The 144,179-nt window shown below is 39.9% G+C and overlaps 3 protein-coding genes across 3 annotated transcripts; 1 reads left to right on the top strand and 2 right to left on the bottom strand.

Moving 5' to 3' along the window:
• Positions 1-25,538: 25,538 nt before the first annotated feature.
• LOC114349901 (uncharacterized) lies at positions 25,539-55,786 on the bottom strand. The gene is made up of 5 exons (XM_028300487.1): positions 55,504-55,786; positions 28,527-28,950; positions 27,560-27,727; positions 26,678-26,813; positions 25,539-25,760 (listed from the first exon to the last, which is right to left on the bottom strand). The coding sequence occupies exons 2-5, from the start codon at positions 28,750-28,752 to the stop codon at positions 25,625-25,627; spliced, it is 666 nt and encodes a 221-aa protein (XP_028156288.1). The 5' UTR covers positions 28,753-28,950; positions 55,504-55,786; the 3' UTR covers positions 25,539-25,624.
• A 262-nt stretch (positions 55,787-56,048) lies between these two features.
• Positions 56,049-57,859, bottom strand: LOC114349900 (pyridoxal phosphate homeostasis protein). The gene is made up of 4 exons (XM_028300485.1): positions 57,709-57,859; positions 56,979-57,336; positions 56,413-56,654; positions 56,049-56,226 (listed from the first exon to the last, which is right to left on the bottom strand). The coding sequence occupies exons 1-4, from the start codon at positions 57,799-57,801 to the stop codon at positions 56,149-56,151; spliced, it is 771 nt and encodes a 256-aa protein (XP_028156286.1). The 5' UTR covers positions 57,802-57,859; the 3' UTR covers positions 56,049-56,148.
• Positions 57,860-60,251: 2,392 nt separating this feature from the next.
• Positions 60,252-142,825, top strand: htt (huntingtin). Its single transcript, XM_028300484.1, has 44 exons — positions 60,252-60,450; positions 60,524-60,665; positions 62,078-62,199; positions 62,752-62,969; positions 63,618-63,749; positions 64,886-65,019; positions 66,680-66,872; positions 67,277-67,428; positions 68,024-68,182; positions 71,387-71,496; positions 72,993-73,117; positions 74,384-75,189; positions 75,591-75,787; positions 76,421-76,540; positions 77,191-77,446; positions 79,449-79,623; positions 94,809-95,060; positions 97,382-97,557; positions 98,026-98,556; positions 99,822-99,982; positions 101,440-101,533; positions 102,064-102,163; positions 105,168-105,262; positions 118,160-118,405; positions 118,929-119,337; positions 121,247-121,433; positions 122,217-122,361; positions 122,749-122,931; positions 124,017-124,135; positions 124,707-124,838; positions 125,376-125,528; positions 126,395-127,439; positions 128,009-128,193; positions 128,700-128,846; positions 130,313-130,501; positions 131,808-131,956; positions 132,422-132,549; positions 133,223-133,346; positions 135,498-135,625; positions 137,088-137,272; positions 138,760-138,898; positions 139,489-139,624; positions 140,263-140,582; positions 141,329-142,825. The coding sequence occupies exons 1-44, from the start codon at positions 60,386-60,388 to the stop codon at positions 141,734-141,736; spliced, it is 9,372 nt and encodes a 3,123-aa protein (XP_028156285.1). The 5' UTR covers positions 60,252-60,385; the 3' UTR covers positions 141,737-142,825.
• Positions 142,826-144,179: the final 1,354 nt, after the last annotated feature.

Genomic DNA, 144,179 nt, shown 5'->3' with positions numbered 1-144,179 from the left:
TCAGCATGCTCAATAGGCAAAAATCGCAATGCAGAAACCGAGATATTTAATTTATAGTCGTCTCGACAGACCTCGTCTTTTTTTATATGACAGGAGGCAAACGAGCAGACGGATCACCTGATGGTAAGTGTCACACCTGACACCCGAAGTCTCAGGGGCGTTACAAGTGCGTTGTCGGCCTTTAAGGTGAAGATACGCTCTCTTCTTGAAAGCTTGCAGGTCGTATCGGTCCGGAAACACCGCAGACGACAGTCCATTCCGTTTTTTGTCCATTCGTCTTTTTTGTTCACAACGAGAAAGCTCTTGGCCTTCATCTCTCCTGATGGAAAGTGATGATCAGGCCGAAAGTGGAAGCGAGCTTCACCCGGAATCCTCAACCAAAGAGGAACTAGCTATCTTACCTCCAATTGCCGGAACACAACAATGCTGTTACATTGTTGTTATGGCGACAGACTTAGGTAAGATTGTAGTAGCTCGCCAGGTGGACAAACAAGCCCTACCACCAACCAAACCGAAAAAAATATGTTTTTCCACTGGGAATCAAACCTGGGACCTCTGGGTCTGACGCAGTTGGTTACCACTAGACTAAAGTAGTAGACCGTTCATTATGGAAAACCTGGGGGAGGCTTTTGTCCAGCAGTGGACGTCATTTGTCTGAAACGAAGGAATTTAGCAGTTGAATGAATCCTACCGACAAAAAGGTTAAAGTTTCATTTTATTCAAGATAATTTAAGCCTTAAAACGTTATCTGAGTTTAACAATAGAAAATCTCCCGGAGTAATATATCTTGCGTTAATTCTCTCGCTAGTTTTTCATATAAGTACCTACACCCATCCTGACGGGTTAATTTTCTTTTAAATTGTTTGGGTCGAGATACCCTCGGATAAAAATGGCGGAGCGTGTGAAATAGATTTATTTTTACCGAGCTTTGGTAAAAGCTCAGTGAAGCATTTTGTAAAACCAGATAGCAGCTGATTAAACTTGATGAAAAATGTGATGTGAAGTAGCCATGTGGTTATTATATATTATAAAGTCTCTCTGTTGCGTTTTGATCAGCAATAAACTGATTTTGCTCAAATTTTGATCAAAACATACATGACGTAACATATCTACTCATGTAATTAATCTTGCAAAAAACCTGATAACTTGAAGACAGCAATATTTTTCACAGTCGAAGACACATAAACGTGCATTAGACTAAGTATATATATATTTTGCAAAACCGCTTTTATTAACATTTCACGTTTAGCTTGATGTATCTACCGTTGTCCACGCACAAGGTGGATCGACGACATCATAAAGGTAGCAGGAAGGCGCTGGACGCAGGCCGCTACCAACCGGGCAGCATAGAAAGCATTGGGGGAGACCTATGTTCAGCAGTGGACATCCTATGGCTGAGATGACGATGATGATGATGGTGGTGATCTACCGTTGTCATGTCTATAACATTCAAAAACTAAGTATCTCTTACTTACATAAATATTCCAAAATGGCTTTATATTTTCTTAAAATTAATATTGTCTGCCGAAAACCTTATAAATAAACATCGTTGAAATTCCAAGAGCAATATATTTTTTTGCTATTCTCTGGAGAAAATTAAATATCACCGAACGCCCTCTACTGCCTTTGCAGTTAATATCAATTTGCATTCATGTGACATTTAAATATCAATTTTATCTAACCCTGTGGGGAAATAAGTGTTTTACTCGTCTAGTCATACATTTTTTTATACATTGATCTAAATCTAAATATATAACTCAAAGGTGACTGACTGACTGACATAGTGATCTATCAACGCACAGCCCAAACCTGAAATCTGGGCTGAAATTGGGCATGCAGGTAGATGTTATGACGTAGGCATCCGCTAAGAAAGGATTTTACGAAACTCCACCCCTAAGGGGGCAAAACGGGATCCACGCGTACGAAGTCGCGGGCGGCCGCTAGTTTAAAATAAATAGCTTTGTCTAAAGACAAATATTACCCTCTAGATTTTGCCATCGGCCGTCAGTTCTGCGTACTAGTACCCTGCCCATTGCCACATTGTTTGGATGTATCTCCTTAATCCTTTAAAAAATCTGATAGCCCAGGTCTCTTCCTGATCTTTCCAGATCCTTATTTTAGCCTGTTTATTCCTGTTACTCTAATTTATTAGTAATTGCATAGTTAATGTGATCAAAAGAGAACTAAAATGTTAAAAACTTAATTGACTTGCTATCCTAAGATGGAATTCAAATTAGAATCATAAATAACGCGAAAAATAATCTGGAGAGAAATTAATAATATCATGAAAATCAGAGATTGTCTGGCACGGGTTTATAGAGCAAACGAAAGTCATAAAAGTATTTTTATATTTTATAATAAAAACAAAATTCTATTCAACTACTGATACGATGGCCATCTTACAAAATTTAATACCGTAGGTATATAGGGCGGGGCATATAGCTCGTAGAGCTGATGGCCGCTAGGCAGAAAAGTTTTCGAGTGGCGACCACGAGCCGGAAGACGCAGTGTGAGCAGGCATCCCACTAGGTGGACCGACTATCTGGTGAAGGTTGCGTGAGGTGCCTAGATACGGGCGGCGCAGGACCAGTCTTTGTGGAAATCCCTGGCCTTTGTCCAGCAGTGGATGTCTTTTGGCTGAAACGAACGATATAGACATTAATAATACAAGCTAAATACTTGTGACAAAGCTTATTTACAACAAAAATGCCTTAAGTCAACTCTACATTTTATTTTATTCCATTAAACCTATTCTTTTACTAAGATTTCTTACGCTACTTAGAATTCTATGCTTTTTTCGTTTGCACAAAAACATGGCTGAATAAATAATAAACTTAATATCAGATGGAGACCATAACGAATTGCCTTTTGATTCTTTCTGACAACCGAAAGTGAGCTATCTGGTTTCTGAGAAGTATTTTTTCGCGGAAAATTATTTTGCATCGCGTAGCTTCAGTTCCTATGTTCACAAATTAATATTTGATGTTTGTATTTGTTATACCTCATTACATCTACATAGAATATACAGGGTGAGTTTGCAATCAGAATCCATTTTTTTAATAAGCTCTATAGAACAATTTAACAATACATAAAACTTTATCTTAATTATTTTTGATCGTGGTATTTTTATTTTTTAAAAGTTAACGCTTATTTTCATGCACCATTATGTCTATTAAGATTTGCAGTTAACTGTGTGTACATACGTATTTTTCTATGAACGCAGCAAACTATCCTCGTGTGCTAATTTTGAACCGCGCGCTGCGGACAAAAATAATTTTATCTTATTTAACAATATTTCAACAGCATTAATTAAATTAAATAGGAAAAAAAATTGTTTTCTTTACGTAAATCGATACTGATTCTGAGTCGCTCCTAAAAATTATAGTCAGTTGTCATCATCATCAGCTTTGGTCTCCAATGCAAGAGTACGACCCTCTCTAACTTACCAAAAGACAAATGGAGGTTTTAGCCTATACTCTTTACGCTGAGGCGTTTGGGGAGGCCTGATGCCAGTCACTATTAGTGAATGACATTAACACTTACCGTCCATTAGTGTAACACTATTATACACTTTTGTTTGCACTGCACCTTTCACAGCAGACATAAAATATATTTATGTAGGAACTAGCTTTTGCCCGCGGCTTCACACGCGTGAAATTTAGTTTGTCACAGATCGTCATAAATTATAGCCTATATGTTATTCTGGGTTATAAAGAATAATACTGTAAAGTTTCAGCAAAATTCGTTCAGTAGTTTTTGCGTGAAAGAGTAATAAGCATCCATCCAGACATCCACACATCCAGACATCCACACATCCAGACATCCACACATCCAGACATCCAAAAATTCCGCTTTAATTCCCACTAAGTAGTAAGTAAAATTCCGTTCTAATTCCCACGGTATTTATTTGTCCAAGATAGAAAATGATAAAATACTTAATTTATAACAATCGTCCGTCTGCGTCCGTCTACACGTCGTCGTTCGTCACACTCACACATTCTTCCTTCTCTTTCACTTCACACATCTTCTTTACGTTCCGTTTCCCACTCATATCCTACATTTATTTTCTGCAAATGAGCTTTTAGAAAGCGCTTTTGTACGTCCCAGTATAGCTTGGCCTACTACCACTTCGGGACAACATACAGCAGCTGATGCTGAGACGAAGTGGCGGAAGAAATTCAGAAATGAAACTGTACACTATCTAAGATTTAAAACATCCGCGTTCCATTTCAACTAAAATAGAAAGACACGGGTCTTAACGCGACATTTTTTATGATCTACAGTTACAGCATAACAGCCGAAACGTCAAGCCGTGAGTACCTACCTACGTAACTCATATAAAAATGTTGCGGTGTGATGTGACCCGTATTTCTCTATTTTTGTTGAAATGGAACGCGAAAGTTTAAAATCTTATATGTACACTATCTATTAAACAACAAATAGGATCACCTTTAAACACATTAGTTAGGCACAAGAAAAATACAGGGCCGTATTTTTCCTTAAAATAAACTAATCTGGTGCCGGCACTTTAATAAACCTCTCATTAAACGCGTTTCTAGACGAAACAGGTCAACCGCGCGATTTTTCTCGCAGAATTAGATTTGACCTGGGCCGGCTTCAGGGCAAAAGGGGGGCAGCCTCAGGGCTCCAGAGTTATATTACTACGATTTGTATGGTTCGGAGAGCAGGTCAATTTCAACACTGGCATTTTAGTTATGCAGCGTGGGACGTCCACCCACAAGGTGGACCGACGACATCATAAAGGTAGCAAGCAGGAAGGCGTTGGACGCAGGCCGCTACCACTCGGGCAACATGGAAAGCATTGGGGGAGGCCTATGTTCAGCAGTGGACGTCATATGGTTGAGATGATGATGATGATGATGATTTTACTTAAAATGCAAGCAAGCAAGAAGAGCTGATTTACTACGAAGGTTGAATTCAATAAACGATCGATTTCTAAACGAATAAAACGTTGTCACTACTTATTCACATGTGCATTTTTTTAAGAAACAGCGGGCACGCTTTCTCTATTATATTTTTTTTATTCTGAACAGCTTGTCTAGTAGAATACTTAAAAGTCTTTGGCGAGCAACTTTGGCAAACATCGATTGCCACAGGTAACCCACGACCTTTCGCAATGACCCAATGTCTACGTAGCGGTCATAGCAGTTACATAATGAGCGATTGGTTTCAATGCCCACCTGAGACAACGTAGATCTTTAACATATTTAAACAATAAATTAAGAGTCTTTTTTCTCGTTTCCCCAGGGGCCCCGGACCTGAACAGGCCCTGGATTTCACGAAAATAAATCGTGGGTATGGCGCTAATATAAAGGGTACGAACATATGCCTCTTCCGAGGGCTGCATACTTATTGTGACCATTGAGCTGAAAAGATTCTCAGAAATGGTAGGACTGGAAAAATGGTTGGTGTTTATCACCTGTACAGAAAATGTCTTTCGAACTTAAATTTTTATGTATAAAAAACACTGGCATCTTAAGAAGACCTCATAAAGGCAGGAAGGTGCGGGATGCAGGCCGCTACCAACCAGCTACTAGGCGATGTGGAAGTCACTGTGGGAGCAATATGTTCAGCAGTGGACGTCCTGTGGCTGAAATGATGAGGATGATGAATTTAATTTAATTACTTTTTTATGCGTATCAAGGCAGTTATTAGACCACAATCGCACCTGATATTAAGTGGGATGCAGTCTAGGATGGTACATATCTGCCCTGTAAGTGCCTATTCACTCTCGCCTTGAAAAGGCCCGGATTATAGTCTTCGGGAAAGACAGCAGCAGGCAGCGAATTCCAGTCCCTGGCCGTTCGCATTATAAAAGAGTCACTGAAACGCTTTGTGCGAGCTGGTGGAATGTCAACAATATAGGGATGGTACGCTAACCTGCGTCTGGTTCCCCGATGATGGAATGATGGATGATAGACCTAAATCAACAGGAATAATCTACATTTCTTAATCAACAATTTGATGAAAAATAGACCTAAAACAATTCTAATACAGCTGAAAATGATAACAGCAAATGTTTCAATTACCTTTGATACGTGCTGAAGCAAAATAAAAACGTCAATTTGTCTTAATTGAAGGGGATTCCCCAAATAATTTTGTAATGTACGTTTATTATTCTTTCTTTGACTCGTCTTATTTCTAATTAAGTTGTCTGACATTTGAGACATTTATAAAGCATTCTTTAGAGATATTTTGAGAATTTAATAATGGTATCAGTCACTTGTAACTTATGAAATTTTTATTTAGATGAAGTTTAGGTTTTATTTTTTCGAGAAGTTCGCTCAAAGCTACTCTCGACACCACTCTAAGTAAAATTATTAAATTTAAAATTTTGAAATTCATTTTCTTTTTGCAGAAGGCTTTTAAAAAGCACTTTTACACTTCCCAGTATTAACCCTGCCACTGCTTCGGGACAAAAATGGGCCAGTGCTTCTTCTTCTTCTTATCGTGTCGACAAGAAACCTACACAGTGTCAGCCAAAAAGTTCGCTACAAGAGTGGCGTTGTCAGCAGTGTTGAGAAGAAGCGATATTCAAAAAATAATCTAATTACCTACTGTACAATGATTTGAACAACAAAGCTTGCAAGTTTTGGTGAAAGACAAGAAGCATTAAGACTTATTTTAATTTTAAACAAAATTAATCTATCTATCTATATAAATAAAAACGAATTGATGTTCGTTAGTCTGATTAAAACTCGAGAACGGCTGGGCCGATTGAGCTGATTTTGGTTTTAGAATGTTTGTCGTAGTCCAGAGTAGGTCTAAACGGTGAGCAAATGCGCGCGCGATATTGTTTTTCTGTGACAGAAAAAAATCTACGCGCACGCATTATATTGTAGGGCCCTTACTAATATTCCCGTATTTCCCGTTAATCTTTCCAGCTAAGCTAAATATTATGGTTAGGTATGTTAAGAGTGGATTCACCACAATAATCCGGCGGTCGATAAGAAACGAACTATCGAGAATGTGGTTCACTGTCTTGTTTAATTTACCAACACTTGTGCATGTTCACGAACAATTACTTAGTGGTAAATCATCATTTCAGCCACAGGACGTCCACTGCTGAACATAGGCCTCCCCCAATGCTTTCCATGTTGATCGATTGGTAGCTGCCTGCGTCCAGCGCTTCCCTGCTACCTTTACGATGTCGTCGGCCCACCTTGTAGGTGGACGTCCCACGCTGCGTTTTCCGGTACGCGGCCTCCATTCCAGAACCTTTCTGCCCCATTGGCCGTCAGTTCTGCGTACTGTGCCCTGCCCATTGCCACTTCAGCTTGCTAATCCGTCGGGCTATGTCAGCGACTTTGGTTCGTTTACGGATCTCCTCATTTCTGATTCGATCTCGCAAAGAAACACCAAGCATAGCACTCTCCATAGCACGCTGTGCAACTTTGAGCTACTAGTGGTAAATAATCTGTCATTATTACACAACTTGAGTATTATTTCGTCGCTTGCCTCTCTAACTAACGTATCTGACATTTTTTTCGAAACTGAGTTATCTACACCATCATAATCAGTTTTGCAAGACGAATCGATCTGTCTAATCACCTGAAAATTTTGGAAAATGTCAGTTACGTCAGTCAGAGAGGCAAGCGACGATTTGGCTAAACACAATACATTTTAAAAAACAAAACAACTCTAACCTTGGTTTGTACTTACTGTAAATAACAAACGTCAAAAGTCTGTCGAACTCCGTTACAAAAACACCGTTTAAAATTATAGTTACGGTTAAAGGAGTTGTCCCAATTTCGGCCCGGAGGTTGTACGCCATATCAAAAATCAAGAAAAATCTACTGATTAAGGGAAAAATATAAATAACTATATCTAGAATATAATTTAGCCGCTCAAAATCAAAAACTATTCATGAATTATCATTCTTAAATGCATACACAAGATGGCGTATGGCGTCAGATAAAAAAAAAAGATGAACCATAGACTAACTAAACGTCAGTCGCTGTCAGATTTCATCTGTCACTCTCCACCAAGATACGACTTAATGTCAAAAGTGACAGATGTCATCAAAATGACATTCGTCCACCATGATGGTTTTTGTGGTTGAGTATTGCTATTTTCTTAACAATCTTTTGTTTTAAGCGAATAAACTAAGCTATTTAAAAGAAATTGAATAATAAGAAACTGTTGTACATTTAAAAGCCCTTCTTTTTGGTAGGTGTACAGGTTGTGGGCCTAGGCTCCATACATTTTGGGACAACTCCTTTAAGGTTAAGCTTCACTTTCCCGCCAAGAAGTCTCCACAGACTTAACATCAAACCTAATATCTATGATAGAAATAAGAACTATACGTATTAGCAGCGACTTATCGTTCCTACATCTTTATGTTGGCAATGATTGATGTATGTAGCAAGTACCAACTTAACAAATCCCGCCACTGCCAAGGTTTTCCTAACCTGTTATTTACTACACTTTAACATTCGTCCATTTTTCATGAAGATTCATGGCGCGGACATTTGTGCCATGTTATTCTGGTTATTAATGATTCCGTAACGATGGTCGTTAATTCTCATTTTTATGCTTTCCCAAAACTGCCATGCCGGTTTGGTTTTCAATTGGGAAATTGAAAAGTTTATTATCATTATCCCAATAAAAAAATGTTTCCGAGTAGTGTCTAGAATAAGAATCGTCTTAAAAATCAATTGAAATAGTATTTTGGGGAAAAATATAGGTTCAATTAGAAACAAATCAAGATAGTTATACTACACCACCAATTATAATTGGATATAATATACTTTTATGGGTGGTCGAATCGCAGTAAATATGTATCTTGCAATATCTTTGCCTTCACTTGTTCGTGTGAAATCTAAAGCTGAAGAGTATTTATTTGTTCATTTGATTGATCGCGCTAATTTCAGGAACTTCTGATTCGATTTGAAAAGTTATTTTTGTGTTAATTACTCCATTTATTCAAGAATTAGCTATAAAACATTACTCTACGACCTATAATATTGGTCGTATGTTAATGGAGCGGGGCATCATGAAAACTGTTGGAAAACGGGTTAACAATTTTCACGCATACAAAGTCGCAGACACTGCTAGCACACATTATGTGGTGCTAGTGTAAATAAAATTAATATTACTGCTAAAACTCATTAAAACTCTAAAAACTCATTAAAACTCATTTATTTCTGTAAATAGGCTTAAAAAAAGCACTTTTACACGTCCCAGTATTAACCCTACCACTGCTTCAGGACAATAAATGGGCCAGTGCTGAGAAGAAGCAGCGCAAGAAACTCAGTCACTATCGCTCTCCTTCATTCAAGAAGGAAGAAGATATTAACCGTATGAATGAATCACATCCATTCAATAAAATACCTTACACGTGACAGAACCATAGCTACTCACAAACAACAAAGCATATCAAGCTGTACATTTTTATTGAAAAATAACACCTATTACAAGTAAGATAAGATGCCACAGTGCTTACGTTGATGTGCAGTAGACTGTAGGGGAGACCGAGGAGAGTTGTAACAGAGGAAAGTTGTGACATTGTCGATTTTTTGGAACTCATTAACTTGTCAGCTCTTTTTGGTTATTCGGTGTTTCTTTATGAGATCGAATCAGAACTGGGGAGATCCGTAAACGAACTAAAGTCGCTGACATAGCCCGAAGGATTAGCAAGCTGAAGTGGCAATGGGCATTGGGCAGGGCACATAGTACGCAGAACTGACAGCTGATGGAGCGGCAAGGTTCTGGAATGGAGGCCGCGTACCGGAAAACGCAGCGTTGGGACGACATAAAGGTAGCAGGGAAGCGCTGGACGCAGGCCGCTACCAACCGATCAACATACAAAGCATTAGGGGATGCCTATGTTCAGCAGTGGACGTCCTATGGCTGAAATGATGATGATGAACTTATCAGCGAGCTCGCAACAGCGCGTATTTGTTAGCTCGAGACTTGAACTAAAAAACCGGCCAAGTGCGAGTCGGACTCGCGCACCGAGGGTTCCGTACAAACCTGCAAGGTTTACAAAGTTCGTTCATTACGACAATCGAGTCATAACTATGGTATTTTTATTGCAAAATGAAATTCATAACATTACAATAGGGAAAGATGGAGGAGCATAAATTTAAGACAAAGATCTCTTTATCGTTTGTCATTGCTGTAACTAAAATTATGTTTACAATCACAATTTTTTTGGTGGTATAACTTCTTAAAATTTTAAGCTTTTCGGAATTTTTCTGTTACCTGTGCTGTAAGCTATTGCTTCTGACCAAATTTCGAGATTCTATGTCAACGGGAAGTGGTCTTTAGGTTTTAATTCCCTTGCGTGTAGTTGCGAGTTTCAAAATATGCGGTATCAATGGTTGTACTTTTGCGTTTTTGCGTTGACTTAGAATATTTTTTTCACGGGTTAAAGGCAATTAGATCTAAGTATTTGATATGAATTTCAACTTGATAGCTCTACGCGTTCATGAGGAAAAAAGTAATAAGTTTAAAATTATTTAAAAAAATATATTATGTGATGTAACTAAAAATTTATGGTTTTCGTAATTTTTCCTTTATCTATGCTATAAGACGTTGCTTCGTACCAAATTTCAAGATTCTGAGTTCACGGGAAGCACCCTGTAGGTTTTGATTCCCTTGCAAGTGTCGAAAATTTGCGGCATAAACGGCTGTATCTTTTGATTGCGTTGGCTTAGAAGTTTGATTTTTTCACAGCTTCAAGGGACAGTAGACCTGAGTAATTGATATAAATTTCAGCTTCATACCTCTACGCGTTCCTGAGAAAAAGGGTCTTGACAGACGGACGGACAGACGGACAACAAAGTGATCCTATAAGGGTTCCGTTTTTTCCTTTTGAGGTACGGAACCCTAAAAACGGGCACTGTTACGAGCTCGCTAGTAGTTAATTCCAAAAAATCGACAATGTCACAACTCTCCTGTGTGACAACTGTCCTCGTTCTCCCCTACAGTTATGTGGTCTACAAATAGCTTTGTCGTGTAGTAGTTAAACTGATTATTGCTACATGCGATTGTAATCACATACCTACATTGTCGTAAGTATGTGGGATGGGATATCCGTTAGACCCATCTCTGATATAAACTAAAACTGTACCTACATAAGAAAAAGGTAGGTATTGATAAGTTAGTTTTTTTAATCCTGTAAGTAGCACATTTAGTTTGGAAAACCATCAGGGTTTTACAATATGTAATAACAATAAGTTAAAGTAACAGGTAAACCAATACATTCTCACAGGAATGTAGTCATAGTCATAGTCATATATGTTTATTGCATCAATACCATGTAATTATGACTCTCGGTGTAGATCCTCTTTGATTTAAACCTTCCCCGTTGATTAGGTACCTACCCTGGCACATAACAGATACACTATAAATCAAATCATTTATTCAGTACATAATAGGCCCTCTCCAAGTGAGATTTGACAGATTGTCTTTTGTTTAATGGCGATTGTGAGGAAAGTTACTTGAAAATATTTAGCTTTAAATAAAAAGCCTTTTCTGGCAACCGATGTTGCAACTAATATTACTTCAATGGTTGCAACTGAAGTGACTAAAGACTACAAAAGAGCGAATGTATTTGACGAACGCAGCAAATCGAAAGTAAGTTTAGGAAAAACAATCGAATTGCGGATTCGATTACATGTTTGGCATCGCAACAAGTAATCTGACGATCGGAACATCGGCCCTGATCGATGGGCGGCGATCCATCATCGTTAGACCGATGACCGCGAATGTTCCGATCATTACGCCTCTGTGGTCCAGTACTAGTCTCGACTGGTCTTGGGTTCGAATCCCAGATGTGACATCAGATAGTTTTAAAAATAAATCACTTTGTGTATTATGATACTATCCATGATCATTACACCGCTGACCGCGAATGTTACGATCATTACTAGAGTCCAATGCTAGAGTCGAGAGACTCGCAGGCCCTGGGTTCTATTCCTAGGTGTGAAAATACATAGTTTATTAGTATTAAGTCTCAATCTGGTCAGGACATAGCTGCGACGATGGAAATACCGTTGCATTGCCGACTGGAATCAACTTGATTGTTACTAATAAGATTCCATGCTTCAGAGGACATGTTCTATGGCGGTTTATTAGTCGGACACCAAGGTTGCGACCTTTTCCTTAAGTTTACATTGTTCTCGTTTACAGGTTCTAATAAAGGAACAAAATATTTAGGCACCATCTTAGAGTAAAATTTTATGGAGAATCCAAAATATACCTTTATTAAGGCAATTCTACAAACAGTCAGTTTCAGGTCAATTTATAAGTATCACTACATTGTCATTATTACACACTGTAAAACCCTGGTTTTCCTAAATAAATAAATAACGATTTAGACATGGTTTCATTGGGATCCAGGAAAAAAATATTTCTGTAATAACAGGCGAAGCCGCGGCAAAAGCTAGTAAAGAATAAAGTGCGATATTACCTAGCCTACATTAAAATTGTAAAGATTGTACTAATCTAATAAATCTGAGTCAAGTATTTATCTCTTGTTAATAGCCCTTTTCTCTATCAGTACAAACATCGTAAGAACACTTTACTTTGCAAATATACTTTATCATGTTTGAGTTACTAATCTAAAAACGCGTGATTTATGCTCAAGTTCATTAAAACAGATTTCCAGATAAAGCAAGCAAGCTCTAAATGCGCCATTTTTTGTGGTAGTGATAGATGCTACTTTACTACAAAAACAAGTGAAAAATAAGTGATACCTACTCATTAACTGAAGTCAACAGCATACTGTGATACTGTTGACTGTATTTATTAAATAGACTGAAAACTGACTCTGAAATTGACAGCCGACTGCAGCATTCATGTTTGAAAGAAAGAAAACATTTGATAATCAATTTGTTGCGGAATCGCATACAACTTTTTGTAGTGTCAAAGATCTTGAAAAATGAATTATCGTAATTATCAGGTTATTTAGTCACCATTACAAGTTGAGCCTCTTTAATTTACCAGACAAACAGAGGATTTGGCCACTCTCTCTCTACGATGGCCAAACGGGTTGGTCAGATTAGTAAAGTTGCAGCATAACAATAGACATGTTGACACCACAGTCAATTGACGCACTTTTTAAAACTGTCAAAACGAAACTCTCCCATAGATTTTGTATGGCACTACAAGCAAGTGAAGTCACTATTTTGTCGACCCAATTAAACTACTTTTTTCAATTACAATTCGAACAAAAATCGAAATTTACAGGTAATTTAAAATAAATTAGGTTTTTAAGACCAGAATGAAGAGTCTTTTTAAAACAGTTGTGGTTTAGAATTATTGGGGTATGGTGTCAAACTGTCTATAGTAATAATACAGCAGGAGACAAAAATGATAAGCAAAAAATTTGTGTGTGGAAAAATGTTTTTTCCTACATTAGAGTGATGTGTGCCGCAGCGATGCAAAAAAACAAAGAGCTCATAGTAAATATTGCCCTAAAAAGGGCAAAACTGATTTTCTTTCAGCTCTTGCTAGAACATCTAACAACTTTATTGAAATTTAAAAGACAAAGCAAGAAACTCCTTACTTTTTCATATGTGTTTCCTACTTACTTAGATAATGTTAATCAATATTTGTTCTTAAAACAAAGCTAACACTCGCTCCACAATTTCATGAATTTGGCTTAGAGCCGTATTATCACATCATCTTATTTGCATTATAATTATTTACTTTCTCTCACTCAGTGATAAAAATTTGATTATCATGTTTTTAAAGATTTCGTGAAGTTATCTGTATTTATTCTGTGATGGGTTTTTTCATGTGCTCATTGAACCATCATTCTATGTCCTATACATAGAATGACGGTTCATTAACAATTCAAAGACTTTAATTGACCATTTACAGTTACGTGAATACATCCCCAATACTTTTTTTTATGCTCGTCAAGGCAGGTATTTGACCGCACTTACAAAAAGTAAAGGAAAACGCAGCGTGAGACGTCCGCCGACAAGGTGGACCGACGACATCGTAAAGGTAGCAGGAAGACGCCAGCGTAGCCTGCGTCCAGACACAGGCCGCTACCAACCGAGCAAAATGGAAAGCATTGGGGGAGGCCTATGTTCAGCAGTGAACGTCCTATGGCTGAGATGATGATGTGGAATAAATCCCCCTGCTGGACGATGAAGAAACGATTTCAAAAGCTACATTATGTGTGTTTCACACGACTGTCCAGTTTGGGGGATCCAATAAAGCCTTTCCAGTTCTTCAATAAACTAAACATAATTTTTGTATAAAAAAAAGTAGGTTTTTTAAGAACTAATATTTTGTCATTATTCAACAAGACAAAAGATAAACAGGTAGTTCTTCTTTTAGCTACTTTTTTCAGCCCTACCCGATTTTATTTCATAAATGGTAAACTATATTTCAGAACGTGTCCTACCTACCTATAACTTCCCCCAAAATGGCCTTCATCCTACTTTACAAAAAGTTAAAATTCAACAAGAAAAACGCTTACACAAACCTTAAAAGAAAATCTGATGAGAAAGACTAAGTTTGTTTTACTAATTCGTCGGTTAATTAACGTAAAAAAGGTTAAAAGATCAAATCCCTCACAAACAAACTTGGCAACTTGAAACAATGAAAATGAGAAGAATCTTAATTAAAAGTAGGTGTAACTTTACAGTTGAAGCAACTACTGTTCATTTAACTTAATCTTAGTAGTGTTTTTTACTTAAATGAAAATTAGTTAGGAAAAGAATGTCAATTAAAAAAGTTATTTGTTTCATCATTAGTATTACACATATTTAATCGAAATTTCATTTTACAGTCATGAATCAACTATGTAGGTACCTACTTTCTGAAATTGCATTAGTACCTATTAACGTATTAAGTCAATTTTAATATTATCAAAACGAGAAAAAATATTTTATTAAAGAGTTCTTTTTTTGTGCAATTGGTGTAAAATGTCGTAAAATTATCAATTATGCTAATTTTAACACTTTAAGGAAAGGGTCATTCCATGACAAATGTTACCGAGGGTGAAAAACTAAATATGTTCTTTTCGCATTAAATCTGATGAAGTTTGAAAGTACACATTCCAAATTATAATGTGCAACAAAAAAAATCTGAAGGAAACATGTAGTTTTTAAGTTATTAGTCTTCAAAGTCTATACTCAAGTCAACTGTCTGAATGATCATTTTCTCTCTAATTACTGGTAATACGATTTTAAAAAAGCTATCAATCTGTTAACCGTTTTGCCACTATATGATTTGAGGGTATTTATCATAGTATTGGTAGATAGCGTCATAGTCCCAAAAAAATTGATAATCATCAAGTTTTAAGTGTGTTTTCTTGTTACTTCGGCGATGTAACACCCGAAACAGAAAAACAGGTATTTGTTTTATTATTGTACCTTACACATGGATTAGGGTAACAATATTTGGTAAAAGTAAGGTCATGGTAGTAATGATTTCAAATAGTAACTAATATCTGAGCATGATACTAATTAAGTATGTTTCTTTCTTGATTAAAAACTGTAACACCCGAAACGTTTCGGGTATTACATTTTTATTTATATGTCGATAATGTGTGTATATTGCTTGGAGAAGTGAAAACTGTAAGTTTTAGGTATGATTCCTTAAGAAAATTCGCTAAATTTCGAGTAAATGCAGCAACAGTCAGAACATAGAGGCAAAATCTCGTAACGCCCGAAACGCACACTTTTCGACTCATATTTTCGTTATCCTACATTCTAAGCTGTACAAACTTTATTATTAAGATAAAACAACTAAAAACGGACAGATTAAGGCACTAACATTATTAAAATACTATTTCAAAATACATGAAATTGTTGAATATGTGTGTACGAACGTAACACCCGAAACGATGGAATGACCCGAAATGCTCTGAATTTCATACTACTTACCTAAGCTTGATTTAATTTGTTTACTAAAACAATTGAAAAAAGAGGGTGGCATTGAGTTCTGCAATTTTAAATATTTCTAAATACCAGGAAATACATAAGAAATAGGTACAAAACAATACCACCACAAAGGAAAATTATAAGTGTACTGAAATAAACTTTTCAGAAGAATAAATCTGTTTTACGTTGGTACTGTTTTATCGTAATAAATCAACCTCAAAATATTCCGTTAATATTTCACGAATATCCATTAATTATTTCATAAAATATCTGTTCTTCAAACTCTACTGTTTTATTATTTGCGCATTGGTTACCATAAAATATTTTACGATCTGGCACTGGCTGGAAAATACATTCAGAAGAAATTCACTCAAACAAAGGACTTTTGACACAAAACTTACCTTAATAAGTACCTGGCACTCACAGAAAAAAAACAACACTGCACTAAAAAAAAACAAATCACTGTTCGGCGCGTGAAAATTCGAACGATTTTGACGTTTGACGTTTCGCGCGGGAAACGGGCGGCCGCTCGCCGCGAGTTGCCGACACAGACTGGCGCTGCAGTATAAGCTAGCAATAGCGCAGGTTCGGTGGTGCACTGAATGCAATATTTTGAACATTTTTTCTATGAAATTGGACAGGAAATTCTATATTCCGACGTGAGCAGCCACTTAATGTGTTAGCAAAGTTGAAATTCAAATTGAATCAGGTTTTTCAGACTTATTCTAAATTTGAAATGCGGACGCTTCTTTTCACAGGTTTTCTATTTAAATTGTAAAATGGACTTGCAAATGCAAGTTTTATTTTTATTGGCTTGCTTACTAGCGTTTTCCCGCGACTCTCCACACTGAACTCTCTTACCACTGAACGCAAACAGACGAAGAAAATTTTGGGATGCCATGGATGAAAAAGTTACCACGAAAATAAAGGCTTTAAAAAGTAGGCCTTGGATTTGATTCCGTATTAACCATTTATTATAAGTACTTTTTTTACTGAAACATCAAGTTCAAGGCACACATTTTTGTTTGTTTCAAAGAAACTGAACTCCACACAAAGAAAGATCAACCTCCAGATAGCCTTCGCGATTTAGTAAATATTCAGTTTTAATAAAACTACCCTCACTTCAATATTAACGTCTGTCTGGCTCCTTGAAGCGAATGTCTCTTATAAAATGTAATATTGCAATATTAATTCTAACTAGCCTTGCCCGCGGATCCTGCTATGTAAAATTGGTTACAGATAGTCAGCGGTAAGAGACCCAGAAAAAAAAATCGGGACGTTGTGTAGAAGCTTGGGAGGCGTCATCTACTAGGAGGACTCTTAGACACCGACTGAGCTCGACTCTTGACTACAAAAATGGGGGCGCTAAAAAAGAATTTATTCTCAACGTGGGCAGTAGACTAAATAAGTTTGGGAACCGCTGGTGTAGATAAACGTAACATACATATAACTATCAAGTTAATACCAACATATTGCTCATTCCTGCTTCAAAGCGAATTCCGCGCGCCAATCCCACTAATTGATACCGTTTGATTTGATTTTGATTCGATCAAGTCCATTGTCCGACGTACACACAGCCTGTTTGATAACGGTCTGTCAGTAGATAGAGTGATATAAGAGGAAGGTTTAGGTGTAGGTTTAATCCGTATGATAACCTTTTCAGTTATCAATCTCCAGCTTTACAATGGAGGGAAGTCATTACTATTACCTACGAACTCCGGGTGGTTTCATTGGAGGACAAACTGTAGCTCTTTGGTATAAGGAGTTGCAGGAGCGGGGAAGAATTAGAATTAGTCCCATGAACCCGTAATCCATAGACCCAATGTCATGAATGATCAACTACAAATAAAATTTCATTTCAGTATTCGGAAATAAGTAAGTACCTACTTAGAACAAAATGTTGAAGAGGATTACTATTTTTAGAAACGCTTCATTAAGGAAATCTGTTCCATACTTTACTTACAGCTGCTTACTTACGGAAAATTTCATTAATTATGGCCTTTAATATTAAAGGTAAGAATAATATAAAAGGGATACTTTATTATGTCTAACCTACACCCACAGGATTTAATATTTATATACCAAATCCAATGTTGATAAAGGTTCGTAGTGATCCTCCCACAATCCTCATTAGGTAAGTAGGTATTATATAAACTTACATTTTATTAAATTTTATTATTAACGAAGGCTTTTATTTTAGTAAATACGTTTCCTCAAGTTACTAATTGGTTTAGATTACATTTTTCCTTTAAATAACTTCTTATTTTGTACTTCATTTATAGCTTTTAGTGACTGAAAGTGAAGAAAATTACTATTATTTATCTAACTTTAACTGCCGGAACACCAACAATGATGTTAGAATTGTTGTTAGAGTGACAAACTTAGGCTGAGTTGCACCACCTAACTTTGACGTTAACCGGTGCTTTTTTGTATTTTTGAAGTTAGTCAAAGTTAAAGTAAGATGGTACAACCCTGCCTTAGATAAGATGGTGGTAGCTGTAGCCTATAGCCAGGCGGACTAAGAAAAATAAATAAAAAACATGCCCCTCTGAGATTTAAACCCGGGACCTCTTGGTCTCATGTGGTCTCACCAATAAACAGAAGCGGTGCGTGTAATATGAATAAGCTTAAGTAGTTATTAGTTTTAGGTTTTGGGTGATGAAAACGAGAGCCACGATGAGGAGGGTTTGAGTGACGTGGTCGCTTTGTCCTTGGTTCAATTTCGTGTCGGCCGAAGCTGCTCCGTTGGCGTTTTGTGCGACTTCTTCTTTTGAGTATGATTTTCCCATGTTGTTTCTTGATAATTATTCGGCTTACTTAATTCTTCGTTTAAAATTTAGTTTCGGTTCTTTTTTTGTTGGCAGGTGTAACGTGGCCGGGTCGCCTATTCGCCTTGTAAAACGTAGTGTTAGGTTTTGGGTATTGAAGACGTTAAGTGAAACACATGTTTAATTTACGGTGTCTCTATATTGAATGTTTAAAAAATCACATTATTACAATGTTCGTTAGCTTACTAAAAACCCTAAGTCAGCAGATAGATAGGTACGTGCGCGTGACCGGTTTACGGGAATTGGACGCTAAGCTATTTGTAAAATAAGCAATTTACATACTTACTTCAGTTACTACTTTATCCTGTTCTATTCAAACATTTTACTGAAAGACTTCAAACACAATAAACGTTCCGTTACGCTTAACAAAAAACGATCAACCTAATCAGGCACGTAAGCCGTGCCGTAAACCGGAATGTCGTGGAACGAAACGCCCGTCCGGTACTGACGGGTTATTCCCACTTTGGCACTTCTCCATTTTGTTAAGAGCGAAGTATCTAAAGCAGGGTTTCCCAAACCTTATTGTCTCGTGAACCATTTTTACGCGAAAAAGCTCAGCGTAGGATGTCCACTTACAAGGTGGACCGACGACCTCATAAAGGTAGCAGGATGCAGGCCGCCACCAACCGGCCATTGTGGAAATCATTGGGGGAGGCCTATGTTCAGCAGTGGACGTCCTATGGCTGAAATGATGATGATTATGATGATGATGAACCATTATTATTATGTTTGGCTGGCTCGTCGTTTCAGCCAAAGGACGTCCACTGTGGAACAAAAGGTCTTCCCCAAGGATTTCCACTATGATCCTGCGCGATACCCACATTCAGGTACTTTATCAGATCATTGGTTTACTTACCGAGTGGGAGGCGTTTTCCACCCGAAAACTTTTCTGCCTCAACGGCCATCATAGTTCTACAAGCTCCTTTTATCAGGTAAGTATCTCTGCCATTAACTGGAAGCTAAATATTAATTCTGAGAACAAAAGTAGAGACTATGTTGGCAAAACGAACGAAAAAGTAGAGACTAACAGCCGTATTCACAAACATTACTATGAGGTTTCCCAGGCCAGAGCGCGTGGACGCACAGGGTGACACATGAACCAATCACAGAGCTCTATTCAACGCTGTGCGTCAATTAAGCAAGTATCGTTTGTGAAGACGGGCGTAAGGAAACACTTATATAAAATGTCACAAAACCCCAATTTTTCCACGTTTATTTAAACCTCTTGGAATTCGCTACTCTTATTTGACCTCTGGGGGTCGATAAAAACTTTTGGAATCACTGGACTAAAGTCTATTAGTTTGCAACTGGAATTCCGAGGGTCTCGTGTTAAGTTTGCTCGTTTAACTTCAAACGTGTGTTAACGCGGGTTTGTTCACAATAATGTGCATCCTTTGGGTACTGGATTACCACTAATTATTGTGTAAACTGGTGTAAACGTATTATTTGAAACTTTATTTTGGCGTTTTCTTCCCGAACGATAATCCGAGCCTCTTCAAGCGAGAGTGAATAGGCAGTTACAGGGCAGGTAAATACCACCCTAGACTGCATGCCATTAACATCAGGTGTGATTGTGGTCAAATACCTGCGAGTGAATAGGCACGTATTAGGGCAGAACCTAGACTGCATCTCACTTAACATCAGGTATCTTTGCAGTCCTGTCTTCTTCCTGTATAGAAGGCATTTTCGGCTATTTTACAGACAAGAGGAAGAGCCTCCCTAACCCAAAGGAATGGAGGCGTGAAAATGTGTCCAAATCCTCCATTTGAGATTAGTGAATTAGAAAGTGACGTTCTCGTGCAGTGGAGACGTAACTGACGAGATTGTAGGATAGGTAAGTACCAATGGAATGGATTTGAAAATATGTAGGTAGGTAGGTACTTATCCGTCATTTTGATTTACCTACCTACCGTCCATTTTCGTTGTAAGTACCTACTTAGGTACACATAGGTATTATGTTGCATTGTGATTTACTCTTACCTTTTTTAAGCCTTCCTACAAGTTCGTACACGTTTGAGAAAGGCTTTCTGCTGAAATGGGCAGTTGGAATTCGATGCTGCTTGCGTGGGATTAGGAGTAGTGGGTGTATGTATGGTATTCCGAGAAACGCCGACGGTCGGTCACGAGAAATTCATCGTAGTCTTAGATTAACATAAAATATTAGTTGAACATTAAGGCTGGGTTTCACGGGCACCATCTAACTTTTACTATAAGTAACAAACGTCAAAAGACACGGTTATGGTTTCGGTTAAAGTGAGGTGGTTCAACTGAAGCTAACTCTTTAAATCGTTTGAAAAAATAACCAGTATTTATTTTTAATTATTGACAGTTTATTTAATAAATTAGTAACAAAATATTACAATTACCTTCAGGAAAGAACGACAAAGGTGTATGTTAAAATATTAACTTCCAGCCAAAAATCTGGGCGCGAGGAAAACCTTTTTGTTTACCAACAAATCGATTATTTATAACTCCCTTTTTCCTTTAAAGAAAACTTTTCTGATCAATACCAATGTTTTTCCAGACGATTTTTATCACGCTCTACTTTTGTTGGCTTCTTAGTCCCAATTCGAAGTTTTCACAAACTTTTTCAAAGAAAACAAGCCTTACAGCTAACATAATACTGCTTATTGTGTGCGTACAATAGTTTGCAATTCAGGCGGCACATTCAATCGACAATATCCGCGATCCAATCAACAGTCCCTTACCTTTATGACGTCACGAGTTCGCGCACTTTTCTTTATTTATTGGGGTATGGCAAAAGAATCGGTAATAGGATTCCAAATAGCTTTTGAGTTGTTGGCAAGTTGCAGCCGATTGATTGTTACAAGGTTTTGGTGTAACGTAAGTTTTTTTTTCTTTTCACCATCAATATCTTCAAAACCACAAGTTTTCCAGTTTTGTATTTATGTAGAGTAATAAAACAGTTGAATTATTTGCCCGGTGAAGCTTGAAAAACAGGCTTTTCAGCATTCTGAAATTAACAAATAACTGGATAAAAACACACTCCCTATTATCTTTACAATAAAGATAAAAAAAAATGACTGTGCTTTTGTTATTCAACATTTCATCTATACAGTGTGAGTCACGTTAAAGTGTATGTACATATGAAAATAGATGAAACTAGACCTATTTTTATCGACAAAAAAGAGGTCAAAATTTTTTTGAGATTTTTTTTTAATTTTTTATAGATTTTTTTTCTTCCAATTACTGATTGTAAAGAAAACGTAATAACTTTTAAAGTAAGCGGTATATCCTGATAAAATAAAAACAGTAGTAATGCTAAATAACTGGAGATTATAAAAAAATACATAAAATACACAAAAAATGCCAACAAATAATAAAAAATGATACTTTTTGAAAAAAATCTGCTTTTAAATTCGTGTTTTTTTTTGTTATTTGATAAATTTCTCCAAAAAATGCCCCTATAACCGGTGGTTTTTATTACTTTGTATTATTCTCTATCGTATTACCTTCGTAAAACCAAAAATCGCATGTCTCTATCCCTATCACAAGGTTTGCAATGATCGTTTGAACTAAGCCTCTCCGGGCGCGCCATTCAAAGCTTCGTTAACAACGAAACTGAAAATGGCTCTAGAATTATAATTTTGATAAAGACAAGTTAGATTTCAAATAAAAACAAAAGATTTCGAAGTAAAATAAGCATTTTAGTTAAAATTAAAATTGTCTCTACCTGTAGCGGAGAATAATGTTGTGGCAGGCCTTTGTTTAAACGATCATAGCAAATGTTGTGATAGGGATAGAGACATGCGATTTTTGGTTTTACAAAGATAATACGATAGAGAATAATAAAAAGTAATAAAAACCACCTGTTATATGGGCATTTTTAGGATAAATTTATCAAATAACCAAAAAAACACGAATTTAAAAGCAGATTTTTTTCAAAGTGTCATTTTTTATTATTTGTTGACCTTTTTTGTGTATTTTATGTATTTTTTTAGCATTATTATTGTTTTTATTTTATCAGGATATACCGCTTAGTTTAAAAGTTATTACGTTTTCTTTACAATAAGTAATTGGAAGAAAAAAAATTCTATAAAAAAATTAAAAAAAATCTCAAAAATTTTTTGACCTCTTTTTTGTCGATAAAAATAGGTCTAGTTTCATCTATTTTCATATGTACACTTTAACGTGACTCACACTGTATTATTGATACATACACATTGATAGGCAATAACACTGTGACATCTATTGTTTTAGGTGATCAATATTTTGTTACTCTTCATGGGTTGTTATCTATCTATATATATAAAAGAAAGTCGTGTTAGTTACTCCACTTATAACTCAAGAACGGCTGAACCGATTTAGCTGAAAATTGTCAGGGAGGTAGTTTAGAGCCAGGAGAAGGACATAGGATACTTTTTATCCCGTTCGAAATTAAAAAAATAGTCTGCTTATTTATTGCCATTAAGGCGGAACAAAGTTCGCCGGGTCAGCTAGTTATAAATAAAAGTCAGGGATAAAATAAAATTAGTATTCATTGAGAAAAATAAATTCACAAAAGATAAAAGAACGCAGTAATTATAAATAGAAAAAAATACAAACTTATACCTAATGGCACTTATGGCTTTAACAATAATTTACGTACGTTTTTGATCACTTTTAACTTTGGACGGAAAATAAAATTGATTATAAGCCTAGGCGCAGACCATCGATTTTTCGTCGGCCGATAGTTTAGTCGGTGTGCATCAGAATGGACGGTCACCACCCATATTTTACATCGAAACAAATATTGAAAGTTGCTACTAGTTGCTACTAATCGTTAAATAGTTGCTACCCTCGATTTAAAGGAAATAATCTCCTATCATCAGAATGTCTGGTCACCTATCCAGCGAGAACAAACTGCGCTAGTTAAAAGAGTTTGTTTTTAACCAAAAGTCGCTACTAACTGCTACCTTCATATGCCACGTCTTGGAGCTCATAGCTTTTAAGGCTAATTATGTATTTACGATCAGTATGGGCATGTATGGATACACCGGTTCAATTTGGGCGATTCTTCATACAATTTAAAATCGGGCACAACTATCGGCCAACTAAAAATCGGTGGTCTGCGGCTAGTCTAAATGAGGTAATTATAATTAAGATATTATACTATAACTATGTATAGTTCACGTATATAAATTGGAATGTTTTACATACTATATAAAACAATCGACTACGATTATAATCATTTAATAACTAAATTATTTCTTTTTTATACAGAACAAGGCAGGTATTTGATCGAATCGCACCTGTTTGCTTATGAGTTTACGTTAGGTGTGCTCGCTAGCGACTGCGTAAAAAAATGTCATTAAATGTATGACAGATTATACAACGCCCCTAGCGGCTACTTTCAAGAACTAAAATCTTCATAGATTTATTTGAGGCACTCACTAGCGAGCACACCTAACGTAAACTCATGGTAAGCACACTGATGTTAAGTGATGCAGTCTAGAATGGTAAATATCTGCCCTATAAGTGCTTATACACTCTCGCCTTGAAAAGGCCCGGATGAAATTTTCTGCTCGGTTTGGTTGGTAGTAGGGCTTGTTCTAAGTCCGCCTGGCTAGCTACCACCATCTTACCTAAGTCTGTCGCCATAACAACAATGTTAACAGCATTTTCACGTTTGCATTTGAAAGTAAGACAGCCAGTTCCTCTGTGATTAGAGATTTTGTTTGTAGGTATAATATTAAAATTCTAATCGTAGTCGACGTGTTATACAATGACAATACATGAGTAATTGAATTAACGCAAAGCATATGTCTAGTGTATCTAAAATCGAATAATAAATCGATTTCACTACGACGATTTTATATCGATCGCAACGATAGTGCATCAATCAAGTTGTAAGAGTTTATGAATCAAATAGAATTGAAATAAAACGTATGAAGTTTTCTACAATCATTTACGATAATACATTACTTATAAAGCCCGGTATGTGAGCACGTAGAATTTTGTCCAATGACCCCAAGCTACCCATCCTTATCCACACCCATTATCCTTGCTGTCGCGCTCGCAAACTCACTGCAATATAATTACGCGCGAGCGATAAGGATGGGTAGCTTGGGGTCATTGGACAAAATTCTACGTGCTCGCAGACCAGACTATAGCTGTATCACTTTATTTAATAAAATCTATTTAATTGCCTAAGCTTTGCGTTATTTCAATTAAGCATTGTACAATAAAAATGGAATGCTTACAACAGGTAAAATGTTAATACTAATATAAATTGGACGGAATATAATACATTAAAATTAGTACTTAACTACTAACCCCCTTACTAATCAACTCTTACATTCATTTATGGTAAGACATTATACAACCTTAAAATAATTTATTTAATTGTTTGATCATGCACAAATATATCCAAACGTATTTTTGTTGAGTAGGCAAATAAAGAAATAGTTACTAGGTACCATTTATTATAGTAACAAATGACCTGTAACTTTACTAATGTACCCAGGTATTAATTTTATTAGTAAGGGGATAACCATTCAGCCTTTTCTGCTCGTTTGAACATAGACAATATTATTAAATATCCAAAATTAGAGACAATATAAGAGATTCAAATACATGGATATTATTTTATAATCCAAGCCTTTCATTTGGGGATTAAATTCATAGATAGTTGCGAAATTTATTCATTCGTGTAAATCAATGTTGGTTGATACAAAAGAAAAGTAGAATACTCGTCTAGAAAATGAAAATAAGTCTTCGTTTCTTTTTAATCACCGTTGACTTTCCCAAAAAATCTTGAATCTAATTGCTCAAATTCAAGTTGTAATGTCTGTAATCGTTCTGATGTAAATTTAAAAACAACACGAATTCGCAAAGTTCAAATAGCATACACTAGCGCGATCTAAATGGGATACAACGCCATCTGTTGTCCGCCCGACACACTATTTGGTCGGTAAGCTGCTATTAGTACAGCATGATGGCGCCGTTGACTTTCTCCTCTAATGCCGGGGCTACCGTGTCTATGTCTCTAGCGTCAGACATGGCTATGAGGACACAGACAATGTTGACGAAGGCTGCTATGCTGGCGGATACCACCAACCTGGAATGTTATGAGAAAGGGTACTTTGAAAATACTGTTCAGGGCAAAAATTACGTAAAAACAGTTATACATAAGATGGCGTAGTGTTTATTTTCTAGTCTACTTGAGGTCGTCAGTCTAACGAGCACGTCAGCTTATGTGCCGAGTGGTTTCTTTCTACTGAATTACTCCACCTTTCACATGACACAAACTTGTAAAGACAAGTTTACTTTTTATGGTCAAGTTTTAAATCCTGGCTGCAACGGTTGAAGCGAGTGGTGGGAATAGTCCCGCACTTCTCACTCCCACCGATGCAGTTTCCAGCTGCAAAATCCAGGAACGAAAGGTAGAATAGTAAAATAGTTCCGTGCTTAGGGGTAGCAGGTATTTAAAAAGTCCGAAATAGATAGACAGTAAAACACCACACAAAACAAGAAAAACGAAATAGATAAAAGCACACTAAAAAACCACTGACATAGCCCGACGGATTATTATAGCAAGCTGAAGTGACAATGGGCAGGGCACATATTATGCAGAACTGCCGGCCGATGGGGCAGCAAGCTTCTGGAGTGGAGACCGCATACCGGAAAACGCAGCGTGTGACGTCAACCCACAAGGTGGACCGGCGACATCATAAAGGTAGCAGGAAGGCGCTGGACGCAGTCCGTTACCAAACCGGGCAACATGGAAAGCATTGGGGGAGGCCTATGTTCAGCAGTGGACGTCCTATGGCTGAGATGATGATGATGATGACACTAAAAAACTCTCCGTAGGTGGAGCGACGGTCTGGAGAATAAGAATAGAAGGTCATGCGAAGTACCTGGATGCGGTCAGCGCAGGACCGGTCTTTGTGGAAATTCTTGGGAATTCCTTTGTTCAGCAGTAGACGTCATTTGGCTGAAACGAACGAAGGTAACAAGTAAAACCAAACAACTCACCAAAAAGACAGTCCCAGATCGGCCATCCCGTCCGAAGACCAGGTGTTGGCGAGGTCCTCATCAGACATGACGTTGTGTTGCAGCCGCAGGAAGTACTCGGTCAGCCACACGGATATCGCTCCGAGGGTGAACAGCACTGGAACGAGAGAGGACAGGAGTTGAGAAGGTGTAGATTCACTTCAGTCATCAGCGCATAGGGCTATACATTTTGATTTAAATACCTATTGCATGCAGCTACATAAGATAAAAAAGAAGATGCAATAGTGTTCAGTTGGATGTGGGGTTGTCTTTATTCCCTCTAACGAGCCAGTAAGCTTTATAAGACCTCGTATCTGGAAAATGCAAACACTTATAGCAGCAAATATACATGATATAGTATATCCAGGTTACTCTGCTACACTGCTTTTACTCGTACTAAGTGCAGGAAGGCCAGGTGTTCCAGAGCATGTACACGCAAGAGCTGTAGGAGTTGCTTTTACCAGTCAATCAGTTCTCAAACGCCTCGGAATACCTTTTAGACGCTTTTAACTCTAGCTGGATTACTTCTAGAATCGCAGAACTTTCTCTCACCTGCTAAAGAGTTCCCAATCAGCAATGGACGTGGTGAACACCGCACCCGGGCCGCAGAGCCCAAGGCAGCCAGTATGCAGGCTCCTCCAGCTGATATCAAGGCTGCTCCCAGATGACCAGCTAGTCCAAGGACTTATAGCAGCTAATATACAACCTAGGTGATGATCTAGCCTGTTGTGTCATACTGCTTCTGCTTTAAGAGCTGTAGGAGTTGCTTTTACCAGTCAGTCAGTTCTAAAACACCTTGGGACAGCTTTCAGACGCATCTAGCTCTAGTTGACGTACTTCTAGAAGTACAGGACTCTCTCTTACCTGCTAAAGAGTTCCCAATCAGCAGTGGACGCGGTGAACAACGCACCCGGGCCGCAGAGCCCAAGGCAGCCAGTATGCAGGCTCCTCCAGCTGATATCAAGGCTGCGCCCAGCTGACCGGCTGTCCCGCACCAGGCCCATCGGCGGGCAGGGTGGGAGCCGGCTTTTACTGAAAGGGGATAAGGAACGGTTTTTAGGGCGAGTGGAATTAAAGTGACAAAAAATTCGCTGGTATAGAGTAGCTACTTAAGGTTTAATCAATGAAGACGCAGCTGCTTCAACTTAAACTAGCTGGCAGTGGAATTACGTTGTTGGAAATTGGAATCGCTATGTTTGATTATACTGTTAAAGTCTAAGATGTCAACAGGTAAAGCCCGGTCTGTGAGCACGTAGAATTTTGTCCAATGACCCCAAGCTACAACATCCTTATCGCTCGTTAATTATGTTGCTGTCGCGCTCGCACACTCACTGCACTGCACTGCACACGACGGACGGCCGTCGCACAGTCGCAGACCAGACTATACCACCATCACCATCATCATATCAGCCACAGGACGTCAACTGCTGAACATAGGTTTCCCGCAATGATTACCCAGGACGTCAACTGCTGAAAATAGGTATCACCAATGATTACCACACCGCCCAGTTGGTGAGGTTGGGTTGCCAGTTATGATATCGATCGATCTATAAGAAGATAAATGAGATAGCTCATTCTTCTTCTTACGAACAGAGAAGGGTTGTGTGAGCTATCATAGCCCATTATAGCAGCATAGCAGTGAATCGTATACATAATCGTTCGCTCAATGCCTTTTAACAAATCTGACGTTGGATTGATTGTGTTATAGACAAATGTTATGCTTATATCATAAGGATTATGGACGCCTTATCTGGTCCAATATTATGAAACAAAGAATGTTCCAAAATGAAACATAACATAATAATCAGAAATCACTCAAGCAGAAACTTACCGCTGAAGTCATGGTTCCTCCACCCGTAACCGAAATTGAGCTCTTTGTGGCCCTCAAAGAGTCCAAAGCTGATTCTGCCCTCAGACTCCAGAGGGTTTGAAGTCCGCCGCGCCCGCGCATCTATCCAATGCGTAGTCCCCAACGACGCCACTATCAACGCGATACAAAGACACGCCCCGAAGAACGTAGCGAAGATCATAGACCGCCTAAACAAATTCAACTTCATCTTGCCCGAAGCACTTTCACTCACAATCAAGTTCAAACGTTAACCGCAAGATGGCGTTATGTCACATTGTCTTTGAACGGGTTAATTGGTCACTTTTTGCTTGGTTTTCTATCTATTCAGCCGTTGGGAGACTGTTTGCGAGCATCATTGTTGATCTAAACATAACAGTTTTCTTTGTTCTCACGTCGCGCGAAAAATCTGGAACAATTAAACGAGATTATGTAAAAGTTAGGATATTATCTAATTGTTACATTGATTTTGACTTTAGAAATCCAAGATTTACTACAAAAAAATGTAGGGGTCATGGGAGAACCATTATTGATGTCATCCATTGTATGAATTTGTATGATCCGATATTATTAGTAGAAACAAAAATCTCACATAAAATTAATGCTATAGGGTGGCCCAATGAGTGTTTCAATACTTGGTCTGTCGGAATTTACCAAATATCATCATATTTTGCACATATTTTATGCCAGTTTAACGATATTAATTATTTTCCCTGTAATGGCGCCTAAAATTAATAAACAATTAATTAAATGAAAAAGCAATAACTCTAAACCATTAAATATTGTATTTTTAGAAACGATTTTAATACAGGTACCATTTTGATTGATTGTGTATAATTGCAATACTTATACTTGTAAAATAATGAAAGATCGGCAACTATCGTGAGTATCTATACTTAGTTAAACTTAAGCTCAACTGATTGCTTAATACCACCGTTATATTGCAAGCTAAAGAAAGTGACAATAATGTAATTAATAAATTGAAAGCAATCATTAAAGAAATCAATTAGCTGCAGTGATTGGAAATCTGGCTAAGGTTACCGAACCAGCGCACGGTGGGCTGATATTAGAGCTTCATAGACTTAGCGTCGCTCAAAAATCAAGTGCCGAATTTTGAAAAAATAAATATGCCAATGTGTTCCTTTACCAAAAAGGAATATTTTATGTTATGTAACGTTTCTTGATAAAGTTATTATTTAATAAGTTATTGACAATTTCCTTTTTTTTTGTATGGAGCTCAACATTTATTTTTATTTTATTCGTTATTCTCAAGCTTTCTTAAGAAATTAACTTTTGTATTATGTAATGCAACATATAAGCTATGTTATCACCAAGTGTCGCATTTCGGAAATCTTCGGAACATTGTCATTTTGGACTTTAAAATAAAAAAAAATAAAAAAATTAAATAACTGCCAAATTTTGTAAATATAACTACGCCAATGTGTTCCTTTGCCAAAAAGAAATATTTTATGTTATGTAACTTTTTTTGATAAAGTTATTATTTAATAAGTTATTGACAATAATTACTTTTTTTTTGTATGGAGCTCAACATTTATTTTTATTTTATTCGTTATTCTTAAGCTTTCTTAAGAAATTGCTTTTTGTATTATGTAATGCATCATATAAGCTATATTATCACCAAGGGATGAATCCCGGAAACCCTCGGAACATTGTCATTTTCGACTTTAAAATAAAATAAAAAAAACGAAAAAAAAAATTACTGCAATGTTATGTACTTTCTTCCGTACTACCCTAACGAGGTGAAGAACTAAGCACGTTTTTTTATAGTGGTGTTTCCAGGAGGCCTAATTCACTTGTAAGATTATTAAAATATGTTTTATGGAAATTAAGCCAGTGTGAAGTTAAGTTTATTGGTTATTCAGAGTCAGTTTCTGAACCGTGAAATAGGCTAATGTCCACAAAAGTAAAGCTTTCTTTCAGTATCAGTATCAGCCTCATCATCAAATCGATCATTTATTAATTAACTTTTTGCTGCTGTTGATAAAACTTTGTGTTTTCTATGAAGTTTATATTATTAATTATCTATATCTGAGAATCAGATTTTAAAAATAAATTGTGTAAAATATCTTCATTAGTTGCTCTCCTACAAAATTCGAGCGTGGTGTAGTACTTTCTGATTGGAAGTAAATATCTTTTCCGTGAGCAATAATTTTGTATGCTTGCAGGCATGTACGTATGTAGAGCTTCATGTACGTAGTATAGTTTGGTCTGCGAAACAAAATTTGCGAAAATGATGATTCTAGCGTTTTAGGGCAACTTGTAAGTGCCTAAATGAACGTTCGGTTTGATGTCTCCAGATAAAATGGATACGGGAAAATAAGGTTTCTAGCTCCACTTTTTACTATCGACTCATTTCTTTTTCAAATTTATGAAGGAGACCCATTTTTTTTTATTCAAAATAAGCTGCATTTAATTTATTGTCGACCTATTTTAATGTTAACAATGAAAAAAACTTAATGGACGCGGAAATTGAAAATTTAATAGATCGTAATAAAATTCTGGAAGCAAAACAATCTCGTAATAACTGATTCTCACTTGATAGATAGAAAAATAATATCGTTGATAAATGGCAGCTCTGCACAAGCAGCGATGTGATATTTGTAAAGCCATATCAACAGAAATGAATAATTTAGACGTAATTGCCATCAAGAAAGGTTTTCAACACCACCAAAAAGTCCACTATAAATGATCAATTTCATGTCTAGGCTGATACTGAGAAAGAAAACTTTACTTTTGTAGATTCAGAAAGTGGCGCTTGAGTCTAACCAATAAATTTAACTTCAAACTGGCTTAATTTCCATAAAACAAATATTATATGTATTATAGTAACCTTAGTAATCATGTGGATTAGGCCTCCTGGGAACACCACTATAAAAAACGTGCTTAGTTCTTCACCTCGTTAGAATAGTACGGAAGAAAGTACATAACATTGCAGTTTTCTTTTTTTTTTTTTTTTATTTTAAAGTCGAAAATGACAATGTTCCGAGGGTTTCCGGGATTCGTCCCTTGGTGATAATATAGCTTATATGATGCATTACATAATACAAAAAGCAATTTCTTAAGAAAGCTTAAGAATAACGAATAAAATAAAAATAAATGTTGAGCTCCATACAAAAAAAAAGGAAATTGTCAATAACTTATTAAATAATAACTTTATCAAGAAACGTTACATAACATAAAATATTCCTTTTTGGTAAAGGAACACGTTGGCATATTTATTTTTTCAAAATTCGGCACTTGATTTTTGAGCTACGCTAAGTCTATGAAGCTCTAATATCAGCCCACCGTGCAGCGTTTGAAATTTTACGGCGGCCATAAGATTTTCAGCTTGCTCGCTTTTGCCTGAACGTGTATCAATCAATCAATATTACGAAGGTATACCCATACGTCATCACCCCAAAATCGAGAGGAGTCGAAAGTAGCAGTTTTAATTCTAAGATTCTAACGCCCGTATTCACAAACATTACTATGAGGTCTCACAGTGCGCGTGGACGCACAGGGTGACGCATGAACCAAACCCAGAGCTCTATTCAACGCTGTGCGTTCGATTTGCTGCTTCACTCAAGCAAGTATCGTTTGTGAATACGGGCGTAAAACTCTTTTGTACTTAACTAGGTAGGTACCGTGCTACTTACTTAGTTCCGTGAAGCGATTGCGAAATTAGATCTGTCGCAAATGTTACTGTCTAGGGGGCAAATCGACTATAGGACTAATCCCATATCTCTTTCCCATCACTACTATAGCCAGGATATAAACTGCCAGATGACTCGTCAATATTAGTCTACCTGCATTCAATCCACTACGGGGTCTGGCCTCCCCTATATCACATCTCACTATACTGATCTAGAAACTTATTCTCAAGTTCAAAATCCAATAAGGAGTTTCGATCTTGGAATAGACATTTTAGCTTAATTATTAATTCATCATCTGATATTTTAATTCTGGTAACGATAGAGTCAATAAACTCATAATCTCAGGGTCCACTGCGCAATAAAATAACGTTGTTTAAAATTTAATAACAAAAACCATTAATACATTGTACCTACGATCAATAAAATAATACATTATGAAAATCAATTCAGCCGTGACTAATTGTGACGACAAAGTCGACTGCTGAGACATAAATAATTCACTGGCGAAAGTGATACCAGAGTCTCTATACTTGAAAACAGTCAAAACGACAAATCGGTTTAACAAAAAGATAATTACGCAAAATTCCACCTTATCCAAAACAAAAAAAGCGCAATTTTCTTCGCAACTAACTGTGACGAGATTATGCGCACGCACGGGAACTGGTATTATTGACCTGATATACTGACTCGTTTAGAAATTACATTGCTGATGTGAGTCTTAACTCGACGTAATAGGATTTGAAATTGATTGGGACACGTGCACGTGAGTTAATGAATAAGCAATAGAGGATCTACTGGAGAATCGTGACAGATAGAAAGAATTATGCGTGATTAAATCATAGTTAATTTACTCGTACTGTTCGACAAATTGCATGCAGGCGAATTGCAAATACAAGAAAGCTATTATTTAATTTCCACTTCTATGAAGTAGGTTTAAATCACGTGCCAGATATTCTGAGTATTTCTGACTCATGGATATCTCTAATCTAGAAAGGCTTGATTATACTGACCGCTTACTTATGAAACACTGAAAATTGTAGTTATGTAACAAAATAACCAAGCAGCAATTCCAAGTTAAGATTTTGGGCTTAGGATGGGCGTCTTTTAAACGAGCAAAAAGAAGAATTAGTCTTGAGTTGAGGATGTTAATAGGCAGTGGGGGATATTCAAGTTAATATCATGGTGATATTGGTGATGGGTCTCTTAAACAAGCAAGGACAGTACGCAGGAGAATTCCTCTAGTGTTCAGGATTCCTTCAACGGGCAGTGGCGACAGCTCATCACTTCTGTGGACGAAATGCGATTTATCTCTATTTTTTTAAAGACTTATGAACAAAGGCCCAACAAAGCTAGTCAAGTTTCCAGAAAAAAGGGTTATCCAACCAGAACATGATCATGTAAAATGTTGCCAAGACGAGACCATAGACTGCCATTGTGAAAAGGTTATCAGATCTCATGTAGAGCCAAGCTACTAACTCTAAACAAACTCTACCTACACCTTAGTCAAAATATGTGGCACGACCATTTTTAAAGCTTGCAATATGATGTTCGCAACAATATAAATATCTTAAGGTGCTAATTGCTGCAACTATAAATATACAACTCTGAACAAGCTAAATAAAACCGTTTAAAAATTACATCATACATTTTATCAAGCTCATCCATTCATAAGAAAATCCGGTTTGCTTTCAAAGAATTCGGAAGGTCAATGCTGAATCCATTATGCGTAGACGATGTGACAAACGTTCGGTGTGACATTGGAAAATTACAGTATTAAAATAACTTTATAAAGAAAGCTATGGGGAAAGATTGCTTAACTACCATTGTTAGAATGTTATAGTAAATTCTTCACAATACATTTTCATTTGATGGATATTGCTGGCTTCAAAGTAAATCCATTAGTTTTAATGGACACCGTTTTGTCGATTTTGAAATACACGAACATCAAATGGACTTGTGAAATTAGACATTGAAGATGTGACCTCTGTCTAAAATCTAAATGCTATCGAGACAAAATTGACAGGACAATACTACATCAGCTGTGGGATCGACATCAAGATGGGTTTTAAAACCGTTATTATGCTTTATAGCGATAAGATTTCGTCACGAATTCAAAACTGGTCATTCGTTTTGTTGCATTCGCAAAATGGTAAAAAAAAAATACATTTTTTAACTTACAACTTGAAACATTGCTGCATTGTTTAAAAAATGGTAGGCTTTAACTTCTGTGTAACTATTTTGCGAATGGGACGGGTCTATATGAGAAATTCGATAAGACCTCCTAAATTGTGCCGTATCTTTAGTATATTTCTTTCTTTTTCTTTTCTTGTCTTGTATAGTGAATAATAAAGTGTGTTCTAGCTATTTTAACCAAGAGCTAATTTATTATTAGTCCAGTCAATAAAGCATTATAGATGGAAATCCGTGGAACACAATTTCTGACTTCGGGACTTTATTTAGACTAGTTAGGAGATGAACATAGCAAAAGTCCCCGCCTTTAGCCCTTGAGCCGGCGGGGAGAGGGGGGTTTAAAGGTACTACTTTTCGGTTTTTCGCTTAATCCTCGGAAACTATGCGTCCTAGTGACATGACTACTATGAACAAAAAAAAGCTTATTCAATTTGCTACAAGTGAGATAGTCAAGTTTTTCTATATCTTGTATAGTTTTCGCGGCATCTGCTCTAGAAGGTCTGTAATAATGGAAATTTTATTTTTGTCTTACATGTTCCCATTAGGAGAAAATCGACTAAATCAATATTGAGCAAACATTCTAGACATGCGGGAGCATGTTAAGCCTAGTTCCAGGGAGGGGACTACACCGTGCGTATATTTAGATGAACCAATTGGAGCCACTTTTGACTCCTCATCACTCAAAAACTACTGTGCATTAACACTTCAAAGGTTCATGTGTTGAGACTTGCAAGATAAACATCAGCTTCAAATTTCCTAAATATACCTCAAACGATTATTTAGGTATTGACGTTCAAAAATCGACATTTAGAACACTAAAGTCTATCTAACACATATGAAATGTTAAAATATACTGTTTTTTTATTAGTTCCTTTGTATTTACACATCTACCTATCTGGATGCCAAATTTGAACCTTCAAGGTCATCTGGAAGTGGTTAGAATTTGGTCTATAGGTCAGACATGTAGATTTTTGGACGTTAATACCTAAAGAACCGTTTGAGGTATGTTTATGAAATTTGAAGCTGATGTTTATCTCTCAAGTCTGAACACATAAGCCAAATTTGAAGTGTTAATGCACAGTAGTTTTTGAGTGAGGAGGAATCAAAATTGGCTCCAATTGTTTCGTCGAAATATACGCACGGAGCAGTCCCCTTCCTGGAACTAGGCTTAACATGCTCTCGCATGTCTAGAATATTTGCTCAATGTTGATTTAGTCGACTTTCTCCTGATGGGAACATGTAAGACAGAAATAAAATTTCCAATATTACAGACCTTCTAGAGCAGATGACGCGAAAACTATACAAGATATAGAAAAACTTGACTATCTCACCTATAGCAAATTGAATAAGCTTTTTTTGGTTCATAGTAGTCATGTCACTAGGACGCATAGTTTCCGAGGATTAAACGAAAAACCGAAAAGTAGTACCTTTAAACCCCCCTCCCCCCGCCGGCTCAAGGGCTAAGGGCGGGGACTTTTGCTATGTTCATCTCCTAACTAGTCTAAATAAAGTCCCCAGGTCAGAAATTGTGTTCCACGGATTTCTCTCTACACCGTTGTTAAAGCATTCATTGACTGGACTATATTGGTTAATTTTGGAATCTAAAATCGCCAAACTAAAATCGTTAGCGGTTAGCAAAATTTACTGCTTCCGTCATATTCCTTTCGAGAACATTCAAATAATTTTGGACAAATACGAAATCAGAACTTTTTAAACGAAAGCTATCGAAACTAAATCAGCACACCATCGTGTTGAATGATGAACACCAATAAAAATTCATAATAGAAATGCGAAACCATGGCACATACGATTTCTCGCCATACGCACGATCGGTATGTTTAATTCATGTTGAAACACTTGCCACCACATACTATGTTAGAAAGCAGCATTTCATTGCCTATAAAATTGCGCCTGAGAGCGCTTAAGTGGCGCTGGCTTCCTCTATTATGATAGGATGGGATTCTGCGGGTATCATCAAAGTAAAGGATGTTTTCCTGAGTTATGGAACGAATGTGGCCGAATTACAGGACTATGAAAATCAAAACGCATAGTTCGTTCGTTTCAGCCAAATGACGTCCACTGCTGGACAAAGTTCATCCGTGGTTGAGGATTTCGAGTGAAGCTCGCTTCCACCTTCGGCCTGATCATCACTTACCATCAAGTGAGATACAGGTCAAGAGCTTCCTCGTTGTGGATAAAAAAGGCCTCCCCAAGGATTCCCATAACCACCGGTCCTGCGCTTCCCGCATCCAGGTTTTTCCAGCGAATATAACGTTAAAATTAATTTTCTTAGGCAGTCTGCTCAATGCCATCTTCAACTCTATGTTTAAGACTATCTTCGTTTCAACCAAATATCGTCCACTGCTGGACAAAGGTCTCCCCCAACGGATTTCCACAATGACCATTTCTGCGGTAAACTTAATATTTAAAACTTTAAAATATTACAATGTTGTCCAACTTAACAGACATGTATGACGTAATAAACATTGCGATTTTTCTTACAAAATTCGCTGCAATTGCATTGACACAATTATGTCGTCCGCATATTGTCTCACTGCCCATTTACACGTTAAACTACTTTTAAAGTAGTTTGTTATTTTCCGCTAAATATGTTATACTTAAACGTAATGTAAGTTGTTGTGGTTTGGTTGTAAGTTAGTGCAACATTGAGAAAACGTCAAATTAACAAGTATCGACGAATTTAATGTGCCGTCAATTTTACTGCCATGTTAGCTTTATAGTAAAGCACTCCAATAACTAAACTAAGCAATCATTCTTTATATTTTGTGTTGCAATTGGGACCAAACTTTGGTCAAACAGGATTTTCAGAAATTAGATCTAGCTCTTAACCCATTATAGACTAGCGGTCCCATATGGTACCACTTTTTTAAGTGTTTTAATTTGGCTCTATACATTAACACGTGAAAAGATGCAGAGCTCTGATTGATGCAAGTCGTAGCTAATAGATATGGTCTATGCTTCTAGGAATAAAAATTGACAGTTATTCTTTTCAGTTGTGTGTAATTGATGATTGAAGTGAGCGCATCAAAATTTTCTCTTAAAAATTGACGCGCCATAAAAGTAAGTGATCATATTTTTTTGGTGTGATAGTGAAATACTGATTTTGTTACAATCTTGTATTCTCCATAAGTGCTTTTATTGTGAAATGGTGTAAAATTACGTCGATAAGTAATAATAATGGTAAATATTGTATGTCAAAATTACTGGTACCGTACGGTACCGCTAGCCGCTTACCGTGTCTCTTTAATTATTTTATGATTTTTTGTTTTTACTGTATTTATTGGGAAGTATGTGATATATTCAATGGTATATAAGGTATACAGGAAGATAAAGTAAAATAGTTTCCTATACTTTACAAAACCATGGGTTTTTATTTATTTTAGATGGAACTTACACGAAACATTGGCAGTTTTGGAAGACGATGAAGGTCCCAAGACGAAGCAGAAATTTATAGAACGAACTCAAGATAATTGCAACTCTCGAACAATATCAGAGTATAGAAAATGTAACGTGGGGCTATGTGCAGCGTGCAAAGCCAAGCTCCATTCCAAATTTTTGAATATTCAAAGATAAAAATTAATATTGCTTACCCAATATACAGCTTTTTACATTTAATATCACTCCTGTTATTTACTTGTATATTAATACAGATTATAATAATAATAAAATATATTATTTACCCTATTTTTATAAAGACCATGATAAAGTTATGTTTTAACCAACTGACACGGTAAGAGGCTAGCGGTACCATATGGTACCAGCATTTTTTTTTCTAGATTACAGGTCGGATAATTTTTTTAATGCTTGTATAGCATTATGTAGACCATAATTATGAACACATTTCAAAAAAACAAAAATCTGACACTTTAAGAAAACTCAGTCTATAATGGGTTAACTCAGTCAGTGCCTGAAGTACGGGAACGGCACGAGGCGACATTGACATATTATTATGACGTGACAGAGCATATAAATCTGCCACCCTAGACAAAACGCACTTTTCGATCGAATCGAAAATCGAATCCGTCAAAACTCCATACAATAATTAACTTTTTAAAAAAATAAAACCGACTTCAAATGCGTGAACACAAAAAAAAACTAAAAATTAAAAATATTGCGTATGAAAAAGTTCATCCCCAATTTTCCACCCTTGGGGGTGAAATATTTTCTTCAAATTCGAATGAAACCATCCTTTTGATAATACATATTCAACAAAAAAATAATCGTTCAAATTGATTTATAATCGGCGAAGATATTGCGTATAAAAAGTTCATCCCCAATTTTCCACCGTTGGAGGTTGTTTTTTCTATTATTAAATTTAAATGGGACCACCCTTGAGGTATTACCTATACGCCGAAAAAAGATTTGTTCAAATCGGTTCATAAATGGCGGAGTTATCGCGTAACAAACATAGAAAAAAAAAAACATACGGGTCGAATTGAGAACCTCCTCCTTTTTTGAAGTCGGTTGAAAAAGGGGCTTTTCGACCACTTTTCGACTGCTTTGCGATTATAATTTGCACTTTGTCTAGACCCACTGAATAAAATCTGAAGTCGCACTGACTTTTGACGTTACAAAAACACCCTCCCGTCCGTGCCGCTCTCATTGCCTCTCATACATCAGGCACTGATATGACCAACAAACTTTGGCCAAAACAGGATTCTCCAAAATTCGAACACTAATTCAGATAATGACCAGTAATTTGACGACACATTGTCCGTAACCCAAATAGCCAAGCCAACCTTGACAGTGATCGCCCTAACGGACATCCATGGACTCCCCGACACGGTACGGTAGGCATGGCTGCCCACGGCATTACCATAGACTTGTGGTTATGGTACCCGTGGCATGGAGGACGGCTTTGAATTTTTACTAATAAATCGAGCTAATACAACGACTGAGTTTTTTGCGCTGCGCTTCTTCTCAGCACTGGCCCTTTTTTTGTCCCGAAGCAGTGGTAGGGATAAGGGGCCATCCATAAAGTACGTCACATGAATTTCATGATTTTTTGAGCCCCCCCCCCCGTCCTTGTCACAGGTGGTCACATTTCTGAGACCCCCCCCCTCCCTAGTGTGACGTCACATGTTTTGCTATTTTACATCGAAAAATTATTAAATTAAAACAGCAGTTCCGAAATTAGTATTANCCTCCCTAGTGTGACGTCACATGTTTTGCTATTTTACATCGAAAAATTATTAAATTAAAACAGCAGTTCCGAAATTAGTATTATTTCCATTTAAATTAAGTTTTTTTTTATGAAATCAACAGTAGATCAAATATTTGAAACAATTGAAATGTGATGTCACGAAACTTAAGACCCCTCCCACCCCTTGTCGCACCATGTCACACTTTGTCGACCCCCTCCCCCCCACTTTACGTGTGACGTACTTTATGGATGACCCCTAATAATGGGACGTGTAAAGTTCTTTTTCAAAGCTTAAGAGTTTTAGGAGTTTTTATATTGCTACTGAAAGTTCTTCTAGTAAAGCTGATTGTGATGACAGAGACCGCACGATTTTCTTTAAAACACAAACCATAATAGAAAATGAGCAAAAGCTACCCAATTAAAACTATAAAGACAATGGTTAGTTTAAATAATTCAATATCGTGTCTTATCACTGGCGGCTACGTAACTCTCTTAATATAAAAAGAGCACAATCAGTTTCTTCAATTAATTCAAATCATCCCAATAAATTCTGTATTTTGCGTTGAATTTATTAAAAGTTTCAACAATTCAGTTTCTGAATCAATTTAGTAGACTGAAAAACACAAAGAAACTCAAACATTTTATTTGCCATTAAGTAAGGTTACAGGTACAGATGGAATACAGGAAAAAGCTCATTATCCTACTCAGCCAATTACATATTGCAAGAAGAAGAAAGAAAGAAAAATTGTTCATTTGGTTCAAACATAGTAATTTAACACAATTTGGATAATAATTATAAATGAATCCCATCAAAGAAGATAATAGTCTTCAAACAGAGCATTTAACGAATGATCAACGATACCCATCTGACGATAAATAGAGCATAACCGTTGTTTTGTAACCCAACCGACGAATGTTTACTAACAATGGAATAAAAACTGCTGATACCTGGTTCCCTAACCTCAATTCGGAAGAAATTACTTAAGATCGAGACCAGAGCACTCGCAAGAAATAGACGCATTTGATAAAAAAAGCAGATCAGATCAAAATTCAGTTTATGTCCGAAATGTAAAAACTACCACTAGCGTAACAATTTTAAATTATTGTCAGACTGTTATTTCTTGTTATTTAGCAATATTTGGGATTTTGTAGATTTAAGTAAGTTTCAAATTTTGAGTAGGTATTTATTTCGCAATTAAAGTATCAAATAAATAATATCGTTGGACATTTTTACACTACGCCTCTAGTCCCAAACTAAGCAAAGCTTGTGCTATGGGTACTAGACAACGAATATAAACATACTTAATTTTTTTTTGTTAATATTTAATATACATATTATTAATTCTAACCTAACCAGAGGAATTTGTAAGTATTTTCAAAACCAATCGACAACCATAACTTATTGAACCAAGTGTATTTAATGCTAGCCTTTTATAACAAAGAAGGCAAAAACAGAAAATATTCCAAGAATAAATCCACTTACTCATCTGAATAATCTAAATACGCAATTAAAAGTTTACGACACGGTGCGTAGTTATAACCAAATGAGACTGGCATATCTAATAGCTTAATAGATATGAAAAGTATTGAGGTGAGTGTAGACTAGAGCACCTACTTGTAACAGAACAACGAGCCCCTTTATGATACGTTTTAGTGTTTACCTTGTCACGAACCGAACGTCGTCGTACAGTTTACCCGTATTGTACAATAGTCTTGCTAATAAGCAAGAACGTTACATTGCAACCCCTTCAAGTTAACAGCGCACCTGCCAATCGTGACGTCACATTGACACTGGTACGGACGGGGCGAACGCGAAGGTGTGAGGGTGAGTGCGAGGGAGTCGAAATCCAGCGAGGTGCGCAGTTAGCTCGTTCGGGTTGCAAATGTTTACCCTTTCTAAGCCGTGTGGTGATGGCAGAGTACAATACATTTGTCACCAACCCCTACTCTTCCCGCGGGTGTCGTAAGAGGCAACTTAGGGACTACACATCAAACAGAGAACGGGCAGCAGCGCTCTCTGAAAAACATCAATCTTTTAAACTGCGATCTCCAACCCGCCTGCCAAGCGTGGAGACTGGCAAAACCCTCCACTATAGTGGAAGAGGCTCATAGTCCAGCAGTAGACTGTAAAGGGCTGTTGACGACCCTTTCACGAATCAAACGTACATTAGCATTTTACCCGTATTGTACCATTCGTAAAAACACGATCAAGCGTTACATAGAAATGCTCTAGTCTACACTCACCTTTATGCATAGAGCAGTGTTCTCATAGTTTCCTTATATCGTTTACTCACGGAAGAGATATTCGATTCGTTCCTTCCTCATTTATGTTCTATGCAGCGCTTGAGGAAAGTATTTTTAATCTGCTATGATCAGCTTTTACTTGAAGTTGACATGGAGCTTGAGATAGTTAAGAAATTAATGGAAAGTATGAGAAAATTGCATATTTATGTGGAACTGTTCTAAATACTGATTTTATTACAGGTACAGGGGATTATGAATGAGTGTACCCAAGCAATAGGATACATGCACCGGTTCGTACAGTCACGGAATGAAAAGGTTCGTCAGTTTTCAAATTGATTCCTTCAACGAATCGCGAGCACATATTACCTTTTGAAACTATGTTACAGAATAATCTCGAGTTAGAGAAAATGATCTTTAACTGTTCGTCAGTGAAGTTCAAAATTATTCAGATCAAAGTTGTTTGACGATTTATCTTGTCAAGAAGATTATTATGATTGATAAACTAAAACCTTCTTGTTGGTTCAACCGGCCATTATTATTTCTATTAAATAAAAAAAAACTACATTTTGTAACATTATTGCACTGATGGAATAGAAAAATAAACAAGCAAAACCTTATTCGTTAGCAAACGTCATAATATTTATTTCAATGTTAGCAGCACTGTTTCTTGCATGGTTATGTTGGCAGGTTTGATTCTTACAGTACCTAGTGCAAGCGAAAACCGACACTAAGGTGACGAACCTTTTCATTCCACGACTGTACATAAACTACATGGTTAATAACTATCTGTTATGAATGAATGTTTGATAACTGTAAATACATGTATTTATCCACTACAGCAATCAACACAAATATCTCACTTCAATCTAAAGTTGATTAACCTTTCATTTTATTACACGAACGACTATAAAATCCAAACCAACTCAATAAAATAATAATAAAGATGTCTGACGCCATGGCTAACGCTCACGCTTAAGCTAAAAGCACAGAGGAGTTTATCTTTAGCAGGTTTTAACTAAAGTACCTAGGTATGTTTGGCAAACAAATCACAGCAGAAGCTAGGATTAGTTAAAGAAAGAATAATCTTTATTTGACAACTTAATATGTAGTAAAAAATAAATACATTAATATCATTTTAGATCACAAATAAACATCAAAAGGAGAAAAAAAAAAGGAAAAAATAATAATAAAGTTGTCAAAAAGGCCACCCTCTCAGTAACGTCTTGGCCCGTCTGCCAAGACACTGATTTTCAGTTACCTACAAACCAGCTTAATCTCAAAATACATTTTCTGTAGAATACTTCCACCAACTACAAAGACAACGGCCTTCAACACGTCTTGGTAAACAATTTAACTGACAATTGTAACGTTAACGTTACAGCACTAATCAATTATCGCCGGTTAATTATTGACGGCTAGTTAGCTGTACATGATAGTGTTGGGACACCACCGGTGTGTCCTGATTTAGTCACACATACCGATAGAACAATATCGTTTTATAAAGACTTACATTTAAATCTTTTTAGAATTTTCTGCAAACCTCTGTGTTCCCGATCTCGAATTCATATAACCCTGGAGTCTCTTAAGGAGGCACAAGTGAACAGGCATATTCGGAGTCCACTCGCTTTCTTAAATGGTGTTTTATATAGAAAAAAGTGATGTCTACTGTTTACCTGATTATCTTTGTGTTTTAGTAAGCTATGTTTATTTTATAATTTATTTTATTTTCTGTTACCACAACGAGGAAGCTCTTGGCCTTCATCTTACCTGATGGTAAGTAATGATCAGGCCGAAGGTGGAAGCGAGCTTCACCCGGATTCTTCAACCACAGAGGAACTGGCTTCTTAAATCTAACAGCCGGAACTTCTCATAATGCTAATGGATTGCTCAATAATTCCTTCTATTAATAAGCTTCATAGAAGACTCTATGATACGGGACTATTCCCACCTTTTGTACCCACCGCTGCAACTCCTGTGTAGCCAGGATCTACAGCTTGACCGCCAATAAAACAACAATGCTGATAAGAATGAATGATTCTTGAAAGAGAATGTTTATGGCGACATGAATAGGTAAGATGGTGGTACCTAGCCAGGGACCAGGTATTGTAATTATTGAACCAATTTACTTATTTCAATTGACAACATCAAGCGACCGGTATTCCGGTAAATGAACAACATTATCGGATCCGCGGGCAATAGACCTCGACATGAGACATCGCACATGCGGGTCATGAAGGAATACTGCCGTGAATCTTTAATTGCTCGAGAATTAGTTTACTGTAATAGACTAGTTAGCTATTATTTTGTCAATAACGTTTTAATCCTTTATTTGCTTTGGCTATTTGTTGAAGACATCGTATACAGGTGTCACAAGCTAGGATATTTAATGTAGGTACAGTTTGTGCAGGTGTTTTGCTACGTCTAGAAGAATTGATAAGAGTTAGTTGTCATTTCGGTATATTTCTCAATACACAGACGCCTCTTTTTTCCCGCAAAAGAACATAGGTTAGGTGGTAGCTTTTGGGGTAAGGATACGTATCCTAATTAATAGTTTACTGTTCTATTTAGTTATTAAACCATTTTTTCAACCAATTAAGGTAAGGATTAGCAAGCTGAAGTGGCAATGGGCAGGGCACATAGTACGCAGAACTGACGGCCGATGGGGCAGCAAGGTTCTGGAATAGAGGCCGTGTACCGGGAAACGCAGCGTGGGCGTCCACCCACAAGGTGGACCGACGACAGCGTAAAGGAGCAGGGAAGCGCTGGCCGCAGGCCGCTACCAATCGATCAACATGGAAAGCAAACATTGGGGGAGGCCTATGTTCAGCAGTGGACGTCCTATGGCTGAAATGATAATTTAAGGTAAAAAATATTATGACGTTTGCCCTTTGCCTAACGTGATAATCGTCTAGAGGGCGAAAGGTTACGTTGATTGAATAGAAACGTTATCGATATTCTACGAAGACCTAAACTTATCACTATACCTAGACTTTTGTAATAAAGCTGTCAAGTCATGATGTTATGTAACGTTTGACGAAACCAGCGTTTCGGTACGTTATCAATATTCGGACTTTGTATGGTAATGTATTTAAATGGTCAATTTGTGTGAATGGTTTAACGACTTGTTAGCGTTGTTTCATGCAAATTAATTTAGATTTTTGGCAGAGTTAAGTCAAACTGCCTTTTTGCAAGTCAGTTAAAAACTGAAAAGTAATATAGTGCTTCAAACAAAAATAACGTCACACAGTACATTTAATAGCAATTAATAAGGTTACGTTTCCACCAGAGATGTGCGAGGATGCGTAGTGAGGGATGTGTTTGAAAAGAACCAATATAATCGCTTCATTTACGAAGGAACGCTTCATTTAAAAGGTACTTCATTTATAAATTTTCGAGGCGAAGTAAACAGCCTAACAAATGGTGCGTACTGCGTATTTCAAACGCCAAATATCAATTAAACTGAATAAAAATAATAATTCAGGCACCTCCCGCGACCCTCACTTGGGTGCGGGCGGCGCGGGACCGGTCTTTGTGGAAAACTTTGTGAAAATTCTTGGGGGAAGGGACAAAGGTCCAGCAGTGGACGTCATTCGGCTGAAACGGACGATCGAAAATAATCAGTTCCCATATACATAAATAACTTCTTGGCTTCGAGTATTTTACCCTGAAATCATCATCATCAGGACATTAAGTCTGCACTGCAGGAACACGACACATGGAATAATCATTTGTCATTATTCAGTGGCTACCAGTACACGTCTCTTTGACCAAACATGCACTGCCCGCATTCAAATCATTACGGCCATGCGAAATTTAATCGTGGGAATGTAATAAATATGATTGAATTTAATCTGATGCGCATATCATCTTCCAAGGTTCACGTTTCTGTAACGATAGTAGAGTATAATGAAATATTATACACTATGAAAGAAACTAGTCTGCTTTATTATTGATTTACTTTTAACTTAATGAAAAGAGAGCGCTGAAGCTGAGCGGAAATCTGATTATTATTGGTTATTCAAACACATCTCTCCTCTTTGCTTTAGTGGAAATCGGGCATGATGGGCCTGATATTACGTTTAATGTGCGTCAAAAACACTGGGTTATCTCTAGTTAAATTTTCACATCATCGTTTCATTATCTCCCACAAGGGATTCAAGCCTCTACTGCAGGAGTATGACCCTCTCTAATTTACCAGGAGGCAAATTGAGGTTTCGGTCTTTCCACGCTGGCTACAGGTTGGATGCGAGATGTGCGCATCGTTCGTTAGTTCGTTTCAGCCGAGACGTCCACTGCTGGTCAACGGCATCCCCCAAGGATTTCCACAAAGACCGGTCCTGCGCCGCTCGCATCCAGGCGCCTCCCGCGACCTTCACCAGATCGTCGGTCCACCTAGTGGGAGGCCTGCCTAAGTGCCTACGCTACGTCTTCCGGCTCGTGGTCATATTTGATGTGCGCATATTTGCCCCTAAAGTGCCTTTATTAAGGGTGACCCTTTACACACATAGTTCACGGGAAGAGTGAGACTGGCCCTGTTCTCCTCTGCTAGAACCACACGGCAATCACAGAATTGTACCCCGAGACATTATGACATACGGCAAAAATCTTACTCAGCCCCAATAAAGGCTTATTCTTGCAATAAAAGCCCATATTGAGCTGTTGAACATAAAGTAAACACGACAAATAACGTTCCAACCGACTGGATCACAATATCGGATAACCGCAGATCTCCGGAATCACGAATGTTGAGACAACGAAAAGAAATCGCCAATCACGTCGTCACTTTCGAACGACGATAGACGAATTCACAATCGAGTTTTCGCTGGCAATTTTCCTATCTAAGGAAGTAGCGAACGGTGCTTATGTCATAAGTGTATCGTGCTCGTAATAATAATCATTGCAATAAGGAATTTTATTTTAAAGAACATTAAAGAGAGCTTGGAACTGATATTATGCATTGTAGGTTGAACCTAGTAATAGTTACGCCACAAAATAGAAATGAACGTCAACAAAATGTAAACTGGCAGGCGTATCATAATTAAATACAACAAGATAATTACACAAATGTTTTTAGGCACGTTGATCGATGTCACAGTAACTTACTATATCAGCGAGCTTCCACAAATGGTTCATATCAAGTTCTAGATCACCCTTATCAAGACCAAGACTCACTGGGGTATAGCTCAATGTCTAAATAACTAATCAGATTTTCTAACGTCTAGACAGCACTTTAATGAATTTTGTTAAAGAGATAAATAAAACTGAGAAAGACATCAAAGCTATGTATTGGTGGAACAAATTAATTTGAATGGTCAAGTTAAAGTTTGTAAGGGATTTTTTTTTCATATTCTCGCGATACGCATAAACTAGTATTCCATAAAATCTCCACATTCCCACAACACTGTCAATAAACAGCATACCATTGCCCCTAAATCGTATTAAAGCTCTGTGTAATCCACTAATCACTATGAACAGTTACGTAAACGGTGAAACAATGACTAATCCATTTGACCTGCCCTCTTCAGGTTAACGTTCGTGTTTACTATACTTTCAAATACCACTATAGTCCGTTACTTATTGTTAAATGGTTCGCCAATCGGTTTATTGATGATGTTTGTATGATCCGTGTCAGAAAGTATGATTGATATTATAACTGTTGCATCTTTCAACAGTTTCAACTCATGCGCAACTTTCGTGTTGTTTGTGTTGAAGCCCACATTTAAGTGATTGAGTAAAAAAATGATCTTTGAGTATTTTCTTCTAAAAGTCAAAGAATGACCAAAGTTCAAATTCACCCATTCCCTTGTCGCCAACAGTCCCTACCAAACTTTTATTCCGATTTGTTCCCTAAAGAGGAACACTTTCCCCCGGGACAAACTAGACCTTCACTGATTGGGATCTTATTGGCGGTCAAGCTGTAGATCCTGGCTACACAGGAGTTGCAGCAGTGAGAACGAGAGGTGGGAATAGTCCCGTTTATTGAAGACAAACAAAGTAGGGTACTGAATTGGAAAAGTTTAAAACTTAATCAACATTTTAGGAAACATACAAATCTTTAGGCAACTAGATACTAGTGGATTTAAGCATCTAACAAAATTGTGGTAGATCGTGGTGCTATTACCCCAGAGTACCAGAACAATAGCTGACAGACCTAATGACATCGCGATCGGCTTAACGTTTACATAACCTCAGGTGGCGATTAGTGACCACCCCGACGACTTTTACTTTACATTGTACGATGTTACAATAACTAGTGTTTCGAAATCGATCAGACTTGTATGGGGAGTTTTTGTTTGATTAATCTACTTACCTATTTGGATTGAAATACTGTTGGATTATTGCGAGCTGGTTGACTATTACAGCATACGTATATTATAAGACCTATTTATCTTTATGTTTAGCAATATTCGATTTAATACCAGGATGTATCCCTTATTTGCACTGTACAGTTGAAAGCACATCAGAATACACGTTTTTCTTGCAAACTAGGTGTACACATCGATTAGTTTGAAGATCCGTTATCTGTAGATCCATTTTCGCCAGAAAATTGGGCAGTCGCAACGTTTTCCTAAACTGAGAAAAGTCGGTGTCAGTGCTGAAACTGCTGAAATGGCCTTGTACTCTCAAAGTTAGATACGAAAAAAAAATTGGTGAAAGTATTTAGTTGTGTAAATGCTGGAGCCAAAGTCCAAACCAATGATCGCATTTCAGATGGTCATAAATAGGGGACGATCAACTAGTCTTCAGTCGCCCTATGTAAAAGCCATCAGACACCGACGGAACGGGAAAAAAGTTACGCTAATGTTTGTTGACTCGGCAAGTGTGACGGATTGTCGCACAATGGGTTAGCCAACCCGGTGCCTGACTTATAATTTCCGTGGTTACGACGGGGGATATGGAGTTGGCTGACGTAACGGTCAATCAGCAATTTGACCATTTTATTGACCATTGGCAAGGGAGAAAGGCAATCGAGGGTAGCTTATGAGTCCCCTGATGGACAATGAAGTCATTTAGCATTGGCACATTTAGGGTCCTTTTTATGGGATCTGGACCCAGTAATCATGAGTTAGTATAGTACATCAACTATCATCTTCAAATCAGCAGCCCAACACATTATGGGAGGGCACCGACAAAAGACAGTGCAAGTGCAAGACACTGCCTAAAAGTTACAGCGAGGTGAGAAGTGACCATGAAAGATTATGACAGTTTAAAAATTTCTTGCAAAATCGCTCTTATATCAACATCATAAAAGTGTTTACTTTATGTGCTTTCGTCTACCGAAACCGTCTAGAAATACATACAAAGCCGCATTGTAAAGATGAAACCCAACACTCATTGTTTGCCCTCACAATTATCACTGGAAAGTCGGGTTCTTTCTTAAGCAAGCAGGCGCAGTTTTTGCGGGAAAATACATGGTAATGTTACTGCGTTAATCACTCTAATTGTTCGTTATAGATACACTTTCTTATTTCATACTAGACTAGCTTTTGCTCGCGACTTCGCCCGCAAAGTTTCGGTCTGTCACGGAAAGACTGTCACGCGTGTTCCCCTTTCAAAAACTGGACGCAGGTTGGTCGTAGTAAGGACAATCTGGTCAGGTGGGGATTAAACATCGAGTGCGTGCGGTTTTGTTCCCCAGTCGATGAAGCACCTGATGTCGTGCCCTGAGTGCCCGAGCAACTGCACTCAGGAGGATTTAATGAGTGCTGCTGACAACGCCACTCTTGTGGCGGAGTTTTGGGCTGACACTGTGTAGGTTTGTTGTCGACACGGAAAGAAGAAGAAGAAATCTATCTAGCTAGTCTATTAGGTGTACTTCAATAATATCTTCATGAAGTTAATGTATTTTTATTTCAAGGGGTTAACTTGAGAGAAATGTAGTCATTTCAAAGAAACTTTCCTGAGACAACATTGAGGCAATAATAATAAAAACATAATTACTTTAGCCAAGCATTTAAGAGTTATAAACTCCTATAAACGTTAGACGCACAGTTGCCAAAACATTTTGGAGACCATTAACAATCCGTAACAACAGCTTCGCGTGACAATCATAGAGTTTTCACTTAGCTTTAAGGCGGTTATCACACTGCGACGCGCTCCGCGGCGGTTCGCGGCGCAGTGTGATAACCAATAAAGATTTCATATAAAAAATCCCGCGCGCAGACGCGTTGTCAGTGTGAAGTGCCGCACGTGTTTTCTGTACAAACTGAGACACTTGCATACAATGATTAAATCTGTCGTCCCGCGTACCGCGGCTGAGCGCGGCGCAGTGTGATAACCGCCTAATCCCATAGTAAAATCAAGTACAATAGTCATTTCAACGTTATAATTTTTAAGCGTAGCATTTAATATGGATAATACTTTCCACTTTCTAAATATTAACATGGCGGATGTTTTAGGGTCGGTCTAGATCTGATAAAGGAAAGGCTCCAGTTTGCGAGAAAAACTATCAGTTAGAGGCAGTTTTAATCGATAATTTCAATTTCATTGAGATCTTTTATCGGTACTAATTTTTGACAACCGCCCGCGTTGCAACTAGAGATTGGTTTCCACCCGGGTAAAAACCCAATAAAAACCCGTTTCATTCCACCCGTGGGTGTTTACACCGGGTGAAAACAAATAATTTTATAATTATTTCAATTGGTATCTTTTCTTTATTTTTATTGAATTTTTCTCATTTAAGTTTATTGATTAATAAGTAATAAGTCAAATTTAACACTAATATGCATTTATATCGTGGCCAAATCGTAAAATTGATCACGTTATGATGATGTGACCAATTATTTTATAAAATGGTGTTATTTCAAGAATCGTTGAACCGATTTAGAAGAAATTTTGTAGGAACACAATAATGGGGGGGGGGGGATGCCAAAGATGCCAAACTCTCTCTTTGATGACATTACGGTATAAAGTTACAAATAACAACACCAACTACAAAGTACTTCTGCTTAAAAACTTGAAATCGAACCGCCCTTCCGCCACTGTAACGCATTGTAACGTTTTTCAAGACCTCCTCTCCCCCCAGATTGCATTACGTAACACTAGAACGCCCCCTTAGCAACAAATACCACTTCTCACTTTAAAAAAACGCTATTTTTGTTTTCACCCATCAGAATGGGTGATAATGGGTAAAAACCGGGTTTTTACCCAAATCACCCAGTTTTAAGCCAATCGGGTGAATTGGGTTTTTACCCACTACCCATCTCTAGTTGCAACTGCTTTGAAATTGCCCCTGCTTTCAGTGTGCCTACTGCCGCGCTGCAACTGACCCGCACTGCTTCTGACCCGCGTTTGGTCTGTGGAAGCCTTTATTGTGAAAATACGCTCTCTTCTTGAAAGCTTGCAGGTCGTATCCGCCCGGAAACACCGCAGACGACAGTCCATTCCACAGTTTGGTTGTACGGGGCAGGAAGTTTCTAGAGAAACGTACTGTTGTGGACTGCCAACCATCTAAGTGATTAAACCGCAATTTGTTTAACTGGAAGGTTTGAAATTAATTGTACCTTACCGTATTGTGCGTCTGATGATTTCAAGTTATTTTTATTGGTACGTAACTAATTAGTTTGTTTTTGCTAATTATTTATTCTATCGTAGTCGTAGGTCAGTAACGTAATACGGTACAGTACGAGGGGTCCCGTACTTTTTTGGAAACCTTTAAAATATTGTGTATCTTCTTAAGAAGATTTCAATAGGCAATATTCAAGTGAAATTAATCAATCTGAACTCCATAGGCAATTTCATATTAAAATATGCATTGCGTGCTTCTTACAATGCAAACTGATCATAACTATTGCGGTACCATCAAATATCATTTAAAATTCAAATTCAAATTCAAATTCAAATATTTATTTGCACAATTTTGGGTAAACATAGATTAAGATTGTTTATCGAGTATTCTTTGATTGATATCTTATTCTGTGCCACTGGCACTTTCTCTAGATTCTTTTGGTTTGGTACAGTCACCGTTAAATATTCTTGGATGGCTCAAACATGGAGTGCAAGTGTGGTTTGGTTCCCCACCCCAGTCGACGAAGCACATGATGTCGTGCCCTGCGTGCCCAAACAACTGCACGCAGGAAGATTATAATATGAAGGCTGACATGCCACTCTTGTGGCGGAGTTTTCAGCTGACACTGTGTAGGTTTGTTGTCGACACGACAAGAAGAAGAAGCGTCAAAGACACATAAGTAGCTAAAAAATTCGCAACACGTCTTTGTTACAATCAGAATAAGGTTGTGGTCAACTTTTTGGCCACTTTGGGTGTCACCAACTAATGACTATGACTGTACCGGTATTATATGTGGATGATATAGTTCCAAAATACTGGACTGTCCTGTCGATGACATTGACAGTGGGGCGCCACCGTCAATACCGGATCGCTGGTTCAGATTTTTGCCATGTTGGAAATCATATAGTTGAACGATGGTAGCGCCCCCCTGTCATTGAGTTTGGCGGGACAGTTCAGCGTGGGTCATCTATATAATGATAATGATGACTATTCACATTGTCGTGAGCGTAGTCTTTTATTTTTCATGCATTGTTATGTTGAGCTTGTGTCATAAGTAATGTGCAGTGCGAATTTCAATTTACCATACGGTTCGGGAATTGTGCGCACCGCGTTTGGTTCTGTTTTGATGAAAATTGTAATGATGCTATAACTTATTTGATACGACGATAAATTTTCGGAAATGCACCTATCCTATGCAAAGAGAGATGCCATAATGGGCAAGTGTTAGATAGACCCGAAAATGCGAACAACGGTGTAGGGTAATTACGCCGGTTTTCCGTCCAGCTCCTGTTTTCGTCCATTTGACCGACTTGCAACAAACAAATACGGAAAATTAGAATACAAACCTAACTTTCCGTGCAAGTTTGGACTTGTTACAATCTATAAAATCAAAAAAAAAAAAAAAAATCAAAAAATATATTTATTCAGTTTAGACCACAAGTGGCACTTATGAACGTCAATAGAAAATAATAAAAAAAGAAAAAGGTAGCCCTTATGGGGCACTTTACATGTCTCCTTATCTTTTGGGCCCTACCAGCGCTTCGAGACAAACATATGGCAAGTGCTGAGAAGAAACGCCGGAACAAACTCAGTCACCACTTATTGCCAGGAATTATCTAACGGTAAGAATAGTCAAATTTAAATCATTTTACTTCAATGGACCTACAAAATACAATGTTTTTTCTTCTAATATGATCTTATTGCTATTACATTAAATATTTTAGTTTACGTCCACCTTTTAACAGTGATAAACCCATAAAAACCGTTAAAAAGATGTGGACGAAAACAAAAAACAGCTTTAAACGTTGTTGTGTTTTCGTCCATGACGTCATGAGCGAGCACTGGGGTAGACGAAAACCAAAATTAGCTATTCCTGAAGATTAGTTTTCGTCCATTTGTCCTTCGGCCTATTGAAATATTTTCCTAAATTTAGGTAAGAAACTTATTTAAATCTTTTTGATATCAATTGAAAGCTAACAAAATTACCTTTCAAATGATATACCACAATCCATAGTTACTGTATTGTAGAATTGGTTTTAAGTTAATAATTCAACTGCACCCTTTTTTCTACACAGTGGTCGAAAACTAACGTACACTAGGACGAAAACTGATTTTTTTGGACGAAAACTAGTGAAATCGCCTCTTTTGCATAAAATATTTTTTATAAAAAAACCCGTGCTATTTACTTATTGTCATATAATATTAACGTAAAGTAGACTATATAAGGACTAAAATGACATATGATACATATGAGTAAGGGTATTTGAAGATATTCATTTCGCATCACAAAGTTGGCAACTCCGATAATTGGACGAAAACTAGCGCACTTACCCTATAAAAGGGAGGATAAGTGGAAAAAAATAAACCAACAGCTTCTTTGTGGCTCGAATCAGTCTGATAACTCAAAATACTCCATCTTAATCATAACGAGATTGGGACATGAACGACGACGACAAAAAAGGCCGAAAATAAAGATGCGAAGGCCTGAAGTATTCTAACCAAACCAGATTCAGTTAAAGATGGCCATCTAACCAAACTAGATTCAGTGAAAGATGGCCATAGGGACAGAAGTGAACCGACAATCTGGTAAATGGGTCATTTTGGAAATCCTCAAGGACAACTACGGACGAAAGCTGTCGAGCATGTGGAGAACATGCGGAGTCCATGAAACACCTACTGTGCGTATGCGACGCGCTAGCTAGAACTAGAATGGGTCTCCTGGGGTCGGCTTATCCGACACCAGAAGATTATAGGCCCTTCTCATCCAAGCACTTGATTCACTATATGGATAGGATCTTTGTGGATGAGGGGGGATAAAGGTATAGGGAAGCACAAAACATCCCAATGGGCCGACGTGCACTGCGCCCATGCGCGGCCATAAATAAGATAAGATAAGATTTCTATAGGGGAAGGCTTTGTCCTGTGGTGGATGTCTTTTGGTTGAAACTGTTCGAATTAATGAAGAATAAGTTAGCCAAACACAAACTACAAGCTTATTAGCACAATCTGCCGCATAACCGTGTGAATTTTCATAACATCTCACCAAAGTATAATATAAGGTCACTTAGCATGTTGTGAAAGAACTAAGAACCTGTGAATTACTGAAGAAATAGTTTTTTTATGTTCTTTTCGTCCTATCTAAGAATATTGTAATGTGTAGTTACCAGATCTATCGGTTTGAATACTAATGTAGATTAATTTTATAATTGACATAGGCAACCTACTGGAGAGACTAAACAGTCCAGTAATGTGTTATTTAAAGGATAGAGAAGCTATCGAAAGCAAAATTCTTGCTACATTTTAGAACGAATTAAAACTAAAGTTTAACTCGGCACATAATTTTTAATCTAATGAGTGGTATCTATTTAAAACCAATTGTTAACTGCGATTGTGGTCAAATATCTGCCTTGTTATGCATAAAAATAATTTAATTACTTTTTATTAGTTCTGCCTCTAAACAAGCGATATGTATCCTATTGTTTGTGGTTAAAACATCATTCGCTCATCCACCTGCATAATAAAAACTTGGATATCCAATGGGATAACTGGTCCTAACTTGTAGGCTCGTAGGTAATGTTACTACATAATGCTAATGGACTACATTACTAGAAACTTTTACTAAAATTTGCTAGTAACAAAAGAATTATTTATTTAAAATGCCAAAAATTTTGAAAATTAGGCAAACTATAAGTAATAAATATGAATTAAATGAGATGGATCACTTGCACTAGTCATTCTCACTAGCTAAATATTACAAAAACTGCAACCAAGGAGTAAAAATTCAACTATTGACAAAATCAAATTCAGTTATGCATGGTGTAGATAAGCCGAACCAGACAATCATGTTACAAACATGGACTATAAGCCAGCTAATCTTCAAAGTTAAAAAATAGTATAAGTTGATAAAGGTAGGTGGGTAGATAGTTCAAGCTAGTAAAAGGAAAAGGTAATAAATCAGTGACATAATTTAGTTTATTGGAGTTTACATAATTTTGAAATCAGTCATGCAAGTAACTTCACTTTAATATTATTAATGGACTTAACAGTCCAATTTGAGGGAAAGTATAATGCTGTAACACGAAGAAATTGAGAATAGTTGTAGGCAAGTACCTACTTACTATAAAGAAAGTAGGTGAATTTAAGAAGTTTTTTGGCATATATCCTGGGGAATTAATAATAAAAAGTGGTTATCCTCTAACTTACCTGTTATCGAATGTTGGCCTTGTTTTTAAAACTTTCAACTTGGGATGTGCACTTCAGAAACTTGTTCACTTTTGTGGCATGTAAAATAAACAATCAATGCTGTTTTAATTCGAATCCAGATAATAGAAATCACTGCATTGGAAAGTTATTTATAAAAATTCACGAAAAACTTGTTTTGATAAAGTTAACTTTGCACGTAAAACACAAAACAAAATAACTTTCTTTGAGTCCCGTCCACGCGTGCGCCAGCCATCACTTTCCGTTCAGAAATAAGAGTGAATGGAGAATGATTTTAATTAGCGTTGTTCGTTCAAGGAATGAGTGAGTGATGAAACGTCAAGCACTAATGTCATTTTTGACGGCACAGATTAGAAAAAAAGGCAAAGGTCAATATCCATGCTGCCTAAGAGTCTACCATCTTCAAATGCAGGGTTGGTGGAATTTAAAATTATGAATGAGCTGCACAGAGTAGAGAGTATTGTGAGCTAAAAAGAATATAGTAGATTAGATAGATGCCTTATGTTTACTGAAAGACCACACACCAGTTGTCTGCCAACAAATAATTTTATTTAACATATTAAAAATATAAACAGTAACAGAATGAGATAACTTATTGTCCTATTAGTTTGTTTTCAACATTTTCACTTAGTTAGCCTTTGCCTTCGGAGGTCGAGCGCCGAAGATGGTAGACCCAACTCTAACTGTAGTGGCTCCAAGTTCAATCTGTAAAGGAATAATATTAAGACGAGTGCTAGAGTTGCTTAAATGTGAATCATAATTATTATGACATGCATTTTAGAAATAATTTATCACTATGATAATTAAAATCTCATGGCCTCATCTTGGTACTGATAATGTTTCAGATTAATTACTTAAACATAAAATTAAAAACTAATTTTAAAAACTTACAGCATGTTCAAAATCACTTGACATCCCCATGGATAGTTCAACTTGATTAATATCCAAGTTGAGTTTCTGACACACCTCTTGCCTGCATTTGGCAAGGGTCAGAAAGTCTGGGTTGGGTCCTTTGGAGGTGTCATAGTCATACTGGCCAATGGTCATCAGTCCCACAAACTCTAGATTGGGGCAGTTCTTTATGACATGCTCTACTAATGTTGGTGATTCTGATGGCTCTATTCCATTTTTAGCTGTAACAATAAAGAATTTAGGTTTATAATCTACATCTTGCTTATGTTATTAATGATATCTGGTGCTGGTGAAGCTTAAAACATGTCTAAGTACAGTCAGATGTTTTACAATCTTCTAAGATTTAATTTATAAATAATTAAGGTACAAAAAAAATAGTAAAATAATTAATTTCTACTCTTTTATGTCACACTGTATTACTCAACATATTTTTGTAAATAGCAACTATCACAACTAAATAATGTACTGTTAGTGTGTAATGTGAAATCAGATGTGTTGTAAAAGAAACTATAAACATGGAAATGTAAAATAATTCTTCAATTTACCTTCTTCAGCACTTGTGTTAACCTGCACCATGACCTTCAGTTTCTCCTCTTCTTTCCTGTACTTTACCCATTGCTTATTTACGTTATCTGCTAGTTTCGCTGAATCAATAGTCTCCACCATGAACAATCCCGGTGAACCGAGCAATTTGTTGATCTTGTTTGTTTGCAAATGCCCTATAAAGTGCCATTTGATTTCTTTACATTTCTCAAGAATTTGTGGATCGCTGGCCTTTTCTGCCAGTTCATTTACATAGTTTTCTCCGAAGTGTCTTTGGCCACCCTCGTAGGCCTGTATGATGAGAGCTGCTGGTTTTATCTTAGATACTGCCACAAGCCTTGGTGCTATTTGTGGTAGGTCCTGAAAAAAACAAATGAATATAGCCCTGAAAATTCATATGAAAAAAATAGTAAGAAAACAAATTCATTTTTAGTATAGAAGCTGATAATAACATAATGTGAAAGTTTGTGTGATTACGGAATAAAAAGTCATAAAGGTTAATATTTCTAGAACAAATGGAATGACTTATCTCAGAGAAGGTACCTACTCAGAGCTACTCAGTATGAGCCCACATTTCAACCACTTTTTAAGTAGGTTGGTCATTATAACATAAACTCATGATTAAGATATGTACGGGTAGTATTAGTATTTATTCTTGGTATTCTTTAATTAAATACTTTAATCGATGCAAACAACTCATACATTTAACATTCATAAGAACAATTTCCTCACCTTACTCCTACGGCTTACTGCTGCCTCAATTTGAGTTAACACAGTTTTCAAGCCGTACATTACGTCGATTTCAAGGTCGTCTTCAGCAGACATAATTGAAAATAGGAACAAAATCACAACTATTTTAGGTTGTTTACAACAAGTGATAACTCTCTAAACCACAGATATGGATTAGAGTAGATACAGCAAGTTGATCGTCAAAGCGTGCCATTCCGATATGTCCAAATGGACATACATGGTCGAGTGATGTTCATGTAATCCGATTACAACAATCGGGTACGATGATTTTACGAGGACAGTAGTACGAACACGGTAGAAAGAAGAAATTATTTACGGATTGAGAATTGTAATTAACAGCACAAGTAACAAATAATTAATTAGAATAAAGTAGCAGTAGAAGAAGTATGAAGTAGCATTGTTTTAATACATATCGTGCGATCGCGATGTACTCTTAAGAGTTAAAACCATGTTCCCTGTATGTGATGCACTCAATGTCAAGGAACCGTATTTTATGAAACTAGGTCAGGTACTAGGATATTTTTAAAAGTATGAAATTAAGTATGAATTACTAGTACTATTTAACATAATGGAATAACGATCACTACTTTGATATACGCACAATAAAAATATGATTTGCAAATTAATAAGAAAATTTATAATACAGAATTTATTTTAATCCACAGTTATACTAGCTATAAATAACAAAATATCAGTTTTATCGGAATTAATTAATTGTCGAATCGAGTCACACGATATATTTCGATGACTTTGCGAATGCAGTACGATGATACGATTATTTTTACATTGCGGCAATCACTAAAATTCGCTAAAATGACACTAATGACGTTTAAAAAGTGGCACGCTCGGCTTCATACAATTTTTGACACATGCTGCATCTATCCATATCTGTGCTCTAATCTGTGAGTGTGATAAGAATTATTGAATGAACGAAAAATGATAATCAGTGACAGTTCAAGATATAAAGGTATCACTACACCAAATATAGGTAGCGCCCGCGAGCAACTACTTTTGGATGAAAAATAAAAATAACGTTTTTGAAAGCCTAGGAGATCTGAAAATTAATTTAACTTTATACCTGACTGCGTCAAAAGGAGGGTATGAATACACGGTTCCATAATTATTATTAAGTTTATAGAATTTATTTTCCTTGCAGACTTATAAACTTAACTCGTCTATAAAACATCAGAACATTTTATTTTTGTAGGCATGAAGTAATATCGGAATTGCTGCTAATTGACTTCATAGTATCAAGGAATTTAGACTACCTCCAGTGAGAGTACTATGAGATTGCAGCAGTAGCTTTCAGTGGAATTGCAGCATAAAGATTGACAGATTCTTTCGCAACGCCGAATGAATGAATGATTGTATATTTGTGTGCACAGATATGGACTCTAATCCATATCACAAAATATAACAGAAGGTAAACTCATGTATGTACCTCGCTTTGCATACCTCTCTCGCTCGCACGCTCGGCCGTCGCGCCAGGGTTGTCTTGTCATGTGTTGCGTTTATTTCGTTATGATAGAAAAATGTTACTCTTAATACTATGTAAGAAAGACAATAACAGATATCCACGTATACTTATTTATATTTAGTACGTTATTATAGTAATAGTTTGCAAACAAATACACGAGAAGGAAGTAGTATTTAGTTGAGTGGTTGACACTATTATCCAACTAATATTATAAATGCGAAAGTGTGGATGTCTGGATGTTTGTTGCTCTTTCACACAAAAACTACTGAACGGATTTTGATGTAACTTTACAGTATTATTGTTTATAACCCTGAATAACATATAAGCTATAATTTATGACGATCTGTGACAAACTAAATTTCACGCGGGTGAAGCCGCGGGCAAAAGCTAGTTATCCAATAATTCCTAAAACCTCTCTAAAACAATTTGATATTCCTAATAATTGAGTTGGCTTTCAATTTCAATTGAAATTCAAATAAATAACTTACTTACCTCCCCGAATCAACTGGTAATTTAAAAAATGAAAATTCGGTATTAAATTTAATGATGAGTTTAAGCAACCAAATACCGAACAATTATAATACGGCTTTTTCTGTTCACTCATTTTCGTCAATTTCGCAAAACAAAATAATATCACAGGCGGTTGACCGGCGCGTGACTCAAGCGAACCACATCGAACGTGTGGCGAACGTCTGTCGCGCCACGTCGCGCTCGCATTCGTCCAAGACAGTCTTGCTTGGAGCGGTGTCTATGTGTGCGTGGCTCGAGCGCGTTTAGTATGGAGTTTGTCTTCTGTTATATTTTGTGTCCATATTCTGTGGATATGGATCTACTCTAATCCATATAAATCTGTGTTTGTGTGTGTGTTTTTTTTATTATAATTTAATTTTGGATTAATTAAATAAATTTTAACATATTCCTCAAAATAATATTAATACAAATTTATTTTTATGGAAATTTCTCAATACAATACAAAACACTTGGCTCTATTTATTAATTTTAGTTGCAAGGTTGCAACCATTTTGTTTCTGAACGAACTCGTAATGTCAACATTGTCAACACAATTGATTTTCCCTTTTTACGTTTTGCATTTGCCTCTTCTGCGATTGTAATTCAGATTGAAAACATTGATAGTTATGCTTGATTTGCCTTTTTTGAACACCGGCTGACACCGAAGCAGCCATGAACGTGTTGGAGAAGGCCGAAAAGGCTTTGGAATATTTGAAAAACAACGAAGGTGCAGCGAAGTGAGTTGGTCGATATTCCTTTGAAGTTCAGGGTCTTGTTGTGTTTTTGTAGTGACGTTCATGTTTTTTGCAGGAGTCATGAGCTGCAGACAGCGGCTGGGACCTTGGGCCGGTGTCTAGGAGCGCTAGGGAGCCGCCCGAATTGCGCTAGACACTATGCAAATTTGTTGCACACGGCGATACCCACATTGCTATCTTTGGCAAGCAATGACAGTGTAAGTGAATGGTTGTACAGCCTTTGCGTTACGCTTCGTTGATTCTGATATAAATATCGACTTTACAACAGGAAGATAGTCTGGTACTGTTTAATTCCTAGCACCAATGCACCAGAAAAAACAAGGTTTTCAGTAGGCATGGAAATGATTGCTATTTTTCATTCTATGAAATGATGATTTTTTTTCATATGATTTCACATGCGAAATTTCACAGGCAATGATTTTTATTCGCAGTGTTTTAATGTAGCTCTTTCATAATGTGCTACTTTTAATGAAGTATGAATTATGATGAAGGATTGCTAATTAGCTTAAATATGAAATGTAACAATATCTGTTTCATTTATGTCGCGCAACAAAAAACAAACAGTTTCACAGCACATTGATAACCGCGCGACTAATGAAACTCATTCATTTCATCTGCCTGCTATCTAATGAAATCACACGAATCATGACAAGGAAATCTAAACCTTACACCTTTGAGTTTAAAGTTCATATTTAAAATGCCCAGATTCGTCCGTCATCACATCTCTTGTCCTTTTCTAACACGCACATGATCAAATCATTCCTTCTTACTCGCTCGGTCGCTTCGCAGAGCTGCGCTCACGAACTTCGCTCGAATGAATGAATGAAATTCATGTGAAATTATAGCAGTCTATGTGAAGTAAAATAGCAGGTGTGATTAATGAAATTCATTTCATATGATTTTTCACCTGCTATTCATGAAATGTTCCATGCCTAGTTTTCAGCCTGCTGGCTACTCCTAAAACGTTGAGACTTTAAACTTGATGTCTCTTTTTCTTGTTCTATTAATTGCTAAAGTCATTATGTCTCATTGTGATCAGTCTTAGGAGTGTGAGGCATTAATATTATTATTGTTAGATAGATAGGGAATATACAGGGTGTTTGGCGGAAGGTTAGACAAACTTCGTGGGTGTATAGGTAAGGTCATTTTAATAATACAAGTTTGCCCCTTTTGACCCTAAGAAATAACGCGAGAAAAAATTTCGGAAAAAATAAAGACAAAAATTTCAATTAAAAAAAATTTTGCTGACTTAGGGTCAAATGGGCAAACTAATCCCAACTAATATTATAAATGCGAAAGTAACTCTGTCTGTCTGTCTGTCTGTCTGTCTGTCTGTTACGCTTTCCCGCTTAAACCTCGCAACCGATCTTGATGAAATTTGGCATAGAGATAGTTTGAGTCCCGGGAAAGAACATAGGATAGTTTTTATCCCGGTTTTTGAAACAGGGACGCGCGCGGTAAAGTTTTTCTGTGACAGACAAAATTCCACGCGGGCGAAGCCGCGGGCGGAAAGCTAGTATTCTTATAAAATTACCTTATACCATACACCCTGTATATTTCTTATTTTCCTTCCTTCAATAGATTTCCTTATTATATCTTTGTATTACAGGCAGAAGTACGTCTAGTTGGTGATGAGGCACTGAACAGAGCTGTGGTGGGTGGTTTTGCGTTTCACTCGCACAAAACCAACATTATACTGCAGAATCAGATTGACACTACAAGAAATGCAAGGTCAGTAAAATGTACATAATAATAATATACAGGATTTCTCAAGGATCTTCCAGTCATTTTGTTTTGTTAAAAAATTGTTACTACATAGCTCTAAAAATTATGAAGACAAACAGTGTAAAACTTGATAAAACTAATTCGTTTACACTTAAAAGCTAATTAGGCTAATACTAAGACAATTATGACTCTGTCATTAGTCATATTGTTGATATAACATACTGATTTATCTTTATTTTGATGATACTGATTGTTAACGTATTGTGCAATTTCCTCGGTTGTACATGAGCACGTAGAATTTCATTCAATGACCCCAAGCTACCCATCTTTATCGCTCGCGCGTAATTATATTGCTGGCGACTGCAGTGAGTGTGCGAGCGCGACAGCAATATAATAACGCTGGGTGGGTAATTTGGGCACATTGGACGTAATTCCACGTGTTCGGCGACCGGGTTACTTTAGTTACTGTAGTTACTTTGGTTACTTTAGTCATTCCCGTTTTCCACACACACAAAAACATCTCTTATCTGTAAAACAATAGTGTTTTTTGCTTTACAGATGGATACGCGCAGCTCTGTCCCGTGTTTGTCTCGGCGACTGCTGGCTCCGTCCCGGGCCGGGCAAGATCAGGTCCCAAGCGCAGACTCTGTTCCCGAAACTCAGCCAAATAGTCAGGCAGACAAGCGAAATACAACTAATAGTGGAAGCGCTAGAGAGCAGTTTGCCTCGCATACTCATTGCTTTGGCTGAGTATACCACTGATGAGGAGATCTCAGGTTTGTTGGAGTAAAACTTTTTTTCTGTGATCATATTTTTTTATTCACATATATACTTTTATGAATAGGGGCTTAATATTATTTATTTACAATATTTTCAGTACTAAATAAAAAAAAAATTGTTACAACTTTCGTTCGTTCGTTTCAGCCAAATAACGTCCACTGCTTGACAAAGGCCTCCTCCAAGGTTTTCCACAATGCACGGTCCTGCGCTGACCGCAACCAGGCACTTCCCGCGACCTTTACCAGATCGTCGGTCCACCTAGTAGGAGGCCTGCCCACGCTACGTCTTCCAGCCCGTAGTCGCCCGAGAACTTTTCTGCCCCAACGGCCATCATCTCTACGAGCTTGATTTTAGCAATTCTGCGAGCTATGTCGGTCACTTTGGTTCTCCTGCGGATCTCCTCATGTTACAACTTTATAACTGTTAAAAATTACATATTATTTATAAGTAAGGCAGAGACATCTTGTGACAAGTCTGGCAACACCTTCCATCTTGAAAAACCACTATTCGAAAACTTACTAAACTATACTAGTGCAATGACGTCATTTAATATGTCAACACATCAAGTAACGTCACGAGATTTTACTAAAGACATGAAGTACAAATTCGTCATTTTAATAAGCCAAACATTTTATCCTTTACAGAGTTGTCAAAGGCGCTTCTCTCCCACGCCGAGTCGTCGGAACCTGCGGTGCGGCGTGGCGTTTCGGCGTGCGTAGCGCAGTTATGTGCGAATAGGGAACCATTGCTCACAAATGTACTGGCCAGAGTTTTCGGTAAGTTACTTCTCTATTACATGGACTACAATCTCTCTCTCATACAAGGGGGCAGGGGTACAACAAACCTCTTGTGTCTCTCTCTCACGTGGACAACAAAGGAAGAGAGGGATGCCAACCCCCTTGTTTCCCTCTAATGTGGACAGCAAAGGAAGAGAGGGATAACAAACCTTATACGGCATTTCGCCGTGCGTGTTCGGTAAGTTTACTTCTTACTTTCTTCTTACGTGGACTACAAGGGATTCTCTCTCAGCCGGCGGAGCGAGCGTGGCGCAGTTATGTGCGCATAGGGAACCGCTGCTCACAAATGTACTGGCCAGGGTTTTCGGTAAGTTACTTCTCTATTACATGGATTACAAAGGGTGACAACAAACCCCTTGTTTCTCTCTTACATGGACAGTATTGGACAGCTAAGGGAGAGAGGGACAAAAACCTCTTGTTTCTTTCTCACCGCGTCTTCAAAAGGGGTAGGACAAGAAACCTCTTGTGTCTCTCTCACAGGACTACAAGGGTGAAGGCAATAAACCTCTTGTTTCTCTCTTAAGTAGACAGCAGTGGGAAAGAGGAACAACAAACCCCTTGTTTCCCTCTCACGTGGGCTACAAGGGAGAAGTGGGACAAAAAACTTCTTGTTCTTCTGTTTCACACGGCACTTCGCCGTGCGTGTTCGGTAAGTTTACCTCTTACTTCGTATACTGCAAGGGGGAGGGGAACAAGAAACCTTGTCTCTCTTGCGAGGACTACAAGGGTGAGGGAAACAATAAACCTCTTGCTTATCTCTTCCGCGGAATAAAAGGGGGGGAGGGAAAACAAATCACTTGATTTTCTGTCACACAAACTGCAACAGGGGAAGGGGACAACTAACCCCTTGTTTCTCTCTTAAGTGGAAAGCAGAGGAAGAGAGGGGCAACAACCCTCTTGTTTCGCTCTCACCTGAGCTACAAGGAGGGAGGGGGACAACAACTCTTACGCGAACTACAACGAAGGAGGGAGACTACAAACATCTTGTTTCTCCCTCACGCGGGCTACAACACAAAGTCTTGCTATCCTCTCACACCGAGTCTCCGAAGTAGTCCGATCAACAAAGCTTTTAACAAAAACAACAAAGTAACCCGAATACGTTTTCTTTTCGACAGAGAAACTCTGGCCAACTTCGACTGATAACGCGACAGTGATGGGCTGGTTTTGCGTGATCAAAGCCATATTCCAACTGAACGACATAACCAAGTTCACTGAAAACGAACTGTTCACTGTACACGATTATTTGGAGGTAAGTGGATAGAAAAGATTTTTGAATATTGCTTTAATGCCTTTGTGATCCAAAGGCTCACGATATAACAATATGCTCAGTTCTATTTCTAAGTAATACAGCCTTGACAATCACCTAGCTATTTAGTGCTTTAAACGGTAGTATCTAAAATGTGACAAAGATACCGAAGTGGTATGCAAGCTGTATGTGCTTCATGTAAAATGGTTTTGAAAAGGGCCTGCATAATCTATACTAATATTATAAATGCGAAAGTAACTCTGTCTGTCTGTCTGTCTCACTTTCACGCCTAAACCACTGAACCGATTTTGATGAAAGGATGATGGGCACAAANTTATCCCAACTAATATTATAAATGCGAAAGTAACTCTGTCTGTCTGTCTGTCTGTCTGTCTGTCTGTTACGCTTTCCCGCTTAAACCTCGCAACCGATTTTGATGAAAGGATGATGGGCACAAATGTATGGAAAGTGGTACCCGCTCCAATAGCCATAACCAATATATATTTCAAAAGGCCTTTAGATGTAGGAAAATATCTGCTATGTGGCCAGTTCTAATTCACGTTTTGAAAGCAGTAATTCCACTAAGTATTATAAGAAAATATAACACATCATCCATGTATACGAGTATGTACTATGACTACAATCAATTCATATAACTTAAAGAAGCATTGAAAAGGAAAGNTCTTGTGGGTTTATTCGCTTTAGCAACCCATAATAAAACCCTTAAGAAGTAATAAAACTTTAACCCCTTTATTAATAAAAGTTACACCCTAGTTGAACTCTGGCTTAAATTGTCATTTGGTATGGAAATATCATTTTAATCCAAGGTTCTTCCTAGGTGTAACTTTTTATTAATAAGGGGGTAGTACTACTTTAAATAAAAATATTTATTTCACAATTATTATCCCCATCAATAATTATGTTAAGGAAGCATGCTGGATCAGTAAACCCTTCCTGCCTGGCATAACCTAAGTAACATACGATGGACACGTATGATACTTCTTCTTCCTCGGTTCCTCACTGATGAGGATCGCGACCACAGATAGTGTTCCTCCACAGACTGCGGTCATAAGCTGTGTGGACCGCACGATACAAACTCCCGCCCACCGTTTGCCTCACCGCGTCCGACCATCTCATCGGTGCCCTGCCCCGAGCGCGTCTGTCTTCCATACTGTATGATACTTAGGTTACACAAAAAGTATCTTTATCTTCGAACGCAACCAGATCTGAGGCTGGTGGCCATAGTAAATGTTGTTCGTCTTGGTAAGACCTTTCAAATGACACTACAAACATAACTATTGGAGCCGGGTACCATTCTGCTAAAAGTATGTATATCTTCGTACACAACCAGATCTGAGGCTGGTGGTCATAGTAAAAGTTGTTCATCTTGGTAAGACCTTTCAAACGATACTAGACACATATCTATTGGAGCCGGGTACCATTTTGCCCATTGTCCTTTGGCACAGAGATAGTTTGAGTCCCGGTTTTTGAAACAGGAACGCGCGCGATAAAGTTTTTCTGTGACAGACAAAATACCACGCGGGCAAAGCCGCGGGCGGAAAGCTAGTGATGAATAATTTAAATTGTGAATGAAGTTTCTGGTAAAGATATGAATAATTTATAATTATGATAAATACGCAACAATTAATTTCGAAATTTTCAGCTATACAACCTCTGCATCCACTACATAGAACAGACCACAAACGACCACAACATCCAGAATGCAGTCTTGGAATGCCTCATGACCATACTATCTCAGGCTACTGGCGAGTACAGGAAGGCTTTGTTGGAAAAACACCCGATTCTCGTCAATTTAGACCAGAGACAAACGGATAAAGGGCACAGGAGGAATATTAGTAAGTGTTTGTGGTTTAGATTAGCTATAAATAAGTGGTATGAAAAATATCATGACAAATGCAGAGGCCTTCATATTTTAAACTTTATAGCTTTTATGAACAATCAAGAAGTAAAACATTTAAAAATGTAACTGAAACTTTACAATATTGTGTTGTTGTATTTGCACATGAAATATCGTATAGTAATCTGTCTCAGGCATTTGACCATGTAGGACTTCTTTCAACCTGTTAACTAATTTATCTAATTTAAGCCAAATTATTCATGTATTATCTCAATCACGGTTTAAGATACATAATTAACATACAATTAATATGTAGAAATAAATAAGGGGTACTGAAAGGGTCACCTCTAGGTCCATATCTTTTACTTGTTAATTTTAATTTACAAACACTATATTTACCAGGTTCAACCAGCATAATATCAACTCGCTACGTGCCCAGTCCATCGTCAGAGCCAAGAGATCAGATGGAACTGTCCTTCAGAGGAGAACTACAGCTGGGAAGCTTGCTACAGTTGAATACGCCGAGTTTCAGCGTTGAGGACTTGAGTATACAGGTTAGAATGATTTTTAAAAATCTGTTTTGTTCGTTTTACACGAACATTTTCTTATGTTATTACATTACTTTGAAAAAATGATGTGTAAAAATTGGCTGAAAGAGTAATTACATACGACAGTAACAAAAATATTTGATAGATGTGATGTTGGTCAACAAAAAAGATTAACACTGGTTCAAAATTATGTTTTAATACAAAACCACAAAATTATTATTACTGACGGGATTGCTACCATGTACCTTAATTTTGAGTTTCCGATATTTCGTCACTGTTGCAAGCGCCATGGTCACGGAGTAAATGAAGAAACTTGCGGGTGAGATGTTATGGGCAGTTTCGGTCTACCATCTTTCGCAATCTTTTATTACTCAATCCCGTCAGAAATAACAATTTTGTTAGTGACCATGAAAGTTTAAAATAATATATTACAAAACCACAGTTTAAATTCGTGTTCAATTTGCGTATATTTTTTTATAAGTAAAGGCGTTGTCTCTGATAATATAGGGTACTGTTACAGTACATAATAAATGACCTAATGATTAAGGGAACAAAGCTCTCACATAGATATTCTAATTCCCGCTTTTTCAAATCAATTCAGACACCAGACTCCCCAGCAAGCGAAAACGACATACCGATACCGTCAGCAGATCAACTATCTAAAGATCTGACGGAGAAACTCCAGGAATTCGAGGAGTATGAGAAGGAAAGTGACCAGGGTGACGCGGTCGAGCAAGTCATGGGAGGAGCTGGATTCAAGGTCAGTAGGCCAAACCCACAGAATAATAATAAGTACTACGTACAGAAGTTTTACTTCGCGAAGGTATTTAAAAAAATGTATGCTCAATGTCATTAACAATATAGTGTAATTTAGCTTGTCTCAAGAGTCAAGCACCATTTTGTTGACAAACGTCAGTGATCGGCACTGCGCCGAAGCTATAGGGCTGACTTCGGTAAAATGATGTGACGTGAGGTGCCAAACTGCGGAAAATGGCAGAGGAAATACATGATTTAGAATGAATTATCATGAATAATATTAATTGCTTATTTACCTCTCAGTGTCTTGAGGCAACTTAAAAAAGTACATTCTGTGTTTTTATTATTATTTAGGCAGTTAAATACTGCACAGTATTTAGTACACCATTTTCTTTATTTTTTTCCATCATACACAAGAATATGCGTGCGTGAGTCAATGTTCGCTCGTATGTGAGGCCTTGTCGAATAGTATCCTGTAGGTGGGCCATCGTGCGTGTTTTGTTTTCGATGTAAACTCGCGGAGATGAACAGGCCTGGTAATATGCCCAAAAACAGAACACATTGCTCGCGACAGCAATGATGACAGCAGCGACGTCATAATGTAAACAGTTTACATTGCTTGCGTAGCACTAAAGATTATTCGAACGTTTAGTACTGATACCGCAGTGGATAATGAGCACATATTTTGATTACTTTGTGTGTGTGAATTTCTTATGTGACACTGAGTTTCATTCAAACTCAGCGCATTAGTTGGCATCTCTCTGTCTCTATGACCAAACCCGAAACGAACTATGTCGCTGACATATCCCGACGGATTAGCAAGCTGAAGTGGCAATGGACAGGGCACATAGTAAAGCTCATAAAACACATTTGTTTCTGTAAATAAGCTTAAAAAAGCACTTTTACACGTCCCAGTATTAACCCTACCACTGCTTCAGGACAATAAATGGGCCAGTGCTGAGAAGAAGCAGCGCAAGAAACTCAGTCATTATTGTCAGCCTCTTTTTCAAAGGTTTACAGGCTTTAAAAACACATAGTTAAAAATACATAGTACGCAGAACTGACGGCCGATGGGGCAGCAACGGAAAGCGCAGCGTGTAACTTGAAATGTCGAGTAAAAGTATGCAAAAAGGATCCTTAAAATCATTAAATTTGGTTGTTCTACCACAATATAATTACCGTTGACCGCTTGCATACCTATCATTTGCTTTCAGCTTCTTTTCTGTTCTGCAAAGTGTGTCTTCTCCCTGGCACAGTTCATCTATGGCGCACTTACTTATTAAGTGCGCTTTCCAAAAATAATCACGAATATTTATATTTATTAATTAATCGACTTCAACAAAGGATGAGATTATTTATAACTAGCGTACATCGAAATATGCCAGTCTTAAAATATCAAATTTAATCTCCAGTATATCTAAAATTGTCCAAATTCAAATGATATCGCGAATTAAAACCGAACAGTGCCATCTATCGGAGCTTCTGACACCGACAAAGAAACTGAGAGTGTCATGTAAGTTGATTGAGTAGATGGCGCTGTGAAACCTGTTTGAACTTATTGGCGTGAAAGCGAAACGTCAAGTCTGGCAGTTTTGGTTGCCAAACTACTCGCGAAGTTGAACGAAGTAGGGAGTGTGAACACGCACTTCGCTTCTAACAACCTCGACTCATCTCTCCCAACTTCCGATTGTCGGTAAAGGGCCCGAGTAAAGGATCCGAAGCGTTTTAGGCGTAGTTACACTATGCGCGAAATTGATCGAGTCAGTGTAAACTCGCAGTTCGGTTCGTTTTTCCGTGCGACGCCCAAACTTCTGAGTGTTACGCTTCTGTTCGACCAATTTCTCGCAGTGTAACTGCGCCAATGAAGTTTGAACACGAAGTGTCTCACTCCTTCGGTATTTCGTCAAAGCGCCTAAGCGAGTAGTGTATAGGTATAGGAATAGAGAAGTTTAGTATAGGACTAGATGTTGTTACTTCGATAGTATGTGTAGAGGAAGTTAACCCATTAACGCCCGCCGTACAATAATTTGTACACAACTTTAAGTTACGATAAATCTGATTAAGAGGGTATTTTAACTCTGGAAATAATTCCAACCGGTAAACGAAGGTCTATGCATTACATCCTAAGATGAAACAGAACATAATTATAAAATCTTAAGGGGGTATTTTACGATTACGTTTCAGTGATTTTTTCGTATCTCCTAGTGGATAGTTGACAATTTTTTATACAAGGTTTAAGTTACACAAAATACCGAATAAGTTGTTAGTGTATTAGCTAACAACATATCCTAATAAAAAATACATAAAAATGTTCATTTCATGGAAAGTTTTTTATGCTATAACTCCCAAAGTGATGCTGTACTAACTTTAGTACAATGGGCGCTTGACATGTTACGTAAAATAGTAAAATAATGACATTATTATTAGAGTGTTTACTAATTTCTTCATTGTTCTTGTATGTAATCTTTATTTTCTTTTTCCAATAACATGGCTCTTTATGTATAGGGTTACAGACAACAAAAAGAAACATTTTGTTTTTCCAATTACGACCTGTTTGTCGACCTAAAGAGACTTAGTTACATAGTTTTTGGAACCATACGTGACAGCAGAACCAAACGGTATCCTTTGATTACTTATAAAGATTTTCACAAAAAGCCTAGTGATATGGCCACCTTCCAGCTCCATCATCAGATCAGCTCCATGTCATCATAATATTGCATGGTCATCCAAATCACATGTGTTTGCGAAATTTCAGCTTAATCGGTTGCCTGGAAGTGGGTCTTAATTCAGTTTGCAAGATTCCACCCATACAAATATGAGCCAGTCGTTGTAATATGACGTCACGCGCATAAAATGGCGGGCCGGCCGCCGCCCGCACTTTTAAAATTCAATATCTTGGAAACTAATTGACGTATCGAAATAATTCTTTCACGTGTATTTTTTATTTTTAACAGAGAATACAGAAAGCTAAAAAACAAAATTAGTGAACATTCTTCATTATGAACGGATTTCCAATTTTTTTTTCTTCGATAGGGTATACTCCCGAGGTAGTCCCACGGTCACAAAGTCAGGGTTTGATGATAGGATCCTAGGGAAATCGATTGCCCTCGAATGATGGTGACCAGTCGTAACACAAGTACATTTTAACACAACGGTTCTTAAAAAAACCCTTAATGTTTTATCAATCTTTATTTTTATTTACTTACAGATAAACATTGGTGCGTCTACTGATGAGGACGTGCCTCTGAAATACTGTTCCAGACTGCTCGCCTCCAAGTACTTGCTGGCTGGAAACAAAGGCGATCTTATACATGACCGGTGAGTGTTTTATGAAAAGAAATCAAAATAAAAAGAAAAGATTTTGATTTTGATTTGCTGGCTGGAAATATAGGCGATCTTATACATGACCGGTGAGTGTTTTAAAAAGAAATAATGTAGGTCGCGCAATGAAAGTTGAGACTGTCTTGCGTAGTCGAACTGACAGTGCTTTCTGTCTCGCTTGCAGACATTTAACAAGAGCGAGGTAGCTATAGTTGTTGCAATTCACGAAGGCGAGTGAGCTTTACATGTGTGGTGGCTCGCTACTGTTCGTTTTTTACCCACGGAATTGGAATGGAATGGAATGTTTAACTACCTAGCTCGCATCACTTATGACTATAATTTGTATATTTTAAAGACTGTAAACCCTTGAAAAGGAGGCTGACAATAGTGACTGAGTTTCTTGCGCTGCTTCTTCTCAGCACTGGCCCATTTATTGTTCCGAAGCAGTGGTAGGGTTAATATTGGGACGTGTAAAAGTGCTTTTTTAAAGCCTATTTGCTAAAATAAATGAATTTTATGAATTTTAATTTTAACGGCGACTTTCTGTAGCGATGTAGTTGCGTTGCTGTAGCGCTTTGGCATCACTTCTGTAGTGCGTTGTAAATGCGACTAACGCGGCTTAGTAGCGATGCTCGCCGTGGGCGAGGTCCCTTATACCACAGAATAATAATATGTACTACGTACAGAAGTTTTATTTGGCGAAGGTATTTAAAAAAAAATATGCTCAATGTCATTAACAATATGGTATAATTTAGCCTGTCTCAAGAGTCAAGCACCATTTTGTTGACAAACGTCAGTGATCGGCACTGCGCCGAAGCTATAGGGCTGACTTCGGTAAAATGATGTGACGTGAGGTGCCAAACTGCGGAAAATGGCGGAGGAAATACATGATTTAGCATGAATTATCATGAATAGTTAATATTTAACTACTTATTTACCTCTCAGTGTTTTGAGGCAACTTAAAAAAGTACATTCTGTGTTTTTATTATTATTTAGGCAGTTAAATACTGCACAGTATTTAAGTAGTACACCATTTTCTTTATTTTCTTCCATCATACACAAGAATACGCGTGCGTGAGTCAATGTTCGCTCGTATGTGAGGCCTTGTCGGATAGTATCCTGTAGGTGGGCCATCGTGCGTGTTTTGTTTTCGATGTAAACACGCGGAGATGGACAGGCCTGTTTATACTATCTTTATGTGCATGTACACACACAAGTAAATCTCACTCGCCTTCGTGAGTTGCAAGAACTATAGTGTATTCGACATTGTACTTCTTCTTCTCAGCACTGGCCCACATGTTCGTCCCGATGTAGTGGTAGGTTTTGACCGGGACTTGTTGCAAGCTTCTAAAAATAAATAAAACCTAACTACTAAAAAGTTACACGCTTGTTGAACACTGTTTTAAAATGACATTTTCGTACTAAGCGTCACTTTAAATCACTTCAACGACCGTGTAATAATGTTATTATACAGAGATAAAACTCTTTCACAGGACTGTAAGAGTGTCAGTGAAGTCATCAGCATTGAATTGTCTATCAGAAATACTCAGGCTGTTTCCTCAAGCTATGACCATGTACTTGGACAAGGATGCCGATATCAAAACCCACAATATTTCTGGTAAGTTTGTGTTGTCAATCAGCAATATTATGTATTTACTGATCAGCAGCTTGGCAGGGGTTTTGTGGCGTCAAACGTCAGTGAGACTTTATTTATTTATTTATTTAAAATCTTTATTGCACACATAAAAAACAGTGGTACAACAGGCGAGCTTAATGCCATGTGGCATTCTCTTCCAGCTAACCAGAAAATTAGACAAAACAGAATTTAAGTAGGCGGTGCAAAATAGTACAAATACAAAAAAAACTTATACTAATATAATACATAAAATATTATAATATATTAATACAAAATATGTACCTACATAAATACATACATATACATAATATACGGTGGATAACGAGAAGGTTTATGAGAGATCAAGATGACGAGATACGTTCAAGGAAATGCTTGCGCACAGAGTATTTAAACACATACTTGCTGGGAGCCTGCCTAATGTTCTCGGGAAGAGCGTTCCAAAGGCGAATAGATTGGAGAAGGAATGAATTGGAGAGGAAACCAGTGCGGTGGGATGGGGTAGAAAGAAGAAGTTTGTTGGAGGAACGAAGTTGCCTTACATGAGTTGAACTTAAAAGAGTATACTGAGATTTAAGGTAGGAAGGAGCATTAGGGTCATTTAAGATGGTAAACTTTTAAACTGCGATCTCCAACACGCCTGCCAAGCGTGGAGATTATGGCAAAACCCTCCACTATAATGGAGGAGGCTCATAGTCCAGTAGTGGACTGTAAAGGGCTGTTGATGATAATGATGAAGATGGTAAAAAGTGTAGTGAGAATTCTGGCATTACGCCGTAGAGGAACAGGTAGCCATTTGAGCTCAGATCGGTAGGAGGAGATGTGGTCATATTTACGTAGACAAAATATGAACCGGATGCAACTGTTGAGAAGGCGGTCCAGTTTGTTAAGGAAAACTTGATTAAGGTCCGGATAACACACATCAGCATAATCTATGAGCGGGAAAATTAGGGCGTGAACAAGTAAAATCTTGGTTTTGACAGGAAGGAAATATTTTAATCTGCAAAGAGAACGCAATGTGGCAGTGACCTTCCGGCTAATCTCTGAGACCTGAGTCGTCCAGCCAAGAGTATACAGCCAACTTTAAATGCTCCGTTACGCAAAAATATGTCAATGTCACCACCTCTTCCGTGTCGCTCCCATACCACAGGCATTAATTCAGTTTAGCGTTAGATCTATAAAAAACACTGGCACACCCAGTATAAATCATTCTTATTTCATCGTCATTAATTGATTGCTTATTATTTTCAGGATCGTCAGAAGGCACAGACTCCAACCAAGACCACATAAACGACTTCATCTTAGAACGAAACGTGTGCTACCAAGATTCCTTAACTGATTCCCTTAGCCAAGACCTACTCAACCGAAGCTGTGATTCTTCCCAACCCATCTCAAAAAAGGAATCAAAATCATTAGAGAAATCTCAAGACAGCTTAGAACCGAAAAGCTCTTCCAAAGATGTCCAAAGCGCGATCCTGGATAGCAAAGTGTACGCGAAAAACGACCTTGGTGCAAGCGAAATAAGCGCTGATAGTACCAACCCCAACATGACCAATAGCAATTTCACAACGAATTCAAATATGACTGGTAGCAACACAGGCTATCCCATGTCGAGCAGTGGAGATATACTGTCTTCTAGCATAGATTTGGACATGAAATTCGACCATTTCGGCGAATCGACAACTAATTTGGACAACCTTGACGCGTTTAGGGATTTGGAAAAGAGAGAGGAAAGGTCTAAAAGACCGTTACAGAGAACAGATGAAGTTCATAGTAAAGATGCTCCAGAAATGGTGGATAAAAGTGTCGATGCCAAAAGCGAGACGATGGATAGCAAGGAGTTTGAATTTCAGCACATGAGTGATATTATTGTTTTGTTAGAGGGTCATAATGACCCCCAAATTAGGGGGTTGGTGAGGGTCTGTATAGGGAGCTACTTGACTGCAGCCTTGGAGATATCCCATGGCGATTACCATCGGTGGAGGAATTTTAGTGTACTACCGAAGGATGTGAGCGAGAATATTTGTACGGAGAAGCTGGTTGGGATTGTGTTGAAGGTAAATATTTTGATACATATTAAAAACAAAGTTCTGTGTCTGTTTATTCGCTTATTATTAAAATAAAGAAAATTACTACTGATCGGATTTTCATGCGGTATTAAATATTGAAATTCGAAATTCATTCGGAATAAATACTATTTTCAGGTTCACGTAAGTAATATTTTAATGAATTTGTGTAGTCAGTAGTGAGTGAATTACAAAACACTGAAAAACATAATAAAAAAAAAAAGTACACAGTACAGTAAAATAGTATAAAGTTGATGCTGTTACAAAATGTCAGATAATGTTTTAGATGCTTTTGTCTTCAGTAGAATAAATTGTGAAAGATTAGTGCGGCATTCTAGTGTTGTATTAAAACAATAGTCGAACGATTATTCAAAAATAAACCTTATTTCCAGGGCCTCTCCGACGAGATTCACTCCACAGTGAACCACACGCTGTCCAGCCTGACTACTATGGCCACGGCTTTATGCAACAGTGTGCACTGGCCTTTAGTCGTGGAAGCCCTCAATACGCTGGACAGTGTAGAGAGCAATAGCTACTGGCTGTGTAGGGTGAATCTGTGTAGGCTGTACGAGAAACTGCCTTATCAGAAGTAAGTGGACTTATCATAGATCGATATTCTCTTAATAATCAGGTCGTATATTTGGCAGGTGTTTGACCGCACCTGATATTAAGTGAGATGTAAGCTAGGGTGGTACAGTCAGCGTCAAATAGTTCGTGACACCCAAAAAAGCCAAAAAGTTCGTTACACGTCTTGGTTTGTTACAATTTGATTACAGTTGTGTTGTCAACTTTTTGGTCACTTTGGTGTCACTATTGGGCGCTGACTATACATGGTTATGGAAAAAAAAATGGTCATGATGTTACTGATGTTGAATGATTTTAATTTATCTAATGAGGGCTGCCGTGTTTGTGCTCACCGGTTGATATCATGGGCAAGCATACCTGTTCAGTAAATGCTTTTTCACTCTCGCCTTGAGGCCCGGATTACGGGAAAGACTTTACTGCAAAAGGATGACCCCCACTATTTTACCAGAGGGAAATGGAGGATTTCGCCTAAACTAGCATATGGGTTGGGAAGGCCAGATATTATGGTGTGAATCTCAACTAAATATGCAGGTTGTTCCAAGTTCAAAATTATCAATTTTTTTGCAATTAGGCTTCTAAAATCGTCTGTTCACGTCCCAGTTGTTATGTTTCTTACTTTTGCTTGATTGTTTTGCAGATTGTTTATGCTCTACCCAAACTACCGGAAGAAAAGCAAACTTATAATGGACACATTGATACGCCTGTTAGCTGACCAAGATCAAAAAGTGAGGGATGCGGCGTCACAGACTATTGCCAAGTAAGTCGTCATTCTTCTACTCGTATGTTGTAGTAAGTTATAAATGGAGTTACAATTCTGATATCAGACTTTATGTGCCTCATAAGTATCTGACATAGTTCAATCAGATCGACAGCTTAACTTATCCTCTGAAGTAAGGATTTGGTTTCTTTTTCGGAAAAATCATGTTAGAATTTTCAGAATATCTTCAAGTTTTGAATGCACAGGACTAACTTGAAAGAACCTCTATTTCTTAGATGCTGTCGTAATGTCACATAACTATCTCAAATAATGAACTGCGTCGCTTAACTGAGCCAGTGCTTGAGGAATAAGAGCGGCACTGGAGGGTGTTTTGTGACGTTAAACGTCAGCGAGACTTCAGTGCTTCTTGTATGTGTGACTTGTATTCTCTGTCACGTCATATTTATTAATGTCGCCCCTCCCGTGTCGCTTCCATGCCTCAGACAATGGCGCCCATATTCACAAACGATGCTTGCTTAAGTGAAGCAGCAAATCGAACGCACTTCGTTGAATAGAGCTCTGTGATTGATTCGTGTGTCACTCTGTGCGTCCACGCGCACTGTGAGACCAGTGATGTTAGTGAATCCAGGCGTTACTCGTAGCACTACTAATTTTTGTATAGTTTTGAATGATGTTTATTTTGATTCCAGGATAATCCCAAAAATCTTCCCGCCCGCCCGCGAAACGCCCACATCAATGGCCGCCGAAATAGCGAAGCAGCACAGCAAGAAATTCATCTTCGACCATAGACAACTGTCTCTAGAATTGGTCAGAGATATGTACTTCTACAACGACTTGCCGGATCAATTCCGAGGGGGGGAGATGTTAGAATCGGTAGATGGACTGAGGAGTGTAGTGGGGGAGTTGGTGGGAAGACTAATGACTGCTAATTGTAAATATTACTCGGTAAGTATCTTATTTATAAATCCAAATACCTCAGTGCCTGAAGACGAAAGTCTTCAATCAGTGTATGTTACCAGTGATGATATACGGCTCGGAAACGTGGCCTCTCAATATAGGCCTTATAAATAAGCTCAAAATTGCACAGCGTGCTATGGAAGGGGATATGTTCGGTGTTACGAACTAAAGTCGCTGACATATCCCGACGGATTAGCAAGCTGAAGCAGCAATGGGCAGGGCACGCAGAACTGACGGCCGATGGGGCAGCAAGTTTCTGGACTGGAGGCCACGTACCTGAAAGCATATCGTAAGACGTCCACTCACAAGGTGGACCGACGACTTCATAAAGGTAGCAGGAAGGCGATGGATGCAGGCCGCTACCAACCGGGAATTATGTACATCATTGGGGGAGGCCTATATTCAGCAGTGGACGTCCCAAGGCTGAAATGATGATGATGATGATCTTATGTACAGAACAGACTACATTTTTGTTGAAATATAGCACTTATTACCATTAGCTGAAGTTTCATAATGAATTGAAGAATGGTGGGTGAGTATGACTATTGAAGCAGCTTAGAAAATGTGTCATTTTCGACCATAGACAACTGTCGCTGTAACTAGTCAGAGATATGTACTTTTACAACGACTTGCCGGACCAGTTCCGAGGGGGGGAGATGTTAGAATCGGAACATGGACTGAGGAGTGTAGTGGGAGAGTTGGTGGGACGACTGATGACGGCCAATTGTAAATATTATTCGGTAAGTGTCGTGTCCCCCTTTAGGTGGACCGACGATCTGATGAAGGTCGCGGGAAAAGCCTGGATGCGGGCAGTGCAAGATCGGTCGTTATGGAAATCCTTGGGGGAGGCCTTTGTCCAACAGTGGACGTCATTTGGCTGAAACGACGAAGTGTCGTGGGTACATATAGTAAGTACATTTGCTGCAAAATACTCGAAGATTTGACTGTGGATGTTTAGTTGGAGGTTCCGTCCTCTGTATAAGACAAATATCATCATCATCATTATCTCAGCCATAGGACGTCCACTGCTGAATATATTAGGCCTCCCCCAATGCTTTCCATGCTGCCCGGTTTGTAGCGGTCTGCATCCCGGGTCGGTCCACCTTGTGGGTGGAGTTGGACGTCCCACGCTGCGTTTTCCGGTACACGGCCTCTACTCCAGAACCTTGCTGAATACCGCTAAGAAGTAACTACGGCCGTATGAATTTTAAAATGCGTTTGTTTTACAATTTACTTTAGTTTCGAATTATAAATTGTATGCATAGTTAATATCGGAATATGGGAATGTTCATGAGGTTTACATTCTCTTTGAGTAGGTTTTTAATGATGTTGATTCAATTTACCTTCTAATAAATAAGAAATTCTATTCATAAAAACCTTTCCACTTTCACGAAGTTTATCTGCTCGCAAATTCAAAAATGTAAGTTTGTGTTATCACAACGTCTGTCTCAATATTAGTGTCTCAACGTCGGTTTCTACGTGAGCACGTAGAATCCCGTCCAATGACCCCAAGCTGCCCATCCTTGTCGCTCGCACGTAATTATGTTGCTGTCGCGCTCGCACACTCACTGCGGGCGCGCGTCGCACAGTCGCGACAGCAACATAATTACGCGCGAGCGATAAGGATGGTTACCTTGGGGTCANTCCAATGACCCCAAGCTGCCCATCCTTGTCGCTCGCACGTAATTATGTTGCTGTCGCGCTCGCACACTCACTGCGGGCGCGCGTCGCACAGTCGCGACAGCAACATAATTACGCGCGAGCGATAAGGATGGTTACCTTGGGGTCATTGGACGGGATTCTACGTGCTCACGGACCAGGTTTTAGTAGCATAATCACTTATGCTTCAACCACACCAACGTGTGCAGATGCGCGATCACTGATCATAAGGAAATGACAGGACCTTTGATCGCGCCAGCGATGGCAATCTGCACGCGTTGGTGTGGTTGAAGCTTTAAAATCATTACATTATGTGCCATTTCCATTCCAGCAAGGTCTCATGGACACACTCAAAGCGGTCTGCTCTCTCTGGTCTCCGTGGAGCAACCCGGACGCGTACTCCTCGCAGGGGCTGCTGGGCTACTGCCTGGACAGCCTGGCCTGCTGCGACGCCGCCGTCGCCGCGCGGGCCGCCGCGCTGGCCCTGTGCGCCTTCATGTACCCAGGTAATGAGCGGCTGGATGGACCGACGACCTTAGTGGTCTCCACATATACCCAGGTAAGAAACGTGGTGTACCCATCTGCTCGGTAGACCGATGAGTCTACAACGAGGAAGCTCTGGCTCCCATCTAACCTGGTGAAAAGTGACAAGGCTGAAGGTAGAAGCGAGCTTCACCTGGAATCCTCAACCAAAGAGGATCTGGCTGTCTTAGTTCTTTACTAGAACGGGACCTTTAGGTCTGAGACAGGGGGTTATTATACTACTGGACTGCCATTGGCTAATAGTGTTCTCCCAACCATAGCCATCGTGGGAGTGTAGGTGAATTCTTCCATTGGTCGCTGGTAAGTTTAAGCTGTCACGCGGGGAAACTCCGACCATAGCAAGCTCCAGTGCTCTTTGGGTGACCTTGAGCCTTCTTCTGAGATGAGACTCATAGTAAGACAGAATGAAACTAAACGACGAATTCAAGAGCTAGCTTGCTAGCGGCGGCTGGTTGAACAGACGCCATCAGTGGTGTGCAAGCTTTGCTAGATGAACAGACGCCTTCAGTGGTGTGCAAGCTTTGCTAGATGAACAGACACCCTCAAAGCGGTCTGCTCTCTCTGGTCTCCTTGGAGCAACCCGGACGCGTACTCCTCGCAGGGGCTGCTGGGCTACTGCCTGGACAGCCTGGCCTGCTGCGACGCCGCCGTCGCCGCGCGGGCCGCCGCGCTGGCCCTGTGCGCCTTCATGTACCCAGGTAATGAGCGGCTGGATGGACCGACGACCTTAGGGCGATTGTAGGCAGCTGGTTAATGAAAAAGCGAGAGAGCGTGCTTAACAGCGTTTGATGGGAGACTTACGTCTAGCCTTACAAAACACGTCAGAGCGATAGGATTAAGAATGATGATGATTCGCCGTGTAGCCATCTGCTTGATAGACTGACGACTTCAAGACATTGTAGACGGGTAGATAACAAAAGCCAGAGGGCGTGCTTTGTGGCGTATCATTGGCTAATGGTGTTCTTCCCAATCATGAGTAGCCATCATCGGAAGTGTAAGCTAAATCCTCCATTTGTCTCTGGTAAGTTTAAGAGCAGGGAAACTCCGAGCATAGCAAGCTCCAGTGCTCTTTGGGTGACCTTGAGCCGTCTTATGAGACCCATAGTAAGACTGAAAGAAACTCAAGGACGAACTCAGAGATGGCGACAAAATGACCTGATGATGATGATAAAATGTAGTTTACTACTCCGTCTGCTCGATGGACTAACGAACTCAAAACAGCTGGCAGTGGCTGGTTGAACAGACGCCCTCATTGGTGTGCAAGTTTCCCCAAGCGGGCTGTCGCCCTTTGAGTGACCTTGAGCCTTATTATAAGGTTCATCCATAGTGAGACCTAACGATAAGCTCAAGATGCTGGAAGCGACTGGATGGACAGACGCCCTCAGTGGTCTGCTCTCTCTGGTCTCCTTGTCAAGCTCAGGATGCTGGTAGCGGCTGGATGGACAGACGCCCTCAGTGGTCTGCTCTCTCTGGTCTCCTTGTCAAGCTCAGGATGCTGGTAGCGGCTGCATGGACAGACGCCCTTAGTGGTGTGCAAGCGGTGCTAGATGGACAGACGCCCTCAGTGGTCTGCTCTCTCTGGTCTCCGTGGAGCAACCCGGACGCGTACTCCTCGCAGGGGCTGCTGGCCTACTGCCTGGACAGCCTGGCCTGCTGCGACGCCGCCGTCGCCGCGCGGGCCGCCGCGCTGGCCCTGTGCGCCTTCATGTACCCAGGTAATGAGCGGCTGGATGGACCGACGACCTTAGTGGTCTCCACATATACCCAGGTAAGAAACGTGGTGTACCCATCTGCTCGGTAGACCGATGAGTCTACAACGAGGAAGCTCTGACTTCCATCTAACCTGGTGAAAAATGACCAGGCTGAAGGTGGAAGCGAGCTTCACCTGGAATCCTCAACCAAAGAGGATCTTGCTGTCTTAGTACTTTACTAGAACGGGACCTTTAGGTCTGAGACAGGGAGTTATACTACTGGACTGCCATTGGCTAATAGTGTTCTAACCATGGTGGAGAGTGTAGCACAAACCTTCCAATCGCTTCTGGTAAGTACAAGTGCAGGGAAACTCTGAGCATAGCAAGCTCCAGTGCTCTTTGGGTGACCTTGAGCTTTCTTATGAGACCTATAGTAAGACAGAACGAAACTTATCAACGAACTCAAGGTTGCTGCAAGCAGCTAGATGTAAAGACGCCCTCAGTGGTCTGCTCTCTCTGGTCTCCTTGTCGAGCTCAGGATGCTGGTAGCGGCTGGATGGACAGACGCCCTCAGTGGTCTGCTCTCTCTGGTCTCCTTGTCAAGCTCAGGATGCTGGTAGCGGCTGCATGGACAGACGCCCTTAGTGGTGTGCAAGCGGTGCTAGATGGACAGACGCCCTCAGTGGTCTGCTCTCTCTGGTCTCCGTGGAGCAACCCGGACGCGTACTCCTCGCAGGGGCTGCTGGCCTACTGCCTGGACAGCCTGGCCTGCTGCGACGCCGCCGTCGCCGCGCGGGCCGCCGCGCTGGCCCTGTGCGCCTTCATGTACCCAGGTAATGAGCGGCTGGATGGACCGACGACCTTAGTGGTCTCCACATATACCCAGGTAAGAAACGTGGTGTACCCATCTGCTCGGTAGACCGATGAGTCTACAACGAGGAAGCTCTGACTTCCATCTAACCTGGTGAAAAATGACCAGGCTGAAGGTGGAAGCGAGCTTCACCTGGAATCCTCAACCAAAGAGGATCTTGCTGTCTTAGTACTTTACTAGAACGGGACCTTTAGGTCTGAGACAGGGAGTTATACTACTGGACTGCCATTGGCTAATAGTGTTCTAACCATGGTGGAGAGTGTAGCACAAACCTTCCAATCGCTTCTGGTAAGTACAAGTGCAGGGAAACTCTGAGCATAGCAAGCTCCAGTGCTCTTTGGGTGACCTTGAGCTTTCTTATGAGACCTATAGTAAGACAGAACGAAACTTATCAACGAACTCAAGGTTGCTGCAAGCAGCTAGATGTAAAGACGCCCTCAGTGGTCTGCTCTCTCTGGTCTCCTTGTCGAGCTCAGGATGCTGGTAGCGGCTGGATGGACAGACGCCCTCAGTGGTTTGCTCTCTCTGATCTCCTTGTCAAGCTCAGGATGCTGGTAGCGGCTGGATGGACAGACGCTCTCAGTGTCTGCTCTCTCTGGTCTCCGTGGAGCAACCCCGGCGCGTGCTCCTCGCAGGGGCTGCTGGGCTCCTGCCTGGACAGCCTGGCCTGCTGCGACGCCGCCGTCGCCGCGCGGGCCGCCGCGCTGGCCCTGTGCGCCTTCATGTACCCAGGTAATGAGCGGCTGGATGGACCGACGACCTTTTGTATTCATAGTCATTTGCTAGATGGATCGACGGAATTGTTCATCTACAACGAGGAAACTCTTGGCTCCCATCTAACCTGGTGAAAAGTGACCAGGCTGAAGGTGGAAGCGAGCTTCACCTGGAATCCTTAACCAAAGAGGATCTGGCTGTCTTAGTTCTTTACTAGAACGGGACCTTTATGTCTGAGTCAGGTGGTCTTACTACTGGACTGCCATTGGCTAATAGTGTTCTAACCATGGTGGAGAGTGTAGTCCAAACCTTCCAATCGCTTCTGGTAAGTTTAAGTGCAGGGAAACTCCGAGCATAGCACGCTCCGTCGCCCTTTGGGTGACCTTGAGCCTTCTTATGAGACCCATAGTAAGACCGAACGAAACTTAGCAACGAACTCAAGGTTGCTGCAAGCAGCTAGAAGAAAAACGCCCTCAATGGTGTGCAAGTTTCTTCGAGCGGGCTGTCGCGCTTTGAGTGACCTTGAACCTTATTATAAGGTCCATCCATAGTGAGACCGAAGGACAAGCTCAAGATGCTGGTAGCGGCTGGATGGACAGACGCCCTCAGTGGTCTGCTCTCTCTGGTCTCCTTGTCAAGCTCAGGATGCTGGTAGCGGCTGCATGGACAGACGCCCTCAGTGTTCTGCTCTCTCTGGTCTCCTTGTCAAGCTCAGGATGCTGGTAGTAGCTGGATGGACAGACGCCCTCAGTGGTCTGCTCTCTCTGGTCTCCGTGGAGCAACCCCGGCGCGTACTCCTCGCAGGGGCTGCTGGGCTCCTGCCTGGACAGCCTGGCCTGCTGCGACGCCGCCGTCGCCGCGCGGGCCGCGCCGCTTCTGGTAAGTACAAGTGCAGGGAAACTCCGAGCATAGCACGCTCCGTCGCCCTTGAGCCTTCTTATGAGACCCATAGTAAGACCGAACGAACTCAAGGTTGCTGCAAGCAGCTAGTTGTAAAGACGCCCTCAGTCGTGTGCAAGTTTCTTCGAGCGGGCTGTCGCCCTTTGAGTGACCTATAGCTTTTTAAGGTCCATAGTAAGATCGAAGGACAAGCTCAAGATGCTGGTAGTGGCTGGATGGACAAACGCCCTCAGTGTCTGCTCTCTCTGGTCTCCGTGGAGCAACCCCGGCGCGTGCTCCTCGCAGGGGCTGCTGGGCTCCTGCCTGGACAGCCTGGCCTGCTGCGACGCCGCCGTCGCCGCGCGGGCCGCCGCGCTGGCCCTGTGCGCCTTCATGTACCCAGGTAATGAGCGGCTGGATGGACCGACGACCTTTTGTATTCATAGTCATTTGCTAGATGGATCGACGGAATTGTTCATCTACAACGAGGAAACTCTTGGCTCCCATCTAACCTGGTGAAAAGTGACCAGGCTGAAGGTGGAAGCGAGCTTCACCTGGAATCCTTAACCAAAGAGGATCTGGCTGTCTTAGTTCTTTACTAGAACGGGACCTTTATGTCTGAGTCAGGTGGTCTTACTACTGGACTGCCATTGGCTAATAGTGTTCTAACCATGGTGGAGAGTGTAGTCCAAACCTTCCAATCGCTTCTGGTAAGTTTAAGTGCAGGGAAACTCCGAGCATAGCACGCTCCGTCGCCCTTTGGGTGACCTTGAGCCTTCTTATGAGACCCATAGTAAGACCGAACGAAACTTAGCAACGAACTCAAGGTTGCTGCAAGCAGCTAGAAGAAAAACGCCCTCAATGGTGTGCAAGTTTCTTCGAGCGGGCTGTCGCGCTTTGAGTGACCTTGAACCTTATTATAAGGTCCATCCATAGTGAGACCGAAGGACAAGCTCAAGATGCTGGTAGCGGCTGGATGGACAGACGCCCTCAGTGGTCTGCTCTCTCTGGTCTCCTTGTCAAGCTCAGGATGCTGGTAGCGGCTGCATGGACAGACGCCCTCAGTGTTCTGCTCTCTCTGGTCTCCTTGTCAAGCTCAGGATGCTGGTAGTAGCTGGATGGACAGACGCCCTCAGTGGTCTGCTCTCTCTGGTCTCCGTGGAGCAACCCCGGCGCGTACTCCTCGCAGGGGCTGCTGGGCTCCTGCCTGGACAGCCTGGCCTGCTGCGACGCCGCCGTCGCCGCGCGGGCCGCGCCGCTTCTGGTAAGTACAAGTGCAGGGAAACTCCGAGCATAGCACGCTCCGTCGCCCTTGAGCCTTCTTATGAGACCCATAGTAAGACCGAACGAACTCAAGGTTGCTGCAAGCAGCTAGTTGTAAAGACGCCCTCAGTCGTGTGCAAGTTTCTTCGAGCGGGCTGTCGCCCTTTGAGTGACCTATAGCTTTTTAAGGTCCATAGTAAGATCGAAGGACAAGCTCAAGATGCTGGTAGTGGCTGGATGGACAAACGCCCTCAGTGTCTGCTCTCTCTGGTCTCCGTGGAGCAACCCCGGCGCGTGCTCCTCGCAGGGGCTGCTGGGCTCCTGCCTGGACAGCCTGGCCTGCTGCGACGCCGCCGTCGCCGCGCGGGCCGCCGCGCTGGCCCTGTGCGCCTTCATGTACCCAGGTAATACGCGGCTGGATGGACAGACGACCTTAAGAAGATAGTAGAGAGCGAGCGAATGAAAAAAGCGGGAGGGCGTGGTTTGCAGCGTTTGATGGGAGCCTTACAAAAAACGTCAGAACGAAAGGATTTAGAATGATGATGATACGCAGTGTAGCCATCTGCTTGATAGACACATTGTAGACTAGTGGATGACAAAAGTCAGAGGGCGTGCTTTGTGGCGTATCATTGTTAATGGTGTTCTTCCCAATCATGGGTAGCTATCGTGGGGAGAGTAGACCAAATCCTCCATTTGCCTTGGTAAGTTTTAGCGGTTGTGAAAACTCCGAGCATAGCAAGCTCCAGTGCTCTTTGGGTGACCTTGAGCCGTCTTATGAGACCCATAGTAAGACCGAACGAAACTTAGCAACGAATTCAAGGTTGCTGCAAGCAGCTAGATGTAAAGACGCCCAGTGGTGTGCAAGTTTCTTCGAGCGGGCTGTCGCCCTTTGAGTGACCTTGAGCCTTTTATAAGGTCCATCCATAGCAAGACCGAACTACAAGCTCAAGATGCTCGTAGCAGCTGGATGGACAGACGCCCTCAGTGGTCTGCTCTCTCTGGTCTCCTGGTCAAGCTCAGGATGCTGGTAGCGGCTGGATGGACAGACGCCCTCAGCGGTCTGCTCTCTCTGGTCTCCGTGGAGCAACCCCGGCGCGTGCTCCTCGCAGGGGCTGCTGGGCTCCTGCCTGGACAGCCTGGCCTGCTGCGACGCCGCCGTCGCCGCGCGGGCCGCCGCGCTGGGCCTGTGCGCCTTCATGTACCCAGGTAATACGCGGCTGGATGGACAGACGACCTTAGTGGTCTCCACATATACCCAGGTAAGAAACGTGGTGTACCCATCTGCTTGATAGACCGATGAGTCTACAACGAGGAAAGTGACCAGGCTGAAGGTGGAAGCGAGCTTCACCTGGAATCCTCAACCAAAGAGGATCTGGCTGTCTGAGTTCTTTACTAGAACGGGACCTTTAGGTCTGAGACAGGTGGTCTTACTACTGGACTGCCATTCTAATAGTGTTCTAACCATGGTGGGGAGTGTAGTCCAAACCTTCCAATCGCTTCTGGTGAGTTTAAGTGCAGGAAAACTCCGAGCATAGCAAGCTTCAGTGCTCTTTGGGTGACCTTGAGCCTTCTTATGAGACCCATAGTAAGACCGAACAAAATTTGCCAACGAACTCAAGGTTGCTGCAAGCAGCTAAAAGAAAAACGCCCTCAGTGGTGGGCAAGTTTCTTCGAGCGGGCTGTCGCCCTTTGAGTGACCTATAGCTTTTTAAGGTCCATAGTAAGATCGAAGGACAAGCTCAAGATGCTGGTAGTGGCTGGATGGACAAACGCCCTCAGTGGTCTGCACTCTCTGGTCTCCTTGTCAAGCTCAGGATGCTGGTAGCGGCTGCATGGACAGACGCCCTTAGTGGTGTGCAAGCGGCGCTAGATGGACAGACGCCCTCTGTGGTCTGCTCTCTCTGGTCTCCGTGGAGCAACCCGGACGCGTACTCCTCGCAGGGGCTGCTGGGCTCCTGCCTGGACAGCCTGGCCTGCTGCGACGCCGCCGTCGCCGCGCGGGCCGCCGCGCTGGCCCTGTGCGCCTTCATGTACCCAGGTAATGAGCTGGATGGACCGACGACCTTAGTGGTCTCCACATATACCCAGGTAAGAAACGTGGTGTACCCATCTGCTCGATAGACCGATGAGACTACAACGAGGAAACTCTGGCTCCCATCTCACCTGGTGAAAAGTGACCAGGCTGAAGGTGGAAGCGAGCTTCACCTGGAATCCTCAACCAAAGAGGATCTGGCTGAGTTCTTTACATCGAACGGGACCTTTAGATCTGAGTCAGGTGGTCTTACTACTGGACTGCCATTGGCTAATTAAATAGTGTTCTAACCATGGTGGGGAGTGTAGTCCAAACCTTCCGATCGCTTCTGGTAAGTTTAAGTGCAGGGAAACTCCGAGCATAGCACGCTCCGTCGCCCTTGAGCCTTCTTATGAGACCCATAGTAAGACCGAACGAAACTTAGCAACGAACTCAAGGTTGCTGCAAGCAGCTAGATGTAAAGACGCCCAGTGGTGGGCAAGTTTCTTCGAGCGGGCTGTCGCCCTCTGAGTGACTGAGCCTTTTTATAAGGTCCATCCTTGTATGACTATCCATAGTAAGACCGAACGACAAGCTCAAGATGCTGGTAGCGGCTGGATGGACAGACGCCCTCAGTGGTCTGCTCTCTCTGGTCTCCTTGTCAAGCTCAGGATGCTGGTAGCGGCTGCATGGACAGACGCCCTCAGTGGTCTGCTCTCTCTGGTTTCCTTGTCAAGCTCAGGATGCTGGTAGCGGCTGGATGGACAGACGTCCTTAGTGGTCTGCTCTCTCTGGTCTCCGTGGAGCAACCCGGACGCGTACTCCTCGCAGGGGCTGCTGGGCTCCTGCCTGGACAGCCTGGCCTGCTGCGACGCCGCCGTCGCCGCGCGGGCCGCCGCGCTGGCCCTGTGCGCCTTCATGTACCCAGGTAAGAGCAGCTGGATGGACCGACGACCTTAGTGGTCTCCACATATACCCAGGTAAGAAACGTGGTGTACCCATCTGCTCAATAGACCGATGAGACTACAACGACGAAGCTCTCAACGAGGAAACTCTGGCTTGCATCTCACCTGGTGAAAAATGACCAGGCTGAAGGTGGAAGCGAGCTTCACCTGGAATCCTCAACCAAAGAGGATCTGGCTGTCTGAGTTCTTTACTAGAACGGGACCTTTAGGTCTGAGTCAGCTGGTCTTACTACTGGACTGCCATTGGCTAATAGTGTTCTCCCAACCATAGCCATCGTGGGAGTAAAGGTGAATTCCTCCAATGGTTACTGGGAAGTTTAAGCTGTCACGCGGGGAAACTCCGAGCATAGCACGCTCCGTCGTCCTTTGGGTGACCTTGAGACGTCTTAAGATACCCATAGTAAGACCGAACGAAATTTGGCAAAGAACTCAAGGTTGCTGCAAGCAGCTAGATGTAAAGACGCGCTCAATCGTGTGCAAGTTTCTTCGAGCGGGCTGTCGCCCTTTGAGTGACCTTGAGCCTTTTAAGGTCCATCCATAGTGAGACCGAACGACAAGCTCAAAATGCTGGTAGCGGCTGGATGGACAGACGTCCTCAGTGTTCTGCTCTCTCTGGTCTCCTTGTCAAGCTCAGGATGCTGGTAGCGGCTGGATGGACAGACGCCCTCAGTGGTCTGCTCTCTCTGGTCTCCTTGTCAAGCTCAGGATGCTGGTAGCGGCTGGATGGACAGACGCCCTCAGTGGTCTGCTCTCTCTGGTCTCCTTGTCAAGCTCAGGATGCTGGTAGCGGCTGGATGGACAGACGCCCTCAGTGGTCTGCTCTCTCTGGTCTCCTTGTCAAGCTCAGGATGCTGGTAGCGGCTGGATGGACAGACGCCCTCAGTGGTCTGCTCTCTCTGGTCTCCTTGTCAAGCTCAGGATGCTGGTAGCGGCTGGATGGACAGACGCCCTCAGTGGTCTGCTCTCTGGTCTCCTTGTCAAGCTCAGGATGCTGGTAGCGGCTGGATGGACAGACGGCCTCAGTGGTCTGCTCTCTCTGGTCTCCTGGTCAAGCTCAGGATGCTGGTAGCGGCTGGATGGACAGACGCCCTCAGTGGTCTGCTCTCTCTGGTCTCCGTGGAGCAACCCTGACGCGTACTCCTCGCAGGGGCTGCTGGGCTCCTGCCTGGACAGCCTGGCCTGCTGCGACGCCGCCGTCGCCGCGCGGGCCGCCGGCCTGGCCCTGTGCGCCTTCATGTACCCAGGTAATGAGCGGCTGGATGGACAGACGACCTTAGGGAGATTGTAGGCAGCTGGTGAAAAAAGCGGGAGGGCGTGCCTTGCAGCGTTTTTGGGAAACACATAAAACGTCAGAGCGATAGGATTAAGAATGATGATGATACGCAGTGTAGTCATCTGCTTGATTGACTGACTACCTCAAGACATTGTAGACGGGTAGACGACAAAAGCCAGAAGGCGTGCTTTGTGGCGTATCATTGGTTAATGGTGTTCTTCCTAACCATGGGTAGCCATCGTGGGGAGTGTAGACCAAATCCTCCGATTGCTTCTGGTAAGTTTAAGTATAGGGAAACTCCGAACATAGCAAGCTTCAGTGCTCTTTGGGTGACCTTGAGCCTTCTTCTGAGATGAGACTCATAGTAAGACCGAACGAAATTTGGCAACGAACTCAAGGTTGCAAGCAGCTAGATGTAAAGACGCCCAGTGGTGTGCAAGTTTCTTCGAACGGGCTGTCGCACTTTTAGTGACCTTGAGCCTTTTTATAAGGTCCATCCATAGTAAGACCGAACGGCTAGCTCAAGATGCTGGAAGCGGTTGCATGGAAAGACGCCCTTAGTGGTGTGCAAGCGGCGCTAGATGGACAGACACCCTTAAAGCGGTCTGCTCTCTCTGGTCTCCGTGGAGCAACCCCGGCGCGTACTCCTCGCAGGGGCTGCTGGGCTCCTGCCTGGACAGCCTGGCCTGCTGCGACGCCGCCGTCGCCGCGCGGGCCGCCGCGCTGGCCCTGTGCGCCTTCATGTACCCAGGTAAGAGCAGCTGGATGGACAGACGACCTTAGTGGTGTGCTAGTGTCGCTGGATGGACAGACGGCCTCAGTGGTCTGCAGCTGTGGTCTCCGCATATACCCAGGTAAGAAACGTGGTGTACCCATCTGCTCGATAGACCGATGAGTCTACAACGAGGAAACTCTGACTTCCATCTAACCTGGTAAAAAGTGACCAGGCTGAAGGTGGAAGCGAGCTTCACCTGGAATACTCAACCAAAGAGGATCTGGCTGTCTTAGTTCTTTACTAGAACGGGACCTTTAGGTCTGAGTAAGGTGGTTTTACTACTGAACTGCCATTGGCTATAGTGTTCTTCTAACCATGGTGGGGAGTGTAGTCCAAACCTTCCAATCGCTTCTGGTAAATTTAAGTCCATAGTGAGACCGAACGACAAGCTCAAGATGCTGGTAGCGGCTGCATGGACAGACGCCCTCAGTGGTCTGCTCTTTCTGGTCTCCTTGTCAAGCTCAGGATGCTGGTAGCGGCTGGATGGACAGACGCCCTCAGTGGTCTGCTCTCTCTGGTCTCCTTGTCAAGTTCAGGATGCTGGTAGCGGCTGCATGGACAGACGCCCTCAGTGGTCTGCTCTCTCTGGTCTCCGTGGAGCAACCCCGGCGCGTGCTCCTCGCAGGGGCTGCTGGGCTCCTGCCTGGACAGCCTGGCCTGCTGCGACGCCGCCGTCGCCGCGCGGGCCGCCGCGCTGGCCCTGTGCGCCTTCATGTACCCAGGTAAGCAGCTGGATGGACAGACGACCTTTTGTATTCATAGCCATATGCTAGAAGGATCGACGGAATTGTTCATCTACAACGAGGAAACTCTTGGCTTCCATCTAACCTGGTGAAAAGTGATCAAGCTGAAGGTGGAAGCGAGCTTCAACTGGAATCCTCAACCAAAGAGGATCTGACTGTCTGAGTTCTTTACTAGAACCGGACCTTTAGGTCTAAGACAGGGGGTTATACTACTGGACTGCCATTGGCTATAGTGTTCTAACCATGGTAGGAAGTGTAGTCCAAACCTTCCAATCGCTTCTGGTAAGTACAAGTGCAGGGAAACTCCGAGCATAGCACGCTCCGTTGCCCTTGAGCCGTCTTATGAGACCCATAGTAAGACCGAACGAAACTTAGCAACGAACTCAAGGTTGCAAGCAGCTAGATGTAAAGACGACCTCAGTGGTGCAAGTTTCTTCTAGCGGGCTGTCGCTCTTTGAGTGACCTTGAGCCTTTTAAGGTCCATCCATAGCAAGACCGAACTACAAGCTCAAGATGCTCGTAGCAGCTGCATGGACATACGTCCTTAGTGGTGTGCAAGCTTTGCTGGATGAACAGACGCCTTCAGTGGTGTGCAAGTTTTGCTGGATGAACAGACGCCCTCAGTGGTCTGCTCTCTCTGGTCTCCTTGTCAAGCTCAGGATGCTGGTAGCGGCTGGATGGACAGACGCCCTCAGTGGTCTGCTCTCTCTAGTTTCCTTGTGAAGCTCAGGATGCTGGTAGCGGCTGGATGGACAGACGCCCTCAGCGGTCTGCTCTCTCTGGTCTCCGTGGAGCAACCCCGGCGCGTATTCCTCGCAGGGGCTGCTGGGCTCCTGCCTGGACAGCCTGGCCTGCTGCGACGCCGCCGTCGCCGCGCGGGCCGCCGCGCTGGGCCTGTGCGCCTTCATGTACCCAGGTAAGCAGCTGGATGGACAGACGACCTTTTGTATTCATAGCCATTTGCTAGATGGATCGACGGAATCGTTCATCTGCAACGAGGAAGCTTTGGCTCCCATCTCACCTGGTGAAAAGTGACCAGGCTAAAGGTGGAAGCGAGCTTCACCTGGAATCCTCAACCAAAGAGGATCTGACTGTCTGAGCTCTTTACTAGAACGGGACCTTTAGGTCTAAGACAGGGGGTTATACTACTGGACTGCCATTGGCTAATAGTGTTCTAACCATGATGGGGAGTGTAGTCCAAACCTTCCGATCGCTTCTGGTAAGTTTCAGTACAGGGAAACTCCGAGCATAGCAAGCTCCAGTGCTCTTTGGGTGACCTTGAGCCGTCTAATGAGACCCATAGTAAGACCGAACGAAACTTAGCAACGAACTCAAGGTTGCTGCAAGCAGCTAGTTATAAAGACGACCTTATGGTGTGCATGTTTCTTCGAGCGGGCTGTCGCATTTTGAGTGACCTTGAGCCTTTTAAGGTCCATCCATAGTGAGACCGAACGACAAGCTCAGGATGCTGGTAGCGGCTGCATTGACAGACGCCCTTATTGGTGTGCAAGCTTTGTTAGATGAACAGACGCCCTCAGCGGTCTGCTCTCTCTGGTCTCCGTGGAGCAACCCCGGCGCGTACTCCTCGCAGGGGCTGCTGGGCTCCTGCCTGGACAGCCTGGCCTGCTGCGACGCCGCCGTCGCCGCGCGGGCCGCCGCGCTGGCCCTGTGCGGCTTCATGTACCCAGGTAATACGCGGCTGGATGGACCGACGACCTTAAGAAGATGGTAGGCAGCTGGTGAAAAAAGCGGGAGGGCGTGCTTTGCAGCGTTTTTTGGGAGACACATAAAACGTCAGAGCGATAGGATTTAGAATGATGATGATACCCAGTGTAGCCATCTGCTTGATTGACTGACTACCTCAAGACATTGTAGACGGGTAGAAGACAAAAGCCAGTGGCCATGCTTTGTGGCGTATCATTGGCCAATGGTGTTCTTCCTAACCATGAGTAGCCATCATGGTCAGACAGTGTAGACCAAATCCTCCATTTGCATTGGTAAGCTTTAGCGGTCACGAAAACTCCGAGCATAGCAAGCTCCAGTGCTCTTTGGGTGACCTTGAGCCTTCTTCTGAGATGAGACTCATAGTAAGACCGAACGAAACTTAGCAACGAACTCAAGGTTGCAAGCAGCTAGATATAAAGACCCTCAGTGGTGTGCAAGTTTCTTTGAGCGGGCTGTCGCCGAGTGACCTTGAGCTTTTTTATAAGGTCCATCCATAGTAAGACCGAACGACAAGCTCAAGATGCTCGTAGCAGCTGGATGGACAGACGCCCTCAGTGGTCTGCTCTCTCTGGTCTCCTTGTCAAGCTCAGGATGCTGGTAGCGGCTGGATGGACAGACGCCCTCAGTGGTCTGCTCTCTCTGGTCTCCGTGGAGCAACCCCGGCGCGTACTCCTCGCAGGGGCTGCTGGGCTCCTGCCTGGACAGCCTGGCCTGCTGCGACGCCGCCGTCGCCGCGCGGGCCGCCGCGCTGGCCCTGTGCGCCTTCATGTACCCAGGTAAGAGCAGCTGGATGGACCGACGACCTTTGTATTTATAGGCATTTGCTAGATTGATCGACGGAATTGTTCATCTACAACGAGGAAGCTCTGGCTTGCATCACACCTTACGAAAAGTGACCAGGCTGAAGGTGGAAGCGAGCTTCACCTGGAATCCTCAACCAAAGAGGATCTGGCTGTCTTAGTTCTTTACTAGAACGGGACCTTTAGGTCTGAGTCAGGTGGTCTTACTACTGGACTGCCATTCTAATAGTGTTCTAACCATGGTGGGGAGTGTAGTCCAAACCTTCCAATCGCTTCTGGTAAGTTTAAGAGCAGGGAAACTCCGAGCATAGCACGCTCCGTCGCCCTTGAGCCTTCTTATGAGACCCATAGTAAGACCGAACGAAACTTAGCAACGAACTCCAGGTTGCTGCAAGCAGCTAGATGTAAAGACGCCCAGTGGTGGGCAAGTTTCTTCGAGCAGACTGTCGCCCTTTGAGTGACCTTGAGCCTTTTCATAAGGTTCATCCATAGCAAGACCGAACGACGAGCTCAAGATGCTGGTGGCGGCTGGATGGACAGACGCCCTCAGTGGTCTGCTCTCTCTGGTTTCCTTGTCAAGCTCAGGATGCTGGTAGCGGCTGCATGGACAGACGCCCTCAGTGGTCTGCTCTCTCTGGTCTCCTTGTCAAGCTCAGGATGCTGGTAGCGGCTGGATGGACAGACGCCCTCAGCGGTCTGCTCTCTCTGGTCTCCGTGGAGCAACCCCGGCGCGTGCTCCTCGCAGGGGCTGCTGGGCTCCTGCCTGGACAGCCTGGCCTGCTGCGACGCCGCCGTCGCCGCGCGGGCCGCCGCGCTGGCCCTGTGCGCCTTCATGTACCCAGGTAATGAGCGGCTGGATGGACAGACGACCTTAAGAAGATGGTAGGCAGCTGGTGAAAAAAGCGGGAGGGCGTGCTTTGCAGCGTTTGATGGGAGACTTACGTCTAGCCTTACAAAAAACGTCAGAGCGATAGGATTTCTAAATTACAATTGTAACGTTTTGACACTTGTCTAGGGGGGTAGAAGTAGACTGCCTTTGGCAGTAGTGTTCTTCCCAATCATGGGTAGCCATCATGGGGAGTGTAGGCTAAATCCCCCATTTGCCTCTGGTAAGTTTAAGAGCAGGGAAACTCCGAGCATAGCACGCACCGTCGCCCTTTGGGTGACCTTGAGCCGTCTTATGAGACCCATTTAATAGACCAAAAGAAACAACGACGAACTTTGGATTTGGTAAAATCCGCATCGATTTATGATGACATGTTAGAATGCCACCTCAATTCTTGGGCTAGTTAATGAAGTGTGTTAGTTTTATTTTACTAAAAACAAGTCCAGATCTAAATCTATGAAAGCAAAGCATGCAGGAGTAGCAATTTGATATCTCATAACAAAATGTACATTACTAATTTTGTTATTTATATGATTTTTATTTACTTTCCAGTTGAAATCCACAACATAATGAAACACAAGACAACCAACCGCGACATCTTCGAGCGCGACTCCCAAAACGTCAGAGAGAGATGGCAACACCTCGAGAGCGAGAAAGTTGCAAACTTAGCCGAGAAGTTTCTGCAAGTTACTCTGAAGATGTTAAACGTGTTGGTGCATTTGATAGAGGAAGTTAACCCTAATGTCCACTTGAATAAGGGTGGGATCGCCTTGCCTGGTAGTCCGGTGAGGCGGAAAACTCAAGGTGGGTTAATTTTAGTTGCTTTACCTTTACTGAAACTTAGATTAATTTAATTTGAAACTGAGAAAGTTATGTTTGCAATAAGAAATCATATTAAACAAGTGTTTTAAATATTTTTGATAAAATACACAAGCATACCACATAATACACAATCCTGTGGCAGGGGTATGGTAAGGGTGACATCTGACGTCGTATCATACGAGGGGCGGCTGATAATTCCGCGGCCTAAGGTACTTAGCGATGAGTAATTAGCATGTTACTCATGTCACTAGTTGCGACACTCAGTAGTATTATAAAAAGCAATCACTAATTAAGTTTGCACTGATAGTTCAATTTCTATCGAACAAATGACATCACCATGTCCGCCAAATCTGGAGATTTGCGGAATTTCGACACCGCGCGCCGCGGACATAATTCCTCGTAAAGAAGGAAAATAGACCGAAAGACATTTTTGAAGAGATGTCATTGGTTCTTCAGGATTCTGGACCTTCATATACCATGGTTAAAAAATGGGCCCGACTATTTCAACACGGACGAGAGACCTGTGAAAACGACCCCCGCCCTGTCACGATACTGAGTGAAGGAAACGTTCAAAAGTCGAAAAAATCGTTCCGGCTGACCAAAGAATTAAATCGTGGCAGATAGCTGAAGAATATTTCTTTATGTTCGCGAGGCTATTGTACAGAAATGACGTGGGAACCTGACACGCGGATTGATCTTTCGGCAAGACAACGCGCCCGTTCACGCCGCACGAGTTGCGAGGCCAAGCCCTGAAAGACACCGGGTTCTCAGAGATTGGCCACCCACCATATAGCCAAGACCTATTACCTAGCGATATTTTCCTGTTTTTCGATTTGAAAAAGGACTTAACGGGGCCGGAGATATGCAGATGACAACGAAATTAAAGCTGCGGTTGGTCGTCATTTTGAAAAAAAAATTTTTGGGTGGGTAAAAGGCATTGTATGCGAGATTTAAGAAATGTATTTCTTTTGAGGGAGATTATATTACAAAATAAAAAATAGAAACCATTTATTTTATTTCATTAAGTACCTTAGGCCGCGGAATTATCAGCCGGCCCTCGTAGCTGTCATATATCTGTCTACATGTCTTGTAGATTTGAAATCTAACTGACGTTTGACCGAATTAAAATACACTCCACGATTTTGGAACGTCAAGTGGCAAAAATCCGAACTAATAGTCAAGTGTTGCTATTATCGCCCTCCGGTACAGTCAGCGTCAAATAGTTCGTGACAAAGTGGCCAAAAAGTTGATAACATAACCTTATTCCAATGAAGAATGTTCACTAATTTTGTTTTTTTTTAGCTTTCTGTATTCTCTGTTAAAAATAAAAAATACACGTGAAAGAATTATTTCGATACGTCAATTAGTTTCCAAGATATTGAATTTTAAAAGTGCGGGCGGCGGCCGGCCCGCCATTTTATGCGCGTGACGTCATATTACAGTGACTGGCTCATATTTGTATGGGTGGAATCTTGCAAGCTGAATTAAGACCCACTTCCAGGCAACCGATTAAGCTGAAATTTCGCAAACACATGTGATTTGGATGACCATGCAATATTATGATGACATGGAGCTGATCTGATGATGGAGCTGGAAGGTGGCCATAGGAACTCTATAATAAAACGACTTAAATGCATCGAGTTTGGGCTCGTTCGTTTTGTATTGATGAGTATTTTAATTCTATATAGTAATCGGGGTCTAATGATGGAGCTGGAAGGTAATTCGCAATAAAACGACACAATCGCATCAAGTTTGGGTTTGGTTCAATTTTAATTTCTGTGATGGGTCTGGGTGTTAATATGTATAATAAGTTTGTATTTACAAAAAAAATGTATTTAAGTATGTTTATATCCGTTTTCTAGTGAGCGGACACTGTGAATGTACGTCACGTGGGGTCACGTGACCGTCGGCGGCACTCAATATTTAAGCGAACTTTGAATGCCTATAAAATCATAACTACTGGGTATTTTTGAATGAAATAAAAACTAATGTATTTGTAAATGTAAAAGCTTAACTCTAACATAGGTTTCAAGTGATTTTGCATACCTAGTAACATTCTCAATTGTATGAAAGACGTGTTGCGAACTTATTGGCTACTTTGTATGTCACGAACTATTTGACGCTGACTGTACATGTCATTATTATATGGGACACTTACGCGTTGCCCAACGTGACAAAAATCGGAGTGTTGATATTAGCGCAGTCAATGTCATATCCAACTCTACTCATGTGCTAAGTCTTTAGTAGTATACATTTTATGAATGCATGTTCTACAACAACAAACAAAAATCATCATTTCCCAGATTCGATTCCCCGCAAGAGCAGTAACGCGTCTGACGTAGACGACAAGGGTGCCCTACGGAAGAAGGCACCCCTGCCCGCCAACAGTTTGCGGGCCAACTTCGCGGGACATTTCTATACGGACCCCTTCTATATGCGGTTCTATGACAACTTGAGGGCTGCTTACTCTAATCACAAGGTAAGGACTGACTCCTTAAAGGAACGATTATTACGATAAATGGATTAAATAAATACACACAAAAGAAATAATTTAGGCGGTATCCAGTGGATAGTTGTTTAAAATAGGTACGTGAAAGGGAACGATCTCCTTTTTACAACTTTTCTTCCAGCTACTGTCAGTAAATCAAATCAAATCATGACTTTTCTTCTTTGCCACAACCCTCCGTGTGTTTTCATAAGAGCTATTGACACGAATATACGTTTTGCTTTTGCAGAGACCACAACGCGTTGTGACCTGTTCTTTATAATAAGTGGCGTATATGCTATCTGAAGTTATATTTTTCTGTATTCTTTGTTCTCTTTCTTTTAAGCAAAAGTAATATTAAGTTTTACAAAATGTTGCAAAGCTTTCTTATTCTATATTATAAGCAAACACTAACGTTTTTTTTTTCTTTTTAAACACCATTTCCATGATTCTCTGTTACAGATAAACTTAGACCCGAAAAGCAGTATGTTCCACCAATTCCTGACGACAGTACTCAACTGCCTTGCCGTCCAACTAGAGTTAGCGACCGAAAAAGAATTCGGGAACGTGACCGAAGAAATACTATACTACCTCAAAGTCATCATCCCATTATCACCAGAAAAATCCGTCTACTGCGTCACACAGCTACTAAAATGCTTATTCGGCACAAATATGATCAACCAGTATGTAGATTTTCAAACTATAGCTGACAAGATTGAAATAAATAAGAAGACAAGTTTCTACCATGACGTCATGTTGGTGAATGACTTTCATATACCGGATAAAGAATCCCGAAGAAGCAGTATAAGTTCTAATGCTAGTCAGAAGTTGTCTTTGGACAGTAAGAATCCCAGGATGGTAGCTGAAAGGCAATTGCTGATCAGTATGGAGAATTTCATGAAGAACAAAACTGACAGGAAATGGAGCACTAATAAAAAGGAGTTGGAGAGGTATATACGGCTGTTTGAGCCGGTCGTTATACAGTCTTTGAAGGTATGTGGTGTTTTATGATGATCAAATAATCTAGTAAATGTTATTAACTCAAGGAACCCGTAACTTATAATACTCTAGCACCTAATCTTGGTTAACATCCAAAACTAGACTGGCAACTAATTAATTACCTTAAACTTACACGTTGTTTGTCTATTATCAGTAGCTACGGGAAATAAAACAATCTAAATGTTGTAGCATCACAAAAAATAATCTTATGTGATTAAAAACTTATTTTTTGATAATAAACTAATCGCGACCTATGTGGTATGAGACAATACTTACAATAGACTAAGAGCTGGTGAACGCCAGACCTACGTCATTTTATAAAAGCTGAAAGTTTGTCAGCGTATGCTCCCAATATAGGATATAATGTTGGTGAATTATGAAGTTTGGGTCATGGTGGCTTTGGGAGCTACCCAAAAAAAACTGTCTGGCAAGGAGTTGGAACTGTCAAAACCGTCTGGCTGTTGGGGAAAATACTTCTAATTATTGCCCAAATATTATACATAAAAATCAGATTTTATAGTATAACGTAAGTCTAACTTTTACGGTGGATTTTTCTGTATATTCAAAAGACTGTAATTCTACTTACGTTATACCATTAAATCTGATTTTTATGTATAATATTTGGACAATAATTAGAAGTATTATCCCCAACAGCCAGACAGTTTTGACAGTTCCAACTCCTTGAAATACAGTTTTTTTAGGGTAGCTCCCAAAGCCACCACGACCCAAACTTCATAATTCACCAACATTCTATCCTACATTGGGAGCATACGCTGACAAACTTTCAGCTTTTATAAAATGACGTAGGTCTGGCGTTCACTAGCTCTTAGTCTACAAGTTTGTACAGAACCCACGGTGTGCAAATTCGGCTCGCATTCGAAAGGTCTTTTCATATTCTGAAGAAAAAATAAGTTTATAATATAAAGTAGGTATTTTGACAGAATAATAAAGACGCCGTCGTGTGTGCTAAATACACGAAATCATTTGTTTCACAAAAGAAAATCGCTTACCACTTGTTTGTAAAATAAGTCAATGATATGCATGGTATTTCCTAGCTGTATAATTTCATAATGTAAATCATTGTAAATGGAGAGCGGGGTTTTCTAACACAAGTATCTACTTATACTTAAAAGAAAACCCCAATCGAAACCCTGTTTTTCAAACCTGATTCTGAATAAACAATTTTGTAATTTGTATTTGTATCACAGTTGAAATCCTGTTATCAATTTTAACCATTCAAAATTCAACTCTATCCGCAGAGCTACACGATGCAAAACGACATACCCCTCCAGTGCAAAGTGTTGTGCCTCCTCAACCAGCTGTTGACTTTAAGAGTCAACTACTGCATGCTGGATAGCGACCAGGTGTTCATCGGCTTCCTGCTGAAACAGCTGGACTTGATCGAGCAGCATGAGATCCCGTGAGTTCCTGATTCTATTCATCATTTCATCATCATCAGAATTCATTTATGGGGAAATGTATTAAATTATTTAATAAATTACCACAAACTGTTGTAGAACTACCCATTCATAAATTCAAAGCACATATTAAAAGTACCTTAATGAAAAAGGGCTACTATAAAGTCGATGATTATTTAAAAGATAAAAATGTTTGGGATGCGTAACTGCCTAGCTCGCATAAATATTATTATAACTATGTATTTTGAAAACCTGTAAACCTTTGAAAAAGAGGCTGACAATAGTGTCTGAGTTTCTTGCGCTGCTTCTTCTCAGCACTGGCCCATTTATTGTCCCGAAGCAGTGGTAGGGTTAATACTGGGACGTGTAAAAATGCTTTTTTAAAGCCTACTTACAGAAATAAATGAGTTTTACTGAGTTTTTTACTGAGTTTACATCATCATTTCAGCCATAGGACGTCCACTGCTGAACATAGGCCTCCCCTAATGCTTTCCATGTTACCCGGTTGGTAGCGGCCTGCGTCCAGCGCTTCCCTGCTACCTTTACGATGTCGTCGGTCCACCTTGTGGGTGGACGTCCACGCTGCGTTTTCCGGTACGCGGCCTCCACTCCAGAACCTTGCTGCCCCATCGGCCGTCAGTTCTGCGTACTATGTGTCCTGCCCATTGCCACTTCAGCTTGCTAATCCGTTAGGCTATGTCACTCTATTCTACTAATTACAAGCATTAATTTTAACTAGCGGCCGCCCGCGACTTAGTACGCGTGGATCCCGTTTTACCCCCAGGGGTTGAATTTTTTAAAATCCCGTATTAGTGAGCACCTACGTTCTAAAAGGAACCCCCATGCTTTGAGACTCCTAGCACTTGTAGTTTCTGAGATTTCGTGATGAGTGAGTGAGTCAATCAATCAGTGACCTTTCGCTTTTATAAATATAGATTTAAAAACTTTACCGAACTTAAGCGACCAGGTGTTCATCGGCTTCCTGCTGAAACAGCTGGACTTAATCGAGCAGCATGAGATTCCGTGAGTTACTCTTTTTACTAATTTTACGCTCGTGTTCATTACACGAGTTAATTCCACCAGCCCCCTTCCATCACCGGGGAACCAGACGTAGGTTAGCGTACCATTCCTATATTGTCGACATTCCACCAGCTCGCACTAAGCGTTTCGATGACTCTTATAATGCGAACAGCAAGGGATTGGAATTCGCTGCCTGTTGCTGTCTATCCTGAAAACTAGAATCCGGGCCTTTTCAAGCCGAGAGTGAATAAGTACTTACAGGGCAGATATGTCATACATAAAAAAAAGTTAGCGGGAAGCCTTTGTGGGTCCTAGTTACACATACACTGAATTTGATCTAGGTATATTACAGTAAAATGTTACTCAGGCAGAAATTACTAATGGAATAAGTAAATGACTTCTGTGAAATATTTCTGAAGAAACTCTTGTATATTTTCAGGAACTGTTGCGACCTCGTCAATAGCATCTTGACATTCTTGGTACAACTGTCTTCCTCCAAGCATCATACGAAGCAAATTATTGAGATACCAAAGGTAAGTGAACTTTTCTTTGTCCTGCCTCCGGCAGTGTCGCTTAATATAGAGGAAATACAACATTTATGAAAGAAAGGAACATTTATTACAATGGGTTTCATACAAAGACAAAAAAGGAACGTGAAAAAGACATAACAGTTTGCCGATTCGAGGGTCGAAAGTTTTAACCTCTTCTTCTGTCGTATTGTAAACTAACACGATCATTATTTAAACTTAGGCGGAGAGGTTAATGGTCTGTGCACACCACACAAATCTGACGCAGCCTGGTAGGCCTTGGAATATGATAGGAATGCACAGGCCTTAACGCGTTTATTATTTAATTGTTCAATACAAATGGCTAATATTCAAACAATAAAATAAATATAAGATTTTAAACTTTCGCGTTGCATTTCGTCGCAGCCGAAACGTCAAGCCGTGAGTACATAATGTAACTCATTAATAAACGTCGCGTTAAGATCCGTGTCTTACTATTTTAATAAAATAAATCTTCTGTGCGACCATTAGTTGAAAAGAAATGTCATGTGTTTCAGCTGATACAACTATGCGATGGCTTGATGGCGTCTGGCGCTCATGCCGAATGCATCGCTGGTTTGGAGCCTGTCGCGGTCAAAGTATTCAGTAATATGGGAGGTAAATATATCCTTCATCATCATCATCTCAGCCATAGGACGTCCACTGCTAAATTGAGTAATTTTGCTTTTATATACAACTAGCTTTCCGCCCGCGGCTTCGCACGCGTGAAATTTCGTTTGTCACAGATCGTCATAAATTATAGCCTATATATTATTCTGGATTATGAACAATAATACTGTAAAGTTTCATCAAAATCCGTTCAGTGGTTTTTGAGCCTATTCATTACAAACATACAAAAATAGGTACAAATCTTTCCTCTTTATAATATTAGTATAGATAAAGTTTTTCGTGATCATGTAGCATCTATACTAATATTATAAAGCTGAAGAGTTTGTTTGTTTGTTTGTTTGTTTGTTTGTTTGTTTGTTTGTTTGTTTGTTTGGTTGAACGCGCTAATCTCAGGAACTACTGGACCGATTTGAAAAATTCTTTTTGTGTTGGATAGCCTGTTAGTTCCTGAAGGCTTTAGGCTATATATCATCACGCTAAGACCAATAGGAGCGGAGCACCAACGAAGAATGTTTCAAATCAGTGATTTTTTTCCTTTTGAGAGCTGACGCTGCGTAAACGGTTAAAGTTTCGCAAAAATCATGTATGACAGGATTGTTCCCCTTTAAAAGTTCTAAAAAAAAGTCCGCGATAGTATATGTCTATCTATTAAGGTTGGCTCATAGTAACCCTTTTTATGCAAAAAGAAATCTGTTTTATATTAATGCATTATTTGCGGAGGTTTTTTCATAAACATGATATTAATCCTTATCCAAATAAATAAGTTATTCATCACAAGTATTTAATTTTAAACATACTTGGCCTTTACACCATTCGATTTCAATAAATATCTTAGGAGATATCGCAGTTTTAAAATATCATCGCAGCAAAATAATGATCAAGTACTGCGCGCGCCACTGATGGATCAATGCACAGCCTAAATCGCTGATCGTAGAGACCTGAAACTTGGACGGTGTGTTCTTTGTAAGACGTAAGTCTGTTAAGAAGTGTATGTCTGATAAGAAAGGATTTTCCAAAATTCTACCCCTAAGGAGGTAAAAAGGGGTGGCAAAGTTTGTATGGGATAACGAGATTCCTTCGTTCAATCTACTTCAAATTTCGCATAAGCATTCTATAACAGAATTAATGGAAGATGTGTTTCGTATTTTAGTGAAATGCACCCCCTAACTATGTTAAAAAGGGGTAGAAAGTTATTTTAGTGGCCTCCACTTAACCTCGGAGTGGGTGCCCGCTGCGTGCGCTCGCCTTACAATGCATAGTAATGCATGACGGTCAATTCATGCCGCGGGCACCTGCTTGCGCTGTATATACAAAAACTCATTTTCGCGCGAGAGTTTTGGCGGAGGCCCTTGAGTTCGTGGGAGTAGTCTTGAGGAAAAGCTCCTTCTCCCACGGCCAGTGGCATGCTAGAAGCTTGGTGATGCTAGCACCCGTAGGAAAATAAAAAAAAAGTTTACCAATAATACTGCGGTAGGTAGTTTTCGATTTCGTAGTAAAAAGATAATACCACCGAGTAACTTTCACCGGATCAAAGGCCGAGCTGCATATTCATAAAATATAAGAAAAATTTATTTTCATGTTTATTTAACCTTTAAGATTTTTATATTTTATAAGTATTCAAACATTTAGATAATAACGTTAAAAACATTTAAAAATCGTATGAGAACGTTTTCGACTTCTCCGCGGACGAAGTCACGGGCAAAAGCTATTTGTAAAATAATTAGACTAAATTATTAAAAGTGCCTACCCAAAGTCATTATTCCACGCGGACGAAGTCGCGGGCACAGCTAGTTTCTCATAAGCTGAAATGATGATGATGACTTCATTTAGTAATTTTTTATTCAAATTTAAATACAGGGTGTCCCAGAATGGGTGAATCAAACTGATAGGGGAGGTAGCTCTACTAATGTACTATCCCTAAAAAATATGAAAAAAGAAACGCATAAGGAAACAAAAAATTGTGTTTTTTAAAAGAAAAGAAATGAGCTTTGCCTAAGTAGGTATCTGGCTATAATTGCTGCGTTTGGAGTACTTTTTTCTTACTAATATTAATTGTACATGATCGCTTCGTTTATCTGTAAACAAACTTGAAAATAATTACTATATTTCGAGTTAAGAGCACTTTATTTGAAAAAAAAAATCCGATTTTTTTTTAAATATTTTTTAAGGATAGTACATTATAGAGCTACCTGATAGGGGATCAGTTTGATTCACCCATTCTGGGACACCCTGTATATAATTTGTTCAGTACATAGGCCCTTTCTAGGGCACTTATACACGTCCCAAATATAAGCTTGCCCTACCACCACTTCGGGACGGGATATGGAAGCTGTAATAAAAAACCGACCAAGTGCGTGTCGGACTCACGCACAAAGGGTTCCGTACCATTGATTTATGAATATTTTTTTTAAATTTAAGTTATTTGTATGAAAGATTACGCGGTAATAAGCGGTTTACGATTTACGAGGTATTAAAAAAAACTACTTACTAGATCTCGTTCAAAACAATTTTCGTTGGTAGTTTTTTTGTAGTAATGTACAATGTACATCATATGTTTTTTTAGATTTTTCATTTTCTTATTTTAGAAGTTAGAGGGGGGGGGGGGGCAACTTTTTCCTACTTTGGAAGCGTCTGTCACGCAAACTATTCGGTTTAAAAAAAAAATATTTTAGAAACCTCGATATCATTTTTAAAGACCTATCCATAGACAACCCACACGTATGTGTTTGATGAAAAAAAAATTTGAGTTTCAGTTCTAAGTATGGGGAGCCCCCAATATTTTTTTATTTTTGCATCAAAATCTTAATGCGGTTCACAGAATACATCTACTTACCACGTTTCAACAGTATAGCTCTTATAGTTTCCGAAAAAAATGGCTGTGACATACGGACGGACAGACAGACATGACGAATCTATAAGGGTTCCGTTTTTTGCCATTTAGCTACGGAACCCTAAAAAAGTAATTAACAAGTTGTAATTGTAAATGTTTCAGGTACGAGTATATTGGGGAGGGCGCAACAGCAAGAGGCACAGGCGACTAGAGAGGTGTTGTTTTACATGTTGCAGAAGACCATGCATCAGAGAAAGGTGACCATTCATTTAAAACGCTCGCACGTAATTATGTTGCTGTCGCGCTCGCACACTCACTGTGGGCGCGCGTCGCACAGTTGTGACAGCAATGTATTTACGCGCGAGCGATAAGGATGGGTAGCTTGGGGTCATTGGACGGGATTCTACGTGCTCAAGGACCAGGCTTTATAAACTTTAAGCCCAGGCGCAGACCACCGGCTGTCGGGCTGTTAATCAGTATGAACAATGAATATCTACTATATAGGTTGTTAGGTAAATGGGTATATGAGCCGACACTAGCCCATGTTAACATGGTCATATAAATGGTATGGTGAAGTCAGAAAATTGATATCTTCATTTTAATTATTTTAATTTTCATACAAATCGGAATTTATAAAATTTATTTGTATGAAAATTTAAAAAAAAAAATTTCATCAAATTTCTGACTTCACCATACCATTTATATGACCATGTTAACATAGGCTACTGTCGGCTCATATACCCATTTACCTAACATCCTGTATAAAAATAAGTCGGGTTTTCCTCCCTGACGCTATAACTCCAGAACGCACGAACCGATTTCCACGGTTTTGCATTCGTTGGAAAGGTCTCGGGCTCCGTGAGGTTTATAGCAAAGAAAATTCGGGAAAAGGGGGTAAAACAGGATCCACGCGTACGAAGTCGCGGGCGGCCGCTAGTATGAAAATGTATGAAAATGCTCGAATACCTTAATCGAGTCTCTCAACGGGCCTTCGGATGAACATGGGCAAAACGAAGCTTATGTCGAATGTCTATGTTGCGCTCTACCCAGTTTCGGTTGGGAGCTCGATTCTCGAGATTGTTGACAAGTATGTCTACCTCGGACAAACGATTCAGCTAGGTAGGTCCAATAGGGATGTTTCCTGGGTCAAAAAGCAAGAGTTTTAATTAGTCCGTCAGTTAACTTATCAAAAAACACTCTACACGTATTTTTCACTTTTTCAAACTAATGAAAATTTAGAGAGATAAAGCGCGCCAAAGTTCTTAAGAAGAGGCCCGTGACGTCAATGAGTGCATAAAAGTGCCGCACTTTGTGACGTCGCGCGGAACTTCAACGCACCATAACTATGTAATTATTTGTTAGATTGACAAATAAAAATATATGTGACCAATATTTTTTGATATTAAACATGACGGACTAAAAATTTTTTTTAGGAAACTAGCCTATTATAGCCACGATTGCCGAACGGTGAACGGGTCGGACTGGCCGACTCGAGATCCGAGGAACCAGCGCCGCTCGACTATTGTGGTGAGCCCACTCGTAACACAAGCTTATTTAGCTTAACACGAGGGGCTAACGGGACTATTAGTAATTTGTGCAATACAAATTGTTTTACTTCGATAGTGAGTGTAGTGGAAGTTATTAATGAAAAGAGTGGACTGTATTAAAATAATTGTCTATTCGGTATAAATTTACAATGTTATCGAGACCGTTTTGTGCAAAGTCGTTGAAGAGAGTGCGTCAGGATCGTCTTCTTAGATGTTCGCTCGCGAACCGAACATTGCTCGTTCGTTCGCCGAACGCTCGCCGCTCCCTCCGGTCACGCCGCCCGCGGGCAATGTCCGTGAGTAGACAAATTGCTAATAATGTTTAAAAAAAATGAGAAACACTACATCAATTTGGTATCGGCCGATTCTTTAAACAAATTGGAAGCTGACTCAACTATCGGCCTACTAAAAGTCTGTCGCAGTGTCTAAATAGAAAATAGATAGAACACACTTTAGATATCCCGCCTTGCATATAACCCACCAAGGACCACCTGTTGTAAACGTTAAGAAAATGTAAATCATCGAAAACCGTAGTAAAGATGACCCACGCTGAACTGTCCCACCAAACTCAATGACAGGGGGGCGCTACCATCGTTCAACTATATGGTTTCCAACATGGCAAAAATCTGAACCAGCGATCCGGTATTGACGGTGGCGCCCCACTGTCAATGTCATCGACAGGACAGTCCAGTATTTTGGAACTATACCTAGATAATTCTACCAAAAACATATTGACAGTTGACAGACATAATATTTGGATTGAATAAAGGAAACCGGCTATAAATAAATGATTTGATTTGAGATCACGCGGCGGTAAAAAGGTTAAAATCAAAGTTGGATATCATTGTGAGGGAATAATAACAATGCAAGTGTAACCCATGGTTTAGGCTAAAAGGAGAGGGAATTGGGTTCGTATGGCAGATCGTTGAAAGTTATACGATTTGCCTTCAAAAATTATTGTTAATATTTTCTTTGAAAGATTCGGTAATCTGAGCGTCGTATATAGTCAAGTCAGGAAAAAAAAACTTGTTTTGCGCGATTCAGGAAACGTACAGCGCCATCTATTGCGGCACTTCTGAAACATTTTCTATTAAAGAACAAGTATTAAACTAAGTTCTTTTTATCCTAAGTAGGTTATTATTTGAAATGTTATTGTTTGCTAAGGTAGAATAACAGTAATACTTACCTACATACGTACCTCATTACAAATACCTAAGTAGATTTATTCTATTTTATCACTCACTAGACAGCAAAGCAACCCTAACAGCGTAAAAAGAGTTCAGAGGATAGAAAGAGACAAAACTTGTAGGTGAATAAAATTGTAGGTACGTAGTGCTGTGCGAGCTGAATGAGGGTATTCGCGAATGAAAGATCCGCTAGATGGCGGGACGTGGATGTGGGGTCTGACTGCTGCGCGATTGGTGGATTTTGACATATCTGTCAATGTCATGTCAAAAATAACCAATTGTAAAGCATTTGGACCTTGCGTCTACGTATTTCCATCTGGCGGATTTTTCATTCGCGAAAACCCTCATTACATAAAATGCACATGGTGCATTCGAAATCGCACCTTACTACTACGCTCACAAGAGCGCATTTTTTTTGTGTTCAGAAATGATCTACCTCACAGCTCAAGCGTCAGGGTGATAATCGTACCATCTCTAAAGTACCCTATTAATAAACTTCAGTGTTGCGATAATTCGAAATTGGACAAACAGTTTTAAAGTTTTAAAAGGGGTAGTGTCGGAAAATAGACACGGTGAATTAAAGTAAATGTGTTTATTAGCTAAAATAACTTTTTGCTACAGTTTTTTGTCATAAGTATTTTAAAATTATTTAAAAAGTGTAGTTTTTTTAATTATTTAAATTACTACAGTTAATTATCATTCCTAAATATTACGATTTTCCATTAAAGAAAATAATAACAGTGCTGTAAAATAAAAATTCATTAAATAAAATTCATTTATTTTTGTAAATAGGCTTTTAGAAAGCACTTTTACACGTCCCAATATTAATCCTACCACTGCTTCGGGACAATAAATGGGCCAGTGCTGAGAAGAAGCAGCGCAAGAAACTCAGTCACTATTGTCAGCCTCCTTTTCAAGAGTTTACAGTCTTTAAAATATACAAAATATTATAGTTATAGCCTGACCAGGAACATAAAAACCCTGGCATAGAGGCGCTTCAATTGCATTTGATAGTGCAACACAGTACAGTCGTACATGTGTTAAATTAATAGGCTAAATTTATGTATCAGGATTCAGGATTACGGGCTAATTTGATATTTTCATAAATTAACGAAAAATATTATTAAAGGTAACCTGGTTTAAATAAATTAAATGAAACCATCAATCGAGCTAGTAGGATTTATTTTATTATTCATCAATAATCAAATTCAGAACTTGAATATTCAACTGCAATGTCTGCTCATGAACCCTTCAAAATCGGTACTTCTTTCCCAATTCCATAAAATTCAAAACTTAGAAAGTGACAAAAAACATTAAAATAAGTAGTTGAAACAGACTACAGCTAATTTTCATAGTGGACTGTACTATACGATAAACATGTCAGTCAATTTGACAACCTTTGTCGGAAACATTATTCAATGAAAATATTGTCCGAACCCTTGGTATTTATCTTCGACAAATACATTAACACATCGTGAACCACTTTTCTTTCACGACTATAAAAATATTTTAGCAATTTAATTCACAAAATCAATTGCAAACATCTATACTAATATTATAAAGCTGAAGTTGTGGAAACATGACGCTCTATCACCATAAGGAAGCTATAGTGTTAGTGCATCTAATTTCGCTATCTTGGTTTGTCTATATATACTGGGCAGGGTAAAAAACTTCGTCACCGCGATGCAGGATTGTATGCGCGGTGGAGTTTGCCATAGTAAGATCGTAACAGCGCCATCTGTTGGTACGGTTTGTAGTGGCGCAATTTATTAATCACAGTTTGTTTATTTGGTTGAACGCGCTAATCTCAGGAACTACTGGACCAATTTGAAAAATTCTTTTTGTGTTGGATAGTCCGTTAATCCCTGAAGGCTTTAGGCTATATATCATCACGCTAAGACCACTAGGAGCGGAGCACCAATGAAGAATGTTTCAAATCAGTGATTTTTTTCCTTTTGAGAGCTGACGCTGCGTAAACGGTTAAAGTTTCGCATAAATTATGTATGATAGGATTTTCCCCTTTAAAAGTTCTACAAAAAAGTCCGCTACAGCATATGTCTATCTTTTATGGTTGGCTCACTGTAACCTTTTTGTCTGGATGTCTGGATGTTTGTTCCTCTTTCACGCAAAAACTAATAAACGGATTTTGTTGAAACTTTACAGTATTATTATTTATAACCCAGGCTAATATATAGGCTACAATTTATGACGATATGTGACAAACTAAATTTCAATAAATAGTTAAGAGGTGAGAAATATCCTTAAAAACGCCATCTATCGACGTGCTTTTGACGGTCGTTAACATTCATGAGAGCGAAGCCGTGAAAAGTATCATTAAAAATTTATGAAATTGAATCATTCACTGTGTTTAAACGATCAAATAGTATTCAAACATTTAGATAATTACGTTAAAAACCATTTAAAAATCCTATGAGAACTTTTTCGACTTCTACACGGACGAAGTCGCGGGCAAAAGCTATTTGTAAAATCATCATCATCATCATCATCATTTCAGCCATAGGACGTCCACTGCTGAACATAGGCCTTTGTAAAATAATTAGACTAAATTATTAAAAGTGCCTACCCAAAGTCATTAGTCCACGCGGACGAAGTCGCGGGCACAGCTAGTTTAAAATAAAGTTTGTTTACACTTTGACAACAATAGACTGACATGCAAGGTGACATGTAAATGAAGTTTTCAGTACCATTAGTTTTCCGCAACATGGCGAAGGTTTTTATGTTCCTGGTCAGGTGTATGTATAAGTATTGATGCGAGCTAGGTAGTTAAATATTCCAAACATTTTTATCTTTTATATAATAATCATCAACTTTATAGTAGCCCTTTTTCATTAAGGTGCTTTTGATATGTGCTTTAAATTTATGAATGGGCAAATCTACAACAGTTTGTGGTAATTTATTGAAAAGTTTAATACATTTCCCCATAAATGAATTACCAATCTTGTGCAGTCTGAAATTTGGAACGGCCAGTTTATTTTTGTTTCTTGTATTGAACTTGTGTAAATCACTCTTTCTACTAAATTGCTCTATATTTTTGCGAACATATAAAAGGTTTTCATAAATGAACTGTGAAGCTACTGTCAGTATATTAATCTCCTTAAAGAATTATCTCAAGGAAAATCGGGGTCCAAGGTTATAAATGGCCCGCACTGCTCTCTTCTACAGAACAAACACAGTTTCAATGTCCGCAGCTGAGCCCCACAACAATATGCCGTATGACATTATACTGTGAAAATAGCTAAAATAAACTAGCCTTGCCGTTTCAATGTCAGTTAATTGCCTTATCTTTCTCACTGCAAAAGCAGCTGAACTGAGCCTCGCTGACAAGGTTTCAATATGAGGACCCCACTGAAGTTTAGAGTCTAAAGTGATTCCTAAGAATGTTGTGGAACTTATGCTATTTAATGGTTCATTCTTCACCAGCAATTGTGTGGGAACCTGCCTCACATTAGGTAAGGTAAATTTAATGCACTTAGTTTTGTTTGCATTTAACAATAAGTTGTTAACAGTAAACCAATGCAAAACCTGTGAGAGTTTGTCATTTATATCATCAAGGTTTACTTTACCTCTATCAACTTTGATAACTTTAAAAAAAAAAACCGACTTCAATGCGTGAATACAAAAAAATAACTAAAAATTAAAAATATTGGGTATAAAAAAGTCCATCCCCAATTTTCCACCCTTGGGGGTGAAATATTTTCTTCAAATTCGCATGAAACCACCCTTTTGATAATACCTATTCAACAGAAAAATAATCGTTCAAATTGATTTATAATCGGCGGAGATATTGCGTATAAAAAAGTTCATCCCCAATTTTCCACCCTTGGGGGTTGTTTTTTCTATTATTACATTTAAATGGGACCACCCTTGAGGTATTACCTATACGCCGAAAAAAGATTTGTTCAAATCGGTTCATAATTGGCGGAGTTATCGCGTAACAAACATAGAAAAAAAAACATACGGGTCGAATTGAGAACCTCCTCCTTTTTTGAAGTCGGTTGAAAATGAGAGATGTGTCATCAGCATATAAAACAATAAACCTTGATTGCGATGATGATCGACCTAGCGTGTATAGAAATACGCATGTGTTCACAAGGCGTGGCGGCCCTGACTGATTTGCAACTTGAAGTTGTCGCACGCTGTAGGTAATTATCTCGGCCACCATAGGCGAGTGACGGAGGCCTGCTATTACTTATTCTGTGGTATGGCTGATCGTTGAAAGTTATACGATCCGCCTTCAAAAATTTTTAAGTAAGAAATTTATCTCAAGTATATCTCATGTAAGTCTAAGTATCAAGTAGTCAAGTCAGGAAAAAAAACTTGTTTTGCGCGATTCAGGAAACGTACAGCGCCATCTATTGCGGCACTTCTAAAACATTTTCTATTGAAGAACAAGTTGACGCACAATTCTCTGCAGCCGGCGCCACTAGCACGAAAAGATGAATTTATTCGCAAAAAAATATAACGTTCAACGGCACCAAGTTGATTGTTGTAATAAATTAAAATACTTTATCATTTTAAAATAAGAATTTTTGTATTTTTTTCTTTTATATTTCACGCTTGTGTTTCAAAGAGTTATGTTATTATCTCTTCAGCTTAAAATAAATTTAAATTAATTCAGTGGTTTAGGCGTAAAAAGAACATAGTCGACAAATTGACTTTCGTAATTATAATATTATTAGTATGCATGTATTCTTTCCCAACTATTTTATTCCTAGCTTATCCTCAATTATGAACTTAGTGTAGTCAGGCCTCTCACTCGGCGGACCGACGATCTGGTGAAGGTCGTGGAAAGCACCTGGATACGGGCAGCGCCGGACAGGCCTTTGTCCAGAATTGGACAGCATTTGGCTGAAACAAATCAACTTATACCAGGCCTGTTCATCTTCGCGAGTTTGCATCGAAAACAAAACACGTGCGACTACACCTCCTAACTAAGATATCTAATCGACGTGTACTCGTGTATTCTTCACCCATTTGCATTGTAAAAACAATAAACTATGTAAAAAGGTGGTGTAATCAATACTGTGCAGTATTTTAACTGCCCGAATAATAATCGAAACACAAAATATAATTCATTGTCATTCATGTATTTCCTCCGCCATTTTCCGCAGTTTGGCACCTCACGTCACACATAATTTTACCGAAGTCAGCCCTATGGCTTCGGCGCAGTACCGATCACTGACGTTTGTCAACAAAATGGTGCTCGACTCTTGAGACAGGCTAAATTACAGGATTACTAATGTTTGGCCAAAAAACGTTTCCCAAATTATCACATCGCAAACAACGTTTCGCAAATTTTCATTTGGCAAATTCTCATTTGGCAAAACAACTTATTGCAAACTTTTAATTCGCAAATATCGTTTTTGGCATATTATTGTTTAGCAAATTATCGTTTGGCAAAGTATGTTATGCCAAATGTTTCATTTGGCAAAAATATTTCACGATAAACTATTTACAAAAAAATTTGATTGGTATCTTGATATGGAATAAACGTTGTTTCATAATAAATCACAAATAATTTGTATTTTATTCTATAAAAACAAATAACAATAACAAACAACTCGTGGAGAAATCGCATGGAATACAACCGGCCATACAAGGCAAACACACACGTACTGACTGACCTCTGATCTGCCTGAGAGAATAAAATTATGATTCGATGGTGAGATGATCACCATACTGATTATTGATTGGTTGCGATTGTTCATGTCCATCCGTATGAGCAAAAGTTCCGATTAACGCATTATGCAATTCATGTAATATTTTTTCACAAATTATAATAAATAAAAACTAATAAGTATTTAAAATTCTTGTTTCGGTTAATTGAGAAAGATTATTAATTGTTATTTTGGAAGGATGAAAGCACAAAAAAGTGATTGATTTTTACACCTCAATATTTTTATTCTTAGGTAGATTAGAAGATTCATGAAACGAAATGTTTCAACTGTCTAAATAACCATCATAACAATCATAAGCTGTCAATTTCAACTAAAATAGTAAGACACGACGTAACGTCGCGTTAAGACCCGTGTCTTACTATTTTAGTTGAATGAACTGTGTCTATACATGCCCTGACACACTGTATGTATAGGTACTATTACTTATTCTGTGGTTGAACGATGGTGGCGCCTCCCTGTCAATGAGTTTGGTGGAACAGTGGGTCTACTAAAGGCTTTTTTTTGTATCGAGTAATGACGGATTCGATTTTTGATTCGATCAAAAAGTGCAACTTGCAACTAACAAAAAAATAAACTCGACATCAAATAAATCGCACCTTCCGCGACAAGCACTTTCAAACGTATGCATCCTTACTTCCCACCAATATTAGCACCATTTAAAAGCCTAGTTCTAAACTTCATTTCATTAAAGGAAAGGTTTTTAGGTACCCCAAAAATGTGTCTTTAGGAGGATCCAGAGTCACTTCTTCAATAATCAAGTAGTTACGTTTGAGACAACTTTTATGGCTATAAAACTGTTAAGTTGGGATTAATCGCTATCCATCTGTTAAAGAGGACACGTGAGATTATTATTTGGTTTTCTAAACATAAAAGTTGGTCTAATTGATCCCAGAGGTGGGTGAGCCCCAAGTGAGGTATTTTTTCAAATCACATTTATGGTACCTGTTAATCGTTTATTAAGAAGTTAAATGTGTTTTTCTTTAAGGATATTTATTGGGCCTTCAAATAACACTAATGTTGTTGGGGTACCATAATTAAGAATGTTACTAGGTATGCAAAAACACTTGAAACCTTTGTTACAGTTAAAATTTTACATATACAAATACATTTGTTTTTATTTCATTAAAAATACCCAGTAGTTATGATTTTATAGGCATTCAAAGTTCGCTTAAATATCGAGTCCCGCCGACGGTCACGTGACCCCGCGTGACGTACATTCACAGTGTCTGCTCATTAGAAAACGGATGTAACCATATACTTATATACATTTTTTTGTAAATACATACACATTATACATATTAACACCCAGACCCATCACAGAAATTAAAATTAAACCAAACCCAAATCTGATGCGATTGTGTCGTTTTATTGCGAAGTACCTTCCAGCTTCAAAGGCCGGCAACGCACCTGTAACGCCCCTGGGTCTGCGGGTGTCTATGGGCGACGGTAATCACTTACCATCAGGTGATCCGTCTGCTCGTTTGCCTCCTATCACATAAAAAAAAAGCTCCATCATCAGACCCTGATTACTATACAGTGTGAGTCACGTTAAAGTGTACATATGAAAATAGATGAAACAAGACCTAGTTTTATCGACAAAAAAGAGGTCAAAAAATTTTTGAGATTATTTTTTATTTTTTTATAGAATTTTTTTCTTCCAATTACTTATTGTAAAGAAAACGTAATAACTTTTAAACCAAGCGGTATATCCTGATAAAATAAAAACAGTAATAATGCTAAATAATAGGCGATACTAAAAAAATACATAAAATACACAAAAAAGGCCAACAAATGATACTTTTTGAAAAAAATCTGCTTTTAAATTCGTGTTTTTTTGGTTATTTGATAAATTTCTCAAAAAATGCCCCTATAACTGGTGGTTTTTACTACTTTGTATTATTCTCTATCGTATTACCTTCGTAAAACCAAAAATCGCATGTCTCTATCCCTATCACAACATTTGCAATGATCGTTTGAACTAACCCTCTCCGGGCGCGCTATTCAACGCTTCGTTAACAACGAAACTGAAAATGGCTCTAGATTTGTAATTTAGATAAAGACAAGTTAAATTTCAAATAAAAACAAAAGATTTCGAAGTAAAATAAGCATTTTAGTTAAAATTAAAATTTTCTCTACCTGCAGCGGAGAATAATGTTGTGGCAGGCCTTTGTTCAAACGCTCATGGCAAATGTTATGATAGGGATAGAGACATGCGATTTCTGGTTTTACAAAGATAATACGATAGAGAATAATACAATGTAATAAAAACCACCTGTTATAGGGGCATTTTTTGGAGAAATTTATCAAATAACCAAAAAAACACGAATTTAAAAGCAGATTTTTTTCAAAAAGTATCATTTTTTATTATTTGTTGGCATTTTTTGTGTATTTTATGTATTTTTTTAGTATCGCCTGTTATTTAGCATTATTACTGTTTTTATTTTATCAGGATATACCGCTTAGTTTAAAAGTTATTACGTTTTCTTTACAATAAGTAATTGGAAGAAAAAAAATTCTATAAAAAAATTAAAAAAAATCTCAAAAATTTTTTGACCTCTTTTTTGTCGATAAAAATAGGTCTTGTTTCATCTATTTTCATATGTACACTTTAACGTGACTCACACTGTATAGAATTGAAGTACTCGTCAATACAAAACGAACGAGCCCAAACTCGATGGACTTAAGTCGTTTTATTATGGAGTTCCTATGGCCACCTTCCAGCTCCATCACCAGATCAGCTCCATGACATCATAATATTGCATGGTGATCCAAATTACATGTGTATGCGAAATTTCAGCTTAATCGGTTGTCCGGAAGTGGGTCTTAATTCAGCTTGCAAGATTCCACCCATACAAATTTGAGTCAGTCACTATATTATGACGTCACGCGCATAAATTGGTGGGCCGGCCGCCGCCCGCACCTTTAAAATTCAATATCTTGGAAACTAATTGACGTATCGAAATAATTCTTTCACGTGTATTTTTTATTTTTAACAGAGAATACAGAAAGCTAAAAAACAAAATTAGTGAACATTCTTCATTGTGTCAGAAGAAAATCTTTGAAGTTCGCGTCGCGGAAGGTGCGGTTTATTTGATGTTGAGTGTATGATTGTGTCAGAAGAAAATCTTAAAAGTTCGCGTTGTGGAAGATGCGGTTTATTTGATGTTGGTTGAGTGTAGTTTTGGCTATAATATGATGAGAGGGAATCGACTTCGTATGGCTGATCAATGTAAGTTATCGATCTGCCTTCAAAAATTACTTTTACGAAGTTTGAATTTTCTATCACTATGAGCGTCGTATGTAGTCAAGTCAGGAAAAAAAACTTGTTTTGCGCGATTCAGGAAACGTACAGCGCCATCTATTGCTTCACTTTTGAAACATTTGCTATTGAAGAACAACTTCACGCACAATTCTCTGCAGAGGGCGCCACTAGCACGAAAAGATGAATTTATTCGCAAAAAAAATAAAATTATAACGTTCAACGGCACCAAGTTCATTGTTGTAATAAATTAAATACTTTATCATTTTAAAATAAGAATTTTTGTATTTTTTTCTTTTATATTTCACGGTTGTGAGTAATAAGTGTTTCAATTTTGTTAAAATGTTATTATCTCTTCAGTTTAAAATACATCTAAATAAATAGCGGCGTAAGTGGGGGGCGGTGGGGGCGGTCCGCCCCGGGTGCCAAGCATCAGGGGGTGACACAAGTCGCGCAGATTAGTACTCACTGGCGCACCTGCATGGCAACTTGGCAAGTCTGCGGTCTATGGCATGATACGGGGGGGGGGGGATTGTCTTTCAATCTTCGAATCGCGAGCGATCCTGGGGGGGTGCCACGAGGTGCCTTAGGACTTATGACGGGGGGATGGGGGGGGTGATCGCCCCGGGTGCCAACCCATGCTACGCCGCCACTGATCTAAATCAATTCAGTGGTTTACGCGTAAAAAGAACATAAGCGACAATTTGACTTTCGTAATTATAATATTATTAGTATGCATGTATTATTTCCCAACTATTTTATTCCTAGCTTATCCTCAATTATGAACTTAGTGTAGTCAGGCCTCTCACTCGGCGGACCGACGATCTGGTGAAGGTCGCGGAAGGCACCTGGCAGCGCCAGACCGGTCGTTGAAAATCCTTGGGGGAGGCCTTTGTCCAGCATTGGACAGCATTTGGCTGAAACAAACCAACTTATACCAGGCCTGTTCATCTCCGCGAGTTTGCATCGAAAACAAAACACGCGCGACTACATCTGAGATATCTAATCGACGTGTACTCCTGTATTCTTCACCCATTTGCATTGTAAAGACAATAAACTACGTAAAAACGGTGGTGTAATCAATACTGTGCAGTATTTTAACTGCCTGAATAATAATAGAAACACAAAATATAATTCATGCTCATTCATGTATTTCCTCCGCCATTTTCTGCAGTTTGGCACCTCACGTCACATCATTTTACCGAAGTCAGCCCTATGGCTTCGGCGCAGTACCGATCACTGACGTTTGTCAACAAAATGGTGCTCGACTCTTGAGACAGGCTAAATTACACCATATTGTTAACGAAATTGAGCATTTTAATATTGTAAGAACTTGTAGTTCACTTTTCACGCAAATAAAATGATTTGATTTTCATTTTTTTTAAGTACCTTTGCGAAGAAAACCTTCTGTACGTAGTACTTATTATTATTCTGTGCTTATACTCATCTCTTTCTTCCACAGGTATTAGACCTGGTTTCCTGCGTGCTGTCTCTCTCTCAAGAGCACCCGGAGTCCTACTACAGATGGTCGGAGCTGGCCTGTGACACTCTCCTTAATCTATTGAACCAGAGATCGGTGGAGCTAGACAGTTTTGAAGCCATATCTTCATTGGAGAGACTCATAGACTCAGTGTACAGAGATGTGCTGTTAGAACAGAGTAGAGTCGAGTTGTTACTGAAGATATTGTTCAAAGCGCCCCCTGAGCAGGTAAGAAATTATAATGTTAACCTCTATACAGGGTGGAATTTTGTAATGCCACCTGGAGGGAAAGTACTCTTAATATTGTAGATAGAAAAATTTTCTCAAAGAAAACATTCCTTTATTTTTGAAAAGAAAAAGAACTACCTACATTCAAAGAATTTCGAAATTAAAAAAAAAATCCACCCTATATAGATTTTTTAAAATAAGAAGATGGGACAGAATTGCGCGCACACTGGTGACTTTTGTCACCGTGACAGTATGACTCTTTAACTAACGTAAGGTAACTTTATCGCTCTTTTTCTCTTTATAAAAGTGTAAAAGAGAAATACTGTTACGGCGACAAAAAGTCACGCGTTCGCGCATTGCCTAATGGCCAAAAATCCTTCATCTATCAAATGATTTGTCGATAAACTAATCTGCTCATAAATTCCGCAGTCAACGTCACATTTTCAAATGAAAATATTAATTTCACCTTCGAAATTATATTCAAAGTAATATTTAAGTTCATTATTCAAATGTTTTTTTCCAGGCCACCACACCCTACAAACTGAAACTGCGGTACCTCTCAATAATAATGGTGCTACTGCGAAAAGTGTTAATACTCATTCCCGAAAGCGAGATCCTCCTATCGATTAACTACTTAAAAGCCACGTGTATATCTCCTCACTCCATATTCTTTAACGTGAAACAGGATTCTGACCCTTTAAACGTCCAAAACGTCAACGAAAACTGCGCAAACTTGTCACCAGATGTGGTACTTGTTAGATTCTTGTTCAAAACATTGACATACGCGATCATAGAGATGGATTGCTGTCATGAGGCGAGCTGCGCCGATTTGGACCGTAAAGATATGAGCGATAAAGGACAGAATCACAGTTTGCTGTATGCAGTCTGCGTGAATATTATTGTGCAAGTGAAGCATATGCTGCATTTGACAAGTAAGTGACATTTAGATTAAATACTTTTTATTGCACATCTAAGAATTATGTGGAAGTCATTGGGGGACGCCTGTGTTCAGCAGTTTACGTCCTATGGCTGAAATTATGATGATGAAGGGGACCTACAGGTATTTATGTAAGATTTTATCCAAAATAACAGCTGTAAATGTTGCTTTTTCATCTGCATTATACAACACACTGATTCCATAGTGTTTGCGACTAACAATGCTTTTTTGTATGCAAGCAAATAGCATACAGGAAATTTTGAAGAAATTCAATCAATTTTAAATAACTTTGCCCCACACAGTGTAATTTTTTTTCACCTTTACCTAAAGAATTATTTGCGTATATTTTCAATAGAGACCTTTAATCTGAGAATAACACAGTAATTTTTAATGTTTATTATTTACTAGCTGACCCGGCGAACTTTGTTCCGCCTTAATGGCAATAAAGAAGCAGACTTTTTTTATTTCGAACGGGATAAAAAGTATCCTATGTCCTTCTCCTGGCTCTAAACTACCTCCCTGACAATTTTCAGCTAAATCGGTTCTGCCGTTCTTGAGTTATAAGTGGAGTAACTAACACGACTTTCTTTTATAGGGGAGAGTTCGGTATATTGTACCGCCGGGTAAATTGTACCACCCTCATATTTCTTAAAGTATTTATTGAATGTCTGTAATTGCAACACTCAGCGATACACAACTAAAATCAATTAATATCGGCCATGTGGTTTTTGCCGTGACAACAAACACGTGTGTTTTATTTTGAAAAGTATTTTTTCATTGTTTTCAAGTAACTTTTGACAATACATGTTTAGTTTGTAATTTTGTTAAATTTAATCACAGGGTGTTTCTAATATATTATTTAGAAGCGTAAATTAGTGTGGATTACAATTATTTGAAATATTTTTCGGTATTTATAAGCTATATTTTTTACCGATTTTTTAAAAGCACTATCACCTAGTCGGCTAAATTGTACCACATCAAGTTGTATGGAACTTTACCAAAGGATTTTGAATTTTTTTTAGAAAATCATATTTTGAAGTTATAATAGCGTAGTTATGTTTGACTAACAATAAATGAAAGCAAAAGACTGGCAAAGTAGATTAGGTACAAGTGTGCGTTACGATAATTGAAATTACAAAACTTGTACTCAAAATCGTGATAACGTGTAAAACAATATCGATTGTCTATGTTATTAACTACTGTTCCTTTTCGTTTCCTAATTTGTTAAGAATGTATCGTATAATATTTTGCCATAGTTTTTTTATAGGCTTGAAATTTATTGAAATCCAATTTAGTAACCCTGTGGTACAAATTATCGAACCGGTTGGCTAAATTGGACCGAAGCTCTGAACTCGTACTTTGTTGATTTGTGCTAAATATACAACAATCATGTTAATTAATACTTATGAAATAGTAAGTTGAATAATGTATCTTTTATTATATACCATGGACATTAGCAAAAACAAAAGAAAACTATGTGTAAAATGGGATTGAAAAAAACTGGTCCAAATTAGCGGACTCTCCCTTATATATAGACTAGCTTTCCGCCCGCGGCTTCGCCCGCGTGGAATTTTGTCTGTCACAGAAAAACATTATCGCGCGCGTCCCTGTTTCAAAAACCGGGATAAAAACTATCCTATGTTCTTTCCCGGGACTCAAACTATCTCTATGCCAAATTTCATCAAAATCGGTTGCGAGGTTTAAGCGGGAAAGCGTAACAGACAGACAGACAGACAGACAGACAGAGTTACTTTCGCATTTATAATATTAGTTGGGATTTGTTCGGAAAACATACAGTGAAACATTATCAGACAGACAAATAACCACTGCTTAAGAAACTATACACCATTATCATTTTTTATTGTGACAAATAAATAACAAATTGATGTATTATTTTTTCACAGACGGCTGCCTCTTCCCTCTAACAGCGAAAATAGCACAGAATCTCCTTCACAACGAACAAAGCGGACTTAACACCGGCTTGTACAGTCCAGAAGAGAACATACCTTTGGATTTGCTTAATTTGATCTGCCTTAGAGCCGCGCACCGCGCGCCGCTGCTGACTGTACACTGGTCGCACTTGTTGATAAGGTAATGTGGACCTTAGGATTGTTGTGTTAAGGTTTAATTTGTTAGAGAACATACATTTGGATTTGCTTAAGTTGATCTGCGCACCGCGCGCCGCTGCTGACTGTACACTGGTCGCACTTGTTGATAAGGTAATGTGGATCTAAGGTTGCTGTGTTAAGGTTTAGTTTACCTTTGGACCTACTCAACTTGATCTGCCTTAGAGCTGCGCACCGAGCGCCGCTGCTGACTGTACACTGGTCGCACTTGTTGATAAGGTAATGTGGACCTTAGGATTGTTGTGTTAAGGTTTAGTTTACCTTTGGATCTGCTCAATTTGATCTGCCTTAGAGCTGCGCACTGGTCGCACTTGTTGATAAGGTAATGTGGACCTTAAGGATGTTGTGGTAAGGTTTAGTTTAAATTTTTTGAATGGCTGGAACAAACGGAATTTTTGCAAGCTTAAATTGTAATAAAATAATTCTTGCCACTGTCCAAGCCATCCATTAATAACTGCACCAAGACCTGAAAAACCTTATATTATATTTCATCTAGGACATTTAAACACCGTCTTCATTCGAATAAAACTTGTGTCGAAATAACGGAAAGTTAAAATATTTTTGATCTCTGGCCAATATGACGCCGTCCATTGTCAATTTAGTTCGAATGACATGGCAGGTGATAACTATTCAGGCGTAAAGAGTAGCGTCGCCTATTATAAGTGCAAATAATCATCGACGGTTTTATTTTGAAATTAGATCTGTTTTTAATAAACAAGCCCATTCAACATAAAAATATCTATTCCAGATTAAACTTCCTTTCACACAAGTACTGGCAAAAACTGATCGGCTACGCCCGCAATTTGCCTCTCAGTGCGCGAAGCGGAGATACGGGCTTACTGTGCGCTGACATACTGCAGATAGCGTGCGTCATGGCTTACTGCGAGTACTTTGTGAGTATTGTTTATTTGAAGTCTTCAGAAGCTTCCAGAATACTTGGGAAACTTGACATCTTAACGCCTTCATTTGGAATCTCCTGATCCTGCGCTGTCAACACATTTTGTATAGTCACTTACGCGGCAAAGTTTCATGAATTGTGTTCACCAGTTGGCGCCACTGGCGTGTGATAAAACTGCCTCGATATTGAGTGATTGATATCCAACTGATGATTGAAAATGCGATAGTCCTCTTACTGCTTCAGTAATTACAAGTTGGCGCCACTGTCTTAGCCACAAGCAAGTGACAAAACCTTACTCGCCAGAGGCCCTAACTGGTTAGCGTAATTCAAATGATATTAAAGTTCTATAAATGACACTTCTTTAAAACCTCTTACTTTCCAGGTAGAAAACGGCCTAACCGAAGCCATCCACCTAACGTGGTTACTAGTCAACCGCGTACACATTCTAGTCAGCCAGTACCGGGAAGACATCATACAGAACTTGATAGGCAAGGTGCAGCAGATTGGCGGCGCCTCTGGTTTGCTACTGCAAGCGGTCGCAGCGAGGTGCCAGAGCTGTTTGAAGGTCTGTTGATCATTATCATCCTCAGGTCATCATCATCATCATTAGGTCGTCATCATCAATGAGGTCACCTAACGTGGCTGCTAGTCAACCGCGTGCACATTCTAGTCAGCCAATACCGGGAATACATCATACAGAACTTGATAGGCAAGGTGCAACAGATAGGAGGCGCTTCTGGGTTGTTACTGCAAGCGGTGGCAGCGAGGTGCCAGAGCTGTTTGAAGGTATGTTGAATCATCATCATCATCATAATCATCATCAGATGATCATCATCATCATCATGAGGGGTGCAACAGATTGGAGGCGCTTCTGGTTTGTTACTGCAAGCTGTCGCGATGAAGTGCCAGAGCTGTTTGAAGGTATGTATCGACATCATCATCATCATGAAGTCACCTAACGTGGCTGCTAGTCAACCGCGTGCAAATTCTAAAGTCCGGTCGCTGAGCAGACAGTCGCGACAGCAATATAATTGCGCGCGAGTGATAAGGATTGGTAGCTTGGGGTCATTGGACGAAATTCTGTGCTCGGCTACCGGACCTTAGACAGCCAGTAGTACCGCGAGGGCATCATTCAGAACCTGATAGGCAAGGTGCAACAGATTGGAGGCGCCTCTGGTTTGTTACTGCAAGCGGTCGCAGCGAGGTGCCAGAGCTGTTTGAAGGTATGTTGATCATTATCATCAGGTCATCATCATCATCATCATCAGATGATCATCATCATCATCATGAGGGGTGCAACAGATTGGAGGCGCTTCTGGTTTGTTACTGCAAGCTGTCGCGATGAGGTGCCAGAGCTGTTTGAAGGTATGTATCGACATCATCATCATCATGAAGTCACCTAACGTGGCTGCTAGTCAACCGCGTGCAAATTCTAAAGTCCGGTCGCCGAGCAGGTAGAATTTCGTCCAATGACCCCAAGCTACCCATCCTTATCGCTCGCGCGTAATTATATTGCTGTCGCGACTGCGGCCGCAGTGAGTGTGCGAGCGTCATTTTTCAATTTCGCGTCGAGGCCCGTGTTTCTCTCATTTTAAAGTGCGATTAAAAAAGGCAAATCACATCATGCCTAATTTAATGATTTGATTTCAGGACGAGTTTGCTCTAAACACTTACAAAATGCTATCACTATGCCATGAAAGTCAATCGGGGGCGTTAGTGTTCTTGATATGTCGGATTATTGGGAAACTGGAACCGGCGATAGCAATGAGGTATGTCTTTATTATATTTAAGTTAAAATTATTAATTAATATACAGGGTTTAAGTCATCACTTGTAACACACAATGGTTGTAGACCTTCGTCTTCAGGCACTGAGGTAATTTGGATGAAAAGATGTTGCGTAGTTTCCCGAACGCTGCCTAGTCGAGTTGGATTCGACGATTGACCTCCTTCTCGAAATTGGACCTACCTAGCTGGATCGTTTGTCCGAGGTAGACATATTGTCAACAATCTCGAGAATTGAGCTCCCAACTGAAACTGGGTAGGGCGCAACATGGAAATTCGACTTAAGCTTCGTTTGCCCTGGATGCGGGCCGTTACCAATCGATCAACATGGAAAGCTATGTTCAGCACTGGACGTCCTGTGGCTGAAATGATGAGGTTGATACAGGGTGTAATTTTTACACTCGATCAAACAAATGGTATTGATTCTGCTACTTAAATGCCTACCAGTCTTGTAGGAAAAGTACATCCTGGCCTGGTATAGCTTGCCTTACCACTACTTCGGGAAAATATATTGGCTGGGCAACTTAATCATTTATGACATGTGTTTTCTTTGACAGATTCGCAAAACTGGCAGAAGAAAGGTGTAAAATGTTGAAAGAGTTGCCAGTGGAGAAAATAAACGTTCAGTTGTCCAAAGAAGACGTGCAAGTTGCGCTTGAGTTGCTGCAGAGAGACAAAGTTCATGTGCGGTAAGATATCACTCTATTAAGTAAGTTATTGCCCGTGGCTTCGCCCGCACGAATTTCGGTCTAAAATAGGTACTAGCCTGCCCTTGTCTTCCAAACCAGTAATATGTTTTCGCTGGGATCAAAACTCATAATCGGTCAAAAAATCGTGAGAAGGCGAGAGTGAATAGGCACTTGCAGGGCAGATATGTACCATCCTAGACTGCATCCCACAACATCAGATGCGATTGTGGTCAAATACCTGCCATGTTATGCATAAAAAAAACACTTGACTGATTTTTGCAGTTTATTTGACTGTAAACTGAATACCAAATTAAAGCGTAAATAAATAATATAATTATAGCTTGAAAAAATAACGAACATCTATCCATTCATTCGTTCTCACAAAATTAGTAACTTAGTTTTTTTTTATCCCAGTGTTGGAAGGGGAACGTGCGCGCGAAAACTTTCTGTAATAGAGTCAAATTAAAGCTATTTCACGATCTAAAACATTACCTGAACCTAAACAACTCCTTGTAATGGACTTTCTTTTCGTTTCAGATACTCAACCTTAGTAAAGGAGTTGAATTCTCTAGCGTCGAGTGTGCACGATTTATCTCCCCTAGATTTATCTCAAGACAGAGCCATCAACCCCCAACACATATTGACTACCAATGTGGATAGCAACTGGTTGCTGAATCAAGTTAAAAGCAGGTCAGTTACAAATTAAAACGCCAGTAGGCCTAGGATGCGCATCACGATACACTTTGATTTATGCATTTTATCATTAACTAGCGGCCGCCCGCGACTTCGTACGCGTGAATCCCGTTTTCCCGCTAATTCCCGTTCCCGTGGGAATTTCGGGAATTCCTTTCTTAGTGCACCTCTACGGTACCTAAGCTACGTCCCTTCCAAATTTCAAGTGCCTACGTTTAGCCGTTTAGGCTGTGCGTTGATCTGTCAGTCAGTCAGTCAGTTTCTCCTTTTATATATTTAGATGGATGCCGCGTACCGGGAAACGGATGTTAGGTTTAAGAATTTTATGGATTTGACATTTTGCGCCTAAACCACCTTATAGGTAGCAGGGAAACGCTGGACGCAGGTACCAATCGATCAACACGGAAAGCATTGGGGGAGGCCTATGTTTAGCAGTGGACGTGCTATGGCTAAAATTATGATGACGCATTTTATCGATTTCAAGCGATAAGCCCGTACATTTGTCGTGTAAAATCATCGATAAGATTTTATCTCTGCGAGTATCCTAGCCCATTTGGTTATCATATTTAACCTTTACGCCAAGCAAGTTGTTTTTGGCCCTCAATATTAGACAATATAATTTCCTCTGCTTTGACGTTCATAAGTGCCACTTGTGGTCTAAACTGAATAAATACTTTTGATTTTGATTTTGATTTTCTGGAACAAACTTCATTGATTTGGTTTTTTTTGTGGGTTAACTGGCTTGATTACATAAGAATTGCAGTAATAAGAATAGTCCAATAGAAGCGTATAAAATAATATAGTTACTGTATTCCAGCGCTGACTTAAGGGTTAACCGAAATTAATCATAAAAATTGTTCTAGGTGCTGTCAAATCCACTGTTCCTCACCCAAAGTAGCAAAACACAATGAGTTAGCACACTTACTGTCAAACCTGTCAAAAGAGGATCTGACAACTGTAGTGTCATGTCCAGAATTCGACAGGAAACTGCTAAACCCCTGTTTCAAAGTCGCATGCGACAATTTTATACGCGAATTCCTAAATGTGGTATCTGTTCAAGAAAGTAGAGAAGCAGAAAGGGACAAAATAAGACACCAGAGGAAAATGTCTAAGAGAAAAGAAGAAATGACGTCATCTATTGATAGTAACAAACTCAATGTAGTCAATACGCTGCATGTGTTCAAAAAGAGCGACAATAAAGAGTCGAAATCGCAATTCTTTATTCCAATAACAGACGACGAAGTCAAAGAGAAGTTTGGGAATCTCCAGCTATCTGATGATGAAGTGGATTTCGTTCCTCCAGAGATTCCTTATCTGTTTCAAGTGTCAGTCGCGGCATTTGACAAGTGTTTGACAGACGTGATTAGACTGTTTCCAAAGCAAAACAGACCTATGAGTCAGTCAGAGAACTTCAATTTAAATGTAGAACTAACCATAGATAGATATACCAGACGCTGCCACCAAGTTTTCCAAGACAAACTATTTTATCAAGAATTTGTGATACTCCAAACCATTATGTCTGGTTTCCTGAGTTCTCTAGATAGAATGATAAGCATTATAGATGAGACCGATTGTGATTTACTAGAGAAATGCATAGAAAACATTCTACCGTCCGGTCTAGCGAAGAACATTTCTACATTTTGCGTTATATCATTACAGTATTTATCCTTTTTGATTAAGAATAAAAAAGTCGTCGAAAGTCCCGTGCCTACTGACGTTTCTTTCCGAGTGCCGGCTGTGGTGACAGATAACGTCATAGTCGACAACGTCATTCAGATAGTCATGGATAATGTGGCGAAGGCGTTGACGTTTGAAGAGATTTGGACGGAGTTGAATACGGAAGGGAATGTGAATAGGACGCAGTCGGCTATCAGTTGCTTGTATGCTGTCGTCAAGTATTTAGTTAAGGTGAGTTTTGAAGGGAACTGATTAAATATTCTTACCCTTTCTGCTGTATCGCAAATGTGTGTCAGTATGATCGATTTATTTTGCTTTCTTTGACGATTTTTAAGAACTATTTAAATATTAGTCTATGCAAATAAAAAAATTGACTTTTGATGTTGAATTTTTCTTTTTCTGTTATCAAAAATTCATTCGCTTAAATTCGATCATACTGACACACACTTAATTTTAATCCCTTTGTATTTTTTAACAAGGCATGTCATTAATATTGTTTTTGAGCCATTTTGTGAACCATGTTAAAGCGATGTGAGAGACGAAAAAAAGAAATAGCAGATCTATTCTGCTTCTAGCTATCATTCTATTTTAATCGTATTTGAATAAAGATTTAATACATCAACCCCTTTATAGTTTTGAGCATTATTCTATCTCAATAAAGTTCAGAATATGGGAGCTCTAATTTAGTCTTCTTCTTTTGCTTCGCCTTAATCATGCGCCGCCATTTCATTCTAACTTCAACGTCTTGTTCATGGAGTCTTATGTCAAATATTTAAACCAAAATAAACCATATTGTCCAGGACACAAGACCGCTAGTCCTCAAGCAGTTCATCCAGCACCAAGATTCCGGTCCTCAGCCGGATCTGATCATAGTGGGCGACAAACTGGTCACGTTGATTGACTACTGGGAGCATAAGAGGAACGACGGGTGCATAGCAAAGTGTTACAGATGGCCGATTGAGAGCTTGCTCGTTAGTTTGTCGAGGTAAGAGATAGGCTACATTTTTTATGACAACAGTAATTTGTATTTCGTTATTTTTTAACAACAAAAATAACCAAATACAAATTAATTGTCTTCTCTATTTTAAATATATTTGAATAATGAGTTTTTTTATATCTAAGTAGGTTTCAAAAGCGCAGGATAGAAGAAAAAAGTTCAAATAGCCTATAACTGCCTTAGAATAAAGCTATTGAAGAATTTTTAACTTGCGTTTTTAGATAAGACAATAAAACAGTATCATTTTGCTTCCATCCATCTTGCTCTTGCCGTTTATGATAGTCTTCTTACCTTATACATTTGAATATTTATCATAATTCTACGTAGCTTGCGCAGTTTAAAAATTGAATAAATATTTACCTCCATAAATACTTGTATACTCCTCTCGATGTGCTGTCTCTTTCGTACTCTACCTAGTAGGTAGCATATGCCATTAAATCTTTCAAAATCTTAATGTAATGTATTATGCTTCATGTACAAATAACTTTTTTCAGGTTAGACATAGTAAGCAACATAGCCCTTATCCCACCTATAGCGTGGTCATCCGTCGAGGTGGTGTCCAAAAACGACCAGATTCAAAGGATAGACCTGCCGCTCCAAGCGCTGCAAGATATGGACGTTTTGGAGGCGTTTTTGTACAGGTAAATCCATTGTACATTTTATGTTTTCGTGACTAAACCATTGAACAAATAGTGATGAATTTTTCTATATCTGAAAGTTTAAAAAAATATTTTATTACATGTGAAAACAAAAGAATGTCCATTGAGTTGGAGCAAAAATGATGTCGTCATAGCTTGTCTTTAGCATACAAAATTAAATCTATGTTAGAGTCGTCTTTTCACAGCTCATAGAAAGTACCTATGTCAATAATAATTTACTGATGGTGCCAGTCAAATTATTGTTTGATCAAGTCTAGACTTGCAATACGGTTCAACCAAATGACGTCTACTGATGCACAAAGGCCTCTCCTAAGGCTGGTTTTAGTGTCACGCGGACCGTCCGGTGCGGACCCGCTCCGCACGGCCAATCTGTATGAACTTCTAGGGAGCGTTTTAGAGCAGTGGTTCCCAAACTTATTTAGTCTACTGCCCACTTTGAGAATAAATTATTTTTTAGCGCCCCCCATTTTTGTAGTCGAGAGTCGAGCTCAGTCGGTGTCTAAGAGTCCTCCTAGTAGATGACGCCTCCCAAGCCTCTACACAACGTCCCGATTTTTTTTCTGGGTCTCTTACCGCCCCCCTTTAAGCCTGCAGCGCCCACAAGGGGGCGTTATCGCCCACTTTGGGAATGTCTGTTTTAGAGTAATGCGGTCCGGAGGAACCGCTCGCTCCCTAGCAGTTCATACAGATCGGCTGTGCGGAGCGATCCGCACTGACAGTCTGCGTGACACTAAAACCAGCCTAAGGATTTCTACTACGGCCGATCCTGTATTGCTCTCATTCAGGTGCTTCTCGCGACCTTCATTAGATGTTCCACTAAGTGGGAGGCCTACGTTTTCCGGTCCGCGTTAACTTACAAACTGCATGGTTTATCATTTCAGCCATAAGACGTCCACTGCTGAACATAGGCCTTCCCCAATACTTCGTTCGTTCGTTCGTTCGTTTCAGCCGAAAGACGTCCACTGCTGGACAAGGCCTCCCCCAAGGATTTCCACAAAGACCGGTCCTGCGCCGCTTGCATCCAGGTACCTCCCGCGACCTTCACCAGATCGTCGGTCCACCTAGTGGGAGGCCTGCCCATGCTACGTCTTCCAGCTCGTGGTCGCCACTCAAGAACTTTCCTGCCCCAGCGGCCATCAGCTCTTCGAGCTATGTGCCCCGCCCACTGCCACTTAATTTTAGCGATTCTGATGGCTATGTCAGTCACTCTGGTTCTCCTACGGATCTCCTCATTTCTGATTCGATCACGCAGGGAAACTCCGAGCATAGCACGCTCCATCGCTCTTTGGGTGACCTTGAGCCTTCTTATGAGGCCCATAGTAAGCGACCACGTCTCAGATCCGTACACCATCACTGGCAACATACACTGGTCAAATACTTTTGACTTGAGACACTGCGGTATTTCGGACGTGAGAATTACTTACTTATTTCAAAATATTTTTTTCCAGAGCGAACCTAATAGGCTGGTCTTCCAAGAAACAATTCGAAGAGATGTGGGTAGGCCTGGCAGGCGCATTACAAGGCAACGGGCCGCACTGGGCCGTGCGCGGCCTGGCGCAGTTGCTACGCGGCGCCGCGCCCGCGCCCAGGGGCCGCGCGCTACACGTGCCCAGACGCGCGCACAGTATTACTAGCGGGTGAGTGTGAAGCTAGAAGAGAGAGTGAGAGAGAAGGAAGGGAGAGAAAGCCAAGCGTGAGAGAGAGAGAGAGAGCCACGCGTGAGAGAGAGAGCCACGCGTGGGAGAGAGACCCCGCCTGGGAGAGAGAACCATGCGTGGGAGAGAGTTACGCGTGGGAGATAGAGAGAGCCACTAGAGGAAGAGAGAGAGCGCATGGCTCTCTCCCTTCCACACGTAGGACGCTCGCTGGAGGTGCGCCCATCGCACTAGCGGGTGGTGAGTAACTAAAGCTTCATCGAAAGCAAAGCTTATTTAGCGTGCGTCAAAGTGATATCTCAGCGAGCCTAATAATGTCTCCACTAGTAAGAAGTAACTAAGGCAGTGCTAAGGTCGAGCGAGAGAGAGAGGGTGAACTACAAGGCAACCAGCAGTTGGTGAGTAACTAAGCTTCATTGAATGCAGTGTATTTAGCACGCGTCAGTGATATCAGAGCGAGCCTAATGCCTCTACTAGTAACAAGTAACTAAGGCAGTGCTGAGGCCGAGCGAGACAGAGATAGGGAGCGCTGCATCCGAGTAAGTGAGAGAGAGAGGGAGCGCTACAAGGCAACGGGCCGCACTGGGCCGTGCGGGGCCTGGCGCAGTTGCTACGCGGCGCCGCGCCCGCGCCCAGGGGCCGCGCGCTACACGTGCCCAGACGCGCGCACAGCATTACTAGCGGGTGAGTACTAAGCTGAGAGAGAGAGGGTTATTGAGAGAGAGAAAGCCATGCGTGTGAGAGAGAAAGCCATACGTGTTTGAGAGAGAGAAGGGAGGGGGAGAGACCCTGTCTGGGAGAGAGTCTACTAGCGAGTAAGTTACTGAGGCGGTGTTCTATGTCAGACGCGATCCTAGGTGAGTGACGATGAAAAGCGACGTGAAGCGACGTGGAAAGAGAGGGAGTGGTCCCACTAGCGGATTGTAAGTAACTAAGGCTTCATCGAACGTAAATCAGAGAGAACTAAATGCCTCCCCTAGTTATAAGTAACTAAGCCAGTGAGGCCGAGAGAAAGCGGGCGCGTTACGCGTGTCTAGAGGTCTAGCGAGTAAGTTACTGAGGCGGTGTTCTAAGTCGGCTGTGACCCAAGCTAAGCAAACGGAACGCGACGTACACATACAAAACGCCCAAGCGTACCTAACTCACCGTTAGGGAGTTCCGGGGTTGAATAGGAGAGAGAGACGATAGAGAGGGAGAGAGAGAGAAGGGGGGGGGGGGGGGAATCTTTCATGTGTTATTCCAACTTAAACAGTTTTTGTTGCATTAAAACAGCTGTTATTGTCAACAGAATGCAGCGTCTCCGGAACATCTTGGTCGGCACATCGGCATACAAGATCTTCGATGAAGTGAACTTGGAAAGGATACCACTGATCAACGATGGATATGAGGGGCATCACTATGCGCAGTTCAGTATGGAGTATCTTAAAGCTGCTGCAGGTAAATAATCATCTTTTTATATCATGTAATATTTGCTTTTACTAGTGTGAATTTTGGTTTTACATTGCGCTTTCAACTAAAAACCGTATCTTTTTATATTTTTCCCATACTAACTCTATGCCATGTTTTATCTAAATGGGGTCAATGGTTTAAACTTGAAAGAGTGTCAAATATACATCCGTTCATGATAGCATGTCAAAGGCCCGGTTTCACCATCAATCCCTAATGTTTAAGTGACCCCTATGATAACACAACAGGAATTTTGTTTTCATTGAGGTCACTTACAAATTAGGGATTGATGGTGACAACGGGCTTATGGCCCGGTTTCTACCAAGGTAGCGCGGAACGGAGAAATATGTTTTGAATAACCAATCAGATTTTATTCAGATTGAATGAAATTGACAGAATGTAATCTGATTGGTTATTGGTGGATTCATTTGTTTTTTACAAATATTATTGCTACAGGTATAACCAACCAAGCATCCTTCAAAGTGCGTCAAGAACTGAAGAGATTAAAGAGGAATAAAGATATTGACGTGAACAGCTGCCTGCAACTACTTATGGACGTGACTTCACAGATGTTGGAGCCAAAAGTGAGAGAAAGTTCTATACATTCTTTAAATCTCGTTTCCTAACTTTTTAGTATGTTCTTAGGTAATATCTTTTCTAAATCTTCATAGCATAGAGAGCACGCGCGGGTGTCGTAAGAGGCGACTTAGGGACTACACATCAAACAGAGAATGGGCAGCAGCGCTCTCTGAAAAACATCAATCTTTAAAACTGCGATCTCCAACCCGCCTGCCAAGCGTGGAGATTATGGCAAAACCCTCCACTATAGTGGAGGAGACTCATAGTCCAGCAGTGGACTGTAAAGGGCTGTTGATGATGATGATTGATAGAGAGCACAGAACAGCGAAATATAAATATTTACGCATATTTTCACCAGCGGTATTCAGACGTGCAACTACTCTGTCTGCATCCAATATAAGTCCTCACCAGCGCTTGCACACGTTATCGTGCTATATGATCCTTCGAGCCGGATATGCAAAACTCAAAATGCCAAACTCATTCTTCCGATGAAAGTTAAATTGTGCTCTTTAGTACTTGTATTTCTTTTATTTGCCAGTTTTATGTGTTGTACAGACGACAGCAAATCAAGCTAAACACCAGGATCTTATGCGGTTGTAATAGGAGGTGTTTTGCAACGAAAATGTTTGATGTGCCGAGTATCTATCTGGTAATAAATAAATAAATTAATTGTTACAGGCGCCTACAGGCACTTGCGCAAGAGTGGCGCTGCTATCGTCTATAGCTAACGTGGCGTCAGCAGGGGCTTTCTCAACGCCCGCCCAATGGTGGTGGGCCGGCACTCTCGTCGCCTCTGCTACAGGTTTGTAACTTATTACCAAAGACCGGTCCGTGAGCACGTAGAATTTTGTCCAATGACCCCAAGCTACCCATCCTTATCGCTCGCGCGTAATTATATTGCTGTCGCGACTGCGACTGGCACCCGCAGTGAGTGTGCGAGCGTGATAGCAACATAATTACGCGCGAGCGATAAGGATGGGTAGCTAGGGGTCATTGGACAACATTCTACGTGCTCACGGACCAGGCTTTACTTAATAGTGCTGTGGATACCAATCGTATACCCCATATTAGCTGACTTACTCCGAAAAACGTTATCCGTAGTTTCGAATGTTGCCATTATATACCTCTCACGCAAAGCGAGATGGCAGCATTAGCAACGGTGGCGGATAGACCCGAATCAACCTAAATAGCGTTTCTTAGTAGCACTGTTGATTCCCATCTAGCTTTTGTAGTCTATAGGCAATGTAGCATCGGCGGGTGCTTTCTCAACGCCCGCCCAATTGTGGTGGGCGGGCACTCTCGTGGCTTCCGCTACAGGTTTGTAACTTATTACCAAAGCCCGGTCCGTGAGCACGTAGAATTTTGTTCAATGACCCCAAGCCACCCATCCTTATCGCTCGCGCGTAATTATATTGCTGTCGCGACTGCGACTGGCACCCGCAGTGAGTGTGCGAGCGTGATAGCAACATAATTACGCGCGAGCGATAAGGATGGGTAGCTTGGGGTCATTGGACAAAATTCTACGTGCTCACGGACCAGACTATACTTATGTAGTACTGTGGATACCAATCTTATACTCCAGACCTGATTCCAATCTAGTGACTGTAATAGTCAATGCAGTGTCGGCGGGCGCTTTCTCTCTCAATGGAGGTGGACCGGTACTACAAAATATAACAGAAGGTAAACTCATGTATGTACTTCGCTTTGCATACCTGCGCTCGGCCGTCGCGCTAGGGTTGTCTTGTCATGTGTTGCGTTTATTTCGTTAGATAGAAAAATGTAACTCTTAATACTATGGAATAAAGATAAAAACAGATATCCACATTATCCACGTATAATTATGTAGTTATGTTTAGTACGTTATTATTATAGTAATAGTTTGCAAACAAATACACGAGAAGGAAGTAGTATCACGTAGTATGTAGTTGGGTGGTTGACACTATTATTCAATAAATCCTAAAACCTCTTTAAAACACTTCGATATTCCTAATAATTGAGTTAGATTTCAATTTGTCAACGTTAAACGAACTATTGAAATACAAATAAATAACTTACTTACCTCCCGGAATCAACTGGTAGTTTAAAAAACGAAAATTTAGTTTTTAATGTTGAGTGTAAGCAACCATCTACTTATCAAATGTTATAATACCCCTTTTTTGTTGTTCACTCATTTTCGCACAAACAAAATAATTTTACGCGCCTCTCATTCGTCCGAGACAGTCTTGATAACGCGTACGTGAGCGGTGTCTATGCGTGCGTGGCTCGAGCGCGCTTAGTATGGAGTTTACCTTCTGTTACATTTTGTGCCGGTACTCTGGTGGCCTCGGCCACAGATTTGTAGCTTCTTCTGCATTATCATAATCATAATTTCAGCTAAAAGATTTCCATTGCTGGACAAAGACCTCCCGCAAGGATATCTACAACCACCGGTCCTGCGCTGTCCGCATTCAGGTGCTTCCTGCTACTCCAACCAGATTGTCGTTCCTTCGGGAGGCTTTTTCAACGTGGGCAACATTCGTTGTCGTCAATTGAAAACTTCTCAACGGATATCAGTTCTACGAGCTATGTTTGGCCAGTGCCTCTTAAATTTTCCGAAACACTACAATACTGTAAACATTGCAGTTATGACGATTTAGGACGATGGTGGTATTTGTTTACAACGAATAATTTTTATGGTTTTACTAGCTTTCCACCCGTTGCTTCGCCCGCGTGAAAAAAGGGCTGTTTTTAAGGTTTTCCCGGAAAAAAATCCGAATTTTTCTCACCGTAAAAACCATCCTTGGACTTCAACGAACATTCTTCTTCTTCTTTTCGTGTCGACAACAAACCTACACGAAAAAAAAACGAACATTTAAAAAAATAATTGGTACAATTGGTTCAGGCGTTGTTGAGTTATGCACTTACCAACAATTTTGCGATTCATTTTTATACTATACATTTTTAACTTCTACAGGAGCTGCGCACGCGTCGCTAGCCCAGTACAGTTGCGCCGCTCGCGCGTTGTTACACGCGTTATCGCTGTGTCTCGCTGCCCTCACAGCAGACGTCGACGCCGAAACTGACGTGGCCTCGCCCATACAGGTATGTTATGTGAACCCATGAGGAGTCTATACAGGGTGTTAGGTAAATGGGTATATGAGCCGACACAAGCCCATGTTAACATGGTCATATAAATGGTATGGTGAAGTCAGTAAATTGATATCTTCATTTTAATTATTTTAATTTTCATACAAATCGGATTTTATAAAATTTATGAAAATTAAAAAACATAAAATGATGATATCAAATTTCTGACTTCACCATACCATTTATATGCCCATGTTAACATGGGCTAGTGTCGGCTCATATACCCATTTACCTAACACCCTGTATACACCAAATCCTGCCACTTGGTGTCGGCTGCTTATTTCAAAAAAATCGACGCCTTTTGGCACCATTTCAGCGGCATGTCTACGACTTGCACGTGTTGAGTTCATTTACCTGCTGACACTCGAGAAATACAACGCGCGTCGTGTGTCATATTGTCGCTTGACAGTGGCCTATAAAGTGTTTCAACGTTTACAAAACGCGAAGTTGACGACTTATGTTGGCGAGTCGGCAGGCTTAGTGTGTAGACTGAATATTATGTCAAGTACTGATTGGCTACTTACACCCACTTTGGAGATCGTGTGATCATCAGGGGATTTAACCTGTTCCTATAGCTACAACTGCGCGCCCGCTTGCTCTATCTTCACACAGTATGGAGGCGCGTGCACTTTTCTCCTAAAGAAATCAGTCAATTTTATCGATGCCACTTATGAAAAAAAAAACTCTTTTTACACCCTGCCACAGCTTCAAAAGTGACACTGTGGTAGGATGTAAAAAGTTTTTTATTTTATTTTCATAGAGATGAATAAACCCTTAAAATAGGCTAGATGACAAAATTTAAATTATTTGTCCGTCAGACAGATAATTAGAAAATATTACTCATATTTTTTATTTTCTTTCATAATTAAATACTAACAGTGCTACATCGAGTTGAAATGGCGCGTTACGTCACGCTTGAGTAGATTTTTTACTCAAAATTGACGTCACGCGACATTTCAACACAATATAATACTGTAATTATTCGATTATGAAAAAAATTAAAAAATATGTGTCCAAAATATTTTTATTAGCTGTCTGACGGACTAGATAGAATTTCGATTTCATTACCCAGTCACCATCCTAATAGGCTATTTTCCTAAAAAAATTTTTTTAGTCCGTCATGTTTAATATCAAAAAAATATTGGACACATAATGTATATTTTTATTTGTCAATCTAACAAATAATTACATAGTTATGGTGCGTTGAAGTTCCGCACGACGTCACAATGTGCGGCACTTTTATGCACGCATTGACGTCACGGGCCTCTTCTTATGAACTTTGGCGCGCTTTATCTCTTTAAATTTTCATTAGTTTGAAAAAGTGAAAAATACGTGTAGAGTATTTTTTGATAAGTTTATTGACGGACTAATTAAAACTCTTGCTTTTTGACCCAGGAAACATCCCTATTGTCCACAGGAGTTATCAACAGTCCACCAGAAGCTGATCAAATCCCTATCATCGTCGTACGCTCCGCTAAGACACGCGGCTCTTCAAGGCTGTTTACTACAAGCATCAGGCGGACGGCTTCAAGGCGCGTCGCATAAAGAATTGCTCGCCCAGTTATCGGTCGCGGTTAGGCACTACTTAGCGCCGAATGCGAAGTAAGTATCATAGTATTTTTTTTTATCCACAACGAGGAAGCTTTTTGCATGTATCTCACCTGATGGTAAGTGACGATCAGGCCGAAGGTGGAAGCGAGCTTCACCCGGAATCCTCAACCTCGGAGGAACTGGCTATCTTACCTCTAACTGCCGGAACACAACAATGCTTTTAACATTGTTGTTATGGCGACAGACTTAGGTAAGATGGTGGTAGCTAGCCAGGCGGACTTAGAACAAGCCCTACCACCAACCAAACCGAAAAGAAAAATCTGCCCCCACTGGGAATCGAACCCGGGACCTCTGCGTCTGAAGCAGGTGGTCTTACCACTAGACCACAGAGGCGGCAGTTTCATCATCTTAGCCATAGGACGTCCACTGCTGAACATAGGCCTCCCCCAATGCTTTTCATGTTGCCCGGTTGGTAGCGGCCTGCGTCCAGCGCCTTCCTGCTACCTTTACGATGTCGTCGGTCCACCTTATGGGTGGACATCTCACGCTTCGTTTTCCGGTACGCAGCTTCCACTCCAGAACCTTGCTGCCTTTACGGCCGTCAGTTCTGCGTACTATGTGCCCTACCCATCAGAGTATCATGGTCATTTGCGACTAAAGCGGAGACGAAGTGAGATTTTGTGATACGAGCGACACACAAGTGGTGTGAGAATAGGCTAGTTGCCTCAAAAAAATTTTTTAGTCCGTAATGTTTAATATCAAAAAATATTGGACACATATATTTTTATTTGTCAATCTAACAAATAATTACATAGTTATGGTGCGTTGAAGTTGCGCACGACGTCACAACGTGCGGCATTTTTAAGCAAGCGTTGACGTCACGGGCCTCTTCTTATGAACTGTGGGGCGCTTTATCTCTTTAAATTTTCATTAGTTTGAAAAAGTGAAAAATACGTGTAAAGTATTTTTTGATAAGTTAACTGACGGACTAATTAAAACTCTTGCTTTTTTACCCAGGCAACATCCCCATTGTCAAAACTGTCACATCAATTGATGACAGTCGGCCCTAGTGGTTCGCCTACTTGACAGTATGAGTCAATTTGAGCTCGATCGAAGAAATATCGAAGAAAATATCATACAAACATTTTCATGTATTATTAGATGAACTCCACTGAACCGTCCCACCCGTGACATTGACAGGGGGCGCCACCGTCAATATCGAATCGCTGGTTCCGATTTTTGCCATGTAGAAAAACGCTAAAATGTCATTTGCAAGAAGGCGCTGCCATCATTCTTTTTGCCATTAGACGTTTCAAAATCGTTCAACTTATCAGAGTGCATTTGTCTGAATATCTTCTATGTATAATTTATATTTATGAAAAATTTATTTAGTTTACACATTTTTTTATATCCATGAATAATCTTAGCTTAGTTTAATGACTACGAAATAAAAAAGATCTATATTCCAAATCATACCTTTGAGAGGAATTTCAGCCTTTTCCCTTTCATCACCTAATTAATACTCTATTATCTTTCAGAATATCTCTATACGAACAAAGCCTATACTGGACGGTTTTGTTCACTCTCATCGAGTTAGGACACCCTGACTTGATCAACATGGCCGTGGACTTCGTGTTGCTACACCCGAGGCATTATTGCACGGATCTGGTAGTCAGGGTACGTATCATCATCATCATCATCATCATCATCATCATCATCATCATTTTCTTACATAGGTCTCCCCCAATGATTTTCACCATGACCGGTTAGTGGCGGCCTGCATCCAGCGCCTTCCCGCTACCTTTATAAGGTCGTCGGTCCACCTTGTTGTCGTTGTTGTACGTATGTAAAAGGAAAATAAATTTTAGTCAGTATTTTGCTTTACATTGTCATATTTGTCACCATTCTATTACATAACTTCTTTATAAATATCATCCTTAAAAACCAAGAACCCCCAACCATTTGCTGTAAAATACGATTTTCAGTAACTTATAATAATAGTAAATAAATAAATACTTCGCTAGTCTAGTTCGCAAGCTGTAGTCGAGGTTCCATTTTCTATAAAAAATCGGTGTGAGTGACTTTTTTTGCCAGCACCTTATCATTTCACTAGGGTTGTCAACTTACTTTTACTCTTAAATAAATTAAGTCTACATTCCGTATCTATTGCTAGACTATAAGCTAATATGTTTCTTCGACTGTAAAACAAAAAGAAAAATACACTTACTGAGAAATATTTTTAGTGACTAAATTGATTATTTTTTTAGGGTATTACCACAACAATTCGCCAACAAGTGCTACCCAAAGACCTGAAGAACTCGGTCATAGAGAAACTACTGGATAACATGAAGAGCTACTGTGAACACCACGCGATACAGATATTGTTGGTGCACCTATTCACAGGTGAGTCTTTGTTTCTGGACCTGGTTAGTCTTTGTTTTTTTAACCATAAGCCAAGGATATAAGGTTTAAAATTATGGTAACTATCTATATTTTGTTTTTACCCTGTTAAGTTCAAACATATCAAAAGTATTCCAATTATGGGGCTACTGTAGTACTGTAGTTGTGCTCACTGGTTCTCGCCACTGGCGAGTGACAGGAGTCAGGACCTTCCTCTATAGTGGTGCCATCCTGTTGAGTATTAATGCCATAGTATTCTTATCACTTTAGCACTCACCACTTTGCACCTATATCTTGGGCACCAGTGAGTGACAGGACCTTACTCGCCGATGCAAAACGGTAGCCCTCAGTAGAAACCATGTTAAAAATAATTGGACCTCCAATTTATCTGGCCAAAGTTGAGGATGTTGGCCAAATCCTCCATTTCCCTTGGTTTGTGAGCTATCGTATTTACCCGACTGCGCCAAAAGGAGGGTTATTGCTCTCGCAATTTGGCGCCACTGTAGGAGTAAGGTCACTGTCGCCAGGGGTGCCAACTGCTTAGTATAAAAACGAAAGCCCTCATTAGAGGTGGTTGTGTTCCTAAAGTAGACACTAAATAAATTACCTCATGATAGATAATAACTTTATTTTTCCCGCAGCGGACAGCAAACTCCTCAGTCCAAAACTGACATCTGACGTATCCAACATGGATCCTGACGTCCTCATGAACTCTATGGAGCGCATAACCCTCCTCTACAAAGTCCTCCGTCAATGCAAAGAGAGAGAGAGCAAGAAAATTGTCTCTACAACCATCAAATACTTCCTAAGAGAGACTTTACCGCCCGCAGCGACTTTGAGTAGAGTGGTCATAGAGTTTATAGAAAGTTGCAAAGAGACTGAAAAAATAGAGGTGGGGATAGTGGGCGAGAGAGACAGATGGATCGACTGCTCGGTGCTGAATGCTGAAATCGTTTTTGAGGTATGTTTTTTACTTTGGATGTTACAAAATGATCACTGGTGTTTTTTTACATACAGTGTATTGTCAATATGAATACTAAAATCAGATAAGTGTTTGTTGAATTTTTATTCAGTTGATTTGTAAGTCTTTGATAGTTGATGTTTGATTGTGACAAGAGTAAGATTTTAGCAATTTAATACAACCAGTTCACACAAAATATATTTGTTGTGCGAAAACCTACGATCTCCAGTCCAGTACGAAAACCACTAGGCCTGCCTAGGCTTTTAATGTATAACTACAGTGCAGTAAGCGTCAAATAGTGACACCCAAAGTGGTCGAAAAGTAGACAACACAACATCATTCCAATCGTAACAAAGATGTGTTGCAAATTTCTTGGCTACTTTGTGTGTCACGAACTATTTGACACTGTCTACAAATATATACAGGGTGTTAGGTAAATGGGTATATGAGCCGACACTAGCCCATGTTAACATGGTCATATAAATGGTATGGTGAAGTCAGAAAATGTATATCTTCATTTTAAATTTTAATTTTCATACAAATCGGATTTTATAAAATTTATTTTGTATGAAAATAAAAAATAAATAAAAAAATGATATCAAATTTCTGACTTCACCATACCATTTATATGACCATGTTAACATGGGCTAGTGTCGGCTCATATACCCATTTACCTAACACCCTGTATAGTATAGTATAGATAGTTTATTCTTGCGATATAAATGAATAAAATTCTCTCTTCCCAGGTGTTCGAAACAGCTGTAACTCAAGACCAACTGCCAGTGCTAAGCGGTTGGATCTTCGAAGCCCTCTGCCACTTACTCACAGGAAAGATATCCTTAGAACTCTTACCATACTGCCTCCTAACCTTACTAGTTTCAGCCAGTTCAAACCAGTTCATCAGAAAGACTTCCCCACTAGCATACCATATTCTAAAGCTAGGCTTCCACAAATGCGGGGAGAGGGGGAATATTTGGGGTATTTTTAGGGACTTTTTGAAGCAAAACGGGGTGACCATGTCGTTCTCGGATCGTAGGATGTTGTGTGTGGTGGCCACGCAGTCGAATTTTAGCGGATCTCAATTGGAGCGGTTGAGAGAGTTGTGTAAAGAAATGGGATGCTTGAGTGATGTGACGCAATGCTTGGCGGCTTAATGTGAAACTTGTTGTGGTATTTGATGACAGTTTTCACTGACAAGCTCCTAAATATAAGGAACACCTACAGAAATTAATGGAAATTGGATTTCGCCAACGTTTAGATGTCACCAGTGACATTGTAGTTTCTAAAGCCCATTCACGCCATAGAAATGAAGAAGTAGTTAAGTAACACCTAGTATGGTGAAATTTTTAGGGACTACATAGTCTAGCTCTAGGGGATACCTACTTAGGAGTAGGGGCTTGTCGGTAAAAACGGGGTTCAGTGTTATTAGAAATTGGATATAATGATATAAGGCAAGGTGTTCATTATTTGCGAAGTCAGTTAAAACGAAAACTAGTGCGTTGTGTAAATCTTTCAAAGTGACGGTTGAAACTCGATTCAATTTCAAGAATAAATTGAAGCTTTTGACCTCTGGATAAAATCTGTGACAGAGATTGATGATTTTTCGAAAAACGATCTTGTTTTAAATATTTAAAATTGTATTAATTAAAAATAAAGTTATAATGATTTCGCATAGTAGGCATTACGTTCGGTAAACAAAATTAAATGTATCGATAGAGAGAAAATATGTTTCTGAATGAAAGTAATTACTGCAATAAAGATGATTTTTCTTAATCGGCAGATTTCAGAAAAAAAAACAACAATTTTTAACTACGTTTAAAGTTTAAAAAGTCACCATCAAGTTAGGGTTTTAATTAGAAATAGATTAAAAAGTTACCATGAAAGGAATTTGTAGAAGATTTTAGTACAAACTTTAAAAAAGTTCATTAGGTAAAATTAATTAGGAGGGATTCAAACTTTTTGGGGGTAAGAAATTATATTCTTTTAACGTTTTGTAGTCAAGACATCTTCCGTACGATGTAGTAAGGTCACTCGCTTTTTGCGCTATTGTGAACACGTGTAATTTGTAAGAAGTAGTTTATTTTAAAAAATCCACGCTACAGGTGAGAATACAACCCACGACCTTTCGCTTACCGGGTGATTCAATGAGATTTTTGCAAGATAAAGAGAATGTTATACAGGGTGTTAGGTAAATGGGTATATGAGCAGACACTAGCCCATGTTAACATATGCATATAAGTGGTATGGTGAAGTCAGAAATTTGATATCATCATTTTAATTTTTTAAATGTTCGTACAAAATAAAATTTATGAAATCAGATTTGTATAAAAATTAAAATAATTAAAATGATTATATAAATTTTCTGACTTCACCATACCATTTATACCCATTTACCTAATGTAAATATGAAAATTTGCCGGAGCAAAATAAAAAAATTAAATATTTAAATTGACAACAATTTAATTGTGGGTTAGACACAAATATTTAAAAAGAAAAATTAAGGGATGGGTCGTTGGGCCGTTTGGTTGGTACTGATTAAAAATACTTAAGATTACTAGCGCGCTAGTCGCCACCACTCGGCTCAACCCCCTCCGCACCCGTCGGGCGCAGCAAGCGTCTGGCACTGCGGGACAGCCGGTGCCAAACACCTGATAGCCGGTGCCAACAGGGCAGCCGGTACCATACACCTCCTATTGTACAATAAAAAATCATATTTTACAAACAGCAACATACATAATAATATAAACAATTTAAAAACAATAATCCATCGCTCTCGAGGATGGAGCAAATGTGAACACAGCAAAATCCAACGGTAATTCATTACACTGGTAAATCGATTTAGAAGGTAACATTTTGGTAAAATGTAATCATCGTAATTATTATATCATCTACCTTCACAAAGTGAACTAAAAATAGTTAACACAACAAAATCCATCGATAATACATCACAATGGTAAATTTATTTAGGAATTTACTTTTTGGTAAAATGTAATCAGGTCACTCCAAAAAGCGCCGGTCATCACCCGTGACTTGTGGTCCGAATCGAACCCAACAATAACAAACCATAAAAATGTTTCTTCGTTTTTATTTTTTATTTCTTTTTCTAATAAGTTCTATTTGAGTCAACCAGCCTCTTATTGAATAATCTTGATATGAGAACTCACAAAACTGCTCCTCCGATTTAAATTTAATTAATTTATTTAACTTTTAGAAACAGAAGAAACGTCACTCACAGTATTCGGACCGTCTCCCGCGCGTTTCGTTTCGCTCAGAATATGTCAAATTTCTAGAACGTTCCGAACCCATGATCGATCAAGATACATTACAATGTTATTTTAATATAAACATTGAGGAAAATACTAGAAATAGCTAGAATTTAAATTAAAGAGCCTAAATATTAAGTTTTATAAAAATTTAGTGTTGAATATTTAATTTCATTATACATTTCTTCTATACTAAAAGAATGGAACGTAACGCATTGATCTGTCAAACGGAGACATTCAAAAAGTGAGGTTATTTAATGCTCTGTGTACCAAAACAATGTAATTAATTTTAATAGAAGTTAATCAAAACTCAGTGAATCACTAACAATGACAC

This window comes from Ostrinia furnacalis, unplaced genomic scaffold (assembly GCF_004193835.3).
Source record: "Ostrinia furnacalis isolate ACB-3 unplaced genomic scaffold, ASM419383v2 OfSCF0720, whole genome shotgun sequence".
Taxonomy (NCBI): Eukaryota; Metazoa; Arthropoda; class Insecta; order Lepidoptera; family Crambidae; genus Ostrinia; species Ostrinia furnacalis.
Note: the sequence above shows the minus strand (reverse complement) of the source record. Positions and strands in the feature narration are given on the sequence as shown.

What these genes read in the sequence shown, in the direction of transcription:
- LOC114349901 (XM_028300487.1), bottom strand. Translation starts at nt 28,752, where the DNA reads ATGAAGTTGAATTTGTTTAGGCGGTCTATGATCTTCGCTACGTTCTTC. An exon ending in GAGGAACCATGACTTCAGCG is followed by an intron (nt 27,728 to 28,526) that starts GTAAGTTTCTGC and finishes ATCCCCTTTCAG; the next exon opens with TAAAAGCCGGCTCCCACCCT. An exon ending in GATCTGGGACTGTCTTTTTG is followed by an intron (nt 25,761 to 26,677) that starts GTGAGTTGTTTG and finishes ATAACATTCCAG; the next exon opens with GTTGGTGGTATCCGCCAGCA.
- LOC114349900 (XM_028300485.1), bottom strand. Translation starts at nt 57,801, where the DNA reads ATGTCTGCTGAAGACGACCTTGAAATCGACGTAATGTACGGCTTGAAA. An exon ending in TAACACAAGTGCTGAAGAAG is followed by an intron (nt 56,655 to 56,978) that starts GTAAATTGAAGA and finishes TTATTGTTACAG; the next exon opens with CTAAAAATGGAATAGAGCCA. An exon ending in CAAGTGATTTTGAACATGCT is followed by an intron (nt 56,227 to 56,412) that starts GTAAGTTTTTAA and finishes ATTCCTTTACAG; the next exon opens with ATTGAACTTGGAGCCACTAC.
- htt (XM_028300484.1), top strand. Translation starts at nt 60,386, where the DNA reads ATGAACGTGTTGGAGAAGGCCGAAAAGGCTTTGGAATATTTGAAAAAC. An exon ending in TTGCTCGTTAGTTTGTCGAG is followed by an intron (nt 128,194 to 128,699) that starts GTAAGAGATAGG and finishes AACTTTTTTCAG; the next exon opens with GTTAGACATAGTAAGCAACA. An exon ending in TTGGAGGCGTTTTTGTACAG is followed by an intron (nt 128,847 to 130,312) that starts GTAAATCCATTG and finishes ATTTTTTTCCAG; the next exon opens with AGCGAACCTAATAGGCTGGT.